This window comes from Acomys russatus, chromosome 19, assembly GCF_903995435.1.
Source record: "Acomys russatus chromosome 19, mAcoRus1.1, whole genome shotgun sequence".
In the NCBI taxonomy this organism is placed as follows: domain Eukaryota; kingdom Metazoa; phylum Chordata; class Mammalia; order Rodentia; family Muridae; genus Acomys; species Acomys russatus.
In genome coordinates, this window is record NC_067155.1 from 33,179,949 (window position 1) to 33,324,127 (window position 144,179).

The 144,179-nt window shown below is 46.4% G+C and overlaps 2 protein-coding genes across 4 annotated transcripts; one reads left to right on the plus strand and one right to left on the minus strand.

Moving 5' to 3' along the window:
• Positions 1-468: 468 nt before the first annotated feature.
• Positions 469-23,557, plus strand: Usp42 (ubiquitin specific peptidase 42). Of its 3 annotated transcripts, XM_051162997.1 has the most exons (18): positions 4,274-4,364; positions 4,581-4,827; positions 5,888-6,088; positions 9,128-9,238; positions 9,942-10,044; positions 10,710-10,777; positions 11,372-11,442; positions 12,359-12,441; positions 13,209-13,320; positions 13,708-13,848; positions 14,016-14,116; positions 15,455-15,608; positions 16,256-16,984; positions 17,072-17,166; positions 17,947-19,428; positions 20,233-20,525; positions 21,883-21,916; positions 22,431-23,557. In XM_051162997.1, exons 2-17 carry the CDS (start codon positions 4,590-4,592, stop codon positions 21,888-21,890), a joined length of 3,990 nt encoding a protein of 1,329 aa, XP_051018954.1. In that variant the 5' UTR covers positions 4,274-4,364; positions 4,581-4,589; the 3' UTR covers positions 21,891-21,916; positions 22,431-23,557. The 3 variants fall into 3 exon arrangements, with proteins under 3 accessions (XP_051018953.1, XP_051018952.1, XP_051018954.1); XM_051162996.1 differs by lacking the exons at positions 4,274-4,364; positions 21,883-21,916; positions 22,431-23,557 and adding an exon at positions 469-587 and having other exon boundaries at positions 20,233-20,611; XM_051162995.1 differs by lacking the exons at positions 21,883-21,916; positions 22,431-23,557 and having other exon boundaries at positions 4,273-4,364; positions 20,233-20,611.
• Positions 23,558-25,249: 1,692 nt separating this feature from the next.
• Positions 25,250-120,048, minus strand: Cyth3 (cytohesin 3). The gene is given in 14 exon segments (XM_051161077.1): positions 25,250-26,033; positions 26,261-26,415; positions 26,505-26,576; positions 26,655-26,731; positions 30,787-30,898; positions 31,892-32,040; positions 32,252-32,315; positions 32,317-32,365; positions 35,249-35,329; positions 40,937-41,055; positions 48,069-48,135; positions 48,978-49,042; positions 50,857-50,939; positions 119,861-120,048. Coding segments are annotated over 14 exon segments (1,200 nt in total). The 5' UTR covers positions 119,895-120,048; the 3' UTR covers positions 25,250-25,960.
• Positions 120,049-144,179: the final 24,131 nt, after the last annotated feature.

Consider the following 144,179-nt stretch of genomic DNA (forward strand, 5'->3'; position numbering starts at 1 on the left):
CCCTAACCCCGTCGCAGTGCTAACCCGTGGGCCTGAAAAGCTGGAGATCGTGGAGTCCAGGGTTCTCGTTCGTTCGTAGGGACAAGCGCAGGAGAGGTACCACTCCTCAGAGGTGGGAAGCTCAGGTGTACTCCCGCTGCAGGGCCCCAGCTAGGGCCGGGAACTCGGGACGGAAGCCGCCCCTCCCCGCCCTGCTGCTGGATACCCAGCCAATCAGTGCGTCCCGCCAATCAGCGCGTCGGACCAATCAGTGTGCGCTCTCCGGCGGCGCCGGGCGCTTAGCTGACGCCAGCCCGTGCCCCGCCGCCCTTGGGCGACGGCCCCTCCCGCGCTTGCCGGGCCCGTTAGCTGCGCGCCGCGCCTCTTGCGCGACGGCCCCTGGGCGGAGGAGGCCGTGGCGGCGGCGCGTGCGGGCGCGCCCCCTGGCGGCCCGGCCGGCGAGCTGCGGGTGCGGTGCTGACCCGGAGGCGGCGGCGGCGGTGCCCGGATGGAGGCACGTCATTGTCCCCCGCCGGGCGGCTGGGCTGTGTGCGGCGGCAGCGGCGGCGGCGGCCGAGGGGGATGGAGCGAGTGCCGAGCCGGGTCAGGTAAGCTCCCGCCTCCTTCCCGCCCGCTACAGGCCGGCGTGGGGCCGGGCCGCGTGTCCTGGCTTCCCGGCCTCAGCCGCCCCGCCACCTTCAGCTGGCCGCGGCCCGCCGGGACTGGCGCGGCCCCTCGCCCGCCGCCCCCTCTACAGCCGCCGGGCGGCCCGGGGACCCCACGGCTGCGGGACCGGCGCTGCTGCCTCCTGGCCGAGCCAGGCCCGCGAAGCAGGAGGCGGCGGCCACGGCAGGCGGGCGGGTTCGCAGCATAGGCAGCACTGGGGCTGCTCGGGGAGGGCCGGACCCCCCTGGTTGCCATGGCCACTGCGCTCCCACCCCCACCGGCCCCAGCCCGCCCCCTCGGCCCGCTGGCCCAACCGGGCTGCAGCCGGCAGCTCCCGGGCCGCCGGCCGGGTTTGGAGCTGCTGGGGTGGGCGTGTGCACGCCGGGACAGTGGAGCCGGCGTTTGGGGCCCGCCCGCCGCCCCCCGCGTGGCTGCCACCTCCGGCTCCCGGGCGCCCCTCGGAGCTCGGGGCTGGCTTCCCCGCCCCCCGCCCCCCGCCCCAGACAAACTTTCCCACCCCGGCGCGGTCTACTAGGCTTCTCCGCAGAACACCAGAGTTGTCCACGCCGGAGCGGGCACCCGAAGGAGAGGCGGGCGGCCGGGGTGTGTGTGTGGGGGGGGGCGGGGAGGAGCCCCGTAGTTCATTTCTCTCCGAAAAAAGCAAGTGTGCCCTTCTCCCTCATGTTCTTTATCTTTGGGGCACGGAGAACCAACTTACCTGGAGGAAAAGGCAGATGGGAAGGATTGGGTTCAGATGTTTGAAATGAAAATTTGAAGGTACCAAAGTTTTACAATCTAGGAATCTAACCTCCCTAGAATGAATACAGTTAAGATTACTTTTGTTGAATAGGTCTTTTATGTTTGAAGGCCTTAGGGCTTGCTTGTTTGTAGTTCTTTCAAGTAAATACACTCAAGTAACAAAAAGTGTTGGGAAACTAGTTAACGCCCCTTTTACAAAGTAACAACCCGGACTCAGGTTCTCATTGCTGTTTGTGTAGGATAACTTTTCTTCAAAGTTCGCATTTTAAACATCTTGCTTTTACCGTGTCACTCATCCAGGTACATAGGTCTGTGAATAATCAGTTACATTGATTTGTTTTTACTTAGGGACAGTTTCACTTTCTTTTCTGTAATCGTTGAATCAAGATTACAGTATTTGGTTTGCAGAGGCTTAAGGCTAACCATTCTGTTTACCTAAATATAATTAAAACTCAAGTGGTAGCTTTTCAAAGCTTCTTATAAATGCTCTAAGAACTTGTATTGTTTATGAAGAAGTCGAGCATAACAATTTCATGTTTTTAAACGTGTTGACCATATTTCTTCAGTGTATGTGGAGTGACACAATGTTTAATTAGTGATAGTCTTTTTTAAAATGAAAAAGATAAATGTGACCTATCATCTATTCCTCATAATCATGAAAAAGTTCTTAGTCGTGCATATTTATTCAATTGTAGTCCCTGCTAGAGTCTTTTTAAACGGGCTCTTGTGATTTAATATATCATGAGAAGGTGTTTTGGGGGGAGGAGGCTCAACTTTCATTGAAGTAGTTACATTCAGTCCTATTTTGAACCCCAACTTTCAGAAGCTTTACTTAGGGTAAAGTACAGGAGCCACAAGAATTGTGTCTTAAACAATACAGTTGGGTTTTAAGGAAGGTTGTCCCTATAGAGGTGGAGTTTAGTTCGATGCCTGGTGGGTTTAGGGTAAGGTTTCACTGGCAGAGTATCTATGGAAGGTGAGTGGGTTTGGTAAGTCTTGCCAGAATCAAAACAGTAACATAGTTATTGATGACTTGTGTTTTCCTTAATTTTTTTTTTCTTGTAAACTTACTGCCTGAGCCCCACCTTTGCTAGAATAAGTACAATGTTTCATTTGGTTGGTTGTTAATCATTGTCTGGAAAGGTTGCTGTCCCAGGAAAATGAGGGGGTTTTACTGCTATTGTTATTTTAACTAAGGCTAGTTTACCTTATTACCCAATTTTGGTTTTCTTCCTTTAACTCTCCCTCCTGTTCCTTCTTTTCCTTTGTTTCATCAACACACTTTTTTTGATTATTCCTTTTGCCTGTAGCATGAGAAAAGTATAAATTTTATTTGGATAATAGGCTCAAGCTTGCTTGAGAGTGAAAGTCATTTATCTTGAATTGATTAAATATTCAAATCAGATGTAATTGACTGACTTTCTGGTTTTATGTAACCGTCCCCACATTGTTAGAGTTTATTTCACTTTAATTAGAAATTGTAAACAAGGCTGAAGCTTTTAAGGAAAACTTTGCTGTAAATAGCAAGCACGTGGTGGCATGCTCACTGAAGTGGTAAGTTCATGAGCATTTTCTCACCACTTGCACTTTAAAGTAGTGACTAGTTGAAAGGCCAAATCTTAGAAATACTTACTTAATTTAGAGTTTTTAAAGAAGTAAATGAGATACCATGTAGATCACTCAGCACAAGCTGGTGCCGAAAGCAAACACTAGTTACTTCCTGTTTGCATTATTTCATTCATTTGTTGAACACATGTTTGGAAAGCTTTCTCCATATGTGTTGGAGGGGGTAGTTAAATTTTTACTGCAGGCTACCATGGAACTCACAAGGAGTTTTTAGGGTGGCTTTCTGACCCAATCTTGGGGTGAAAGGCATTGTCAAGGAAACTGTTAGTGTGGGTTTCTGATTGTCTTGGAGTGAAAGGAATTGTCAGGGACAGCATCCCAGAGGAACGAATTCTGAACCTGAGAAATGAACATGTTAATTGGCCAGAGGTAGAAAAATGGAAAAGAATATGTAAAGGATAGCTTGCAGGCTCTCAGAAAGAGCAGAGACTAAAAATGGACCCTGTAGTGGGAGCGTAATGTGGAGAGTGTTCCAGAGACCAAAAAACGTGCCAAGCTCAGATACGGGGAAGAACTATACGAGGGTGAAAGATTTTCTTCAGGTGTGGCATGTCCATCTGGCTGCATGGACACTTTGAGGACCATTCCTAAAAGCACTTGGCTTACTGGGTGGTAAATGGCTAGACAGCGGTCCAGCTGGGCTTCCTGACTTTTGGTCCTGTCACTGACTAGTTTGAATTGCTTTTATTGCTTCATTCTGTAGCACTTGCAGATTTTGACGGATCTTTCAAAGGTTTATCATGAAAATTTAGTAAGTTAATATTCAGCAATTAATATGATGCCCAGCACATAGGAAAAACTCAATTAATAGATTTAAAAATAAGATTCAGAGAGAAATATACATATCTGTGTTCAAAGTTTGATGTTAGTAAAGTTACAGGTTTTATTTTAAAAGTTAAAATACCATATACACGGACTTCTTCAGGAAAATGCATTTGGTAAGACTTCTGTAGCTATAATTTTTTGGAACTCCAAATTTCATACAATGGTATTTTAGACTTTTGAGTTAGAAATTAAAGCTAAATATTCTCTATACTAAAGCTTTTAGCAGTAGGGATGAAAAATTGTTTTTAGTTTAGTATATATAATTGTGAATTGAGGTGCCTAATTATAAACTGAAAGCTGGTTTTAGGTATAGACTACAAGATAAGGGCTCTTTTGGGTTTTTAGGGTTTTTTGTTGTTGTTTTGGTTTTTTTTGTTTGTTTAGTTTTTTTTCTTTTGTTATTGATGCTGCTGCTGCTGCTTTTGAGATAATTTCTTATATTGAGCTCTTGATCTTCCTGCCTCTACCTCCAATATTGGGATTACAGCATGCACCACTCCCTGTGCAGGGTAAATTTATAAGATATGGGAAACAGAACCTGATTCCGTGAATGCTCGGCAATGCCTCTGCCACCGGAGCCTTGTCCCTGCCCCGCTAAGGTTTTACATTTGGGTGATTTGTGTGAGGATAGTTGTTAATGGCTAGACACAAATTTCCAAGATACAGTGTTAAGTAGACTTTGGTTCTCACCTTTTGAAACAAACGTGCCTTTTTGTCTTTTGCAGGGTTGAAAAATGACCATAGTTGACAAAACTGAACCTTCAGACCCATCAACCTGTCAGAACCAGCCTGGCAGTTCTGAGGCGGTCTCACCTGAAGACATGGACACAGGCTCTGCCAGCTGGGGTGCCGTGTCTTCAATCAGTGACGTTTCTAATCATACACTTTCATTAGGGCCAGTGCCTGGTGCTGTAGTTTATTCTAATTCATCTGTTCCTGATAAATCAAAACCATCACCACCGAAGGACCAAGGTATGGCTGCAGGGTTACTGCCAGGAAGTCGTGTGCCCATGCTGCAGAAGGGCAGTGATTTTCAACACTGGACTATCTCATTTCCCTCTAATGAACACTCATTGTCCCACCGTTAACATGCAAATAGGATAGATTGATTTTTAGTTATCAAGATACTTTTCTTTTTAATTCCCAATTTCTTGAAGGATAAACTTTATCTTGGGTTATGCCTATTACGTAGCCAATGTTGGCCTGATTCTTTTTTCTTCCTGATTCTCTTGTCTCTACCTCCTGAGTGCTGGGATTATGGCTAGTGCTGGGCCCTCTGTTAGTTGAGCTACATTCTGAGACCATTATTATGGATACTTAAGAGAAAACATAAAGATCTAATTCTAATGAACTCTCATAATAGCTGTCTGCCAACACCAACAGTTCATGGCCACTTAGTTGTACCTCTACCCACTGACTTCTTGTGTGTGTGTGTGTGTGCGCGCGCGCGTGTGTGCGCGCGCGTGTGTGCGCCCCCCTGCATATGTGTCTTACACCCTCTTCTGGCCTTCACAGGTATCGGTGCTCATACGTGTACATGTATGGCACACACATAGAAGTACAAATAAACCCCACTTAATTACTTTTTAAAAATTAATATTGAGTGTGCCCATGCTGTGGAATACATGTAGAGGTCAGAGATAACTTTCTGGGGTCAAGTTCTCTGTTTCTGCTGAGGGTTCCAAGACTGAACTTAGATCATCACACTTGTTTGGCAAGTGCTGAGCCCTCTTGCAGGCCCTCTAAATATTTTTGTTGTTTTTTGTTTGGTATTAGTTTAAATGAAGTCTACACTTTGCTTTGGGTGAATTTATGTCTGTTAAGATCCTATATTTGTATCCGTCCCCCTTATGTCCTTGGAAATGATTTGTTGAATAAGCCAACTGAGCGTGGAGCTGCTCTCATCCTAGGTTCTGGACTTTCTCCTCTGAGTCTGCGGCAGGCTGCTAATGAGGTGTGGGATACTGCTTGAATTCAGGCATCACTGTGTGTTTTGTTTGTTTTTAACTTTTTGCTCTCTTTTTTTCTTAAGTCCTAGGTGATGGCATTGCTCCTCCTCAAAAGGTTCTATTTCCATCTGAGAAGATTTGTCTTAAGTGGCAGCAGACTCATCGAGTCGGCGCTGGCCTCCAGAATTTGGGCAATACCTGCTTTGCCAATGCTGCACTGCAGTGTCTGACTTACACACCACCCCTTGCCAATTACATGCTATCCCACGAACACTCCAAGACATGTGAGTGCTGTGTGCTTTGTGTACGTGTTTTTAGTGCTGTCTTCCTCTGAAATGAAGTATTTAGCCATGGGCTTGGTGTTTAGCTTGGTGGTAGTGTGCTCATCCAGCATGCTCAAGGCCCTGGGTTTACTCCTCAGCCTGCAATAAAAACAGCAACAAGAAACCAAGTCATGTGATCACTGAGAAGTTGGTTTGCTGGGTTAGAAACCAGGGTCGAGTGGGGTGGGAGGGACTCCTAGGATTAGTGTTTGGGTTGCATAAGGTACATTTCACACCTAATTTGATCTGTATTTAAAAAGAAGCTTATTTTGTGGGCATTTGACATCTCAGAACCTCCTGACTGGGGTCCTCACTGTGTAACTCTGCCAGCTTTAACATGAAGGCAAAGCCTCCGGGTGTGAGCTGCCCTTTTTTTTTTTTTTTTTTTTTTTTTAGTTCTTTTTAACTCAGTAGAAGCCCAGCTCAGTGCTAACTAGTGAAATTTGGAAATAAATAATTTAATTTGAAAATTGACTGCTGACCTTGTCCCTTGCCATGGCTTTTTTGAGGTGTCATTGGGACACAGTAAATCACAAACTTCAGATTCCCAGGTTGATGCATGTTGACATTTGTGTTGTGTGCACCTCTGAGACTGTGGCCTCAGCTGTAGTCATCACACCCAAAAGGCTCCACTGCAGTCCCCACCTCCTGCTCCTCTTAATCACTTCCTCTGCCCTAGGCAACTCCTGATATGCTGCCATCACACAGATTAGTTTGATTTTTTTTATGATGTTGCATATTACAAAGTATGTATTTTATTTTGCCTGATTTGGCATTATTAATTCAACATTATTCTTTTGGTTGCATATATCTACCTGTTTTGAGCTATCATAATTACACAGCTACATGAGGTGGGGAGGTGGAGGCAAGAGGATATAAAAAGTGAGTTCCAGGCCAGTCTGGGTTACTTGGGACCCTGTCTCCAATACATAATCAAAGAAAATTTTAAATAAGATGTTATGGATATTTGCAAGTTTTTTTAATCATTTAAAAAAATTTTTACATATACATTTATATTATTACAATATATACAATGAACTACCTACAGCAAGAAGAACCAAGAAATAATCAGGAATTATATAAATGTTACGTTCTTAGTGTTTTAGCTATTTATATTTGGAAGCTTTGAAGACAACAACTTTACTATGTTGGTATGTCTAAAATTCTGAATGTAAGTCAATATCTATCATATCTCATCATTTTCAATTTAAAACATCTATGTAGACCTAAAAACATCTAAACCCCTAAACAACTAAGCTTAATTGTAAAACTGGTCTTCAACTCCATCAGAGACTTGAGAAGGAATAAAATTAATTACCTGAGTATATAGGGGATATTTGCAAATCTTTATAAAACAAATACTTTATTTCTCTTGGGTACATACATAAGAATGAAATGGCTTTATCCTGTGTGGGGCACATAACTTGTAAACATTTCTGAACTGTTCCAAAGGCATTGTGATGTGTAAGTCCTGACCAGCAGGGGTAAAAGTTCCGGTCACACCATACGTTTTTTAAGTACAAGGTGTGCTTAGGGCTTTTTATTAACTTAACTTATTAATTTAATTTTGGTACTGAGTCTTGAAGCTAGGGTCTCATGCCTGCTACGCAGATGCTCTGTCACTCAGCTGTGCTCTCAGCCCCAGTCTTCACCATTGTGATCATGTCAGGGATAATATTTAATAGTGCCTTCTGACTGCTGTGACTTGTCTTTGTACTTCCCTAATTAGTAATGATGGAAATAGCTTGGGGGTTTGATATTTACTTGGCTGAAATGAAACGCCTATTCATTTTTCCCCTCTTGAGACAGGGTCTCATGCAGCGCAGACAGGGGTACCCACTTCTGACCCTCCTGCTTCTGCCTCTTGAGTCTTAGGAATTACAGATGTGCCTCACCGCGTCCTGTTCATAGAGTGCTGGGGATGGAACACAGGGCTTCGTGCATACTAGGCAAGCAGTCTGCCAGCTGAGCTACAGCTCCCCCTCCCCCTTTTAAATCTTCTGTCTGACTAAAAACTAGTTTTCTAATTGAATTTTGAGGATTTAATATATTGAGGAAATGTTAGACCAAGACTTATAAATGTTTTCTCCAGTATGACAAGTGTCTTTTCATTCATCTTAGTGACTTTTGGAAACTATTTTTGTCAGAATTTGTAGTTCACTAATGTTTATTTTATCAGTTATATCTTAAGTGTTCTATTAAGAAATCTTGAGCTGGCAAGATTACTCAGAGGGTCAAGTTGCTTGCCACCAGGCCTAACAACCTGAACTCAATACCTGGGACCTAGGACCCCTGTTGTAGGGAGGTGTCCTCTGACCTCCACACACTGGCATGTGTATCCAAACGTATGCACACACAATAAGTAAAATGTAAAGAAATCTTTACCTAGTCTGAAGTCAGAGATATTTTTAGTACGTTTCTTCTAGACATTTCTCTGTGTAGCCTTGGCTGTCCTGGACTAGCTTTGTAGACCAGGTTGGCCTGGTCTGCCTCCCGAGTGCTGGGATTAAAGGCGTGCGCCACCACACCCGGCGACATTTCCTACTTTTTATTTGAGGCAGTGATACCTTTTTAAATTTTTTTTGTATATGAAGGATGTTTTTTTTCTTTCAGTGTTGGGGATTGAACTCAGGGCCTCAGACATGCTCAGTCGGTGCTTTGCCACCATGCTACACAGGTCTCTGTTGTGCAGTTGTCACACTGTGCACAGAGTAGCCTTCCTCCATGGAAACATCTGGCACCTTTGTCCTGCATGTGTGCTGCTTAGTAAATATCTGACTTTGGGCACATTTCTTCTCTTGCTTTAAACAGTCAGATATATACTTATCACTCAGGCTTTGTAGATTAATTAAATGACAATTAACGATAGTAGCAAGCTCAGTGCATGCACATGGCAGCTGGCACTGTTGCTGCGTCCTGGGTCTCTGTCTTTTATTTCTGGTCTACTTTCCTGTTGGATATTGTCACAGTTTGCTTATCTCGATTCTCATTATCTTTTAGGCCACGCAGAAGGGTTTTGTATGATGTGCACAATGCAAACGCATATTACCCAGGCACTCAGCAACCCTGGGGATGTTATCAAGCCGATGTTTGTCATCAATGAGATGCGGCGTAAGTCTCAGCTGGGGTATCTCATGGCAGTATTCCATGTGTAGTGAGTGATTGTCATCCGTGCCTCCGCCTCCTCGTATTTTGAGATAGACACTCACACTGTAGGCCAGGTAGACCCAAACTCATCCTGCATCCAAGTGCTGAAGTCACAGGTGTATACCCTTGTGGGCCTTGTATGCAGTTTTCTTTTTCTTGCACACTTGATGCTCTTTGAGACAGGGCCTCCTGTGTCTTGTCTCCATCTGGCCTGAACTCCTGGCCTCTGATTCCCACACCCAGACGCTCGAGCATCAGGTGTGGGCCGGCCTGCCTGCTGTCTTGATGTGCTTTTCGTACTCTGCCTTTATAATTGTAGTTTGCCAAGTTGTAGTAAAACTGAATACAAGACTCATTCAGACTTCTAGCTGGGTAATTAAAGAGGTGCCATAGGGTATATACAGTGGCAACTATAATTCTTTTCCCTAAAAAGTCGCTGAAAATAAGAGATTACCTGACAGTGGTGATGTACACTTTTCCCCCAACATTTGGGCACAGAAGGCAGGAGTTTAAGGTCATCTTCAATTACATGTCTGAGATACTTAAGACTCAGCCTCAAAAAACAAACAAGCTATTCAGAGATACAGTTCAAGGTGTTGCTTTTATGGGTGTTGCCATGGCATAAGATATATAATAATAAAGCCTTGTCTTTCTTCAAACCTTAAAGGTATAGCTAGACACTTTCGTTTTGGGAACCAAGAAGATGCCCATGAATTTCTTCAGTATACGGTCGATGCCATGCAGAAGGCATGTTTAAATGGCAGCAATAAGTAAGTACAGCAGAGTAAATGTTGCTTTGTTAGGTGATGTTCCGGCCACTCCTTGAAGGTGCACAGATCTGTCTACTGTATCTTTTGGTGTCTCATTAACTCCTCCCCGCCCCCCCCCATTTGCATTATTTTAAAATGATAGGCTTACTATAGCTGTTTGAATTTGCTGATCTTAGATGCTGGGCAACAGGCTTCAGTCTTGCTGCTGTTAGTTTCCAGGTCTGAATCTAGCTGCTTTTCCCTTTTAGCCAGGCCTAATGTTTTCCTCAGTCATCTCCAGACTCAGGAATCTGCCCCTCCCGCCTTCGGTTACCAGTTCTGTAGCTTCTTAAAACCTGAATGCAGACACAAGAAGACTGAGGATGAAATGTCTTCTTCAATCACCTGTTGTGTTCTGGACACCTGCACATCTCCCTCTTTGCTCTCATTGTCTGGAGATTTCCAGGCTTGACCTGGGTGACTTTGACCGTCAGTGCTGAGCAGAGAAGGTGCTTTGCCTTAGCTCCCTGCTAGGCCTTGGCAAAGAAAAGAAGCACAGTCCTCATAGTGGGCTAGTCTCCAGCTGCCACGTGTCCCACCATCGTCATCTTTTGTGATTCTCCTCTGAATTCTTGTTTCTTTTAGAATGTGGCTGTCCTCTCACATCACTTTTGACTGTTTTTCAGATTAGACAGACACACCCAGGCTACCACCCTTGTATGCCAGATATTTGGAGGATACCTAAGATCACGAGGTAAAATTTTGTTTGAAAGTTCGTAACATACATGTGTATGGCTTTAAAATGTTAACAGTAGGGGTAGGATAATAAGGAAAAGTAGACCGCAGGTCTGCCCAGATCTCTGTTTATAGTATGTCCTTCTAGTCCTTGCGTATGTACGAGCAAGGTTGGAGCACACTGTGTAAGATTTTCATATTTCTTATGTTAAACATCTTCTGGGTGAACACAGAGATCTAAGAAGCCAGAGTCCCATTTCACTTCCTATTGAGGGACAAGTGTGTTTCTGTTTTGGAGATATCATCAGTGCACTGTTGTGCATTCATACACACACACACTGCTGTGTGTGCACACGTGTGTTCAGGAGAAAGTCTTCTAATTCCTGACTCATAATGTATCTAGAGGGTATGGAGATTTAAATTCCACCCAGTAGCTCGTAGGGCCTGGGTTCATCTCTCTTCCACCCAGAGAATATAGGATTTGCTTACAGGTTTTTTTCCCCTCATTGTAATAAAAGTTATATATTTCTATATTTTGAAATGTATTCTCTTTTCAGTAGTTGTGAGGCAATAAGTAGACCTTACTTACTGTTGATATTTTCTTTTATTTCAGTCAAATGTTTAAATTGCAAAGGTGTCTCAGATACTTTTGATCCGTATTTGGACATAACATTGGAGATTAAGGTGAGCTCAGCAGTTAACTGTAGCGAAGTTAAACACCCTTGCACTTATTAATGCATGCTCCTGTCAACCAAAGTGTTGTTGCTCTGAGACGGTTGTTGCTCTCAGGCACTTTGGCTCATTGGCTTTGTTCACACTCCTCCTTGTTATTGTTGTTTGGAGCTTTTGTTTTTCTAATTATAGATTAAGTTTATTCAAAAGAGAAATACTTCATAGAAGCGCAAAACCTGCCTCTCAGAATTCATTTTTTAGTGGTGTGATGTATACTGCTCCAGAAATACATGGCTTGCTTTTTAAAAAAATGTTTAGAATCTTTAATGTATGTGTATAAGATACACACAGGTAAGTGTGCATCTGTGAGAGAGTGTGTGTTGTGTGCCTGTACACCTGCAGAGACCAGAACAGGGCATTGGATCTCCTTGAGCTGGGGCTCCAGGCGATGTGAGCAGCCTGTGGGAACTGAACTCAGGGTCTTTTAGAAGAGCAGCAAGCACTCTCAACCTCTGAACCCTGTCTCAGGCCCTAGATGGCCTTCTGTTCATGAAGATGGGCTTATGCTTAGGCCATGGCCTGTCTACTGTTGGCATTGGATTCTGCCTCGGGCTCTGGGCAGTTGTACGGAGGGTCTGGTAAGAAGAGAGTTGAAGTCACATGCCTAGTTCTGGCTGGTTTTATTTTTATCCTAATGTAAGTTAAACGCAATCTACTTTTGTTCACTTTAATCTGCCTGTCTTTAAAATGAGAAGGGAGTATAATTTCTTGTGTAGATGTATAAAAGTAGAAACAATAACAAAAAAGTATATAATTTCATGTTGCTTTTCAACAGGGAAGGGGGGACAGGGCTCGTGTGTGCACATATTTTATCCGTCTATCCATCCCATGCACAGTGACATGATGCTGATGTCCTCCTTCTTCCTAGGCTGCTCAGAGTGTTACCAAGGCTTTAGAGCAGTTTGTGAAGCCAGAGCAACTGGATGGAGAAAATTCCTACAAATGCAGCAAGTATGCCTGGGTGATGTGTGTCCCTCTACCTTCTCAAGGGAGGGCTTTGCTTTCCTGTGATTATTCCAGTTTAGAAATTGACTCAGTTGTTAGTGCTTTTTAATTGGTTTTGTTGTTGTTGTTTTGTTTTTTGGAGACAAGGTTTCTCTGTAGCCTTGACTGTTCTAGACTCACTTTGTAGACCAGGCTGGCCTCAAACTCACAGTGATCCACCTGCCTCTGCCTCCCAAGCGCTGGGATTAAAGACATGTGCCACCACACCCGGCTAATTGATTTTATCTTTGTTCTTTTCCATCTGGGTATTGGATGTTAAATCCAGAGTCTGGCATGTGCTAGGCAAGTGCTCTCCCACAGAGCTGTATTCTAGCCCAAGGCAGCCATTTAATGTTGCCAGCTATGGAGAGTTTGGAATTGTCTTCTTAAAGGCAGGGTCTTCTATGCAACCCCACTTGACTTTTGAGATTTGATCTTTCTGAACTACCAGCTTACATCTTCCATGTTACTTGGCAGTTCCCCCGGTAATTATTCTATGTATATGTGGTGATGTGGAAGATTGAACCTGAGGCCTTGTGCATACTAGGCAAATGCTCTGCCGCTGATTTTTAATTTTATCATATGACTGTTGGTCTAAGGGGATGGTTCATTGTTGTTTGTATTTAGTTTCCTTGCTTTAACATCTTAATTTAGGGTGTTTTAGAAAAATAAAATCAAAACACTTAATATGTGTCTACACTGAGCATCCTGACCCTTCCTTCCTGTGCTTCAAGGTGCAAAAAAATGGTTCCAGCCTCAAAGAGATTCACCATCCATAGGTCCTCTAACGTCCTCACCATTTCACTAAAGCGTTTTGCCAACTTTACCGGTGGAAAAATTGCTAAGGTATATATATTTATATATATGTATATATACACGATTCATGATTTTTTTCATCACTGTTGAATTTTCCCCTTCCCAGTTAGTGAAGGGTGAAAGTGGCCAAGGTCGAGCAAGAGATACAACACATGCATGAGTCACTTAAAGAAGTTGTGAGTGACATCTAAGACCGTCACTGTTAGGTTTTGTTGAAGAGTCACAGTGTGGATCCTTCCTCATTTATGGGATCACGCTTCGGTCTCTTGTATTCCAAGTATTAGGTTTCTGGGGTCAAGGGTCATAGGTCCTGCAAGTCCCTTCCTTGAACACCCTCCTTAGGTATAATATGCCTGTAGTTGAAAACCTGTGTCTTCAGAAACGACAGACCTTTCTCTTCTTCCCATTTATTTTTAGGATGTGAAATATCCCGAGTACCTTGATATTCGGCCTTACATGTCTCAGCCCAATGGAGAACCAATTATTTATGTTTTGTATGCTGTGCTGGTGCACACTGGTTTTAACTGTCATGCTGGCCACTACTTTTGTTACATAAAGGTAAGCTGTTGGATGGCTAATATGTCTGCTATGGGACAGTACATGGGGCTCAACAGTGGAACTTCTACAGTGAGGTGTGAAGGCCTATTTTTCTTAGGTGGTTTTGACTATGGTCCTTGATGTCAGACTAAATCCAGCCTCTCTCCCTCTCTCTGTGGTCTCTGCAGGCTAGCAATGGCCTCTGGTATCAGATGAATGACTCCATCGTGTCCACCAGTGATATTAGATCGGTGCTTAACCAGCAGGCTTACGTGCTCTTTTATATCAGGTACTGCCTTAAAAACATGTCACTGGCTTTGCTACTATGTCGATTCTTTTCCCCTCATCAATTTGTTTAATTTTGAGCTGTTTTTTACAAACAGAAAGTTAAATGACTTGCTGTGCTTCTGAGCATAAGGAGGCCTTTCTCAGTGCAGCGGTGAGTTTGCTGTAGCTTCTGGCTCACTGACAGGTGTAGAAGGCGGGAGCGGCCCAGGGACTATGAGGGACATGCGAAGGGGCTGGGTGTCCCTGCGCGCTCTGAGCACAGGCCACCAGTCAGGTGCTGCCCCACGAGCGCCGCTGTCCTGCTGTAGCCGCAAGCCCTTAACTCAGCAGCTCTCTGTTTTGGGAGATGCGATGCCTTCTCCAAGCTGTTCTCTTATTTGGGGTCTAATGCATGCTCGCAAGCCCCAGCCCCACAGGGTACCCAAACAGCTAAGAATTAGAGCTATCTCCAGATCTTCACATCTGTGTATTGGCACTGTGCCAGTGTTAAAATGATTTGTTTGGGGAGTGGGAGAGATCAGGGTCTCACTGTGTGAGGCAGCTGTCCTTGATTTCTTGATCTTTCTGCTGAGAGGGATTTTCATGAATTTTTTTTTTTTTTTTTTTTTTTTTTAATGTTCTGGAAGAGTGCTGGATGTGTATGGAGGGAAACTGAAATACTAACTGCAGGTATTGAAAAGAGCAGTATGGGCCAAAAGCCTAAACCAGAATGGGAGATGTGAAGTCAGTGACAATTCTCTATGTATCTATTTTGGATATTACAGATTTTCTTTAATGGTATATATCTATAATTGAAAACATAAACAGAAGAATAGTTTTTCAGATAGAAGAACTATCAGGATATATAGTTTAGAACACCCACTAGAGCCAGGCATGGAGGCTCAGCAGGGGGACTGCCCTGAGTTTGCAGCCAACCAAAGCTACACAGGTGAGTTGTAAGCCATCCAGAGCTTTAAAATGAGACTATGTCTCCAAAACAATAACAAAAAGTCCAGCCAGAAACAGACATTTCATTGACCCATTTGGTGCCAGGTGTGGTAGCACACACCTTTAATCCCAACACTGAGAGTCAGAGGCAGGTGAATCTGTGTGTTCGAGGCCAGCCTGGCCTACATACCCAGTTCCAGGCCAGCAGGGCCATGCAATGTGTCCAGGGAGGAAGGCCATTGAGCCAGTTCTTTGTGCCGCCTCACGGGCAGCACCGAGAGCCTGAGGGCGGGTGATACCTGAAGCTCCATTTCCTGTTTCTGTGTGATGGGCTGAGTGCTGTTGAATTTGTGAATGAATCTTGTAAGGAGATGTCTTTCCTCACACGAGCCGTTTTATTCTGTGTCCCCAGGTCCCATGATGTGAAAAATGGAGGGGAACCCACCCATCCCACCCATAGCCCTGGCCAGTCCTCTCCCCGCCCAGGACTCAGCCAGCGGGTCGTCAACAACAAGCAGGGGGCATCAGGGTTTATTGGACCCCAGCTGCCTTCCCACGTGATGAAGGTAACACTTCAGAGTCAGGAAAGCATTTCCTTTCTGCTTGAATCACAAACCTGGTACCACTGCAGTAGTTGCCTCATCTACACCTGAACTTGCTGCCTGAAGTCACTGTAACCCTTTATTACAGGGGCCTCGGGATGGGGGAGTGATCCTGTGGCTGCTTAGGGACTAAGTGGGAGGCGCCTCTGTGTACTTCCATACTTCTTATGGGCTAAATAGTTGGGGGCGTGCGCTCTCTCTCTCTCTCTCTCTCTCTCTCTCTCTCTCTCTCTCTCTCTCTCTCTCTCTCTCTCTCTCTAAATATCTGCAGACAGTTGTGAGATGCCACGTGGGTGCTGGGAATTGAACCCGGGTCCTTTGGAACAGCAGTCTGCTCTCAACTGCTGAGCCATCTCTCTAGCCCAATAGTTGGGTTATTAATTGAAGTTGGACTCAGGGAAATGAAGCTCTTTCAGGGATACTTGTTCATGTCAGTGGGGTCATCTTAGAAATATGGAGTGCGAAAGGTGTCTGTGCTTGTAAACAGCAGAATGGTGGCTATTTCTACAGAGGTCAAGCTTGTCAGTTACCAAGACTAAAATGAGAAAGAAGGGCCCTAGCCAAACCATGTGCCTAGAATACTGACCCAACTGTTATGTTCCTCCTTCTAGAATACACCGCACTTGAATGGCACCACGCCAGTGAAAGACACACCAAGTAGTTCGGTGTCAAGCCCTAACGGAAACACCAGTGTCAGTAGGGCCAGTCCTACTAATGCTTCAACTTCTGTGCAAAACTGGTCTGTTAACAGGCCCTCAGTGATTCCAGAACACCCCAAGAAACAAAAAATCACCATCAGTATTCACAACAAGTTGCCTGTTCGCCAAGGACAGGCACAGCTGAGTAACAGCCTCCATGGCACTTCTCTGGAGGCCCCTAGCAAGGCGGCGCCCTCCTCCACCATCACTAACCCTTCTGCAATACAGTCTACCTCGAACGCACCCACGACATCAGTTTCTAATCAAGTAGCAAAGTCAGCTTCCCCCAGTGACTCCTGTTCTAAGCCCATGGTGAACGGCAAGGCTAAGGTGAGCTCCAGTGTGCTGGTCCCCTATGGGGCTGAATCCTCAGAGGAGTCTGATGAGGAGTCAAAGGGCATGGCCAAGGAGAATGGTGTGGACATGCTAGCCAGCACACACTGTGCCAGGCCAGAAGCTGAAGATGAGGGTGGTGAGGCTGCCCCACATGAGCTTCAAGAATCCATCATGCTAAATGGTGCTAGTAGTGCAGACAGTGACTCGAGAGATAATAGCCTGGCATGTGACAGTGCCAGCTGCCAGGTCCAGCCTGATCTACACACAGAAAACCTCTTTTCCAAACTTAATGGTCTTCCTGGAAAGGTGAGTGGCAGGGAGGGAGGTCTCCAGTCTCAGCTTACTTAGCTGGACTTGAGTAGACGTGGAGCTGACGTAACTGTTTTATTGTAGGTGACGCCTGCTCCTTTACAGTCTGTTCCTGAAGACAGAGTCCTCGAGACCTTCAAACTTGGCAGCCAGGTGAAGGGCCCAGCGGGCGAAGAGAGGTAGGAGTCATGTCAGTGAGTGGGAAGCCTCATGACAAGCACTTGAGGTCAGGGAGTCAGTACCATGACCCTCTGTGGGACGTGCTAACCTGCCAGCCTGGGGAACTGCTGTACATCTTTTCCAGTCCAGTGGTGTTCCTGAAAGCATTGGTTTTGTTTTTGAGACAGGAACTCACTTTGTTCAGATTGACCTTCAACTCCCTATATAGCTGAAAATGGCCTTGAATTCATAATCCTGCCTCCGCCTGAGTGCTGGGAGGGCAGGTGTGCACCACCACACCTGGTGTATGTAGTGCTGAGGACAGAGCCCAGGATTTTGTGCATGCTAGGTGAGCACTGCCAACTGAGCCACAACCTCCAGGATATAGGTGTTTTTAGACAGGGCCTCACTGTGTAGTGCAGGCTGCGTTCAGACTCCTGCCCAGTCCCACAGGTGCTGGGTTACATGTGTGTGTGGCCCCCACAGGTGCTGGGTTACATGTGTGTGGCCCCCACAGGTGCTAGGTTACATGTATGGCCCCCATTCCTGGCTGTACTCAGCTCTTCACATGAGTCAGATACTTATATGAAAGTATCGCGTCTTGAGAACCGCGGGAGGTAGGCCTGATACAAATTTTATTTTTAGCTTAATGAGGGAAAAGAAAAACTTGGCTTCCAGCAAAGATAAGCTTGATTAGGCTTCATCCGATATGCTTAACTTCAGGCTCTTGTGTAGAACTGTTGGGCAGCCCTGTGTGGGCAGGCAGGCTAACGTCACTTTGTTTCTTTGTCTTGATGCAGCTGTAGTTGGACCACAACAGGGGAAAGCCCCCTGAAGGACCCTGTTTCACAGCTGGAGCCCATCATTGATGAGACTGGTCCCCTTGAGACACCAGAGGCAGTCACCAATGGAAGTATGACGACCCCTATGACCATGTCACCCTTGGAGCCCACCATCAACTGTACCAAAGAAGACTCCTCCATCATTGTTTCAGCTAACCCTGTGGAGGTTTTGCCCTCCATCACTGCTCTTTGTAACAGCACCGGTACTACCTTGGGGGATGCCCCACTGCCCGAATTGTGTGACCCTGCAGACTTGACTGCCAACCCGAGCCAGCCAACCCAAGCAGTGAAAGGGGACACAGCTGAGAACTTGCAGGATTCCACCTTAACCGAAGCAGGGGAGAGACTGAGCCCTGCTCCCTCAGTCCTCGCTGGCGATGGAAGTGAGCAGAAACTCTTCCTTTACCTCAGCACAGAAGGGTCAGAGGAGACGGAAGATTCTTCCAGAAGCTCGGGGATCTCTGCTGGCACGATGCCCCCTCAGACTGATAGGACCACCACCAGCTCTTGTGAAGGGGCTGCCAAACAGGGTGCTGGGGACAGAGGTGATGGAAGCAAGGTGGGGTCCAAATCTCAGGAGCCTTCCCCAGCCAAGGAAAAGATGGGCAGCCTCCGGAAAGTAGATCGAGGACATTATCGAAGCCGGAGAGAGCGTTCTTCCAGTGGGGAGCACGTGAGGGACAGTAGGGCCCGGACGGAGGACTATCACCATAAGAAACGGCGCTGCTACAGCCGCGAGCGGCCCAAGCCGGACCGCCACCCTGCTAACACATACTGCAATGGGGACCAGCACCTGGCTCATGGCGACAGGGCCAGCCCTGAGCACCGCTCCCTGAGCAGGTACAGCCACCATCACTCACGGATTAGGAATGGCCAGGAGCAGGACTGGAGCCGGTACCACCATTTGGAAAATGAGCATGCCTGGGTCAGGGAGAGATTCTACCCAGACAAGATGCGGTGGGACAAGTGCAGGTATTACCATGACAGGTACACCCCGTACACAGCCCGCGAGGCCCGCGAGTGGCGGCCTCTCCATGGTCGTGAGCACGAACGCACTGCCCACCCTGGACGGCCACACAAGGACAGCTACTGGGGGCGCAAGGGCTGGGAGCTGCAATCCCGGGGGAAGGAGCGGCCCCACTTCCACAGCCCACGAGAGGTCCCTGGCCTTGCCCTGTCCCTTGAAAGGCATCCCCAAGAGAAGGAGTCCCTGGGTGTGCAGGGCAGCAGCTACAGCTTCCCTGAGCGCTTCCACGACCACGAAAGTGTCAAGTCGAGGAAACGGAGGTATGAGACTCTAGAGGAGGATGAGAGCCGCCCAGAAAAGAAAGTCCACAAAAGCCTGGAGAAGGACACTTTAGAAGAGCCCAGGGTGAAGAAGCACAAAAAATCCAAGAAGAAGAAGAAGTCCAAAGACAAGCACCGGGATCGAGATAGCAGGTGAGCATGGGAGGGAGCCAGTGGCTAAGCTTGGAGAGGCCACAGCGCCTGCTCCATCCTCACCATGCCAGGCCAGAGGCTGAGCCACTACTCCACCGGTTTGTCTCAGATTTTTTTTCTTAATAAGTCACTTGAGTTTTAAGATTTCATTATTTTACACATCTCAACAGTCTCACACAGCTTTTAAATTGTTGGTCCCTAACAACTCTTCCAGGTCTGTCACATCTTCTTGTATCTGTTGTGTTTTCATCTCTGCCTGTTTAGAGTGAACTTAAGATACACCATTTATTTCTTTGGCTTTTATCTCCTTTTTAGGCCACCATTTCCCATTTTGAAGTCTAAATGTTATTTGTTTTTTATCTTTTTGAGGCCCAGGCTGGTTTCAAACTTAGATCCTCCTGCCTCAGTGTCCCCAGGGCTGGGATTCAGGCTGTAGCATGCCTGAGCGGTTTTGCATCACTTGGGAGCTTAACTGCTGGCAACTGTCTCAGTTGACGTCTGATGTCTAAATGCGATCCCTGGGTTTTTAGCTGACATCACTTAACACGAAACTGGAAGAAGACTGCCATAGCCATTTGTAACCAGGCAGCAGGTCACAGTCGCCCTCTGTCCTATGCCTGGACACACGGCAGAATTAGGGCAAAGCAGTGCTGGGGAGTGTGGTGTTGTAGTTGAAGACCTTGTGTCTAAAACTTGTTTGCACGAAAGGAAACAGTGTTAGCAGATTTGCTCACAGTGTCCAGGGGTATAGGAAGCCCTGATGACACTTTTCCTTGGTTCTGAACTCTGGCTGCTGCTCTGCAGGCACCAGCAGGAATCCGACTTCTCAGCAGCATACTCTGATGGTGACCTTCATAGACACCGGAAGAAAAAGAAGAAAAAGAAAAGACATTCGAGGAAGTCAGAGGACTTTATGAAAGATGTTGAGACTCATTTACCGAAGCTCTCCAGCTACGAGGCTGTTGGCCATTTCCGGAGAACGGAGGGTACGGCTGATGGCCTGCCTGTGGAAGGCAATGGCCCTTTCCGGGAGAAAACCAAGCATTTGAGGATGGAAAGCCGGCCTGACAGATGCCATCTATCAGAGTATGGCCACGGTAAGAAAATGGGGAAGATAAAGTATTCTGAAGAGAAACGGAATGGGCACGGAAGTGTATGAGAGTGGACTCAAGATGCTGCAAAACAAGACCCACCTGTGGGTAGAAGTGTGGGTTGGCCTCCGGCTGGGTGTGGCTAGCTCTGTGAAGGGACTGAAGTGCGTGGCCCTGGGCCCAGCATAACCTGTGTGCTCAAACCCCTGGAACTTTGTGTGTTACACGGTAGAACTTTGGCGTTTAAATGTCTGTGGGTGTTGCATGACTTCTGAACCCCTAAAGGCACTAGTGTCCCCCAGATTCTAAGTTGTAAGTCAGTAGTGTGGTCTCTAGAGGTGGAGCTACAGACCGAGGCTCTGGCAGCTCCAGGCTGGTGGTCTCTGAGGTTCTTCCTGCTCATCTCTTCTCCCTGAGTAGCTCTGAGGTTGAAGCAGCCCCTGCCTTCATCTTCCTGTAGTGCGGAGCTCTCCATCCTCAGCACCGGATTACAGGCTAGTGCCAGTGAGCTTGTAAAAACCATGGGACCTGAATGTCAGTGGGATCAGAGCATGCTAGCAACCTGTAGCCCTGGGAGCCACAGCCTAACCTGCAGGTAGGAATGGCTCCAACACTTCAAAGTGCTGAGGAATATTATTTTCTCGAGTGAAGCACTGTGGAGTCAGAGGTTTTCTGCAGCAGCCTTCGGCTGAAGCCCATGCGCTTCATGTTTACTGTTTTGATGCCACTGAGTAGGGGTGAGACATGGCATGTCCCACTGAAATAGATTTTTTTTTTTCCGGGACAGGGTTTCTCTGTGTAGCCTCAGCTGGCCTGGAACTCACAGAGCTCCCCCTGACTTTGCCTCCTTGAATGCTGGCAAAAATGGTTTTCATCACCTAGCCCTCGATATAAAAAGCTCATCAGTTCTGCCTCAGACATCCAAAGATCATGTGTGTTGTGGCCCTGAGTGGAACCTTTTGCTCCTTGGCAGTCCACCCATACGCTGCATCAGGTTGCCCCAAACCGGTGACTGGTTTGCAGCTTATGCCCTGCACCCTCACCTCCACACAAACCCCTGCTCTGGGGCCTCACCACTGGCAAGACCACCAGCGCTTTGTATGATTCTCAGCTCATTTCTTTGGCTTGAAAGAAACGTTCATCTTCACACGAGACCGTGCAGCAGTGTGCTGGGGCAGAGACCTGGTCTCGGGCGTGGCTCTTGAGCATCCGCTGTCCTGTAGCACTGCTAGCGGTGTCTGCCTGCTCGTCCCGTAGGAGTGATTTCTCAGCAGCTGACATCAAACTGCAGGGATTGACTCTGGTTACAGTCTCCAGGTACACACACGTTAACTCATTTTCACTTCCTTACTTTGCCTTCCAGGTGATTAAAGCCTTGGCCTCATAACAAAAATACGGTAAGCTATTTTTCTGTATTTTGTGGCTATAAGGTGGGTTTTCTTGTGAAGAGAAGCGGGGGGTGGGGGGGCGTCTGGCTTGTCTGTGCCTTCAGCACACTCAGCTACTAGCTAAGGTCCACACATGGAAGTTGTGCTGAGAAATGGGGGTTAAATATCTGACAGCAGAGAGGAACCATACCAGTGTCACGGCTACATTCTGCTTCCTGATGCTGAGACACAGGAACACAGAGCCCACACTTGGTGAAGCGAAGAGGACAATGTCAAGTCTGTCAGATCACTGTAGAGGGTTTTGAAATGAGCTGCTACAGAAGCTCAGTTTATGGCTAATTACCAGGCTTTGTCTGTGGCATCTGAAGGATTTGCAGCCGTGGGGCCCAGCAGAGGGCGCCTCCCTAGCATTACAGGGAGGTGCTTCCATTCCACAGTTAGGGAACGGAGAGAGCACCCGTCAACTAAGGTAGAGAAGAGACCGGCCTCCATTTGGCTAATGCCTGCCCCTCTTATCTTTCAGAGTCAACATTTCAACAGAAGCCATCCCCAACCCAGCTTAAATTATAAACATAGAAAATAACTTTGTCCAAACTGCGTGGTGCTTCTTTAGTAAATAATGTACAGATTTTACCATGGACAACTTTTCTTTCCTTTTTTTTTTTTCCTTCAGTTTTTACCTTTTCTTAATTGCCCTTATTCCAAATGGATACTTTCTACACTGCTGAACGTTGTAAATTACCGTGTACATAAAGCCACACTGACAATAATGCCCTGGAATAGACCATCTCAAATGCTGCTTAACCACAGACTCAGGTTGACTACTTGTATCTCATGTAATGTTCCTCCACGCTAGACACCTGGTGCACGGCCAGCTGGGAACCATGGACTTCAGAAGGACAAACGACAGTGCGTCTATTTAATTTAAAGACTTATTTAAAGACCCAAGCTCTCACTAGACCTTCGAGGGCTTCCTCTGCAATGTCTGACACTAGAAACTAATTTGCTTCACATTTTAGTTGTATTCAAGATTTGAAGATGTATTTTATAGACAAGTTCTGTTTTTGAACTTTGTGGAACTATTCCAATCAATTTACCAGTTATGATGAGTATTTGCATTATGAATGTATAATCCAGACATTATTTGTAAAGCCTACAGTATGTTTTTTTTACCTAACACTTTTTATACTGTGTCTTGTCTCAACAATATGATATTGGAGTCTGAGTCGTCAGCTTGATCCCTTCAAGTTTCTAGTTACAGACAAAAATCATACTGTGATTTTATTTTTAATATGGATATGCTATAAAACTGTGATACACTTATAATTCACTGGTCCTGCATCAGGAGATGGGAGTGGGGAAGACTGTATTTAATACAGTGTGTATCTGAATAATCTGTATGGTTTATACAGTTTGTGTTGTTCAGAGATGTCTAAAGTTGATCTTTGTTTTTTTAAGATTAAAAAAGCACTTGCCCCACTGTATATACGGCATGTAAGATTTATATAGTATATAAATGGCAGCAAATTAAACAACTGTCTGAGTTTTACTCTGTCCTCTACAAGCTCAGCTCACAGCTTCAGCTGTTTTGAAGAATTGAGTCTTAGGCAGTTTTGTTTTAGCAGTATGTTTTTATTTAGGGAACAATGGTGTTTGACAGCTGTAAGCCTTCCATTTTACTAGCTGTTTGCTTTGCAATAAAATAGTCAGAAATTCTGATATCAACATTAATAGGGTATTTGTTCATGCATGTTGTAGGAGTATGTACATTGCATAACAAACACTGCGGAAATTAATACATATGTACATTATTTACATAGTAACTATTGTAAATAGAAATGTTTTCTAAGGTAAAAAGAAAGAAATCACAACCTGTGGTTTCTGGTCTGTAACGACCTAACTTGTCAGCAAAGCACACCTGTATCTCTGAGATCAGTATGACACGAAGAACGACATAGGCTGCTGCATCTCCAAATTCTCCTGGTTACACTGTGATAACACATCAAGTGTTCTGACACCCCAAAATGACGACCAGAGCCCAGCAGGACAGCAAACTGTCTCTGGCCAGAGCAGAGCTTAAAGCTTTGATGATGAGTGCAGACAGAGTGAAGGGCGTGAGTATGACCGAGCTTTGTTAAGCTCTGGAAGTGGCCTTATGGCCTTGGTTAATACTGTCACACAACATAACCTGAGTTAGGTGACTCCGTCTGGATACTGACAGCCAGTAACTTAGGATTCTTAGCACCAACAGCCATCAGGCAAACCAACAGCCATAAGGCAAAGTCCCTTCAAAGATGACTATGGCATTAAAGATAACATCGGGTGGCCTTATGCTTAATGTCCTCACTGTCTAACAGCGCTGTTCCCCAGGGCCACACCTGGGTTGGGCATGAGAGGACAGGCTCACCAGGGTCCTCATGGAAGGAATGCTAGTTCTCACCTCCCAACAGGTGCCCAACCAGCAGCAGGTTCAGGTCTGAGGCGTGGGGAGGAGGAGGTAGGGAACATGGAAGACTGGAAGCCACGCTGCATACACACCAGCCAGGCAGCTCAAATGCCAGGGTTTCAGATTTGAGGTATTAGTAAAAGTAAGAAAGCCTAGAAGCTTGGGAATAAACCAAAATGTGATCACTCTGGTACATGAGGGAATGTTTTGGCCTTCGCCTCCCCTTGGCCATTTTACATGACAGCTACCACCAAGGTCAGAGGCAAGAGCCTCAAGATGGCTCACAGAAGGTCGTGCCTCACTAAGTGTATTTGGTTGGAGGTTTACAAGGACCTCGGGATGCAAGCTCCAGGTGTGTGTGTGTGTGTGTGTGTGTGTGTGTGTGTGTGTGTGCGCGCGCGTGTGCGCAGACAGCAGGGAAACAGTTCTGCAGGGGAAAGCCATTTTCCAAACAAGCCACATGCAGCCTCAAGAGGGTCCTCTGAATAATGAGCAGGCCTCTCAGAGGTGCAACAGAAAAGGCCCTACCCCCTTAGCCAGTCTCAGCCCAAGCACATGGTGCCCTGAAGTCACGCCCAGGTATACATAGGTGGTTCTACATGCTACAGATGTCCCTCAGTGCCATCTTCGGCCTTTCCCTTCCTCCATAGGGATGTCAGGTGCTGGAGAGGGCGGCACTACCAGAGGAGAGGTGGGCTCTTTCTGGTTGCCCATGCCCAGTCACTACATTAAAATGCACGTCCGTGAGCACTTAAGCAAAGCTTGAAACAGCAAGCAACTAAGTATGGAGCATGAGCTATGTGCAGCTGGGACACAGAATTGTCATGTGTGAAGATCAAACAACAGTTTCATACGGTTCCACACACAAACTGCCTGTTTCCAGGGAAAGGACTCCCAGGCCTCGGCACTCTGGCAGGATAACAGCCGGAACCAGTCATCTCAGAGAAGCATGTGGGAGGAAGTGGCCGTTGCCACACCTGGAGTCTCCCAAGCACACTGATCCTCATGGTCACCCCAGGGCTGCTTCACCCACAGTGGCTGCCTGTGCCACACCTGCTCCCACCCAAGTGCATGGGGGCTGCATATAGGCTGTTTCCAGTGCACAGGATATATTTGTGTCCAGGAGTTAAGTTTATAGCTGCCATTCTAAAAATACTACTGTTAGAAATTAAGTATCTTTCATTATAATTTTCAGAATATAAAAAGGCATATAAAAGCTATAATCCTATATATCTGAGAAAAATTCTGAATAAAAAAGTGGTAGGTTTTCCTTTCCCATTTTGATATAAAACAGCGACTTCTAGAAGAGCTAAGTGCTGCCCCAAAGGGCAGGTCTGGCATGGTGTGGAAGAGGCTCTGGCTCCAGAGTCCCATGTGGCTGTGCAGATCCAGAGGGAGGCTGTACCACCAGGTGCTGTTGTGGACAAGGGTCCCCCAGAGGTCAACGCCAGGACAGTGGCAGGAGGAAAACGTTCACAGCCGACCAGTGTCCCTGAACACAGACTTGCCTGTCTGCTCTGGAGGATTCAGGCACCATACTGCCTCCTCGTCCTGCCACTTGTGAGTGGCTGGTGTGTCTGCTGTGGAGTCTGGGTCTTGGCATTTACCTATTTCTTATTGGCAATCCTCCTTTTCCTCGTGGCCAACATGTCATAGAACGGGTCCCTGCTGATGCTTGCTCTGGGGAAGAAAGTTAAGCCCTGTGAGGCTACAAGAAGGCCTGGACGCCCAGTCCTGCCACCCCACAGCTTCCCAAGCCAGCAGCCAGTTCATGTCTGAGGTAGCCAGGCTGGCCTTCTGAGTTTCTGACACACTGAGTAAAGGCATCCAACATGTGCACACGTGTGCACACGTCACCCTGCCCTGTTGGCTCCATGTGCCTGCCTCACCTGGCTAGCCTCACTCACCTGATGGACTTCATCCACTCCTCCTTCTCCTCAGGGCTAGGGGCAGAGATCCGGTACACAACATGGTTCCCCTCTACCACACGGCCATCAGCCTCTGTCTTGCAGGCTTTGATGACCTGCCCTTTGTGACTCGGGTTGTACAGCTCAAAGCAGTTCTGGTAGAGAGAAGAGAGCTATCACAGGGGCAGTGGGGGTGCTGCAAAGTTCTAGGGTGGAAAGGCACAGGCACAGGGAAACCACATACCGGTTTCCGAGGGTCTTCCACCTCCCTGATGCTGAGGTTCTCCAGCGGGATGATCCCCCTGGGCTCCTTGTCCTAGGAGAGAGACCTGTGAGGCAAGGCCTGACAGGGTGAGGCTCCCAGGACCTGCAGGGAGTGTGCAGCCTCACTTACCGTGGTGTACTCAAAGTAGTAGAGGCAGTTATCTGTGAGGATGAACCAGCGCCGTTTCCAGGTCTTCACACGCCCCCCTAGGAGCAGAAGAGCCCGGTGAAGTAGGTGCTCAGGCAGCTGGAGCCCAAGGCCGCAGAGAGGAGCCCAGAATTACCCCTCTACCCCGACTACCACATCACTGCCCTGCTCAGCGGCCACAGGAGCCAAGTTTAATTGGGCTCCAAACCATCCCATACTGACCCCAGTTTTTAAAAAAGTCATGGGCAAGCCATGAGGTCTGGCTATCCAGGATGGCTGGGGCCCCCATGCACCCCCAACCCGGGGCCCACACAGGTGCCTTCTCTCCACAGCCACCCAGGGTGACCCTAGGTCACACACTGCTTTCAAATCTGCTTCCTGGAAAAGTTAGTTGTAATGGATGAGTGTAATTTCCCCCATGAAATGAACACGATGAAGTCAGAGCCGGCTCACCCAGGTCTGTCCAGGCTTAATCCCGTTACGTCAGGGCTGTTATCGCATTACTGGGACTTTGAGCAGCCCTGGGATCCATCAAAGTCAATTACTCTTGGCCCAGGGAATTATTAGATTGAATTAATCTTTTAACAAGATCTGGAGCACTTGCACACAGACACACACACACACACACACACAGGGTTATCAGTAACTAACACACACACACACACACACACACACACACACACACACACACACGATCTGTACCTGCTCTTCACTATGGAAAGGAACCCAGACACACACACACACACACACACACACACACACACACAAAATCTGTACCTGCTCTTCACTATGGAAAGGAACCCCTTCACCCAGATATACTCAGTACTGTCAGCCAAAATTATTTGTACTGACAGCTTTAGTTTTTGACAAAACAGGGTAAGCTCCTTGTACTAAAATTCAGGTGTTACCAGGGGCTCCAGGTGAGATGGCGCTGGAGGCTCCTGGCACTGACAGTGGCAACATAGAGGCACTGGCGTGCTTTCCTCCACAGCACATCAAGAGGTGGGGAGTGTGCCTGGGGCCGCAGCTGCAGCCTCCTAAGCTCTGCAGGCAAAGGCAGGTGCTGGAAGTGCAGGAGGGCTGTGGGGAGCACAGGTGCCCAGGGTGAGGCAGGAGCCCCCCAGTTCCCAGCGGGGCTTCCAAATACAAGAGACAGTAGCGATCGGGGAGGGAGCTTGACCCTGACAGAGTGGAGAGTCTGTGAGCTAGGTAAGGAATCACAGAGCACAGCGGGGTGGATGCCAGGCAGCCCCAACCCCTCTCCCTCAAGTTGCCACCACAGCACACCCCTATGCCACAAGAAGCCCTAAGGTCCTTCCTCAGGCTTCCCCAGCCCGGAGTGAGGCATACCTCTGTCTGTCCCACCATCCTTCCTGACGGCAGGCCTGAAGCCCTGCTCTCCAAATCACAGCTTCCTCACTAGGGTCCTGCTGCCCTAAGTCAGGGCCTGTCTCACCCACTACACACAGGAAACTTGGGATTTATGGAAGTCCCATCCCATGCAGGGGAACAGAAAAAAAAAAACCACGTCAGCCTCTCTTGTCCCAAACTCCTCCAGTGAGGAGGAGCACAGAAAGCCAGGCCACGGTCTTGCTGAACTGGCTTCTCTCGGGTGCCCTCCCAGGCTCAGGTGAGAGCAAGCTCACAACTCGGGCTCCTCCGTTGCTTCTTCCCGCAGAGACTCCCACTGCACTGGTGCCGCCAGGCAGCCCTACGCTGGCCACCTTCCCAACAACCGCCTCAAGGGTACTTGGAAATTAATACGCAAATTCTCCCCTTCCCCTCATCCCCAGCCATGGACTCCCCTTCGGTAGAGCTGCTCCAGGTCTTCCTGTGGCAACAGCCCCTGCCATGCTCCTGCCCTCTCCTGCGCTCTCGTCATGCCTGTCAGGCACTTCTGTGCTCTGCTCAGCCCCAAGCCACCCAGCCTGCAAGGGGTGGGAATCACAGCTGCCCAGAAGGGGTGTCTGTGAAGACAAGGGCCTGGGCATCTCCCATGGTCGGGTGACTAGGGGGCCTGGCCAGTGGGCACCTACACTGAGCAGAGTTAGCCGGGCTCTAGGCTGCCCACAGGGCTACTATTCAGCTCAGATGCAGATCAAGCAGGCAGGGGTACAAGGGGCGGGGCGTCCGCTCATCAATCCTGCACTCAGCCCAGTACACAGGAGTTGTGCTCCACTTTCATGGGTTTGTGCTTTCACTTTCATTACTGTTACCAAGCATGTTTAGGTGGACACATATGGCTGAACACACAATAACACACTGACATGTTCATGTCTACATATACCTTTTCCTCCATGATAATTCAATTTTAACTACATCCTATGTTTTGACATGAACGGTTCAAACTCCAACACTAATAGCCCAGCAGGACTGCAGAGTGCTTCCAGCATGCCTTCCTCCCTCCTGGCACTTTTGGAGAAAGTCTGTGCTTCACACAACTGAGGGAGGCCACAGGCAGAAGTGTCCATGGGCACCAGGCACTTGGGGGAGGCCAGTGCAGGCTACCCCCGCCCACCAGCTCACTGGGGTGCCATCTATGGACATGCCACATGTAATCATGGCTTTGGCCTCAACTTCACCCTGGAACCGAGTGAACACAGCAGCTGCTGGTATGGGGAGCAGAGGTGACAGCATCCACTGTGAAGGTGGGCCCTAGGTCCCTGCATCCGGCTGCTGCTGCACGCTCATTTCAGGGCTGCTTAAATGTACCACCAGAAAGTGGGTTCAGAACACAGCTGTCCTCTGCCTTGGCTTCATTCCTTTTAGGGACTGGCCGCTTCCTAGTGGCAGAAGTCACATGACCTGCCAGGAAGCTGTTAGTGTCATCATCCCCCAAGGGACTCCTGGTCAACTGCTGGTGCCCTGGGACACATTCCTCGAGGGCTTTAGTGTGTGCATCTAAGTCACTCAATGGCCAGGTTCAAGGTTATCGTTGTAGGTGTTTCGGCCAACATTGACAACATTTCTGAACTCTAATGTTGTGAGAGCAGAGTCACCTAGTGGCCGTGGCCAAAACGCCACAGGGGCCAGCAGACCCTCCGGGAGCGGCCAACAGGTAAGGCAGCTGCGCCTGCCACATGGCTCCATCACACAGCCCTTCCTCCTGTGACCTGTCCTTTAAAATATGATCAGAATTCTATCCCGCATATCTTTCTCACTACACAGCAATAACATCACCAGGACAGGGTGCTGTCACATGTCACAGGTTTTACTGTCAACCTTCCGTGACACTTTATCCCCAGAGAGTCAAAATGACCCTAAAAGTCTCAACTGTCCCAAACGCAGGAAACTATTAAGTTTCCAGTGAGAAAGCCTTTGTACAGGTGCAAGCACTGTTGGTTAGTGGGGGGGGGGGCGGGGTGGGGAGGTGCTGTAAGGACAAGCTGGTTACCAGCTTCCCCACTGCTGCAGGGCCCTGAAGGAGGGGGACAAGCTTGTTCCCACACAGTCTCCCCATGCGCTTCTGGTCCCAGGTGCTCTGGGTCCTGTTCCTGGTGGGGGAGTGTCACACACACTACGCCTGCTGCCCCAGCCAAGTCCAAAGCCAAATGGATCAGATGAATGGCACCACAGACCAGAGCTTCACACAGACCAACGTGGGGGAGAGAAGGAGCCGCTGGGGAGGGGAGGAAACCACTGGGTACCTACCTCCTAACGCAGGACAAGCAGGGACAGCCCGTCACAGAACAGAAAGGTGGGAGCCACAGGCAGAAGGAAAACAACAAGAAGGCACATTTAAACCACTCGTCAGAATCACAGCCACGCCAAAGCACGAGAAAGCACACAGGTTCTGGAGGTAAAGGCACTTGCTTCTCAGGCAGAGGACTACCCAGAATCACATGGATACTAACTCAAGCTTTCTGGGATGGGTCGTGCAGTGAGTGCTGCAAGCATGGCCTGCTCTGGGAGGCCACGACTCGGGGACACAGCCAACTGTGCTGCCATGTGTGGCTGCCCGGAGTGGACTCTGGCTTCAGTGCACTTTCCTTTTTAATCTTTCTGCCTTGCAGTTGGGGCTGTGGCTCCAGAGAAGGAGCAGGGCGGGGAGCCCTGGGGAGCTGCTGCTGTGGGCCGAGGGGTGCGGGCACAGGCCCCGCCCTGCCAGGCTCACCCAGCTTCAGCAGCCAGCCTTCCCGGTCTGGGTTGAAGAACGTGTGTGTCAGATCATTCCCATCATCCTCTGGGATCTTAAACGGCTCGTTCTTGATACTTTCATATAAGTTCTGTAAGGGAGGAGAGCAGCCAGTCAGGAGCGGAGAAGCAACCATCCTTTCTCTCTTCTGCACGGAATCGCCATGCAGCCTGAGAGACGGGATAGCTAAGGAGATGCTTGGAAAATGCTATTGAAATCAATAACCAGCATCACTGATTTTTATTGGATTGAGAATATTTGAGGATTTAAAAATAACTTGAGAGGCCAGGGGGTGGCTCAGCGGGTGAAATCCTTGCCGACAAGCACGAGGAGCCGACTCTGATCCCCAGCACCTATGTACATGTAAGAGCCTTGGTTTGCTAGTACATGTGCCTTTCAGGTCACAAGCAGACATAGGAGGGTCCTTGGGACTTACCGGCCACTGAGAGAGCCTGTCTCCAGAAAACAATACTAGCAACAGAACACCTGGAGGTGGTAAGCTGGCTGGACAGGTGCAGACACTTGGGCACACAAGCCTGGCAACTGGCGTTCCATGCGTAGAGCTCACACCCACGTGGAAGGAGAGAACCAACTCCACAAGGCCGTTCCCTGACCACCCCACATACACCATGCGCACACACAAACTATATATAGAGTGGTAACAGTATTAAGTAAAACTACAGCTGAGAGATGATTGAGAGAGAAACCCGAGATTGGTCTCTTCCCCCGCCCCTCACATATACACATAAGTAGGAAAACCCCACAAAAGATGACAAGGAAGGAGACAAGATGGATAGCCTTGGTTGTGTCTCAGTGAGGGGCTGTCCAGCTCAGGCTGGCCTGTGAGGAGAGGGGGAAGGGCACTGTGCCCAGGGCTTGGGTCCTAGAGTGTAGAGAAGAGAAGGTGAGCTGGGCACTGCTAAGCACTCCTGCACAACTCCTCGGCTCTTGACTGGCTCTGGCTAGGTGCTTCAAGTTTCTGCCCTGACTTCCCCACAATGGCGCTTCTTCCCTTAGGGCTGCGTTTGTCAGGGAGTTAGGAAACTAGGGCAGACAGACAGCAGGGCCGTGCCTGTGGACTCACCCTCAGCAGCTCCTCAGGAAGGTCCCCGCCCTCGTTGATGCCACGGTTCATGGTGATGAAGCGCTCGGCAGTGGGCTTGTCTCGCACATTGTGGTTGTGCAGGCTGGTGTTGAGCATGATGATGGCAAAGGACAGCACATAGCACGTGTCTGCAACAAGGCCGGGGCGGGGCGGGGGCTGGAGCTCCACTGGCTTTTCCACATGGTGTATGGGGCACACCCCCCCCCCAAGTGTTGCCTAAGCTGCCTCCCTGGCAGGACGGCGTGCCCGATTGGAGGGTGCTTCCCTACAGAGGCAGGAGAGGTGATGGGGAGTTCCGGGCAGGAGCACCTCAGCTAAGGGATGCTGCGGGCTGCTGACCTGTGGACTGGAAGACCCCGGGGTTGCACAGGCAGTATCGTGAGGCGAAGGCCTCCATCATGCGGGTCGATCTTCTGCGCCTCTCCAGGAAGTCTGAAGCTCCATAGGAACTGCCTGCAAAGGCAGAGGATATTCCACTGGGGGACCCTTGGAGGACACATCTCGCCCCAAAGCAGTTCCTGCCCCCACAGTAAGAATGTAGCCTGCTCAGTCTGAGAGCCCAGAACTACCACCATGAAGCCAGCTGGTTTCTTCCGGTTCAGCAATTGCTCCTTTTGTGTAACTACAATTCTTCAGGGCCTGCAGAGGCGGCCTGCCACCTGTCCAGCATCCCAGCATGCTTTGCCCTCATGTTAGCATCTACTATTTGTACCAGGTGATCACCAGGGCCTGCTCTATCCTTATGGCTGCCACAGTGCTGACAGGAAAAAGGGCCCTGCCCTCTCAGGACCCCTCACCACAAGGCAAAGTCCGTCAGCAGTCAGTGCCCACCCACATCTTCCAGGCCTCAGCCGCGGTCGGTGCTGTGTGACTCCTGACTCCAAGGACCAGGCCCAAGCACAGGGCCTGGAAGTCCCTCAGAAGTCTCTCTCCCAATAAGGCCTCCCTGGATGCTCTATGTGACACTGTAGCTCCTGCTGGATGTCCCCAACTCCTTGCTTTGCTTTCTTGGACTGCAAGGCACCCACCAGCACTTCCAGCCTGTCTGCAGTAAGCACAGAGGGCAAAGTTATATGGCTGTCCTGCCGGCTAAGGGGACAGTGGGGCTCATACCCAGCTGCTCAGGGGTAGCCATGTAGGTGGCTCAGTATGAGGATGAGAGCACAGGTCAGATCTACAGGCTAGAGAAAAACTTCTCTGTTGCTTTGGGTCTTTTAACATGGCTACTATAGTGATACAAGGGTGAAGGGTCTGCTCCATTCTCTCTGAGCTCTTTCTCCTATGCAGGCTCTTTTCTCTGGGCCTGGCCACCACTCCTTCCTCCTTGCCACTGACCCCAGGCGAGGGATTCCTGGCACCATCAGCCCCTCACCCCGTCAGATCCTGGCTCAACAGCACCATACACTGATGCCCCATTCCCACTTTCAAAACAGCCACTAGAACCAGGCCAATCACTGACACTTCCTCCACTGGGTAGGGTCAGTAGAATGCCGCAGACACGCTCTCCCTGGCCCTCAGCACTGTATGCCAGCAGCACACCCTCTATCCCCAAGGTCAAAAGACAAACCCTTGTGGCAGTTCTTCAGACTAACAGGGCAGCAGCGTCTACCAACCTAGGGCCCGTGTCCCTGGTTCCTGATGCTCGCTCCATTCTCATCACGTTCTGACCCAAGCATGACCTCCCTTCTCCCACTAGTGAGGGCCTCTTACCCAGCCTCACACTTTACTCCTACAGCAACCAGCTTCGCTCAACAGGGAAACAGGCGGTAGCACGCCTGCCCATCCTCCCCGCACCACTCAGCATGTCCCACCTGCATCCCTGGCTGGGCCTGAGGGCAGAGGGAAACATGCTACAAGCCAGGCACCTCAGGACAGTGTCCATTGGAGCAAACCCAAGGTCGACAGCAGCTAGGAGAAGTCATCTCAGACTCTGCCATCTTACTCTAAGGCAGACACAGTAAGAAAGTACGGAACCACAGTGGTGATGGCTACACCATGAAGCAGCCTCCCTGGCTCACCAGGTCTGAGCCTGTCTCTGACCATATAGTTTGCCAAAACTAAACCTAAGACCAATGACCCCAGTCTGCAAGATCCCTGCATGGTTTTATGCCACCAAGCGTTTCAGTCCAGGCTGAGGTGCTGAGCAGTGTCCCAAGGGCCACATCCAAAGGCTGCGAACATCCCAGTCTGCAGCTGAGGTAAGGCCGTGTAAACAACCCCAGAGGTAGGAGACAGTGTAAAGACACAACAGCCAAAACCGGCTGTGTATGCTCAGCGTGTAACAGGCGGTGATGCCAACAAGCCAGTCCTGTTGCCTCTTCCTATACAGGAGGTACACCAGGGTGAAAACCCAGTCCAAGTGCCACGCCATCACAGAGCAAAGCTGCAGACCCAGCAGCTTGAGTGGGCATCCAAGCAGGCTACAGACACCAGAACAGCACTGAACGCTGAGGGCCATCCTCCCTTCCTCACATGTGATCTACAGTGGCAGTGGCTTTCCTCAGACAAGACAGAAGCCACAGAATTGACATCGATGGTTCAATCTACATCTTCCTTGGCACACCTATAAGCTTGGGGTGGGAGGCCAAAGCTAGTGACAAGAGGCCAAGGAGACACTGAGGCTGTGCTAAGCACGGCGTGGGAAGCAAGCACATGTCCAAGCTGTGATGGTTAACCTCCCAGGGACAGACCATGTCTAGCTATGATGGTGTTTCTAGAAAGGTTTAAATGAGGAAAGCCCGTCCTCAATGTGGATGGCACTGTCCCATGTCCCATGTCTCCAACCTCCCGTCTCCATGAGGCTCTCCTGGCTCCCTTTAGGACCCACCATGCTCTATATATACATGGTGGGTTCTGCCGTTTCAATGCTGCATCACAGCTGGGAGCCTGTGACTCTAATAAAGCTCTGTGGAGGGCACCTACCCGCAGCTTCCTTTCTGCAAAACTGTCAACAGCTTTTATTATCTTTACCTATTCCCTAGCACCTGTGTGCTCCCTCAAACAGTGAGCCAAAACGAGGCCTTCCATGAGGCATCTCTTACCAGGGCCTTGTGCTACAGCAACACATGGGGTAACAGCAAGTGCAGGGATCCCCACAACGAAGGACAGCAGAGACTGAGAAGGTGCCGCCGAAGCAACGCCCACAGCGAGGCAAGCGTGCTGTCCATTCCTGAGCAAGTCTGGTTTCTGCCTCGGGCTGCTCGCTGAGTGTCACACAGGAGAGGACACAGAGGCTGAGCTGCCAGAACTACAGGGCTACTGGGGGGTCCAACAGTCACCTGGAGTGACTCAATGGCTACTGTACCTATGTGCACATGCTGTGAGGCAAGCACTCACCTTAAGGCCTGGACAAGGTTGAGATCAGCAAACTCATGCAGCTCAACAAAAGCCTGAAGAACTTTGATATTAAAGTCATCCCTAAGGAAGAACAGAAAGAAGGCAAACACATTACACCTGAGTCACCTGAGGAGAAGGCACAGTCCACAGCAGGCCTTTGCAGGTAATGTTAGCTGACTGCAAGCAACCATGCTCTTTGTTGTAAATTTGTTTTCAGAATTTTTATTTGTTTTGTTCTTGGAGACAGAGTCTCACTAGGCTGCAGGAAGCCTGGGACTCAGGATCCTCCTGCCTCCACCTCCCAAGCGCTGGGATACAGGCATGTACCCATGCCCCCAGTTTTCAGACTCAATGCAAAGGACATCTGAGAGGCTCTCTGGAGAGTATGTCCTATCGGAAAGGAGTCGGGAAGGAGGCCACCATAAACCCGCAAGTCATCTTCAGACCAGTGCTAGGCACTCACACGGCAGTTGCAAGGCCAGGGGCTCTCTTTACATCCTGGATCCTTCAGAATGGCCCTGGACAAGGTCTCTGCTTTATAAATGGGGTTTTTGAGTGTAAGAAAAGGTGTAGCAACATTCTCAGGCCATAAACATAAAATGCACTAGACCCAGGAAAAGTCTGGGGGAAAAGCAATACATCACATTAGGAACTTTCGATTTGTTTTGTGTTGGGAGGAGGTAGATCGGGTCTCATTCTGTAGCCTTGGCTGGCATGGAACTTACCTTATCACCCAGGAACTATAGCCTAGGGAACTCACTTGAATCCTCCTGCCTCAGACTCATGAGTGCTGGGATTACCGGCACAAACCATAAGCCTGATCATACTGGTTTTTAAAAGTGAAACATGAAAACACAATCAATAAAAGGCCATTTAAAAAAACTTAAATAGCAATAAAAAGAATGTGATGTGCCAGTGGTCTCACTGAGTTTTAGCTTACGTCCCACCACAGGCCTGCTGACCACATGCTCTGAGGACATCCCTGAGCAATGCCAGATCCATCTGCCATGTCACAGCATTGCCACTTGCCATGGATTGCACGAGGGTCAAATACCTGCCACCTCACAGGACACACCAGGGATCACCATCCTCAGGGAATAGACAAACCCTGGCATAAAAACTACAATTTGCACCGCACACACACAGTATAGTAAGCAGTGGCTGTAGGTTAGTGCTGCCTGCCTTAGGACCCCTCCTACCATGAGGAGGTTTCAAGTTAAAAGAAGGAAGTGTAGAAACAGCCCTCTGGCTGGGAAGATGTGGTACTGTTCTCTAGGGCCCTTGATAGTTCCTTAGCCTGCGTCCCCAGAAGAGGGCATGATGAGACCTTCTCAAGAGGCATGCAAGGCCTGTCCCTGCAGACAAGAGAGGCTGTCTTGAGTCTCTGATCCTGCAACACTGCACTTGTCAGATGAGCCGCTAAACTGGCAAAGTGGCGTAGAATCAGACACACTTGGGCCAGGTGTTTGCCCACACGTGCACACCCACCCCATTGCTGCTCAGTGTGGAAGGACCACAGTGGCAGCCAGGTTAGGGTCACAGCTAAGGACAAGGCCTGTGATGACAGTGGCTACCAGAACCTCAGGAAGTTGTGGACCCAGAGGCTGTGTTAAAGGCAAACTCCCATCTTTATAGCATTTAGGGATTGCGATTGGGGCTGACCAACCTGCCTCCCTCTTTGAGGGAGCTCCTTTCTCCCTTTCTCTCTTTTCTTTCTCTTTCCCTCTCTCCCTCTGTCCCTCTGTTCCTTCCTCCCTGCATCCCTCCCCCCCCCTCTCTCCACACCCCCACCCTCTGCTTTATCAAGACAGGGTTTTCTTTGTAGACCAGGCTGGCCTTGAACTCACAAAGATCCACCTGCCTCTGTCTCTCGAGTGCTGTCTGTCTGGGATAAATGTTCGCAGCCAGCTCTGGCTGTTTTCTTTCCTTTTTCCTCCTTCTTTCTTAATAGCATCTTCTAAAGCAAACAGTAATTATCTAGGGCTGGTGAACTGACTCAGCAAGTAAAGGTACTTGACGCAAAGCTTGACAACCCATCTGTCTCAGATCCCAGAACCCATGTGGTAAAAACAGGACCAACTCCTACAGGTTGCCCTCTGATCTGCCAAAGTGCCATAGCATGCTATCGCCTCCACACACAAATAAACGTTTACATTTTTTAAAAAATTTATGATGTTCAGTTTACCTCATCTTCTTTAATTGCTTGGGCTTTGGCCACTAGACCCAAGAAGCTCTGGCAATAACAGGACCATGCTGATTTGTCCCCGGTTCTTTCTAAGCATTCAATGGCTTCACACTAGTGTCTTGGACCCCTATTAACCCATGTGTATAGTGAGGAGCCTGATGTTGTCTCTTACAGGTATCACCTGACATCCTCTGCTGGGGTCATTCCTTCCCAGCTCGTCTTGCAATATATGTTAAAAATCACCTGACAGTAAGCATAGGATTCTCAATCCCATTCTATCATCTTCTAAACTATTTCTTATATTTATGTGTAATTATGTGTACATGGCAGGAGGGGGGGAGTGTACATGTGAGTTCGGGCCCAGCAGAGGTCAGAACTTGTGAGGCACTGGATATGGGCACCAAGAATGGAGCTCAGGCGCCCAGGCTGCTCTGCTTTACCTGCTGAGCCACCTCTCCAGCCCTATGGTCTTCCACACGTCTGCCTCTATGTCACTACTACACTGTATTAATATAATTTTAGTTTTATTTTGTAACCATAAGAACAGTTTTCTGAACTTTGTTCTTTTTCAAGCCTGTGGCTATTTTGGTCCTAGAATCTCCCACATGAATTTCAGAATTAGCTTGCTGACTTTTGCCAAAAGGGCAAACGGGATTTTGTGGGGGTTTTTTTGTTTTGTTGTTTTTTTTGTTTTTTGTTTTTTCCGAGACAGGATTTCTCTGTGTAGCCTTGGCTGTCCTGGACTCACTTTGTAGACCAGGCTGGCCTCAAACTCACAGCGATCCACCTGCCTCTGCCTCCTGAGTGCTGGGATTAAAGGCGTGCGCCACCACGCCCGGCTCAAACGGGATTTTGATAGTGTATCAGATCTACCCGTCAAGATGGAAACGTGTCCACTGCTTCCCAACTAGTCAACTGGAATGGGACAGCTTTCCATCTGGTCGGATCTTGTTGCTGACTATCCCTCTGGCTCGCAGGCTATCTGCACAGCTCCTGTTAAAGTCACGCCAGCTTCTTCTCAGTGCTACTGTATACAGAGCTGCTTTCCATTTGCTCCCTGAAACACATCTGGCTGTGGCATACTGAACTTGACTCCTGCGACCTTCCTGAGCCTGTTCGTTCCCTCTTAGTTTCCCGTGTGTCCTGGATTCACACAACCTAGACTATTAGTAAGGAAAACCTCAGCTTAAGAACTGTACCAATCAGGGTGGTCTGAGGTCATGTCTGAAAGACTGACTTGATTGATGACTGTCCACTGTGGGCAGTACCGTCCCTAGGCAAGTGGACCTGGGATAGAAAAGAAAGCTAGCTGAGCATGAGCCAGTGAGCAAGCCAGTAAAAGTAATGCTGCCCCAAGGTTCTTGCTTGACTTCCTGCTCTGGATTCCCTCAATGATGGACTGGGACACAAGTATATGCCAAGTAAATCCTTCCCCACCCAAGTCGCCTTTGGTCTGAGTATTTTATCACACCAACAGAATGGAATTAGGACAGCATATGTATATATGTGCGTGTGTGTGTGTCTGCCTGCAAGTGTATTGGTGCACAGATGTGTTTAGTTACATGTGTGTGAGAATCATAGGTTGATGCCAGATGGCTTCCTTGGTCATCTTCTACTTTACTTTCTGAGGCAGGGCCCCTCACTTCCTCAGCTACACTAGTGACCCAGACTGCCCTGGGTACCTCCCACCCCCTTTCTTTCCCTTGAGTGCTGGGACTACAGGTGGTCACCACCCCTGTGTGGATCACACCATCTGCAAACTGTTCTGTTTTCTACCTCTCCAACATGGACATCTTTTTTTTTTTCTTTAATCTGTTGCCTATGTGACTAGCCCAGTACCACACTGAAGAGCAGTAATGCAAGTGGTCTTTGCAAAGAAAATGCCCATTCTTTCACTGTTAGGCCTGACATGAGCTGTGGGCTTTTCATTGGAGGCTTCTGTCATGTTGAGGGGAGATCACTTCTAGTCCTAATATTCTAATGAGTGGTTTTTTTTTTTAAATCATTAAACAGTGTTGAATTCTGCCAAATGCTTTTGCCACATTTGCTGAGGTCTCCTATGTCTTTGCCTGTTTACTCTACAGATGTATTACTTTACACTTTTTGTTTTGTTTTGTTTTAAGGTGTTTCAGATAGCCTGGGCTAGCCAAGGACTCAGTCCATAGCCAAGGATGGCCTTAAACTTCAGAACACAGAGTAAAGACATGTGCCACCATGACTGGCTTATGCAGTGCTGCAGATTAAGCCCAGGGCTTGTATGCGATTCAAGCACTCTAACAACTGACCTATATGGCTATCCCTGAAGTGTGTGCATGCGTGTGCGTGTGTGCGTGTGTGTGTGTGTGTGTGTGTGTGTGTGCGTGTGCGTGTGCGTGTGTGTGTGTGTGTGTGTGTGTGTGTGTGTAAACTAAAGTAACTGCCCTTGGCTAGAAATGCCAGTGGTGAAGAATGAGAGAACAAACTTCAATGCTCCTTAGAGACTGTAAGGGCACACGGAGATCCATTTGGGACAAAGTCTTCATGTATCGCCAAGTCTGATTTCTATAGTCATAAGATACTGGTTTGTGGTCTTCTTGGTTGATCGATGTCTGGTTTTGGTCTTAGGTAGTACTGACCTCCCTGAATGAGCTGGTTAACGTTCCTCTTTAGATTGAGTGTTTTTGTTTGTTTTTTGAGACAGGGTTTCTCTCTGTAGCCTTGGCTGTCCTGGACTTGCCATGTAGACCAGGCTGGTCTTGAACTCACAGCAATCTGCCTGCCACCACGCCCAGCTTAGATCAAGTGTTTTTTGTTTTGTTTTGTTTTTGTTTTTTTAATAAAGCTAGAAACAGAACTGGGCAATATTGAGCTTTAAATAGCTCCCTTCTTGGCGCCTGGTGTTCCTGCCTAGCCTCAGCTAAGCAGTGCAGGGGCTCTTCAGGGAATGAATGGTGGTGCATCCCTGTAATCCCTGCCCTTCGAGGCAGAAGGAAGATGGCTGAAAGTGAGGCCAGCCTAGGCTTACACACAGCAGGATCTGCAAAACCCACAAAGTCAATCAAAGCAAAACCACCAGCAGGTGGCCCTTTAGCTGAAGGGAGGAAAGTCACCTAGAGTGGCAGGGAAGAGACCCCTGAGAAGTCTGGAGTAATTCTAGGCCAACCTGCAGAAGGCAAAGGTGCCTTTCCAGGCCAGGAGGGAATGGCCCTGGTAACTGAGGGAAGGGTTCCAACGGACACGGACCCCAGCTGACCCTCGGTCACCTGCTCCTGCTCCTGCAGTGAGTGCTCCTGCTGTAGATCTAGGAAGCCCTCGTGTGAGTCCGGATCATTGAGGGTCACCGCTACGTTTTCTCCTTCTTCTTCTCTTTAGCTCCTTGGTCCACCTTAACTTTTGGAATGGTAGAAACCCCAAATGTCCAGGTGTCCCAATATCCTGTCCTCATGTGGATCCCAATAACATTAGGGCATCGCCTCTGTCCCCACAGCTTGCAGCTCAGGGCCTGTGAGAAGCCCCTCACTTACCTCTCCCCCAGGTAGTCTCCGATGACAGTCTTGTTCAGGCCCTCTCCTTTATACAGAAACTGGGCGACATCCTCTGGGGAGCTCTGCAGCAGGTCGTTCTCAATTAGGAACTGAATGCCCTGAGGAGCAATGGGGGATGGAACATGCAGGTCAGCAGGGCTGCTCACGGTCCACTTTCAAAGTTGGAAACATGCTTTGTGCAGGAACCTGGCAGATAAGGACCGGTGAGAATGCCAGAGACCAATGGGGCCCACGTGGTCTGGATTCCAAAACATAGCGTGTGTTTTATCCATTCAAGAAAGAGCCACTGTGTATGTCAGGTATTACACAAGCAGTTAAAGAAAACCATTATCATCACTGGGCTCGGTGGCTCAGGCCTGTAATCCCAGCATGCAGGAGGCAGAGGCAGGCAGGTATCTCGGAGTTCAAGGCCAGCCTGGTCTACAAAGCAAGTGCAGGACATCCAAGACAACATAGAGAAACCTTGTCTCAAAACAAGCAAACATCATCATGTGGCTGGAGAAATGGCTCAGTGGTTAAGAGCAACTGACTGCTCTGCTCTTCCAGAAGATCCAGGTTCAATTCCCAGTCCCTATATGGTAGCTCACAACTGTCTGTAGCTCCAATATCTGATACCCTCACACAGACATACATATGGGCAAAACACCAATAGACATAAAATAAAAATAATAATTTTTTTAAACATCAGATTTTTAACACTTAGGCAAATATCTCTTCCTGCCTCACAAGACCCTACTGGTAAGATACTGCTGGTTGTACAATCCAACACCTGACCCCAACTACCAACCTCTTAAAATTTTTTTCCTATTTTACATGTGTGACTGTTTTGCCTGCATGTATGTCTGTGTGCTACATGCATGCCTAGCACCTACAGGGCCAGAAGAGGGAGTCCGATCCCCTAGGACTGGAGTTATAGATGGTTATAAGCCACCACGTGGGTGCTAGGAATTGGCCTCGGTCCTAAGGAAGAGCAGCTGAGCCAGCTCTCCAGCAGCCTTGCCCGACCTTTAAGAAAGGAAATCATTTTTAACTTACTAAAAATTTAAATTATATATACTTACATGTGCGACCCCATATACTGGCTATAATCAGAGGACAACCTGCCATGAATTGACTCTCTCCTTCCACTATGGGGTCCTGGGGATGGACTCAGGTCTTTTGGGCTTGGTGGTGCCTTTACCTGATGAGCCCTCTCACCAGCCCTCCTTACTCATTATGATTGTGAGTGTATCCTGTGTGAGTGGCATGCATGCACCACAGTGTACGTGTGGAGGTCAGAGGACAACCTTCAGGAATCAGCTCTTTCCTTCCACTAGAACACTAGGGACTGAACTCAGACATTAGGGTTGGGTGGCAAGTGCTTTTTTTTTTTTTTTTTTTTTTTTTTTTCTGATCTTGTCACCCTGCCCCAATCCAACCCTGCTATCTTACCCCAAATAATTGCTTTAGAGGCACCCCCTTATATGCAAGTGACCCTATGACACAGATTTGGGCAAGATGACATAAATGGAAACCTGTAGCGAGGTCTTCCACTCTCTTTCCTCTTTCTTCCTACCTTGAACTCCATGCAATGACCAGAAACACAGCATCCCTTATGTGAGGGAAAGACTGTGATAAGCATCTTGCTTCTGTCACTTGGAAGCCTCTAATTGCCATAGCAACTATATGAGAAAACAAAACTCCATTGTGTAACTAATTTTGGGGGAAGAGGATAGGTTTTCTGTTACCTGAAGCCAAAAACAAGTTCAGTGGCACACTAGCACTGAACTTCTATCAGCCAAACATGTGTCCACGTGAAGAGCCTACAAAAGGTGTAGCTGGGAATTTCGAGAGACAAGGGCTGTCCCAGGCCTAACTCGGTTGTGCTGCGCCATCTCACAGGACCTACCATGATAACAAAGCTTCACCTTTTGCACAACTTGAGCGCTGGCTGTAAGCTCCCTGACACCAGGCTAGGGGGAGCACAGGGAATTCTGGTCTCTATCCACCAAGGCGTTTCTACAAACTCAGAGAGGCTTTTCCAGCTGAAACTCCCAGGCCTAGGCCTGCTTTGGCTTCCTCATACACCCACAATCCATCTGGCAGCCTTATTTAGCATTTCCAAAAACTTCAGACAGCAACAGGCTACTAGTAAGAGAAAAGATAAAGATAGAAGATGGGAGACTGCAACTAGATGGAAAGAACAAAGCCAACGAGAGGCTCCCAGACCTGGTGCAAAGCAAAAAACAACATAAGGGTATATGCACGTAAATGTATTCAATCATTGTGTATGTGGTACACACGTGTGGATGTACACATGTAGATGCTTATGCGTGGAGGCCCTGAGTTGACGTCATGTCTTTCTGGATTGTGCTCCATTTTTAACTGATTGAGGCGGGGTCTCCCACTGAACCCAGAGCTACCACTTCTAGGCAATCTATTTAGCCACCTTGACCCCGTGCTTTCCCGTCTCTGCCTCCCAAGTGTGGGCATTACAGGTAGCACTACACCAACCAGGCTCTGTGTGGGGATCAGTCTCTGGTCCTCAACCTTGCACAGCAGGCACTCTATCCACTGACTCCTCTCCCAAGCCCCAGGCAGGTATATTTTCATTCTGCTTACGCAAGATTTTAAAAAAGCAAACCTAATTTCGGTTAGTGTGGGATACCTGGGGGAATGCACTGGAGAAACAGTGGCCCCAGAAAGGTGGCCTACAATATTATACAAGTACATTTTGTTCTGGGTTGAGGGTTTTGTTTCTTAATTTGTCAAGATACTTCAAGACTAAAATCTGTGGGCCATGAAATGCGTCATTTAAGTCTGATAGTCCTAATTTAAGGCTCATGTGTTTCTGGTAGAAATGAGAAAGAGCATGTCCACCTGGGTGCACTGTGAAAGACACACACACACACACACACACACACACACACACACACACTCCATCACAAACATCCTGGTGAGGAGAAATAGGAGTAAAGAAAGACGGTGAGCCAGCAGCCAGCAGGACGACACAGTACAAGGGTACCTTTGGGGTCGGCAAGGGAGGGACAATAATCATAGGATGTTTACTATCCAATATACATCAGGGTTGAAGGTCAGTACTCCAGCATTACAGAACCCTAGCTAGGGTTATTAGGATTCATAAGACTAACAGTGAATGTTAACTGGTAAGATGCTACTCTGAAATCTGCCAAGGGCAGGGAGGAGGGCATCTGAAAGCACCAGGATTCTGGAACAAAGGGCTCATGGAAGCAGAGGCTGAAGTGGGACTGGTCCAGGCCTGGTCCCTAGAGACTACCTTGACTGAGACTATAATGTCCCAGAGGTTGAGTTTGTAACCATCCCCCCTAAAAGAGCTCAGTGGCCTCTAGGCAGACACAGTCCCAGTGCCTTTAAGAGGCTCTTGCATCTTTTCCATCTAGCTTTTTCTCCCCTCTTACCTGTCCTGGGGCTTCATTCAGGGTCTGTGGTCTCAAAGCTTAGTGCCAGACCCTGGAAGCCCAGGTCTCTGCCAGTCCTAGTGAGCCTGTGGAACACACTGCCTAGATGATCAGGGCTTGCCCCGAGCCTCCACCCTCCCACAGAACTAGGTCACTGTAACAGCTATCTTGACAGCCAGCCTGACAGCACTCAGTCACCTAGGAGGAGCGCTTGTCTGAGAGGACATTTTAACTGAGGTGCGAAGCCCCACCTTGACTGTGGGGGGCACCCCTCCATGGGCTGGGTGCCTGGACTGAATACAAAGGAGAAAGCACGCTGAGCACCAGCATCCGTGTCTCATGACTATGGCTGCAGTATGAGCAGCTGCCTCAAGCTTTGGCTGCCGCGCCTTCCCACCTCGATGGACTGCACCGTGACCATACAGACCCTTCCTTCCTGTGGTTGCTTGTCAGGTATTTTGTCACAGAGGCGAGAAAAGTAACCAATACAACTGTTTTGAGAAATGTGAGAAAGTCAAATGGTCAGAACAAGGTCACTTCTTGCTCACAAATCGCAGAAGGGACACATGTGAGATCGTAGCAAGGAAGAGTTCCCTCTGCAAGAGACACAAGCCCTGGTCATGGGAAACAGGAGCCACTGCTGAGTTCAAGCCAGAGACCCTAGGACAGTTCATCTTGTCAGCCTGGGAGACACCCAGGCCAGTGAAGGACACCTCTAGTATGCCTGTGTGTTTCCAGACATGATTAGACTGGACTAGACTAGATTTTAAAGGTTCTGACCTCATTAATGTTAAGATTTTGCACAGTTGATAGGCTGAACATAGCAGAGCTGTGGAAGATAGGATCTGGTTGCGGAGGTGGGTAATGGAGTATGTCTTTGAAGGGTCTATCTGGCCCCTTCCTGCTGCTTTTCTCTGCTTCCTGTCTACATGAGCAAAGGGCCTTTGCCTCACTCACCTCAGGCCCAAAGCTATGCATCCAGATGACCATGACTGAACTCTAAGGCCATGGGCCCAAGTTAATCTTTCTTCCTTTAAACTCCACCAGTGAACTGTCAGATTGTAAGCAAGAGAGGAGTCAAGAGCCAGGGACCAAGAAAGAGGTTTTAAGTAAGAAAGGGCATGAGGCACAGCAAAAAGTGACAGCAGGAGTAGGCCTGCTTTGAGTTCAGTGATTACTGTCCTTAAAAGAGCAACTAAAGCAGGTGTGGGGGCACATGCCTGCAATCTCAGCACTTCAAAGGACGTTCTTGAGTTCTAGGCCAGCCTGGACTACATAGTAAGAGGAAAGAGCAACTAAAGCAGGTGTGGGGGCACATGCCTGCAATCTCAGCACTTCAAAGGACGTTCTTGAGTTCTAGGCCAGCCTGGACTACATAGTAAGAGGAAAGGTGCACAGAAGAGAAGGTACAAGAGCCTGGAGGGTATGGTCACAGCTAAGGAGCACCTGCTGTCAGTCACCTGAGCTGGCAGAGACGACGGGACAGACTCAGCACCCAAGTTTGAAGGGTACTCTGCCTGTACCTTCAGCTTGGACTCTTGGTCTCCTGCAGGAGGGTAGAGTCCTGTCTTATGCCATCTAGTTTGCAGTGATTTGTTACAGACATAGAATACTAGACATTAAACAAGATGGCCTTGAGCTGACAGCGATCTTTCTGCTTCTGCCTCTGCCTCCTGAGGACTGGGATAAAGGTCCTACCAGACCCAGCATAAAAATTATTTTTAAAAAAGTAGACAGTAGAAGTGGAAGGGCACATCCAGCCCTTTCCTCTTCTCTTCATTCCAGTCTTCTTTGCCAGTCATCTCAAGCAAGAGGCAGCTGGTATTATTGGTTTGCCTGCTTGTTTTTATGTGTATAGGTCAGTGCATCACGTGCATACAGTGCCTGCAGAAGCCAGAAAAGGGCTTCAGAGTCTCTGGAACTAGAGTCATAGTGGGCATAAGCCTCATGTGGGTGTTGGGGCTCCACCCTGCAAGTGTTCTTACCCACTGAACCATCTCTCCAGCCCCTGCTGCTATTTACCTTTAACCTAGGTAATCTAGCCAAGCCAAGTTTATGGTGAGAAATGACCTGTTAGAACTCCTCTCGTCTCTTATCTGCTGGATTTTTTTTTTTTGGGGGGGGGGGTCTTTCTGAAGGAGGGGTTTGTGAAAAGATCTCATGCAGTCCAGGCCATCACACCTATCATGACCATGATTTCTTAAATTCTATCTTTCCTAGTAATTTACAAATCTTATTTCATCCCTACTTTTGATGGCAACCCAAAATCTCAACATTTAAACCTGTATGTATCTCTTAATACCTAGAAAACCTCAGCTGTCTTTATTTATTTTCTTTTCTCCTTTCTTATAAAATATACTGAGCTAAGTTGGGACTCCTAAAAAACATTCTTTTCATATAACCCTTTTCTTGTTTAGATTTAGGTTTGCTGGTTTCTTTGTATCTCTCTTTTTGGTTTTATTTTGTTTTTCTGGCTGTTTTAGAAGATAGTGTCACACTCTGTGGTCCAGGCTGGTTCTGAACTTTATGGCTGTCCTCCTTGGCCTCAGTACTGGATTTATAAATATGAGCCACCACACCTGGCTCTGTGCACCTGCTGTACTCTCTGTGGGCGTGTTTCTTGGTTTTGAGTATATTTACTTGGTTTCTCAATGAGTAATCAGAAGAGGTATTAGTGACTAACTTTTTGAATCCCCGCATATGTAAAAAATGTCACTGCTTCCCCTCCCCTCCCCCATTAGGGGCAGTCTGGACAGAGTTCTCAATTTTAAATCACTTCCACTCTTAAACTTTAGAAGATGCTGTCTCGCTGCTGCGCCTGACACAGCGCCTCTCTGGTGATACAGCTCCAGGCTTCCTTGATTTAGTCAAACCTTTCCTGCTTTATTTATAAACCCCAGTGCTACTTCTGGCCTCCAGGCCAGTGAACAAAACCAAAGCCCCTTGCTTAAAGTGTCATCTCTCAGAGACTGACAGTCCTGCTAACCTGAGACCAATCACTGATGATCTCCTATGCTTTCACAAGGTGACATGGTGCAGCAAAACACAGGAGTAAATAGGCCTCTGAGCTGCAAAGTGAGACTATCCAGTGTGTCTATAGACTCAATGTGTGTGTCCCTCAAAACTCACACATTGAGGCCCAAATCTGCAATAGCCTGTGGAGGTAGAGACTACGAGGGTAACTAGGGTGAGTCAAGCTCATCTGGGTAAGGTCCTGGGTTGGAGATTAGAGCCTTGCAAAAGAAGAAACTCTAAACTCAGCTTGCTCCATACCCTCATCACCTGGAGACTCAAGAGAGAAGGCTGCTCTCTGCACCGAGTAAAGAACCTCACCAGAACACAACCATATAGGCAACCATGAGCTCAGACCTACCTGCAGGCCCCGGGACTGTGAGAAGTAAATATATGTGGTTTAAGCCCTCCAGTCTAGGTCTGTTATTTATTTATTTATTTATTTATTTATTTATTTATTTATTTATTTATTTATTTAGAAAGGCCTTTAGGTTCAGCTAACAGTTCATCCCAGCTTCAGCTAACAGTTCATCCCAGCACTCACTTAATCCTGCTTCTGACAAAATGAAACATCAACTTTGTCTTTTCACGGGTTGATGTAGTCACCTTGGTCCACAGGGAGTCAGGCACTAAAGCCAGCCAATCGTTTGCATGCTGGAAGAACAGAACTATTCTCTTACCTTTTTGGGATCCATGTTGAATTTCTTTCTTCCCATGGCTATTTGCTTGTTCCTCTGAGTAGTTTTGCTAGTGGTTTTAAACAATTTTAAAAACTCATTAGCGATTATTTCACAGAGTGTGGCAGAATCACACCCTCCTGCGCCTTGTTCACCTCAGGTCAAGCTGAGACACAAAACAGTGGTACCCAGCAGAGCCCCCACCCTCCACAGCTGAGACACAAAATAGTGGTACCCAGCAGAGCCCCCACCCTCCACAGCCGAGACACAAAACAGTGGTACCCAGCAGAGCCCCCACCCTCCACAGCTGAGACACAAAATAGTGGTACCCAGCAGAGCCCGCACCCTCCACAGCCGGGACACAAAAAAGTGGTACCCAGCAGAGCCCCCACCCTCCACAGCTGAGACACAAAACAGTGGTACCCAGCAGAGCCCCCACCCTCCACAGCCGAGACACAAAACAGTGGTACCCAGCAGAGCCCCCACCCTCCACAGCTGAGACACAAAACAGTGGTACCCAGCAGAGCCCCCACCCTCCACAGCTGAGACACAAAACAGTGGTACCCAGCAGAGCCCCCACCCTCCACAGCTGAGACTGCTGCTGGAGCTTCTTTCCACATACACTAACACTTCTTCAGAAAGGCTAACAGTGAAAAGCAGTGCCTTTCTAAACAAATTTACAAGTACAGTTCCTCATGATACAGAGAGGTTAATTCAGAGGCCCTATGCTTATGCCCAAACCTACAAAGTTGGTGAGGACACAGGAGGCAGGGAGGAGGGATGGATGACTCCAGAGGGCTTTCCAGCCCAGCCCTTGCACCTGCTGCAGTCTCCAGTTGATGAGCCCAGCTAGAGGCGGGTGGCAGGAATAAAGAGGGCGAGTAGGCTGAAAGTCAGTCATAAACACTTTACCTCTCCTCCACGGAAGTTAGGTTATCAATCTCTGTCATCACTTCTGCAATTTCATATTTCAGCCTCTGTCAGAAAAGAAAGAACTAGGTCATGGGGTATCTTAACTATCCTGTACTCATAGGTCCAGAGACATCCTGGTCTTCTAGGCACAAGCTTCCCAAGGACTCATATGAGCATCACAAGACCAAAACCTGTATCCATAAAGTAGACTCAATGTCAGGGGCAGCACAGCACAGAGAACACATGCACGTGCGTGTGCACACAAACACACGCACACACACAAAATATGTCCACCTCTCATCAGACACATTGCAGGAGTCCACTAGGCAGGCTCATAATTACTTATATGAAAAACCAAGAGGGAAATTAACAAACATAGAAGCACGTAGAGGCAAGCAGCAGGCCCTAGCGCACTGCACTGCAGTCCTGACACACAGCTGGACGTATGAGTAGCCTGCATTCTTGGGGGAGTGGGAAGCCAGATATGGCTAGGTTGGCATCAGGTTTGCCAATCAGTCTCACGACTGCCACTTTATAAGAGATGAACCCTCACATGGCTATAGCAGTGGCTCAGAAGTTAAGAGCACAGGCTACTGTCTTCAGAGGATCTCAGTTCAGTTCCCACACACACATCAGATGGCTCATGCTCAATGAAGTCCAGCCTCCAGGGGATCTCACTCCTCTGGCCTCTGTGGGCACCTTTGCTCATATGCATGTACCCACACACATACACATAACGTAAAATAATATAAAAGTTCAAAGTGATTACTAGTTATAAATCTTTAAAAAGGGAGACATGAAGCCCCGAGAACAAGGCCCAACTCAGAGACATCAGAAACAGAGGGGACAGAAATGGTTGAATCCCCACTGGCCAGCTCCCGCTCACAGCTTCCCAGCCTCTAGGCACTGTCAGCATCCCAGGAGACAGGATGAAGTGGCCGGGGTTCAGGGAAGAGTCCGTCCTATTGAGCAGCATGATCACTACTACCCACACACTATCCACTCTTCTTCTTCAGATAAAAGACCTCTCTGGTTTGCAGAAATTTTCCAAGAATACAGGCTAACCTTACAGCCAAACCACCACCAGTTACCTCTCAAGTACAAAGACATTTTATTCAGAACCCTATTATGAGTGTGGCAACAAGTTCAGACTTACACAAGTTCCTAGAAAGGGGTCATTGTCTAAGACAAGGCCTAGTCTACAGTGAGTGGCCTGTGAGGCGACATTTACTTTGGCAATGGCAATGACTAGGAAGCATCTCAAAGAGCCACACGACTGATTTTCCTGAGGACGCTCCACACCAAAGCACCCGGGAGGCCTCTGAATGGTGTCCAGACATCACAGATACCCGAGCCCTGAAACTGTGGCTTCATTCATATTCTCCTGTGAGACACCCCTCCATCCTGGCCTCCAAGTCAAGGACACAAATGTGGGAAGGCAGTGTTCGTATACTGTTTAAATTTGTCATTCTGCTCTTACCACCAAGGGGGCACTTGGTATACGGTTAGAAGCCAATACGCGCTTGTCTGTTCATTCAAAGGAAACAGACTGCCAAATGTGTGCCAGGCACCTCCCCTAAGTGCCTGGGATAATATACCAAGAAAAGGGCAGTGCGTATCAGGCTCTTGCCACTGTTTACACCAACACTTGTAACTCTGGGGCCACAAGTCGGCTATTGGGAGTGCTAGTCCCACCGAGGGCTGTACCCTAGCGCGTGGGCTCTTTGGGATGGGCAGCCTTTGCTTCACCAGCCTGGAGAAGCCATCTCTTCTGGCTCTGTGGTTCTCATAGAACACACACTGAAGACTCGTTTTTCACGTGTTCTTGAAGCTACCCCACTCAGCACTCCACACAAATCCAAAATCGAAGACACTTTACCTCAATGTCATCAATAAGTTCCTTTTTTCTTCGGCGGATGTCCAAAAGTTCTTCTCTCTCTTCTAATGACAGGTCTTCAGGCACTGAAAAGAAGAAAGAAAGGTCAACAACTCCAGGGGCTGGTAAGCCAGCCGGGTAAAGCTGGAGACTGGAGGTGGGAGGTGGGGTGGGGAGGCCCCTGACCCTCCTCTGACCCACACCACAGAGGCTTCTCTGGAGGGAAACAGAAAAGGGCACAAACCACATCTCTGCACCTCACCCTACCGAAATGCTAATTATCCCACCCCTAAGTCTTATCACAAACCTTCCTCACCCACAGAGCCCTGATGAGAGCTTAATACGGTGGGGTACTTCTATGTACCCTCTTACAGACTGCAACTACAGATAGAGGCAGGGGAGGCAACCAGCAGACACCCAACGCCCAGCAGGCAACAGTGGGCAAGGCCATCCTGCTCTGCTCTCAACTGCTTCTTAGCCTTGCACTCCTGAAGTGCTATGTCTGTACCACAAACAACATGCACTGAACCAGACACACAAAGCTAAGAAAGGTCAAAGTGGTTACACTTTGGGGAGTGAGAAATGCAGTGGGAAGGCAACATGGTGCTGGCCTCCCACACTCAAGCCCCACCACAAGCCATGTAGAACTAGGAACTTTTTCTATACATATCCAACTGATACTATAAAAAATGCATGCCAATCTCACTAGACTGGCTACAGCAGGAGTGGGAGCAGGGCACGAGGAGCACAGATGAGCAGGCACTTGGGGACGCATTCCGGTACACCAGACAGCATCATGAATGCACACAGACGCCATGCCCAGCTGCGTTCTTTTAAGTATTTATAGTAGAAAACCCCCGGCAGTGCAGCACAAAGTGCAATAATGCTGGAGAGGCACAGCTTATAACTGAAAACGAAGGAGTTAAATGCCCACCCACAGCAGGATGGGTAAACATGCTGGAGTCTCACGCGGAAGTCAGAGAGAACTACAAGCAACACCAGGTGATTTCAGGACATTTGTGTAGACACTAGGACCATTCTCCTATGAACCTCAGGAGGGAGACATTAGTGTTGGTTGGGTATTGTCTCAGTTTTGCTCCCCATCGCCATGCTAGTCATTGTTGCAGGGATGCCATGGAGGCGCACAGAGTCCAGAGCAGAGAGCGATCAATGTGTGGGGCCGTGCTGGTGCACACCTTGCACTCCTTCTCTAGAACCCAGACCATGCGCGAAATGGTGCTGCCCACATTCAGAGCAGGTCTTTCCCCCCTCAACCTAATAAAGAAAAACCCCTCATGGCCACAGCCACCAACCAATGTAACCTAGATAACTCCTCATTGAGACTTTATTTCCAGGTGATTCTGTATTATGTCAAATTGACCATTAAAGTTAACACCATGGGGCTGGTGAGATGGCTCTGCAGTTAGGAGCACTTAGGTTCAGTTCCCACCACCTACATGGCAGCTCACAACTGTCTGTAATTCCAGCTCCAGGGCATCCAATACTCTCACACAGGCATATATGTAAACAAAACACCAATACAAGAGAGAGTGATTGATTTGCCCTAAAGAAGAGATATTGGAGACATAATGGGGCTGGAAAGACGGCTTAGCAGTTAAGAGCATTTGCTGCTCTATCAAGAGGCTCAGAGTTTGATCCCAGTATCCACATCAGGCAGTTCACAAGTGCCTCTGAATCCAAGGGGCCAGATGCCCCTTCTGACTGGATGGACACACATACACACACACACACATACACACACACAGAGAGAGAGAGAGAGAGAGAGAGAGAGAGAGAGAGAGAGAGAGAGAGAGAGAGAGAGAGAGAGAGAGAGAATTAATGCCCGCTGGACATGGTGGCACATGCCTTTAATCCCAGCACACAAGAGGCAGAGGCAGGTAATCACTGTGAATTCGAGGCCAACCTGGTCTACAAAGCAAGTCCAGGACAGCAAAGGTTACAAACACAGAGAAACCCTGTCTCAAAAAAAAAAAATTTTTTTTTAATGTTCTGCAATACCATATATCTGACAACAACAACAGCACCACCCAAGATGCTCAACACATGCCAACCATGACAATCTCAGATTTATAAATTGTGCAGCACACACTAGGCAAACTAGGAGCTCCATGAGGCCCCTGGAAGCAGTGTCTTCCCCCCTGCCTTGCAAAGTAGCTGGCAGCTAAGGCTCCATGCTTTCTCACCTCAGGGCTCCTCCAGCTTCTCCCCAGCAGGTCCTCTAGAACATCTCCTTAATTCTCACTGGCCCAAACTCTCTCAGGTTTCAGTTCACATCATCTGGCGAAAGTAGGAGGCATGTCCAACACACACAGCATTCCAAGACAAGACAGAAAGGAGCCAAGAATTTACACTGGAGCACCCCAGCAATGCTCAGTACCCAGAAAGATGAAGCATAAGCAGGCACACACTTTCTGTCTCTTAACCACAAGCATCCACTCTAACAAAGAGAACACTCTGCCAGCCTCCAGAGTGGTAGCAGCCTGGTATTGGTCAACTACACAGATCAGCCTCCTGAAAGTGGCCTCGCCAACACACACAAGAGTCTGGAAGGAGACAGCTGTAGGCGTCAATCATCTGCAGGCAGTTTTTCTAAGAAATTCTACCAAAAGTCTTCCTCCTCCATCTCTGAGGACCAGAGGGCTGCTAAGAGAGAACAGAGATGGATGGAAACACCAGGATGATTTCATTCTAAAGATGCCAATGCTCCTCCGATGGATTTTTCTCTTCCTACAATGCCTGTCTTACCCTTTAAAGGCAATGAAGAACTAAACAATAACGTGCTGATCACTTGTGTTACGAAGAATTCCAACTAAACCCTGCTTGTCTAAGAAAAGAGAAGAGCTGGCGAGGTGGCCCAGCCGGTAGAGTGCTTCCTGCCAAACCCAACCTGAGTTTGAGCCCCATGACACCACACACACCATAATAAAAAAATATTTCCTCCAACTTCAAGTAAGAAAAAAAGGCAATGGTGTCCATCCACCATGGATTTTAACATTTGGGCGTTTCCACTTTGCAAGAGGTAATTACAGAAGGTGTATTCCCCCTCCCCCCACCCCCGGCCATAATACTGGGTGACAGCTTCACTATGGCGGGGCTTGATGTCATTTGTCTGTGAGTTGAATTTTCAGCACAGGTGGGGGTGTGCCTGGTGGTCACCTGATAGACACTGTTTCTCCTGAGTGTGACAGAATTGAGGAAGACTGGTGCTTGGAATGTCACTCCCGCATCTCTTTCAAGAAGGGGGGGGGGGGTGGAGGCCCGCTGCAACTTCACCATCTCTATTACACCCCATGAGTGAAGGCCTTCGAGTCTCTGCTCCGTTGTGCACATTTGCCATCTGCCTATTGTGTGCATTTTTTGTGCACCCCTCTATTTTCTGTAACTTAATCTAGCATCAGCACTTCTTAGATGGTCTTAGCAGTTTAGAACACTGTCAAACCTCAGTTCATTAGATCAGAAGCAATCTGTTTGTGGTAAATCTTTCTGGGTATTACTAAACTAAGTTTCTGTGAGGATTTAATCCCATCTCTCTTCTTTCTCTTCCTTTCTCCTTTACTCTCTTTTATTTGTGATGCAGTGCATGAGAGTCAGGGTCCTGCTAGGCAGTTACCTACCACAGCCCACTTTCGATCCTTTGTGGTGGTGGGGTGGGGGTTGGGCGGCCTTGCACATGCCAGACAACTGAGCTACAGTCTAAACCCTTTATTTTGAGAGTCTTGCTAAGTTAGCCAGGTTGGCCCTGAACTCACCCAGTTTTAATTTCTTTATAAATTTTTTAGGACTGTGGACAAGCAGAAGCTGGAGATTAATTGGTTCATAACATTCTCGCCATATCCTACACAGAGGCCACAGCACTGGTACAGAAGTAAGAGTGAGACTCTTCCTGTGATGCCAACGCAGCTGAGCAGAGACGCAGGGAAGGGCGGGGCTGCCTGATCACAACCACCCCGTCTGTCCTGTGCTTCTCCTTGTGGGTAGACATTTCTTCCCAGAAACTGACATGGCTACAGCATTGTGTCTGGGAGAAGGGGGCATTGAGGGAACAGAACAGGGCAGCTCCAGGACTGTCCCAGCTCCCAACCACAGGAGGCTGTAAAGCCAGACTCCTCCACATCTGCTTAGCAAGTCTGAGGTTCTGCCGCCCCTCTGAAACTATAGCTCACATTAATCCTTGGACATACAACCTTTCTATGTCAACAGGCATGCTATGAGGACAAAACAATGTTTTTCTGACACTGGCTTTCCGGGGTCACCGGTTCTGAGTCCACAGCTCTAGCCTGTGTTTGACTCACAGTTCATTCTCAATGGGGGAGGGGTAACATCTGAATTGAGCTATTTAAGATCCCAATATCTGTGCTGTGGTGTTTTCTGCATGTGTGTGTGCATGTGCGAAGGGTCCCCTTCATGTCTCACTGTTTTCCCTCAGCCCCTCTCACTTACTCCCCTCCCTTTCCCTATTAATACTTTTGGGGGGGGGGGGTTGAGACAGGGTTTCTCTGTGTGGTCCTGGCCTCACTTTGTAGACCAGGCCGGCCTCTGCCTCCCAAGTGCTGGGATTAAAGGCGCGAGCTACCATCCCCTGGCTCTAAATGCTGATTTTTAGGCAGTTGGTTTATGTACAGCTTTTAACACTTGAGGTTGTAGTTTCTATAGAAATGTTTGCAGTTTTCATTTTTCTCTAATGGCTTTAAACTTCACTCCTACTTACCATACATCATTTAATTATTTGTACTTGTAAAAAAAAAAATAATAACAGTCTAATTAACTGCAATGACTGGTCTGGCAGTGAAATCTCTGCCACAGAATTCTGACCACATGGAGACAGGCCTGAGTTCTTTGTTGTGCATAATGAATATATGTTAGCAGCAAGACAGCGAGTACAGTTTAAATATTTTGTTCCAAATTCTGGATAGCAAACAACTGTTTTTCACAAGGGAAAACCAAGTTAGGAAGGAAGGCAGGAAATCCTGCCTTTCTGCTGCTGGCAGGGCTTCAGAGAAGACTCAGAACAAATCCATGACCTGGACCGCCTTTCTCAGGTACTTGCCTCCCTCAAGCAGACATTTGCAAGTCAAAGCACCTTAGGGTTGGTCAAGTCTGCTGCCAGCATGCTGGGGAACTAAAATTGGACTTACACTTTTGTCCAAAATGAAGGGAAAAATGAGCAAAATCCCTAAACTTGCAAAATATCTTTCAGGAAAAAAGATGAAAATGAGCTACTTTTCAGACAATAAAACTTTAAAATAATTCATCATTAGCAGATCTACAGGCAGGAAACTAGAATATCAAATGAACATCTCTATACAAAACAGTGTCAGTGCTGAAAGAGTAGCTGTGTGAGCAAAGGTTTTCCAGTCCTGATGCAAATCTCTTGCAAAGATTTACTGCTGTTGAAAACAAAAGCGAAGTGAGTACTGTTTTACTAGATACATAAAAGTAAAAGAACAGAGACAATAAAAGCCCATCACTGTGAAGTTCTTAGCCTAGTTAGACACAGCGGTGCTCACCTGTAAACAGCATCTGAAGGCTGAGTCAAGAGAATCAGCCTAAGTTCAAGGCCAGCTACAACTACAGGGTGAGACTTTGCCTCAAAAACAAAACAACAATGGCAACAAAAACAGGAGGAAATAATACTATTTTCCTGTATTAGAAATGGTATAATATGTTTGGTGGCAGACTCTGATAAATTAAAAGTACATATTACAGGGCTGGAAGATGGCCCAGAGGTTAAGAGCACTGGCAGAGGACCTAGGTTCAATTCCCAGACCCCACTTGGGAGCTCACAACTACCTGTAACTTCAAGGGATCTGACACCTTGCAGTTTCTGCAGGCACCAAGCAAGCACATGGTGGACAGATACGCATACAGGCCAAATGTCCACACAATATACAAATAAACACCACTGTCTTTAGAAACAGAGTACAGTACAGTGACTGGAAAGATAGCACTTGTTCCACAAGTATTCGGACCTGAGTGCAAATCCCTAGCACCAACTCAAGAAGCTGGTGTGGCTGTGCACAACTGCAACCCCAGCACTGTGGGGGACAGAGGCAGGAGGATTACTAGGGCTCACAAGCCATCAACATGGCTCTAGACCCTGTCTCAAGTGAATAAGACAGCGAGTCGTACAGCAAGACACTAAACAACCTCCTCTGTCCTCTACACATGCTGCCACACAGAAATACAGCCCACTTCCACTACACACACACACTGAAGCAACTTAACAGGTTTTGAGGTGACAATATTGTTTCAAGAAAGTAGAATTGCTGCTTTGTTTACCACATTCAGTAAAACTCAAGGATCCGTCCGTTATACATTGTCTCTTCACAAGACATTACAATAGAGAACTATATACATCTCAGAATCAATGAAAAATAAGATTTTTTGTACACAGTTTAGAAAATGTATTGGTATTTAAAACGTATACTGACATTAAAAAACAAACAGTATTTCAAAGATGAGAAAGGACTTTATAACAATGAAATTATATTAATAGTCTCATTGTGTGACAAATTATAGGTACCAAGAAGCTGTGATTTTCTTGATTCTGGATTGTTGGTGTATCTATGGCTATCCTTATAACTTACTTTCTCACTCCCACACACACATTCTCTCTCTGTGTCTCTCTCACACACCTTCCATAAAGTTAACATTCTGTTCTACAACTCTTCTGAGGAAAGGTAAGATCCTACGTTATGAACTGTGGCCAGGAACATTATGTCTTAAGGACTAGAAGTCAAATATAATAACAAATCATCCAATGAGCAGAAATTGGATCATTTGATTACTCAACCATGTATTTTTGGTTCTCAGCTGCAGACTGAAAATGGTGTCTGTGACTTTTAAAGTTTACTTTCCTTCCAAATATCAACACTAATGTATCAAGGTTAACTTTCCTGTTGCCATTTGATAGTTTTGTAGCTTTTTTTGGTCAGTTCAGGGCCATGCCAGTCCTACAGGATATTGGCAAGGCATGAGCCTGCACATTGGTCCCGGCTGAACCACTAAATGGGAACTTTGTACACAGAACAATAGCTTTCCTGCATTCCAAATACTGATGATTCAAACATTACTAAGCATGGGTTCAGAAGGACAACCAGGGAGAGTGGACAGCAAGAACAAAAGGGCAGCTGGGGGCCGGCAGGAGCAAGCACTGAGCCTTCGGATCTCATCACCACCAAGAGCCACTTGACCTCTAGCAGGTGATAAAGCCAAGTCAACACTCTCATATCCAAGTGGGTCACTTGGCCAGTCACAGGGAGACTACAGCAGGAAGGGATGGGGAGTGCTCCAGCTGGCTGGGGTGCAGGGCTAAGCCAAAGGGCCAGGTAGGAACTGGGAGCCTCAGGGGCATATGCAAATTGCTAGTGAATGCAGGAGCTGCATCAGCTCCTGGTACTGGGTACCCTCTTGGGTTTCCTCAACCTCCACTGTTCCCTCTTTATTGTCCCAAGACACTTTGAATTAAGTAAAACAACAATTACAGACATCAAAAACTGAATAAGTTGCCACCTGTGTGCTACTGTTAAAGGAAACCCTAAAAGAATGAGTATTGAGAGAAAAGATCCGAGACAGGTGGTGAGGGATGCCACAGAGAGTAAGCAGACTTCCTGGACCCACTCTGATGGAAAGGCAGCGCCACAGACAGTATCTCACATAGTAAAGAACTAGACACTGGCAGCCACCGCCAGTGAATAGCAAAGCAAACAAGCTTTTCTCAGGCTCTTAAGAATTATGAACAAGGGGCTGGAGAGATGGCTCAGTGGTTAAGAACATTGGCTGTTCTTCCAGAGGTCCTGAGTTCAAGTCCCAGCAACCACATGGTGCCTCAGAACCATCTATAATGTGATCTGATGCCCTCTTCTGGTGTGCATAAAAACAGACCACTCATATACATAAAACAAATAAATAAATAAATCTTTAAAAAAAAAAAAAAAAGAGTTATGAACCGTAGGTGTAGACTTCACATGATTTTATATTAAAATGTCCAGGCTACGCAGGAAAGGAATTGTGTTTCAAATTCCAAAGACGGGAGGGTGGATTAAGATCAGAATGAGGAAAAACCACCAATATAAAAAAAAGACAAGTGGGCTCCTTACAGAGCTGGCCCTAGGTTCCTTCCACAGCACCACAAAATCAAACACAGACAAGAAAAGGCACAACACCACCATTAGAAATACAAAATATAAAATTTTAAACCAGGAAAAAATAGAGCTTTGGTTTTTTCCTGTTGGAGAAAGAAAGCCAAGTCCACAGTAACTTACAGTTCCTCCTATCATGACGGGGAATCTGTCACCAGGGCCTAGGACCAAAGGGAGAGGAAAGGCAAGGCAAGGCCACAAAGGCCCACACAGCCAAGACCACTGCTCTCTAGAGAAGCCAAGGCCCACAGCCTTGAGGAAAGAAACCACACACAAGACAGAGCTCAGACCCCCAGCTGTCACTGTCACCTCAGCTAAGCCTCCAAACACTTGAGTGTCATTTTGTGGATGAGCTCAGCCCCCACATGGCCTTCCTTCCAGCTGAATGCAGCAAGATGAGTGAACCCATCAAAGCAGGAGACAAAAAGGCTACAGGAGACAACATGCTACCACCAGTTCATAGCAACTGCCCTGGAGAATGTGCAACACAGTAATGCAAAACTGGCACTTGCACAATAAATATAGAAGGAAAAGGGGGTTATTTAAAATCCCAAAGTTAATAACTGAACACAAGGGGCTAGAGAGATGGCTCAGTGGTTAGAAGTACTGCCTGCTCTTCCAAAGGACCAGGGTTCAATTCCTTGCACCCACATGGCAGCTCACAACGGTCTATAACTCCAAGATCTGACACTCTCACAACAATGCACATAAATTTAAAATATAAAATATTTTTAAAAACTGAACACAAAAAATAAAGCTAATTTTTATGCAAAAGAGGCACATTTACAACATAGTATGTAACAGTTAAAAATAAAAGCAAGAAAGCAGAGGGCGGAGAGAGTGAAGAGATGGTGAACAGTGTAAGGTAAGCGTGTACAGTACTTGCCATGCAACCATGAGGGCCTGAGTTCACATCCCTAGAAACCACAGAAAGCGAGATGTCATAGAGAGTGCCTGTGGGCCCCTATACTGCTCCCTCTCACCCCCCCCCCCCGAAGGGACTGATGAGAGAGACACCGTAAAGTGTTTCTAATCCATAGAGATTTGCTCTGTGAAAAAAGTGATGTTGGTCAGACAGGAAGAATAGGCTCAGGACCTACGCAGAGCCTGAGTAAGACAGCTATGAAGTAGCTGCATACATGTCTACTGCTAAGGAAGTAGATCTGTAAAAGCAGCACTACATACATGTGGCCGTGAGTGTGTTACTCATCCCACGGTGTATGCATACATCAGACACTACACTGTAGGACCCTCCAGCTAACAAGAAAGGTACTTGCTGCCAAATTTGGTGACCTTGGAACCTACCAGGAACCTACATGGTGTTAGAATAGAGCCAACTCTCACAGGTTGTCCTGACATTCACCTGTCAAGGCACATGTATGCCAACCCCAACATAATAAGATAATTACAAAAAAAATTTTAAATAAAATAACTATTTAGCACAGTGTCATACACACAATTTTTGTCACTTCTGCCTTAATAAAACTGGGAAGAAGCCAGGCAAGGTGGCGCATGACTGTAATCCCAGCACTTGGGAGGCAGAGGCAGGCAGATCTCTGGGAGTTCAGGGCCAGCCTGGTCTACAAACCAAGCCCAGGATAGCCCAGGCTATAGAGAAACCCCATCCCAAAAAAAACAACAAAACAAACAAGCAAAATCAAACAAACAAAAATAAAAACTGGGGGTGAGGGAGAAATCAAGCTTAAAATGGCATTCCCAGATAGTTAGGCTTCTCTGGACAACTGGACTCTGCCAATGAGATGGTGCACAGGCCAGACACAGAGAAGCAGAACAGAGTCTAATAGCTGCTTTTTCAAGGGCAAAAGACTGGCACGGAGGTGTTTATCCACCTGTCCATCTGTGGAGTTTACTCTCTAGATCCCTAGCACATGTGAGCCCCCTGCAGCAATGTCAGTCTCCTAATTCAGACTCCAAGGACCTGTCACACATGGGTGAGTATGGACTGAATGATGCCAAGGATAGCCACTGAGGCTCAATTCCAAGAGCCATCCCACACCGCAGCAAGTACCCCATTCCTCAGAGCACAGGGCTTTGTTTCTTGGGACTTTTGTGGGAAAACCACATTCTCTGACCACAGAACCAATTAAGTTAGAATTCAGCAACAAAACAGTCATTAGAAAAACCATTTGTTTAGAAATTAAAAACAATCCAAATGTAAAATGAAATAAGACAAATGTCTGCATGTTCTGTCTCATATGTAGACGCTAACAATATGGACGTCAAGTAGAAGAGAGAATAGTCATTACTACAGGCTGAGAGGGGGAGGGGAAGGAGTGGGTAGCACAAACCAAAGCACAATTAGCTAGGAAGAAGGGAATCTGGTTTTCTACAACACCGCAGGGTGGCCAGACTCTGGCACCTGGCACTTCAAGAGGCTGCAGCAGGAGGCAGGAGTTGCAGGCCATGCTGGGCTACATAGACCCTGTTTCACAAGGCAGAGAAGGAGGTGGGAGAGGGGACCTGGAAGAGTGAGTCTGAGACTACAGAGCAATGAGTAGAGATACTAATTACCTAACTTAATTAGTGTACATTCCATACAGGAATTAAAACTTTACACTATGCCCCCAATAATATATGCAACTACTGTGTTAATCAGAAAAAACCAACTAAGAATCCCAACTGCAAATAAGTTATTGGTCAAAGACATAGCAAAAAATTGTCTTTCACAGTAAAAAGATTAAAAAACCAAAAAATCTCATGTGTGTAAAAATGTCACATATCAACATCTGTGCACTATTGCTCTAACACTTAGGAAGCCATAGGCTAACATGACAATATTAGAAAACAAATTGAAAATGTAAGCTAGGCACTCACTTTTAAAAATCAGCAAAATAAGTTATTTAAGCCCAAAGAGGAATATGAAACACTTAACTTTTTAAATGTGATACATTATAGCCACTTTGGAACAGAGCTTGGTAGGTCTTCAAAGAGTTAGCCTGCATAATGCTGCAGCAGTTCACCTCCTAGGTGTGTATCTCAGAGAAGTAAAGATGCCTGTCAACACAAAAATGTGCTTGTCCATCTTCAGAGCAGCACTACTGACGGCAGTCAAAAGGTGGAAACAATTCAAATGGCCACTAACAGAGGAGCTGGAGGGGGGGAGCAGGGGGGGGGGGACATACATTCACACATACATACACATACAGAGAGACAGAAAGACAGAAAGACAGACAGACAGACAGGGCATATGTGTGTGAGCCTGAGTTTGTCTGTGCACCACATGTGTGCCGGAGCCTAAAGAGGTAAGAAGAGGCCATCAGCTCCCCTGGAACTGGAGCTACACATAGTTATAACCACCATGTTATATAGTTAACCACCATGAGTGCTGGAAACCAAACCTGCATCCTCTGTAGGAGAAGCAAGTACGCTTAACTACTGAGCCATCTCTCCAAACTCCAAGACCACATTTTTATAGGAACTATTAAGAATAGGCCAAAAACAGACAAAACCAATTCATGGTGATAGAAATCTAAGCAGTGGTTAATCTGGGGGTAGATGGTGCTGCCTGAGAAAGGGCATGGCAGAGCTTTTGTGGTGTGCCAAGTGCTATTTTGATGAAGGTGGTCACTGCACAGTGTGTGTATCCAGCATATGCAGACGTAAGACAGCTTGAGCTCTAGGGTACACTTAGCATTTGGGTCCTGTGTTGTTAGTCAGATTCTTGTTATCAAGACAAACATCCAGAGAAAAGGCTTATTCTGCCTTTAAGTTTCGGAGAGTATAGTCCATAGTTGTTTGGCCCCATAGCATCTGGGATTGGGGCAAGGAACAAATGGTCAAGAAGAAACCACTTCATGGCCAAATTTGGACAAGAAAAAGAAAACAAAACAGGAATCTGAAAATCCCCTTCAAGAGCACACCTCTGATGAACTACAGCCTCCCTCTTGGCCCCATCTCTTCAAGGTCCACCATCTCTCAAAAGTGCCACACTGGGAACTAAGCCTTTACCATGCAAGCCTTTGAAACCCAAACTAGAGCATACTTACCCAAACTTGAGCATACACTTTATTCCCTTAGAAGTCTCCATCTAGGGCTGTGGAGTGGGTTAGTGGGTTAGAGTGCTTGCTCTGTAAACATGAGGACAGAGTTCAAATGCCTAGCACCCACGCTGGAACCCAGGCATGGCTATGTCAGCCTGTAACCCTGGCATCAAAGGAGTGGAGACACGTGATACCAAGAGCCCCTGACCAGCTAGCCTAGCCAAACCATTAAGTTTCTGGTTCAGACAGAGGTCTCAATGCTCTGGCCTGCACATAGGCACACATGGGCACACACATCATGCACAGGCACACCATTCTTAAAATTTTTAAAGACTATACCTGAATAGTTAACTCTTTGAACTCTTGGGGGGGGGTGTTTCCTAAGAAATAAAGGCACTAAGGTAGTGTCTGAGACCCAGACATAAGAACCAGTGTTAATCAGTGACTCACAGCTATCAAGAACACTGACTTTGTATGGAATAACCTATTTTTCATCCAAAGTTACTACCTTTATCTCACAATAGATAAAATGGTTTAAATTGTATATATAGATAAAAAGAGCAAAAATTGAGAATCAGAGCAATCATAATTTTAAATGACAGCCTTGTCTTTACACAGTGTTGCATACTTAAAAAAAAAAAAAAAAAAGCTTGGCATTGCAATATCCCCAAATTAGCATTTTGGACTCCATATAAACATCCTCTTGACAACTGGCATGTCAAGCCGCAATTGTTGCTCTTCCTGTTTGGGGATGCAGTCAACCACCACCACGGAACAGAAGAGCCACTGTAGTTACTAAAGCACGGGCAGAGGGCAGTTTACTCCCCAGCTCCACCCAGCAAAACTAAACACAAGAACCCAGGACTCAGCCAGCTTTCTAAAACATGCAACAAAAATGCTCCTTTAGAGTCTCTCATTCTAGCCGATTTTCCACAGTTTTTTTTTTTTTTCTTTAAACTATGTGGCCTATAATCCTTTTCCACAGAGTGGCGTGCTGACGCATGGATCTGGGACCAGGAAATGCTCAGAAAATAAGTGCTTACTGCACAAGTATGACGGCTGGAGTCTGGGCTCCCAATACCTACACAAAAAGCCAGGTACAGCTGTGCAAACCTGTAATCCCATGACTCGGGAGGCAGAGATGGGAGCATCCCTAATGGATTGCTAGCCAGCTAGCCTGGCCTACTTAGTGAGCTCCAAGTTCAGTGAAAGACCTATTCCCAAATTAGATAAAGACACCTGACACTGACGTCTGGTCTTATGCAACCCCCCAACACACACACACACGTGCACAAGCACATGTTTGAAATAGAGTTCCCAGACCTTTTCCCAGGCCTTCCAAATCAAAACCTCTGGGCATGATTCCAAGGATTCTGAATTTTAATGACCTTTTAGAATGATTCTATTAAACAAGAAAATTTGAGGATCACTGTTAAGATGTACTGGGGAACATGGAAGTCCAAATGCATGGATACTGTGCGCTAAGCATGGAAGCAGTGCTGTGGTTTGGATCTGGGCTGGTTTCTCTCATGGGCTCCTGTGTTGAGGACTTGCTTTCCAATGCAGCACTATTCAAAGCTGGAGCTTCTGGGAGGGTATAAGATCATGGAAGCGCTGATCTCATCCACAGATTGATCCGCTCCCACATTCAGACTTTGATGGCCTTATTGTAAATCTGAGACTGGGAGCCAGAACAACTTTTCTTCCTTTGTGTTGTCTTGGGCACTTCATAACAACAATGTAAAGCAGAGCACAACCAGGAAACTGTAAGTCAGATGTGGTCCAAGCATGGGAGAGGCTGAGACAAGAGAATACTGAATCCAAGGCCACCCCGAGCTACATGAGACTGTCTTAGTCACTGTTTTATTGCTGTGAAGAGACACCATGGCCACGGCAACTCTCACAAAGGAAAACATTTAACTGGGGCTGGCTTACAGTTTCAGACCTTTAGTCCATCATCATCATGGCAGGAAGCATGGCAGCATGCAGGCAGACATGGTGCTGGAGACGGAGCTGAGAGTTCTGCATCCAGATCCACAGGCAGAGAGAGAGAGAGACTGGGCCTGACTTGGGGTTTTGAAACCTCAAAGCCCACCCAGTGACACGCCACACCTACTCCACCAAGGCCCAACCCTTCTCAAGTAATGCCACTCCCTGTTGAATAAGCATTCAAATACAAGAGCTTATGTCCACTACATATTAGCTGAGTAGCCTTGAGCTACTTATCAAACTGTATGTGACTCAATCTTCCTCCCTGTAAATAGGCAATACTACTATTTTTAAACACTAATCAAATCTCTTCTTGATTTTGAAATTTTAAAATAAGTACTGTGTGTTTTTTTGTTTGGTTGGTTTTGGTTTTGGTTTTGGTTTTTCGAGACAGGGTTTCTCTGTGTGGCCTTGGCTGTCCTAGACTCACTTTGTAGACCAGGCTGGCCTTGAACTCACAGGGATCTGCCTGCTTCTGCCTCCCAAGTGCTGGGATTAAAGGCGTGCGTCACCATGCCCAGCTAAGTACTGTGTTTTTTAACAAAAACAAAATATAATTTAAATTTTTGAAGGATACTTGAAAGGCAGTGAGCAGCAGAGGAGGAAATGGACAACTTCTTATGTCAAACATGATAGACTCTTTCCACATCTAGAAGCTGAAGTTGTGGAGAAAGAGGAAGTTTCACACAAACGTGAATAGGAACACAAGCCAGAGTCCAAACCTTCAACACTGAGCCTTCAGGAAGACTTCACATGCAAAGTCTAATGGAAGCCACAGTGGAAACCTGAGTGCATCGCATCACGCAAACCAATATGAAAAGGTGACAATACTACATGATTTCATGAGGAGGATAAAATTATAGCAATGGGCACAGGCCGAGGGTTGAGGGAGACACAGGGAAGGATGAACTGTCAAAGTACAGAGAACTCTCTGGGGTAGTGAAGCTGTCTCTGACACGGATGGGGAACTCTTGTCCAAACCAACTGGAGAACACTTTCCCCAGAGAGGGAACCCTAGTGTCAACCATGGAACTGGCTAACTAATGTATCAACATTGGTTCATCAACAGTAAATATGTCATACCAAGGTAACATGTTGACAGAGAAACTTAGGGGCCTGTGAAACGCCTCAGCAGTGAAAGCACTTGCCCAGTCAGACTTCCTGGGGAAACACAGAAAAAGTAGCATATAGATCAGACAAAACATGGCTCCTGGCTTAACCAGTGATTAAGGCTCCCCAAACAGTTCCAACCCTAGCCCAGAGCCAGCCACCCAACTGGCCCCCAGTGAGCTTGAGATGCTGCTGCTTTAGAAGCTGCAGTGACGAATGAGTGAGGTCAGGGAACATGCAACTGCCAAGCTACTGAGGCTCACATCTCTCAGAGTCTTTGGTTGGCTCAACAGCACTTGCAGACAGAAGACAACTCGGCAGCTGCGAGGGGCTCCTGACCACGAAGCAGGTACACACCAACTTGGGGCAGGTGTGCATTTTAAGGTGTGAGGGGACAAGGTAGGAGAGCTGCTCCCAGAGATACGTGGGGTGGTGAGCAAGTTGGGTTTTTTTTCTTAACTTATTTTTTAAAAATAAGAAATGTAAGCCCCACTTATCCAGTGACACATGCCTGCAGTCCTGGCTGCTGAGGAGGCTGAGGCAGGAGGATCCTAAGCCCAGGAAAGAAGCTATGATGTGGAAGGGAACAGACGGGACCTCTGCACTAGCAGCTCAATTTTTATGTAAACCTAAGTCCGCTGTAAAAAACAAACAAAAAAACAAAAACAAAAAAAAACAAAAAATTCTATCAGTCTAGCTGAAAAACAGGGACAGTGACACTCAAGACTGTGAAGCAATTCTCCCTCTCCTACAACCCTGAGAGCCACCTCTGACAACCTGATCAACCAGACTCTACTAAGTCCTTTTGAGGATCTGAAGGAAAATGAAAGGATCCTGATCCAATGCAGATGAGCCTTTCAAGTGTGCTGAAAAGTCACCTACAGCTTGAGATTAGATTGTATTATTGTCACTGAAGCCAGTGCAGAGGGTGGGAGGGACTTTCTCCTCTAAGATTTTCATGCAGTTGGGAAGTTAAAACTCTTTTATAAATAACAAGAAAATGCTGCATCCATGGGTAAATTTTTAGTGAAACAAAAAACCCACATCAAAAAGATACTTGAGCTCTCTATCTCCTTTTACCTCTCTCTACTTCTCCATTTCTCTCTCTCCCTCTCTACTCTCCTCTCCTCTCTCTCTGGGGTACCCCCTTTCCCCTTTCCTTTTCCCCCCATGCTCATCTAATAAACTCTGTATAACATTTAAAAAAAGATATTTGAAATCTGAATCACTATACTGCGCTCCGCCCTCCCCACCCCACTGACAAAGAAAACCCTTTTGTTTGTGTAAATTCACCCTACTTTCCAGGCTTCCTGCTGGTGCGTTCTGACACAACCTCACACGTCACACCCCGGGCAGTGGAAAGCAGCACTTCTTTATGTGTATCTTCAAAAAATAAAACAAATGGCTACGCAGAACTGCTGTCGTGAACAGTATGTGACACCCAGCTTTGCTAAACAGCACCAAAACACCAAATGTGAGTTGGAAAACGCAGTAATTTAATCTTCGGTAAAACTTAGTTTTAAATTAGACATCTGTGGTGGCTGTTCTTGCTTGTCAACCTGACTATAACTAAAACCCAAGCAGCTATGTACACCAGTGAGGTGTTTGTTGTTGTTGTTGTTTGTTTTTGAAACTTTCTCTGTGCAGCCCTGGCTATCTTGGAACTCACTATGTAGGCCAGGCTGTCCTGGAACTCAAAGCTCCACCTGCCCCAGCCTCCCCAGTACCAGGCTTAAAGTGACACCACACCAGATGGTATTTTTTCTTAATTAAATCATTTGAAGTGGGAAGACCCACCTTTAATCCTGGCCTTTTGAGGTGGGAAGATGCACCTTTGGGTCACACCTTCTGCCAGCTGCCTACATAAAGGAAGAAGGAAGCTGGCGCTCTCTCGCCTGCTTGCTCTCGCTCTCACTGGCAAGCCCATTCCTTCACTGTCTTAGAGCCAACTCCTCCAGGATTCCAGTGTATGCTGAAGACCAGCAGAGACATCAGCCTCGTGGACTGAACAATTACTGCATTCTTGGACCTTCTGTTGGTAGACAGCTTGTTGGACTAGTTGGACCACAGCCTGTAAGCCACTCTAATAAATACCCTTTCTATAGTCTCAAGTTCTCTTACTCTAGACCAGTGATTCTCAACCTGGGGGACAAACGACCCTTTCACAGGGGTCACCTAAAACCATCAGAAAACACAGGTATTGACATTACAATTCATAACAATAACAAGATTACAGTTATGAAGTAGCAATGAAAATAATTTTATGGTTGGGGTCACCACAACATGAGGAACTGTGTTAAAAGGTCACAGCATTAGGAAGGTTGAGAACCACTGCTCTAGAAAACCCTGATTAATACAACATCTGATTACAAAATGGACAAACACATATTCGGAAACATCTTCTCAACTTCCTTTCCAGTGAGCTTTGGTACAAATCAAATTATATCACACTAGCTTCCCAGACAAGCTGGGATGACGTCCAACCTCCTCACCTCAGCCTCCAGGTTTCTCTCAGATCTCACCCACCTGGGCACTGTCCACTCCTTGTTGGCAACTCTCCTGAGCACCAGCTCCCCTCAGCGTCTCTCTCCTTCAGACGTGAGCTCCAGCCTGACCTGCCCCATCCCACTAGTAAAGGCCCACAACCACTTCCTACAAGAGGTCATTTTAGAGCAGCCCTCATCAGCAAGCGGTCTGGAAGCAAGAGCCTGATTGAAGACTCGGTGCTCCGATGTCAAAGCCCAGGTTTCACTCCTGGCTCTGCTCTGACAAGCTGTGTGAGACTAGGCACACGTATTCCTTTTTTCTCACTTAAGAAAAATAATTTTTTTTTGTTATTACACAAAACATTATTTACCACCATAGCCAGGCATTGTAATAGGCCTGCACTTCTAGCACCTGGGAGGAAAGAGGTAGGAGGTGTCCAGCATATCTGAGGCCAGTCAAGACTACACAGTTAGACCATGTCTTTTGAGACATCAAAATAAAGCATCTGTGGGAGTAGGAGTGCACAGAGGCATATGTGTGTTCCTGAGGACTGAACCCAGGACCTGATTCATACATAATGAAGTACTTTTCCAATTGAGCTACAATCCCAGCTCCTTCATAACCTTTTAAAAATAAGTTATTTATTATTTTATGTGTATTCATGTTTTGCCAGCATGTATGTCTGTGTGAAGGTGTCAAATCCCCTGGAACTTGGAGTCACAGTGTAAGCTGCCCTGTGGGTGCTGGGAACCAAACCTGAGGCCTCTGAGGCAGGCAGTGCTCCCAAAGCCTTCTTAATCATTTTTAAGAGTAGAGTTCAGGTGGCTGGCAAGAAGACTCAGCAAACAAAGGCACATGGTAAAGGTACTTGCCACCAAACTAGTTCCAACCCTGGGACCCACATGGCAGATGAAGAGAACTGACTGCCACAAACGGTCTTCTGACCTTCACACATGCTGTGATATGTGTGAGTGTACAACACATGCACATACACGCAATAAACAAACAGTACAGTTCCATGGTGTTAACTACATTCACACATCTAGGTATCCTCTGAACTATCTCATCGTGCAAATATAGAGCTCTGTCCCCATTAAACTCTAACCTAACCCCCACTGATCTTCACCCCAGAGAACCACCACTCAACCTTCTGTCACTAAGAATTTGACTACTTGTAGACACTTCATGTAGGGGGTTTCTCTAAGGGGCTTGCTGTACCCAGCACAATGGTACCCTCAGGGTTTATCTACATTCTAGCAAGTAACAAAATGATCTTCTTCTTTCTTCCTCCCCTTTTAAAGACAGGGTGTCATTGTGTAAGCCCAGGCTCGTCAGAAATTCAAGGTGCTCTTCCTGCCTCAGCTTGCCCACAGTACTGGGATTACAGCGTGCACCTAGTCTAGACAAAAACCAGTTCTCCCCTCTGAAGGATGAATAACATTCAATTATATGAACCCACCACACGTTGTTTATTCATTTGTCAAAAGAACTTTTATTAGATTCATTTGTTTTGTGTGAGCTTTGCCTGCATGTATGCATGTACACCACGTGTGTGTGGTGCCTGCAGAGATCAAGGGAGGGTACTGAATCCCCTGGGGCTGGAGTTACAGAGGGTTGTGGACTACCTTGTGGGTGCTGAGAGTCAGACCTGGGTCCTCTGCAAAAGGAGCAAGTGCTCTTAATGACTGAGCCATCTCTACAGCCCACGGTTTCCCTATCTACAATCAGGGTCGTGTAGTACTCCGCTTTCAGTTTGTCAAGGAAGTTCCATACTACTTCGCGTAACAGTTATGCCTTTTTACATTCCCACCAACAGTGCACAAGAGCCCCAGTTGCTCCATTCTACCATCTTTAATAGCAGTAACAGAGACAGCTTCCTTGCCATAACAATGGGAATGCTATGCATCAGTAGCATCATGCTAAATTATTGTTTAGTTAATTCTACAATAGCACACAGTAGGTGCTCAGAAATTATTTGCTGAATTGGATGCAGGTAGTATTCCCTGGCAGCATATTTAAACTATTCAGACAGACAGACGGACAGACAGACTTTTCAGAATACATAGAAAACAGGTTTGTTTGTTTCCAAAAACTTGCTCAAGGGATTGGAGGCATTTGCTTGTTAATGTCTTGCCATATAAAGAGCTGCTTCATGGGGCTGGAAAGGAGGCACAGGCGTTAAAGAGCACACCCTGCTCTTGCAGAGGATCTGGGATCATCCCCAGCATCCATGTTAGTCCACTCACAACCTCTGGTAACTCCAGCCTCAGACGATTTGATGCCCCCTTCTGACCTCTGTGGGTACCTGCATGCCTATGCATATACTCACACACATATATACATAATAAAAATGAATCTTTTCATTAAAAAAAGAGTTGTTTCAGCTGAGTGTGGTAGCACACATCTTTAATACCAGCACTTGGGCGGCAGAGGCAGGTAGAGCTCTGTGAGTTTGAGGCCAGCCTGGTCTACAGGACAGCCAAAGCTACACAGAGAAACCCTGTCTCAAAAAAACAAAAGAGTTATTTCAAAATTATTTCAAGGTCCTGGTGAATTCCTGAAAACCTATCCCAGTGCTGACTGAAATGTCAGATTATCTAAAAACAAAATTTGGGGAGCAGAAAAATACCTATAATGATATTTCAACTATTTTTGTGTCAGATAATTTTAAAGTCAGAATGCCTTTCATGACACCAGAGCCCAGCATTTTAAGATCTACAACACAATAAGGCAATGTGATCCTGGTTTGTAAAATGCAATCTCAATCTTGGCAAAGCATCCCTCTTTCTTTTCCTCATGGTCTTTAAATAACCAAAATACATCTTAATTTCATTGGCCCTCAACTCCCAGGGCCCTTGAGAACCAATGGCCTAGGCAGGTGCAGTTCCTCAGTGTGACTCTCTCACTGCCTTGTGGGCTCTTCTAATCCCTAAGAACAAAATCCCATCTGTTCTTCTAGATTCCTCAGCTAATACAAGAGTATACCCCAAGCAAGATGAGCACTGCATCCTAGGGTTCCCTACAAAACTCCACTCCATGTAGTTCCAAGCTCCACAACTAAGTGTTTATCCAGGCAAGGGTGCTCTTCTTGATAGTCTTGTAGGAAGGACAGGGAGTAAAATATCCCCTGCACCTTTAATAGTCACTGCAACTTCTTAGAGACATGGCTTTGACGGGTCCATCATGGACTGTGTGATAAAAACAGGCCAAAATGATAAAGTGATAAATGATAAAAATTGTGTGTTGATAACTGCAACTGTGAAATGACCCCCAAGATGGACTAATAGGCAGGTTAGGAATGGATAAACAGACAGATACGTGATAAAGCACACCAGGCAAAAAGCTGGTTATAGATTCTAAACAGTAGCTGCATTTGTTTCTAACAGTCTGATCTCAGACAGCCCAGACTGGCCTTGAACTCAATATATATCCAGAGGAGATGGGCTCAAACTTCTGATCCTCCTGTGTTCATCTTCTGAGTGTGGGGTTACAGGCACGCACCAGCATGCCTGGCCATGCAATGCTATGAACTGAACCCAGGGCTTCAGGCAAGCTAGGCAAGTACTCTACCAACTGAGCCACACCCCAAGCCAGACCTAAGCCTAGTTACCATTGATTTTTTTTTTCAACTTTTGAGTATGAAACTTTTCATCATAAAACACTGAAAATCATTTAGAAAAGTTTTCAGGGCTGGAGAAATTGAGGGCTCAACACTTAAGAGTGCTTGCTCTTCTTACAGAGGACCCAAGTTCAGTTCCCAGCACTCACCCTTGGCCAGCTCACAACCACCTATAACTCTAGCTCCAAGACAACTGATATTCTCTTTTGGCTTTCACAGGCACCTACACAGACAGACAGACAGACAGACAGACACACACACACACACACACACACACACACATATCTTTTAAAAATCTTTTTTAGTTAGTTTTTAGGAAGGCTTCTTATCTATAAAAAAAAACCTATTAGCTTTTAAAATCATTTAATGACATTCTTCTTTAACGTTCATCCCTTAATAAGGAATGCTTTTCAAAGATTACTTTTATTTATCCTCAAATATCACCAAGTATCCCTTAATAGCCTATATTTAACTCAAGGCATCCAACTTAGTGTAGGCTTTCATTTTTTGCCCTCAAGTGCCCAGCAGGAGCACAGTTCCCTGGCATGAGGGTACCAAATGAATGACCTCAGAAACTATACAAATTGAGTATACATTCACCAAACTGTATGAAAAAATAAGTTAGAAAGCATCAAGCATAGATAACCTGCTAGTTCAGGAACCAAGCATGTTGGGCCAGGTATGGTGGTGGCACACCTTTAATCTCTGCACTCTGGAGGCACAGAAGGGTAGGTATCTGTAAGTTTAAGCCTATCCTGGTGTATCTATTGATGCCAGGCTAGGCAGGGCTACATAGAGACCCTGTCTCCAAGAAAACAAAGAAAGAAAAAAAAAAAAAAGAAAGAAATGAAGGAATAAAGGATGCCTGAGATCCACTATGTTCATCTCTTCTACCTTGAAGGACACGGAGAATTGCCAGGGCTTCCCACAGCAATTTAAAATCTCTACTGTGATATAAGCAGGTGGAGAGCAGGGGGATTGTTCCACCAGTGAGAGCACCCCCTGCAGAGGGCTGAGCTTTTTTCCCACTGCAGTCACACTGTCAGGGCAGAGACAACAGTGCCCTGATTTCAATCAGCTTTAGACAAAAGACTAAGATTCCTTTAGTAAGAAACCAATTTTCAATAAATGCACCTAACACAAACATAGTTATTTTACATGTGAAGAAAACAGACCTGGTGGGGAGGCCTCTTTCTTTGAGAATTCTGGGTGTGCATGTGTTGGGGGAGGGATGGAGAGCGTGGCCAAAGTCAACGTCAGCTATCTTCCTCAGTCACTCAGTGGGACCTGGGTCTCAACTGTTAGGCTAGACTTGCTGACCAGCAAGCCCTGAGGGACTGCTCTGTCTCCAATTCCAATATCCTCATAGCATAAGTCAAAGTGCAGTACCACACATTTATTTTTACATGGATGCTAAGAAGCTTGTACAGCAAGCACTTGACCCGCTGAGCCATCCCCAGCCATCCCTTGGAGCACATAACTGCCTCTCTAGACATGTGCGGGTGCTGCCAGACAGAGGGTGCTAAATTGCAATGGGAGCAACCGAGTCAATAAAGGCCCAGTGAGCAGAGTCTGAAGGTCTCTGACAGTCCCTTTAGCTTCAAGGAGCCAAAAGGAGGAGTTATTCCACAGCTTAGAGTGCACAGAGCTGTGGAGTACCTCCCCACACAGATGAAGACAAAGACTGTAAGCTGGAGAAACATTTTTATGGCTAAAAAACTCCCCAAATTGGCACAAACTCCTCCACAACCCTATAAATTCAAGAAGCTGAGCAAACTCCAAACAGGATAAACCCTGAGGTCAATGCCAAGACACATCATAAATGCACCTCTAAGAGAGAGGGGAAAGGATGGAGGTTTCCAGGCACAGAGAAGAATGGCTTACCTAGAGGACACAGACACCCGCTCCACAGTGTGTTCTCACCACAGCCTTCCCAGCCCGAGGAAATAGCACAGCATTTTTCAAGTGAAGAAAGAAAGGAGCTGTCAGCCCTCAACTGCACATCTGACAAAACTATCCTTTGGGAACTCAGAGGAAACTGAAACATCCTAAAATGAAGGAAAAGTAAGAAGCATTTGCCAGGAGCAGAACTCGCCTTGAAAGCCAGTAGGAAAGACACGATACTGGAAGGAATCAGAGTATTAGAATAGGTGGAATGAACAACTATGATTTTCTACCTGAGCTTTTCTCAAGTATCATGCTGAGGAGAAAACTCTTAGCACCACCTGCTGTGTACCATAAATTAGAGATGGTTAAGGGACCAAATGAGAAGTTTCTAGACCTCATCTGAACTGGTAAAACAGACGATTATAGAATAATCATGTAAACATTAATGATGCATTGTATGTAACAGATACCTAATGCATTCTCGCTAATGCATGTGCACACACACCCTGTAGCAGCCAATAAAAGTTACATAAGTTGGACTTGGTGGCACACACCTGTAATCTAAGTGGTAGGAGGCAGAAGCATGAGGAACCTAAGTCTCAAGTCATCCTGGTCTGTATGAAACCCTGTTGCTGAAATAGAGGAGGGAGAAGGGGAAAGAGACAGACACTCAAAAACAATGCAGATCCATAAAGCTCAAATTCACAAAAGCCTTTAAGTAACGCATGGGGAAAATAGAGAAAGAACAGTGTACAGCAGGCTTGAGTCCCAGAATATGAAGGAAGGTGCTCTACCACTCACCTATAGGCCCAGCTTTCTTTTTATTTTACTTTAAAACAGGGCTGCCCAGGCTGACTTTGAACTCACTTTGTAGCTGGCCTTGAACTCTCAATGCTCCGACCTCAGCCTCCTTAGTGCTGAGATTACAGGTATGAGCCATCACTTCTGATTCTTGACTTTTGAATCATCAGTGGCAAAAGCTAAAAGGATTTTGAGGAAAATATTTTTTTTAATCCTAGAGTTTCTTTTAAAATCATCGGCAAGGGGCTTGAGAGATGGCTCACTGATTAAGAGCCCTTGCTGCCTTACAGAGGATCTGGGTTCAGTTCCCAGCACCCACATGGTGACTCACAATTGTCTGTAACTCCAGTTCCGGGGGACCAGGGGCTTTCTTCTAGCCTCCTTGGACACTAGACTAAATGTGTACAGACACATGCAGGTAAAACACACATAGATTAAAAAAACAAAAAACAAACAAACAAAAAAACCCCACCTTTTTAAAGATTAAAAAAACCACATAAAAATCACTAGTAAAAATGTGGATTTTAGCCGGGCAATGGTGGTGCACACCTTTAATCCCAGCACTTGGGAGGCAGAGGCAAGCAGGTCGCTGTGAGTTCCAGGCCTACCTGGTCTACAATGCGAGTCCAGGATAGTCAAAGCTACACAGAGAAACTCTGTCTCAAAAAACAAAACAGAACAAAAAAACAAAACAAAAAACCCTGTGGATTTTAGAGCAGGTGTGGTGGCACACACCTTTAATCCCAGCACTCTCTGGGGCAGAGGCAGGAGACGTCTGAGTCTGAGGCTGGATTGATCTATATATAGTGAGCTCTGGGCTACACAGGGCCACACATCAAAATCCTGTGTTTAAAAAGAAAAAATTTAAAACGAACAACAGAGAAATCTGTGTGATTGTACAGAATGAATCTTATTGTGTTTCACTTTGTATGTATGGGGGTAACGCACGGTTTACAGTCCCCATGTGATGATGAAAGGGCAGCTTGTAGGAGACAGTTTCCCTACCACATGGATCCCAGGACTCAGCCTCAGGCGCCTTTACTCACTGAGCCATCTTGTTGGTCCAAGAATAGTTCTTCATAGACATACCAGTGGTAGAAAACATGACACAAAAAGTACCACGGGCAGCCAGTGAGATGGTTCATCAAACAAAAGCACGTATCACCAAACCTGATGACCAGAACTCCATCAGCACATCCACACGGCAGAAGAACAGAAATGACTCCCTTCAAGTTGTCTTCTGACCTCCACTTGCCATAGAACAAGCATATACATGTACACACGCACACACACACACACACACACACACACACAAACACACAATATCTAAGTACTACTGATGAGGGTCAAAAACAGGAGACACTTTTGGATAGTATATACACTGTCAGAAAGACTTGTTGAAAGGCAGTTGGCCAGTCTCCTCTGACTGACTGCATGGAAAACAGAACTTTGGACATGGTTCTGAATGAAGCCCAGTGCTAAAGGTGCAACTTAGTTTCCTCTTGATGAAAGGAAGGCACCAGCAGAATAGGAAGAATTGGAAGCATTTATGCACAAAGGGACTTTCTGAAATGCAAAAACAATACAAACAAGTCTAACAAAGCATGTACAAGATCTGTATGCTGAAAATCATACTGAGGAAAGAAACAAAGAGTCTGAAACAGGTGGCAGCCCAGGATCATGGATTGAAAAACTCACCAGCGTTAAGATGTCAGTTCTCTTGGTGCACACGTATAATGTCACTTCAACCAAAACTCTACCAAAATTTTCTTTTTGTAAAGCTAGGTGCAATAGTGCATAACTACAGTCCTAGCACTCGAGAGGCTGAGGCAGGAGGGCCAACCAAGGCTGTCCTACTCAGCAACACAGCAAAGGAAAGTGGAACCAACTATATACACCTTACCAAGGCCAATTTCCTGATTTTGGTATTGTATTATGGTTATATAAGATGGTACTACTGTGTTACAGTTATGTAAGAGGCACCCAATGCCAACAAATGGGTTAGGGGTTATTAATACCACTGTATAGAATCTTTGAAACTTTCTATAAACCTACAATTACTTCCATCTACAGAGGAAAAAAATCTTTACATTGCCTAAGTGGAAAACAGGTGCTTTCTATGTCCTGGGGACCTGACAGTAGGACCTGGCCTCTCTGGTCTCGAACGCCAGAGATCCTAGGGCACCTGTGGTAAGAATATCACTGAAGAACTAGCAGGGGGGAGGGGACAAGAAAAACACGAGGAGGCGCAAAGGCAAATGAGTGCGGTCACCCTTCTCACCACAGCCTCTGACTGGAAGGTGATCAGCATGCTAAAGAAACACCAGCCAGAATTTCCCAAGCCCAAATGTCAAGGTCCATTTCTGAATGGATACCAGAGCTTGCTAATTTAAATATGTAATCCGGCATGCTGCTGTCTCTGTTGCAAGGCATGGACCCAGCTTTCTGCACTCATGAGCCTGTCACGGTGATGATCCTAAGTTATAAGAATCACTGGCATCTTTAAATTGTCAGAAAGAACACACATGCGCGTACTAAAACTTTAGGTGATAGTTCATTTTTTTTTTTGACAAGCAGCTAATATGGCAAAGGAACAGTTTAAAGACTAATTCTAAAGTACACTGTTGTTTAAGCAGGTGTGGGAATTCATGACTATAATCCCAGCACTTGGGAAGCTCAGTATAAGGTTAGGCTAGGCTAGGCTACACAGGAAAGAGACAGACAGACAGACAGACAGACAGAGGGGGAGGAAGAGGCTAGAAACTAAGAGCACTTGCTGCTCTTCTACAGGACTTAAGTTGGTTCCTAACACCAACAACAGCCTGTATAACCGCAGCTCCAGAGGACCAGACATTCTCCTGCACATAAGACATACACTCACACAGGCACAAGGGCTCACAATTTTTTTCTTTTTAATTTAAGGGAGCCTAGGCATGGTGGTGTACACCTTTAATCCTAGCACTCAGGAGACAGAGGCGGGTGAATCTCTGAGTTAGAGGCTAGTCTGGACGACAGAGAGAGTTCCAGTAAAGTCAGGGATACACAGAGAAATCCTGTCTCAAGAAACAAAAACAAAATTACAGGAAAAACCCCACTTTGATAACCTATTAACCCATTAGTAATTAATAAATTTAAAGTAAACTAAGCATCTGAAGGACAGCATTTACTGACAACAACATTAGAGTTTTTTCCTTCAATACTTGAAGTTTGCGAAAGTGAATATGACAAGTCAGTTCTTCTCAACTTAAATGCAGATCCAATATTTATGTATTTACATATGTATATATGTATACATGCATGCATGTATTTACTTATTACAATCCATGGAGGCTTTTTATTTATATGTTTTGCACCTCTAGAAAAAGAATGCCAGGGTTTCCCCTCCTGTACGTTCTCGCCTTGCTTCTTCACGGTCCATGGTGCCAGCTGAGGTTCTTAGGACAATGAAGCTGAACTGACAGGACAGAAGCAGACTGCTCTGCCAGTTCTCTAGGTCTTTGAGTTGCACCATCAAATCAAGAGCTGATCACTCCACAGACCCAGGTCTGTGGTCATCAATGATCTCAGATTTACCTATGTCCCCGTGCTTCATCCTCACAGCTAGGAGCCGATGGCCGTGGAGCATGGCTGGAGGAGAGCATCAGGACATTCATGCACACCGTGGTCATGGCACAGAAAGATGGCAGAAAGACAGATCAGATATTTATACCCAGATTAATTCACCAGAATTGCAAGGAGAGAAGTTTGCAATCTGAGCAGTTCACCATCAAAACCCGACAAATGAAAGCCTGTCTTACTTTCTAAATGCAAAATTCTCACTGAATCATAACTTTATGTATTCGTGTGATTTTTTTCTTCCCCGTTGCACAAAAAAGCAAAATACAAGTGCATGCAGACAAAAGCCAATGAAAGACCCAGAGAGAAGGCGGGGGAGCAACATTATGTAAAGATAGTGAGCAGTAGCATTTCAGATTCCGGCATTCCTGTAGACAGTGAGAGTAAACGACAGTCCTAATGATGAAGACCTGGGTGGGAGACGCACTTGGAACCCAGGCTGCATTAGTGCAGAGTGACTTGGTCTATTCTCTGTGCTCTTCATTTGCTGATAATTACAGTCATGCTCTATCACTTTCCTCTCCACCACATAAAGCAGAACCTTGTTTTGTTTTAAAATGCCACTCTCTCCTGAACAGTTCGTGTCAACTGTCAACTTAGCAGCATCTAGACTCCCTAAGTGGTGAGCCTACCAGCACACCCATGAGGAACAGTCTATGTCTGGGTAGCCTCTTGGCAAGTCTATACAGGTTCATCGATTGCATTAAGTGATACATTAATTTTGAGCAAGACCATTCATTCCTGGAAAGGGGATCCTGGGGAACGGCTGAGCATCTATATGTGTGCATCCCTCTCTGCTTCCTCACTGTATATACCCAGTGACCAGCTGCTTCAAGCTCCTGATGCCTTGACCTCCCCATCATGATGAACTATAAGCTACAACTGTGAGCCAAAGTAAGTCCTTTCTCCCTCAAGTTGCTTCTGTCTCAGGATCTCATCACAGCATAAGGGAAAAGTAACGAAGGCACGTGTTGTGCTTTTTACAAAAACTCTGTGCAAAGAAATGGTAATTTAGCCAAGCATCTTGGGGCATGCCTAGCTCTTGAGATGGAGAGGCAAGAGAATTACAAGTTCAAGGCCAGTGTGAGCTCCATAATGAGATCATTTCAAATTTTTAAAACTTAAACTATATTAAGACCAAACCATAACAAAGGCATAGTAATTTAAAAATAAAAATCTCCCAGGTGGTGGTGGCATGTGCCTTTAATCCCAGTACTCATGAGTCAGAGGCAGGCAGATTGCCATGAGTTCGAGCCCAGCCTAGTCTACAGAATTAACTCCAGGACAGCCAGGGCTACAAAGAGAAACCCTATGGGGGAGAGGGCGCCACTAGGTCTTGGGTATGATCTGTAGCATTGCATAAAATAGGGTATGGTGACTCAAGCCTGTGACCCGGCACTCTGGAGGTGGACACCAGGGGATCATCACTTCAATGTCATCCTTAACCACCTGTCAAGGCTGACTCTAATCTGGGCTGCGTAAGACACTACCTCAGGGGGAAGAGAAAAAAAAACTATTTAACTTTTATTCTTTTAAACTTTTTTTGTTTTGATTTTTGTTTTGTTTTTCAAGACAGGATTTCTCTGTGTAGCCCTAGCTGTCCTGGAACTCGCTCTGTAGACTAGGCTGGCCTCAAACTCACAAACTGACCTGCCTCTGCCTCCTGAGTGCTGAGATTAAAGGCATTACCACCACCCAACCAAAAAAATATTTTTTTTTAAATCAAAAGCAAAGTGTAAGAAAGAATGACTCTATTCCTGTCATGTACCCACTTAACATCATATACCTAATCTTAATCTAATCTTCAAGCCCTCCATAGTTAGTCTACAAAATTCAAAATGTGTCAATGCTCTTCTAAAGTAATTTTAGCTTTCAAGAATGTAAACAGTCAGAACAGGATAAACAGGTAAAAGCAGGCCTCTTTCACCACTCTGAGGTCCACACTCTGCTGCACTCATAGAGGCCCATGTCCTAGATGTCACCTCTTTGCTACTCTAGGACTCTGCTCCCACTAAGCCATCCTTCTCTCCCTGGTAACTTCTCTTTCCTATTCATACTCTATTTATCAATAATGAACATGTTCAAAGCCCTACCTCCCCCACATCCTTCACAAATACACATTCTTCCAGTGGCATCACAATCTTTCTTCTCCTATAAACTATTTGAAAATGTACTGATCTTGAACTCAGCTTCTCAAAAAATAGAGGTGACATGAGTATTAGCAACAACTGTAAGTTAGCAGGTAAACACTGGAACATGTAAACATTCAATATACTCAGACAAAAGAATATGGTTCAAAATACAGAGGTAAAGAGCAACAGACTAAACTGCAGAACTTTAAAGCAGATAATAAACACAAAAAATACTCAATTCAGAAGCTTCTGGGGGGGGCGCGTCCACACACACATACACACACGCACGCACCCACAACCTAAATGAAATAATCAAATAACAGAGGACACAGAGTCCCAACTGGCTATCTCTTGTCACCAAATGAAGCTTCCCATACAGGGATTGGGTTAAATCTAATTGAATTGTTGGCCAACGGGATCCCATGGGAATGCCCAAACAACCCAGGCTGTTGCCAAGACTATATGTTGCTTTCCACAATGATAGCAAGGCCGCATTGCTGAAGACAGCTCAATGAACATGGAGAAGTTGAGCTGGTTCCTACATGGAGCCTTCGCCCTATGTGCTATGTGATATACTCTGCATATCAGCGAAAGAAAAATATAAACAGTAAGCCAGGAACAAACCCTTTGATCTAAAAGGTACACTGTTGAGGATTGGTCTGCTGCTATGTATTCTAATGCTAATTACTGGCCCCCAACATCTGGTTGCCATTGCTCAGAGGAGTGCATTCTCTCATGTGTAAACTTTGCTCTACCTAATTCAAAGTTAAATGGTTAATAAATTTGCTGAAGCCTGTGACTGGACAGGAGAAAAGTAGGCTGATCTTAGGTTCCAGGCCTGGGATCTGAGAGGAACAGACCAAGAGGAGGAGGAGAGGGGGCAAGCAGAAGAGGGAGAGAAAAGAAGTCCCTGTGGGGCAGTACAGGCCATGAACACATGGCCATGAGGACTGGCCTCGTAGAGCAGAAGCAGTCCTGGAAAGCACAACTGTGGCAAGTAACTTGTGTAGCTGGGAAACAGTAAAATGGCTTAGAGGGTTCATACCTGCCCAGTTATGGTGCCTTAAAGCTTTTATAAAACCAAAAGGCCTCTGTCTTGATTATTTGGGAACTAGCTGAGGTAGAGAAGCCATTTAGAGTCTATAACCCTTCCAACAACAGTATACTGCCTGCAAGATACGCTAGGGCAATAAAGCTTGTGGCACAAAGACTGCAGGAGCAACCAACCAATATCTGATTTATCTTAAGGCCCACACTCCACAAGAGGGAACCCATACCGGACACTGCTTGGGTGACCAAAAACCAGTGACTAGTTAGGCCAGGGACCTAGGGTAAAACCAACTACTACTGTTCCAAAAACAAACAACAACAGAATGACAATAAAATGACTCCTAATGTCCTAATGACATTCTGCTATACTCATAGATCAGTGCCTTGCTCAGCCATCATCAGGGAAGCTTCCTCCTGCAGCAGATAGGAACAAATACAGAGACCCACACCTAGATAGACATCACACAGAAAGTGAGAGACACCTTGGACCGTTCAGCCCCAAATAAGATGTCTCTATTCCTCCCCTCAGAAGAAGAGGCAGGAAGAGTGTAAGAGCGAGAGGAGATGGAGGGTACAAGAAAACAAGGCCCTCTAAATCAACATGATGAAAGCTCATCTGAACTCATAGGGACTGAGGCAGCACACATAGGGCCTGCGTGGGTCTGCACCAGGTCCTCTGTGTATACATTATGGCTTCTCGTTTAGTGTTTTTATGGGACTTATAAATGTGTAAACAAGTGGCCTCTGATTCTTCTCCTTGCCTTGGGCTCTTTCTGTTTGTTTGTCTTGTTCAACTTCAACCCGTTGGGTTTTGTCTTTATTATTATCTCTTAGAAACCTGTTTGTTTGTTTGTTTTGTTTCTTTCTTTCTTTTTTTTTTTTTTTTTTTTTCTTTTGGTTTCAAGACAGGGTTTCACTATGTAGCCATGGCTGTCCTGGAACTTGCTCTGTAGACCAGGCTGGCCTTGAAATTATACAGATCCACCTGCCTGTTTCCCAAGTGCTAGGATTAAAGGTGTGCTCCTGTTTGTTTTCTAATGAGGAACAGAAAGGGAGTAGATCTGGATGAAAGGGGAAGTGGGCAAATACTGGGAGAGAGGAATAGAGGAAAGGGAAACAGTAATCGGGGGGGGGGGGGATCTATTTTCAATAAAAGGAATTTACTCAATAGTCTCTTCAATAAGCTATGCTAGGATAATGGAGTATCAACATGAAAAAGATCAGGTTATACTTCTATCCCTCATATAATATTCAAAAGTTCAATAGAAATGAGTTATTTAAGCTCAGTGTAAGAGCAAAACCCCTAGAAGAAAGGTGAAGGTTAAGTCCTCATGACCTTGGCTCTGTCAGAGCATTATTACATATCACAGCAAAAGCAGATCAATAAAAGACACACAACACATTCCTAGAACTCCAGCTCCAACCTGAGCCCATATGAAAACAACTGGCAGAGGGCAGGCGGTGTCTAAAGGAACAGCTCAGTGGTTAAAAGCACTACTACTACTGCAGAGGACCTGGGTTAGGTTCCCAGCATCCACGTAGTGGCTCACAATCATCTCCAACCCAAGTTCCAGGAGATTGGACACCCTCTTCTGACTTTCAAAAGCATTAAGCACGCACATGGTCCCCAAGCAGGCAGACAGTCAAAACACTCATACATATAAAATAAAATTAAGTTTTAAAAATTATTATGTGGGAATGCCAACAAACACATGAAAAGAGGCTGAGTATTGTTAGTCATAGAGAAATGCAAATCAAAACCACAACAACATTCCATTTCATAGGCATGAGAATGGCTGTAATATTTTTAAAACAAAAAAAGTGTTGGCAAGAATGTAAAGAAATTAACTGTTGGGGCTGGAGAAATAGCTCAGTGATTAAGAGCACTGTCTGTTCTTCCAGAGGTCCTGAGTTCAATTCCCAGCAACCATATGATGGCTCAGAACCACCTAAAACAGGATCTGCCCTCTTCTGTCATGCAGGCATACATGCAAATAGAGCACTCAGATATATAAATAAATAAATAAATCTTAAAACAAAAATAATAATTTTTTAAATAAAAGAAATTAACTGTCCTACATTTGCTAGTGGCAATATAAAATGGGCTAGTCACTGTGGGAAAGTTTGTTGGCCTCTTCAGAAAGCTAAGCACTATATAGCTAAACGCCCATCGATTTTGCTTCTCTATATATACCTGGGAACAAACATTTTAAGCAATGTTCACAGAAGGACCATAAGAGCCCAAGATGGAAACAATGAAAACATCCACTGTGAGTGAATAAAAACAGTTGTGGCAGGGGGCTGGAGGGATGGCTCCACTGAAGGAGAGATAAACATATTTTTTGTTTAGATCCTAAGTGTGGGATGAGAAACAGACTTGTGAGAGAGCAGGTGATGTTTATACCCTTACAAATAGAACCACCTTGTAGGGGAGCTTGGTTGTTACCAGCTGAAAAACATCCTTGAACAGATTCTGAGAGGAGATATAAATGTGAACCAAAAACAGGAGGTCTTTGGAGACTTCAACACTCCTAGAGAGAACCGAAGGATCCGGCTGCTCCAGGTTCCAGCAGAAGAAATCCTTCTGACTACACCAGGAGAATCATTCCTGGGAACTGATACCTAGAAGGTTTCAACCTTGTGTTCTTTAATCTCCTTTTTCTCTTGGTTAGGTTAGTTGGGTTATAAGTGAGGTACGCTCGGTTAATAAGTTCATAATAAAATATAAGTGTTAAGAAAACTGAGCCTACACTCAACAGCTAAGAAGGTGTGTTGCTTTCCCAGAAGACCCAAATTTGCTTCCTAGCACCCATGTCAGGCATCTCACCACCCCCTCCTACCCCAACTACTCCATAACTCCAGCTCCAGGGGATCTGATGCTCTCTTCTAACCTCCTCAGGCACTTGCACTCACATATGCACACTCGTGCATGCATGCACAATTTTTGTTTTGTTTTCTTTGTTTTTCAAGACAGGGTTTCTTGTGTTAGCCTTGGCTATCCTGGACTTGCTTTGTAGACGAGGCTGGCCTCGAACTCACAGCGATCCCCCTGCCTCTGCCTCCCAAGTGCTGGGATTAAAGGCATGCGCTACCACACCCGGCACATGCACAACTTTTAAAATAATAAATCTTTTTGAAGAGTTGTTGTATACCCTTACTTATACTGGAATCCTATTCAAGTAAAAAGAGAATCCACCAACACATGCTACAACATAAATGTTATGTTAAAGAGGACTGGCAGGGAACTTATCACAAACAGTAATAAGAAATTTTTTGAGGATATAAAAATTTTTTACACTTGGGAGGCAAAGGCAGGCAGATCTCTGAGTTCAAGGCCAGCCTGGTCTACAAAAGAGTTCCAAGATAGCCAGGGCTATTAGACAGAGAAACCTTGTCTCAAAAAACAAAAACAAAGTTTTTTAAAGCTGAACTAGGTAGCAACTATCATTGAACTGTGCAATCAAAACAGTAAATGTTATAGTATGTAAAATGTACCTCAGTTCACTCAGGAGGCAGAGACAGGTGGATCATTGTGAGTTCAAGGCCAGCCTGGTTTAAAGTACAGGCTCTTAAGGGCTGGAGCCATGGTTTAACAGTTTAGTGCACTCTTCCAGAGTTTAAGTCCCAGCACATGGAAGCACATAACCATCTGTAACCACAGCTCCAAGGATCCAACACCCTCTTCTGGGCTCTTCAGGCACCAGGCACATGCATGGTACAGTCATACAACACATGGAACACAAGCCAGCAAACACACGAACGGCCTGCGTGCTCTTTATTCATAGATGCAGGCAGCACACCCACAGGCATAAAACAAAATAAATCCAGGTGTGGAGTTGGTCTTTCTGCTTTGGAATCCCTAGTTTAATCTCTGTCCTCTGTACCTGTTTCATTTTCACATTCTGTGCATTCAAACATCAGGAAAACTGGGCAGTGCAGCACTGGACACAGGGAACTGAGCACCTGCAACGCTGGCTATCAAGCCAGTACAGTCTGTCATAATGGTCAGTAAGAACACATTCTCCACCACATACCCAACTAAATGCTGCAGATACTGCTCTGCCTACAAAGAGCAACTATGGAATAAAGACTGATGAAGTTCACACACACACACAAAATGCAGATTATCAGACAAAAAAATTTTTTTTCTTAATATCCCAGCACTCAGGAGGCAGAGGGAGGCAGATCTCTGTGAGCTCAAGGCCAGCCTGGTCTACAAAGTGAGTACAAGACAGCCAGGGCTGCACAGAGTGGCTCTGTCTCAAAAAATAAACAACAAAAAAGGTTTTGCCTTTAAACAAAGAGGAAATCGGTCTTTTATGTTTCCTAATCAGTGTCTTTTGACATATGCCTAACAAAGTAAGTCACTAAGGCTAACAAAACGTACCTCAGGCAGACTACATGAGAGAGAAGGAGAAAGAATAAAATGTTAGAGAAAGTGCATATATGCATAATGTACCTGTGATTGGCTCCCCGACCCCACCTGGTGAATGTATGTGTGTGCATCCATATGGAGGTCAGAGGACAACTAACAGCAATCAATACTCTCCTCCCACCATGTGGGTTTTGAACTCAAGGTCATAAGGCTTGGCAGGAAGTGCTTGTACCCATTGAGCCATCTTTCAGCCCTCCCCGCCTTCTTTCTACTTATTTTTAGTTTATTTTATGTGCATGGGTGTTTTGCCTGAGGTCAGAAAAGGGTGTTGGGTCCCGAAAGCTAGAGTCACAGGCAGTTGTGAGCTACCATGTGGATGTGGGGAAGCAAGCCCTGGGTCCTCTGAAAGAACAGCCCACCAGTTTCTTAAACAGAAAAATCTGAGCAGTCTCCACACAGACTGAGGAGTCTCCTTGCACCCATCACACCTCCACACACAAGCACAATCGATGCTTCCCAGTAAATTCCCTTAAAGAGCCTCAGAGATGCTTCCTCCCATCTTGCTGGGAAAGCCTGAATCATAACTCCCTCCGAGACAAACTGGATACAGCTGCAGAACATCTGGCATTCCATTTCCCACTCACAAACACTGAGAAGGTAGAACACTTGAGGAATTTAATGCTGGGGTGGGGGTAGGAGAGTGCTATTTTAGGACACAGGCGGCAAAGAGGGGTGTGGCCCATCTGGTTTTCATCTCACAATCCAGTCGAGAAGGTAAAGTGAGTCGTCTAGGCTGAAAACTCTGCAAGGATGCTCCAGCCACTCCAGGGCAAAGTCCTCAAGGATTCTGTGGTCATGTCTCAACACTTTGATCCCAAACCCTTGCTTTCCATCAGGCCTCAAAGGAAAGCTACTATTGCAACATCTCACAGGTGGTCAGAACACCAGAGTTCCTATGGAGCAGGAAGTGACCAGAAAGGTTGGCAGTGTGAATTGCAGGGACTTGCTGGAGAGGGCAGACTAGCACATGGGTGGGCTCTCCCTCTTTTCTAAACACAAAGTGGCAGAAGAGGCTTTTTACAGAAAAATCATTCACAGCTCAGAAATGCTATTTTTAAAAAAAGAAAAAAGGAACATACTGAGGAAAGATTCCAGGAGACACACGCAGCAGGCTACAGACGTTCATATTCCAGAGTTGGAAGCCTGGAGTCAGCGGGAATGTTTCATTCCCACTCAAGTCAGAACCAAAAAGAGGAGGCTCTGTGTCCTGGATCCACACAGAAGATTTGCAACAAGCTTCCCAACATGAGAGGACTTTGGTTTAGGAATCCAAAGAGAAACATTCCCAGAATTAAGATTTCAATAATCCCGGGCCTGAGGGGTTGCTTAGCAGGTTAAAGGAGCTTGCCACATAACCCTGGCAACCTGAGTTTGGATCCCCAGAGACCACATAAAAGCCCGACACAGAGATGCGAATCTGTAATCATAACAGCCTATATTAGATGGGAGGCAGAGGCCAGGGACAGCTGGCCCCAGTAGGAAGCATAAAAACAGAAAATCCTGCCTCAAACAACCCAGAGCTGTCCACTGTGCACTGTGACATGTGGGAACTCCTACACACACACACACACACACACACACACACACACACACCTACCTACAGAAACTAATTTTTATTAATCAGCAATACCCAGTGTGGCAGCATTTAATCCCAGCACTTGGGAGGCCGAGACAGGCAGAAGGAGAGCTGAGTTTTGAAGCTAATGTGATCTACTGGGGAGTTCCAGGCCAGCCAGCACTACACAGTGAGATTGTGTGTGTGTGTGTGTGTGTGTGTGTGTGTGTGTGTGTGTGTGTGTGTGAGAGAGAGAGAGAGAGAGAGAGAGAGAGAGAGGGAAATGAATGTGAAAATATGGACTTTTCCCTTATTTTATCTTTTACTGCTAACTCAAGAATGGTCTACGAGGTTGGGCGTGGTGGTACACCCCTTTAACCCCAGCACTCGGGAGGCAGAGGCAGGCGGATCGCTGTGAGTTCGAGGCCAGCCTGGTCTACAAAGTGAGTCCAGGACAGCCATGGCTACACAGGGGGGAAAATGGTCTAAGAAGCATTTTTCAGGGTGTGGCTGAACTAGAGGCATGTACACATTAAGCAAACATTCTAGCACTGAACCACACCCCAACCCAGAAGTTATCTTCCTGATTCTTTATCCTATCAACTATCTGAAACTAGTGCTGATTCCTTTCCAGTGTTAGAGGCACGTTAAAAAGAATAGATCACAGGCCAGGTGTGGTGGCCAGCACTCAGGAAGCAGAGGCCAGCCTGGTCTACAAAGTGAGTTCCAGGACAGCCAGGGCTACAAAGAGAAGCCCTGTCTGCGGAGGTTTAGTAGCTCACACATGTTCAGTGCATTCATGAAGACAAGACAAGACTGTGCTGGCTGCTCTTCCATGACCATGGAACAGAAGGACACACTCAGCATGCTCTGCTCTGAGTACTCAGCTCCAACTGTGGAGGTTGGGGGGCTGGGGAGGGCACTAGGGGAGAGGAGCTAGAAAGAAAAGCCTTTGTGAGCTAAGGATCAAATTCTTGATTTGTGTGGGAGGGTAGGATTCAGGGTCAGGCCACACTGAGAGAGCTAGGCTGGGAGCAGAGAAACTCGCCCCAAAATGACCTTATTTAAAAAAAGAAGAAGAGCTGTTTAAACTGAAAAGTGGAGGCAAAGGAACTTATCTACAGCCAAACCAGTGCTCAACTTTAACATTCAGCTTCTGGGAATCCAGGCTGCCTCTCAGCTGAGCGCCCTCCCACACTTCCCTCCACAAAAGGGTTCCCTCAACTCAGGCACTCTGCGCCTCATTTCTAAGAATGTAAAAATTGCCCCTTTTTATAGGGGGCTTCCTCCTCCCCTTGGCCTTATCTTCCTTTCCCTCCACTTATCTAAGGGGACACAGAGTCTAATTTTGTTAGACATTTTTATCGGTGGCTCATGAGTTAGAGGTTTCAGTGACAAAAGGACATAAAGCCCTTTGCAACTGCTTCGTTCTGAAAGCACTGAGTGCACACAAACAGGATACAGGGAGCCACTGTAGAGACACAAGCAACTGCAAGTTCTCTGAGCAAAGTAACAGATGTTTAACAGCTGTCCAGTGACAGTCTGAAATAGTGGAACAGAAGGTAAAACTCGAGCTAGCCAAATGAAGTGCAGAGGGAAGTCCAAGGAGGAAACAGTTATACTCGAGTTGGCTGGAGAGCCCCAGTGCCCTACTGACTTGTTTCTCCCATTGGCTATTCAGCTACAGCTAGAGAAAGGAAAGCAGTCCTGCTGCTTTTAAGTGCCCAAAAGGTGGTAAAATCTGCTTCTCATTTTAAAAATATGGTGCCTCTTTAGCCTTCTAAAGATGTGGTATTTCACTACTACCAGCTGTGCTTTGGCTCAGAGAGCAGGCTTGCTTGTCAAGGCAAGGCCTGGGAAGCAGCAGTCATAGACCCCCAGCTCAACTCCACCTTCTTAGCAGTGTCATGAAGGTTATTCACACAGGATATGTAATCTGGTTAAGTCCCAGTTTTCTCGTCTAATGACTGGGGTTTATATTCTTATAGCTATTCCTCCTAATCAAACCACTGCCTACAGCAGGGGAGCACATTAAGACTCGGGAATTTACAAAGCTCATTTAGGAAATAAACAAAATTCACAACTATCAGGACGCTCCTGAATCCTACAAGATTCACAAAGTACCTCCCCAAGATTATTGTACAAACTGTAACAACTGCTAAGGAGACACTCTGTGGCCTGCCAACTACCTACATGTTCATTCATATCAGAGTGGAGCTTTAGGTGATAAAGCTGCCTATGTGTCATTCACACCTCCCTAGAATCCCCAATGATCTCACTGGTTCACTAAAGTGGGGTTGTTAATGTCTGGAAGAAGAGAAACATCTAAGAAAAATCATACAAAAAGAGCAACCATCTCAAAAGCTGTAGTAAGAACTACAAGTGAGCTCACAGTTCACGTGGAAAACGATACCTCTGCCATTTTTATTGCTACTACTTATAGCCACCTTAAACACTGTAACATCCTTCAACTGCAAACTCATAAAGAGCCACAGGTCCTTAAAGCTAACCTATAACTGTTCCAGAAGGAAGAAAGGGGAACTTGAGGTGAATGAAGAATGCCAGATGACTAATGCAAATGTCAGAGACAGAACTAGTCAAAAATAAAAATGAAGCAACTGTGACAGTACATGCCTATAATCCCAGCACTCAGAAGCTGGAGGCAGGGGGCTAGAGAGTTCAAGGACAGCCTAATCTATAAGACTATGTCTCAAAACAAAAAACAATAACAACAACAACAACAAAAAAACCCAACCAAGATTCCAATGTACATCCTACCTTATAACAACCAGACTTAGAGAAAATCCTGTGCCTTGGGGGACTGACATGATCTTTGAAAGAATACCTATTTAAATAAAAAAAGATCTGCATGTCCACATGGAAGCTCACAACTACCTTTAACCTCAGTCCAGAAAATCTGATGCCCTCTTCTGACCTCTGAAGGCTCCTGCATGTACATGGTACAAGGAAACTCCTGCAGGCAATGCAATTTTTTTTTCTTGGCAACTTACACTTTTTTAAATAGCAACTGCTAAACAAAAAGGGGTTTGGGACACACCAGCATAAAGATAACCCTGACACAGACAAGAGACTACTAGAAATTAACATGATCAGAAAGTTATCTCCCAAGAATGGGGCCCACGAAGAACTAGAAAACTGCTCAAACTAGGGAGGGGCTTAATACTGGCCTGGGACACTCATTTCACTAAAGACACTCGTCAAACACGTCCCAGGCACCAGCTCATCACCCTGGAGACACGTTTGGATTTTTTGATAAACACTACCCTTAATGCCATTCCAGGCAAATTCACAATCTGGTTATTATTGAAACAAACCAGGAGACAAGTGGCCGTCTGGCCGTGGATATACCTACAGAAGTTCCTATTAGGGCTGGGGGGCTGGCTCAGTCAATAAAGTGCTTACACCACAAGCATGACACCCAGCACCAGGTAAGAGTCGGGGAGGAGCATGCTGGTGATACGTGCTTGTAAACTTGGTTCTGGAGAAGTGGAAACAGGCCAACCCCTGGGCTTGCTGATAAGCAAGTCTAGCCAAATTAACAGCCTAAGTCTTGATGAAAGAATACTATAAAAAAAAAAACAAAAAAAAAAAAAACAAAAAAAGCAAAAAAGACAAAGTAGGTAATGTGGAATAACACAGGAGATTAACCTCTGGTCTTCACATCCCTCAACATGAATGAGCGTACACACACACACACACACCTTCACATCCCTCAACATGAATGAGCGTACGTGTACACACACACACACACACACACACACACACACACACACACACACACACACACAGAGTTCATAAAAGTGACCAAACTTCAAGCCCACTGCTAGCTTTACTTAGGTCTGCAACAAGAGCTCAGAAGGATCCTACCTAATGTTCTCATGTCCTACCCTCCAACTATTCACCCCAGCTGCCACTTCTCTGCTCCTGTGAAAATTCTCAAGACCACAGTGACAGATGGATCACAATGTCCGTCATGATGGGCAAGCTGTCATCACGGGAAAAGATCTGTGCTTCTGAGCCCTCCTGTTATTAGGCTGACCAATACGTGTGCCCAAGCTCAGATAAAAAGACTCCAAAAACAAAACAAACAAAAACAAGTAACTTAGAAAACTTTTGCCAGCACCAGCAACAACCAGGACCCTGCGGTGGCAGCTACAGCACAGGCCAGGCGGCCTGGTTACGGCTGGTTCTAGCTCTAATGGCCACTTCCCTTACCTCTGGTCAATTTTCTGGGTATGCTTTCCAGACTGCCTGTAGGCTCTGGAACTTCCCCCACATCCTTCCAGTGACTTCCTCACATACTTAAATTAACTGACATCGTCTTCTGTTATTTGCAACCAAGAACTATAGCGGGCACAGACATCAGCTTTCAAGTGCCGGCCTCGGTGTGTGGCATTCTCAACATCGCACCTCCCTGCAGTCCTCTACCACTCTGCACATCCACGACCACCCTCCCATCCTCCCACTGGCTTCTCGGGTCCCTTTTCCCCCAGAGGTCTTCTTTTCCCCCAGTACCTTAACTATTACTCTGGCAAAACTCTGTTCTTCAGTCATCCACACTCCTCATTCTAAAATCTCTCCTGGTTATCCTCACCCTCCATGCTTGTGCAACTTCACCTCTCACCTGAGCACTAACAACCTTCAACTACAAAATACACATCTTCACAAGGAGAAGCCATACAGACATCAAGGTGCTGGCAGAGTCATTTGCTACCTTATCCTCTACTGTCTGTTTCTACCCTGTTCTCTCTTTTTTTTTTTTTATGTGCATCAGTGTTTTGCCTTCATGTATGTCTTTGTGAAGGTGTCAGATCTTGTAGTTACAGACAGTTGTGAGCTGCCATGTGGGTGCTGGGAATTGAACCCGGGTCCTTTGGAAGAGCAGTCAGTGCTCTTAACCGCTGAGCCATCTCTCCAGCCCCCCTTCTACCCTGTTCTCAACTCAAGCTTCTACTTTCCGCCACGGCAGACAAGCCCCAGCTTTCACCCAGAGTGAAGACCACCGAATCCTGCCGACTGCACCTTAAGCACAGTTTCTGCAGCTGCAGTTTGTACGCGTTTTATGCCCTTGCCCTTTCTCCAGCCTTTACACTTCTGTCTGTCTGGACTGCTCTAATAAGACGCCTTAGACCAAGCTGCTTAGAAATTACAGAAGTGTGTGTCTCACAGTCCTGGAGGTTGGAGTCCACGATCGGTGTCTAGAAGGAATTCAGGGTCTGGTGAGGGCTGCTCTCAAGATGGCCATCTTTTCGCTGTGGCCTCACGGGGTGGAAGATGCAAGCAACTCTCTGGGGTCTCTTTTGTGAGGGCACTAATCCCCATTCATGACCTAATCAACATCAAAGACCCCTAACTCCCAACCTTGGGGACTAGGATTTTTTTAGAGATGTTTTATGGATGTGAGGGTTTTGCCTGCGTGTATTTATGTGCATGTCTGGTGCCCAGAGAGGCCAGAAGAGGGCCTCTAGTCCTCTGGAACTGAGTTACAGATGGTTGTGAGATGCCATGTGGGTGCTGGGAACCAAACCTAGACCTTCTACTAAAGCAGCAAGTGCTCTTAACTACCAAGCTGTTTATCCAGTAGGAGAAATGCTGCTACGATTTCAACAGATGAATTCTGGACTGGACAAGGTGGTACACACCCATAGTCCCAGCTATTTAGAGGCTGAGGTGAGGTTCAAAAATCCAATTCCCAGCAACCACATGGTGGCTCACAACCCTCTATAATGAGATCCGGGGCCCTCTTATGGCGTGCAGATGTACATGCACATCCCAAAAGTCACATCTATATAATACCAGCACTGAGAAGGTAGGGACAGTAAGATCCCTGGAACTCACTGGCCAACTAGCCGAGCCAACTAAAATGTTCCAGGTCTAGTGAGAGACCCTGTCTCAAAAAAATAAAAAATAAAAAGGTAGTGACTGACAGGGGGAAGCACAGCACATCTGGCCTTCACACACAAGCATGATGTGCTTATATCCATAAGAATCACTGCTAATTACATGGGTCTCAACTCATGGCACTGGGTTATTTATGTGTTTTCACTTCCTCCTGGAAGTCTCAAATTCATCTAATTTCCAAAGAAGACAAGCAGGGCAAAACACAAAAAAGAAAAAGAATTCCATGATGCTCACAGAAGCCTTTGCCCTCTGTTGCTAGAACAGGGCCTGCACACCAATTTGCCTGAAATGTACAATTAGTGGAACTGGCTCTGTGCAAACATTCTAATTTATAAAAGAAAACATAACTATCTGAGGCAACTGTTATATTTTATCAAGCACCCTTATAAATGGTTGTCATTCAAACCCAGGAAACCAACTATAGCAACCAGGACACAAATTAACTATTAATATTCTAAGCACAATGTGTTCTTTTTTAATTAATTGCTTTTTAAGCACATGTCTTTTGGGGGGGGGGAGGAATAGGGTTTCTCTGTGTAGTCTTGACTGTCCTAGACTCAATTTGTAGACCAGGCTGACCTGGAACTCACAGAGATCAGCCTGCCTCTGTCTCCTTCATTGCTTCCCATCACATCTGGGTTCCATATAAAAATTTTAAGCATCATGAAACTTGGTATCTATGGAATTGCATCCTTTGTAGTCAAAAGGAATAACTCTGAGCAGGGCATGGTGGCGCACAGCTGTAATCTCAGCACATAGGAGGCAAAAGCAGAGGCAGGTGGATCTCTGTGAGTTCCAGGCCAGCCTGGTCTACAAAGGGAGTCCAGGATGGCCAGGGCTACACAGAGAAGCCTGTCTCAAAAACTAAGAAAGGAGGAAGGAAGGGAGGGAGGGACACTGGGGCTTGCAATCAAGCATAGTCCTCCCCTAAGCTAACTGTTCAGCAATTTCCATCAAAAATATTGTCTTACTTTTAAAAAGAAAAAGGTGGGCTGGGCGAGGTTGTGCACACCTGTAATCCCAGTACTCAAAAGGCAGAGGCAGGTGGATCTCTGTGAGTTCGAGGCCAGCTTGGTCTACAAAGTGAGTCCAAGACAGCCACAACTGCACTAAGAAACCCTGTCTGGAAAAATAAAGCAGGGGAGGGAAAGATGGTCAGATTAAAGAAATGATTGCTAATACACAAAAGAAGCTCAGACAAGACCAAAAAAGTGGCGTGTTTAGTAAAGTGCACTAGGGAGGGTGCCTGGTAAAGTGCACTAGGGAGGGTACCTGGTAAAGTGCACTAGGGAGGGTGCCTGGCAAAGTGCACTAGGGAGGGTGCCTGGTAAAGTGCACTAGGGAGGGTGCCTGGCAAAGTGCACTAGGGAGGGTGCCTGGTAAAGTGCACTAGGGAGGGTGCCTGGTAAAGTGCACTATGGAGGGTGCCTGGCAAAGTGCACTAGGGAGGGTGCCTGGTAAAGTGCACTAGGGAGGGTGCCTGGTAAAGTGCACTAGGGAGGGTGCCTGGTAAAGGAATGCAATGTCTGGTGGAATGAAAATAACCTATACACACAGAGAAGGGTGCTGTGCAAAAATAAAAAACGTTTTAAATCCTGTAGGCTGGATATCTCTCAGAGTAGTGTAGATTTTATGTTTCACTCCCAGCACCAAAGACAGGAGTGGGGATGCAGGGAGGAAAGCGTAGGAAACGGAGACCTTCAGTGCAACTGCTCTGTACACTCTAATGAAAAAGTGCATGCTGTATACTTTCAGACGTGACAAATACATACCACTAAGGTGAAATCCAATACATACCATGGGCCTTGGGCAACAGCAGATGTGCCAGTGGATTTCCACATGGCTACAGTTTGAATCCAATAAACAGTATGCCCTCGTGTGTTAAGGGCCTAGTTGTCAGGTGGCAGGCTTTTGAGAAGTGAATGGATCATGAGGGTTCTACCTTTATCAACAGACTCACAGTCCCTGTTAGGGCCTGCCTGGAAGAAGTAGGATGCTGAAAGGCATGGCTCCCATGAAGTGAGCCATCTTCCTCCACCAGTGCTATTCTATCATGATGTTCCTGTCTCACCATGAGCCCAAAGCACTAGGCCAAGTGGCTACAGACTGAAAGTCCTCAAGCTGCAAGGGAAAATGAATCCTGTCTTCCTTACTTCTGTCAAAGCAGCTAGCAAGTGACTAACAGATGAACTTCATCACATAACTGCTACGGCACAGGGCGTTAACACTAGGGGAGAGTAGTGGGCAGAGTGCAAAAGTCCCTGCTTAGCTTCAAGAACATGTTCCAAGACTTCCAGGAGACACTTGAAACTACACATAGCACCAAGATATTCATAAAGGTCTATTTAAAAAGATCCCACCCTGTCTCAAAAAACAAAAAATGAACAAAAACAAAAAACAAACAAAAAAGATCTCATGAGAATTTTGGGGTGGGTCATAGATTATCAAATTTTTAAAGAAATATGTTCCATGTCTCCCATTAACAACCTGTACAAAAAGGCACCTGCTTAAAGACTTCCTAAAACAGGGCCAGGGAGATAACCTCACCAGGAAAAGCACTTCCTGGACAAACATGACCCATGTTTAGATCTCCAGCGCTGGGCAGCCACACACCTCCATTGCCCACCCCAGTGCAGAGTGGGGGACATCGAGAGGAATCATAAACAGGTACACCCCTAGCCAGTCTGTCTAGCCAAAGAGCTCCAGGTTCAGCAAGACCCTGTCTCAAAAAGGTGGAAAGCAACAGAGAAAGGCGCCTGATGCTGACCACTCATCTTCACACACAAAGACTTGAATTCACAGCGCATCTGCCGGCACACGAAATCTGTAAAATATAGCCAAAGAACCTAGCTATACTCAGAACAAAGAGAGGGGGAAACAGACCACAGCACCTTTGCCTGGTAGGATCTGATCCCATAATCACTTTTGCTTTTATTTTTCTTTTCTTCTTCTGATTTAAAAAGCCTTCACCTTACTTTGGATCTTCTAGGTGTTACCTTTATATTTTTTTAAGCCACACTACTTTATATTTTTGTAATAATCAATGTCAAAAATAAAACCAAGTCTGGGTCCTTTCCTTCTTCCAGTATTTCCTGACCCATCTCTACCACCAACTCCTCAGCTTCTCTAGTTCCCATTTCACTTTATTAGAATTCCTATTAAATAACCAGATACCCTCTAGATTGTTTATATCTTCTCATTGAATTCACTCTAATGATTAAGCTTATAATTAGACAAATTTATGTTTAAATTTCAATCACATTATTTTGGTTTTGTGTTTTTAATAGCAATATAACTTAAATGAGAAAAACTTTGTCATTTAAGTTATTCCAACTTTTTGCCACTAATAAGACAGACAGACTCTTACTCCTTGCCCAGGCTGACCTTAAAGGCTGGATACAAGTGGAAGCTGGATTCCAGGCACACCAAGTAAGTCTTTTACTGAGTGTCAGAATCTATGAAAAAGCTGTTTCTTTTTACAGTGAAACTCACAGATAGCATCAGGAAGATTGCAGGGAAGACCCCCCCCCCCCATTCTTGGACAGAAAGGACACAGCCTAGAACTCTTCAGTCAATGAACGGGCCATGGACGGGCAAACTCCCACTGAAGCCCACACGCTAGCCCCACCCCTTATGCGTGCATCCCAAAGCCAGAGGTCAATGCAGAATGCACTCTTCCCGTGCTTCCATCTTCCTTCTGAGACAGGCTCTCTCACAGACTAGACTGGCTAGCCAGTGAGCTCCCAGGCTTCTCTCTATCCTGGCACTGGGCTCCTGATGGATGCCTCCACACTCGGCTTTCTGCATCAGTGCTGGGAATCCAAACTCAGCAAGTACTTCACGGACCAAGCTATCTCCCCACTCAGCTAGCTCTACCTTCTCTGCATTTTTCAGAGCACTCCTTTCTGTTTTCTTCACTAATTAACAATTAGGGTGACTGGGCTTTTTTAAAGATTTGTTTGTTTGTTTGTTATGTTTGCTGTGCTCTGTCTGCATGTACACCTGCACACCAGAAGAGGGCACCAGATCTCATTATAGACGGTTGTGAGCCACTATGTGGTTTCTGGGAATTGAACTCAGGACCTCTGGAAGAGCAGACAGTGCTCTTACCCTCTAAGCCATCTCTCTAGCCCCGGGTGATTGATTCTTGAACACAATCTTTACCCCCTCAAAGCTCTCAGCCTTATTCCATCCAACAATGCGGTAGCAAATCTAAGTGCATCCTGACGTCCCGGTCCAAAGTAACCCACACATTTGCTTTAGTTGGGCTGCTCTAGAGTACTTTATCCTTGAAATTTAAATTTTTCACTAGGATATGTCTTTCCTTCCACTAATTTTAACTAATGCAGAATAAGCCTATTGAATATACAAAAGCATCTGGTGTTTTTCTTTCAACTCAAAGATACTTTTCCATTGTACCTCTGATTACTGTTTGTTTTGTTTTGGTATCTTCTCGGGAACAATACTTATTTAGATCACAGCACTAATTTAACTTCCCACATGGCCAATTTTCTTCCTCCTAGATCCAAGCAGAGTTTAAAATTCTGCAAATGCATTTAATAATATTATTTTCTTTCTGTTGGCTTATTCATTTCACTTCATAATTCTGTATCTCAATCAACAGTTTTCAACTTGACCTATATATGGCCTTTTTCATCTTTAAAAAAAAATATTTTTAAAATGTGTATGTACATAAACACAGACAGGCATGTCTGTGTCACATGTGTGCAAGGGTCCACAGAGGCCAGAAGAGGGCACTGGAGCCCATGGAGCTGGAGTTACCGGCAGGTGTGAGCCATGGGAGGAGGGTGCTAGGAACCTTGCAAGAGCCGCAAGCACTCTCAAGCATTGAACTGAGCGGTCTCCCTAGCCCTCCCCACTTTCTTATCTTTTAATCCACTTATTTCATCTTTCTTCTATTTTATTAAAATCAATAGAAAGTACTTTTTTCTTTTTTTCAAAACAGGGTTTCTCTGTGTAGCCTTGGCTGTCGTGGACTCTCTGTAGACCAGGCTAACCTCGAACTCACAGAGATCTGTCTGCCTCTCCCTTCCCAAGTGCTGGGGTTATAAGCGTGCGCCACTGCACTCAGCTATTTCTACATTTTAGCTAAAATTTTCCTCAAGGTCCTATAGTTCATTTTTTTTTCATAATCACACCTCAAAATCTACATCCCACTTTATTTTGCTTTGGCAGCAGACTGTTTCTTTCTATTATTATTTAACAATTGGTTTCCATGCCCAAGTTTCCCCCCAAACAGAGTGCCTGGCCCTGCTTGTAACACTGCCAAGTTTGGTGGGATTTGTTTTGTTTTACTTTTTGCTTTTTGTGGGGTTGGGGTGGGGTGGAGTTTTGTCTGTTTGTTTTTCAAGACAGGGTTTCTCTGTGTAGCCTTGGCTATCCTGGACTCGCTTTGTAGACCAGGCTGGCCATGAATTCACAGAGAACTGGCTTTGCTTTACTTTTCTACCTCTTAAATGTAAGCAGGAGCGGCTGTGTATACTGAAGCACTGACGCACATCCCTTAGACACCCTGTGTCTCTGGGTCTCCTTGGGTAAGGCCCCCCCACCCCGTCGATTCTGGACCCTGATGTCTGTACCTAACTGTGACCTGGTTTTCACTCCAGGTGGCTGGAATACTGTCCACTGCTCTAGGCTGCAGCGTGAAGACAAGCGCCTTAGTAGCTCGGAGCATATGGAGCCCACATGCGTCCTCTGGCCTCCTAGTCCAGCGGCTCCTGAAACTGATTGCTGTGCAGGAACAAATCCACCCCTGGCTGCCCGGAGTCACTTGGGATCCATCATCCAGTCTTTTTTCCTACTTCCCAAATTAGCAGAACCCATATCTCGGTTTACATTGTTTCTTGCAGCCCTGCACTGAATGCTTAGGAAACACAGTGAATGAGTCAGGCCCTGGTATTTCTTCACGCTAATCCCACCTATTATGATTCAGCTTTTCACTTTTCCCCCCTCAATCACTTCTATCGGAAGCTGCTGATTCACGAGGAAGGAAGACAGGAAGTTAGAGGAATTCTAGTACCTAGTCACTTATCCCTTGTAAGTTGCAATTAGCATTTTTTAAAAAGTGTTCTTCCATCCTCTCAATTCTTCCTTTTGGACCAGCTATTCTTTCTAAAAATATTTTGCATTAAATTCTCTCTCATGCTTCTGGGTTTTTCCACCCATCTGGATATCCTTGCTGTCTGCACACATTTAAAAGTGAGATGGAATTAACTATGTGGCATCCTTCAGTGTTGTAGTTAAGTGTTTTCTCTCAGGAGCTTTCCCTCTTGAGTTTGCATGATGAGTGAGAAGGTACATTAACTTTGGGGCTCACAAGCCAAGCCTAGCCACAGCATTCTTTCATGGTAAAAGGTCGAATAAAGAGCTGACAGGCTCAGAAGCCCTCAGAAAGCAAAAATAAAAATAGACAACTTTATTTGGGTTGTCAAGATAGGCCCAGAGAGTCCCAATTGTCCTCCAGACAGGGAATTCCATTTTTATAGAGGAATGTTTGCCTAGGAATAAATACCTATCAACTGTGCCCTTAACAAAGAGGAAAGGGGATGAGCAGAGGGAAGGGCGTGGGGCGCATTCTGGCACAGCGGCTTCCAGATGGCCTTCTGATCCAGCTTGTGCATGAGACGATCCCGCATTTGCCGCCCTTGCCCAAGCACAGCCTTGCAAGGGGCTGCCATGAGCCTTTCCTGCTCCTTCTAAATGCCCAGTCTCACACCATCATGATGGTACAAGCTTGTCAACCCAACACCCAGGAGGTAGAGGCAGGAGGATCAGTTCAAAGCCCATCTTGGCTACAAAAGAACTATCTCAAAAAATGCCCCTCCTTCTGTTCGACCTGTTTGCAGGCTTCCCATTTCTTATTCCTTCTCACAGCTTAACCCTCTGCAGAAGGGTTGTGGGTGTCTCTCTCCACTTAAATTACAGCATAATTGACAAATAAAGTCATCCTAGGTCTTGGATGTGTGTGTAGTGCCATGCACCTTTATTAATCCCTGGAGGCAGAGGCAGGGGATTCTATGAGAGTTCAAGTCTGGCCTAATCTACATAACCATATCCTGTTTCAAAAGAGCTGTTTGATATTCTTATCCACTGTGAGATGATTATCATTCACGCTGATTAACATGGCCACCTCAAACAGTTATCTAAAGTGATAAAAACTAAAATAGATGAATTTCAAGTATATGATACAGTATTAACCACAGTCACCATGTGTCACATTAGGAATCTAGGACTTCCTTATCTTATAATGCCACTATAACCCTACTTGCCCCACCCCCTTTTCCCTAGTCTTTAGTGCTAGCAGTTTTTACCTTTCCTACCCATCAGGATTTCAGAGTGAATGGGGGGTGGGAGTTAGGTGTCCTGTGCTCTCTGCTGTGATCATGCTGCAGTCTCTCAGAGGTAGGTCTTCCACAGTTCTGCTAAGAATTTATCACAACTCCTACCCATGCGTTGGCCTTCAGAGTAAACATCTTCCAGACAACAGTTGCCTCCCACGCAGCTGTTCGTACACACTAACCGGCCACTCCAAGAGTGCTGCTCCCCCTTCCCAGTCCGTGTGTGGAGGAGGGGTACACTCTGTGTGGGTGTGCTCTCCCGTCTGTCCCTGCCTGCTCTCACGTTCAGTGTGTCTTCCTCTATCCTCTTCACCTTATTTCTTATACTATTATGGGGGGAGGGGCAGGAGGCTATACCATGGCCTGTGGAGGTCAGAGGACTACATTCAGGGAGTGAGTTCTCACCTTCCACCTTGTTGAGGTCGGCTCTCTCTTGTTTTCTGCGGGTTAGATGGCTAGAGAACTTCTGGGCAAAACTCCCGTCTCTGCCTCCCACCTCCCCACAGCAGTGCTGGGATGAAAGGTGCTTGCTTCCACATCAGCTTTCTTATGAGTTCCAGAAATGAAACTCAGGTTCTCAGGTTTATGCAGCAAGCACTTTTAAAAACTGAGCCATCTCGCCAGACCTTTGCTTATTTTTTGGCATAAACTTTGACAAACCTAGGGGTTGCCTTCTCACTAGACTGGCTAGACAAGTTCCCAAGGATTCCCCCAGTCTCCTCCATCCCCCGTCCTGGAATTACAGGTGCCTGTCCAGCTGTTACTTAAGTTCTGGGGACTCAATTCAGAACCTCATGTTTGTGCAGCAAGCACTTAAACAGTTGAGCCATCTTCCTAGCCCTACACTTTAACATTTCTAATGTGACAAAAATGTAAGCAAATCTAAAAGCCTTCAGGATAATATACCAGCCACAGATTCAACCACAAAACACATATGAGGACACAGTGATCAGACTCTCCTACCACTCCCAATATTCAAACCAATCAGTTCCACTCACAGGAAGTGCATGGTGCTGAATGCTGCGCCTACAGCATGCATGAGCCTGGAACACTGAGCCATGCCCACAGCATGAATAAAGGTGCTAGGTGAAAGGAGTCAAGCAGAAATGCCCCTGTGATCTGCAATCACACTAATAGGAAATGTTCAGACAAAAAAGTGGTTGCCAGGTGAGGAGATTGGAAATAAGGACAAGGTTTGTGAAGTGATAACAATATTCTAAAAAAACGGGACAGTGGTGATAGAGTTTTTAAGTCTGAGCAGCTGTTTTGTATAACCCAGGCTAGTATTGACCTCTCTGGATACCTGAAGATGACCTTAAACTCCCAATCTTCCTATCTCTACGCCTCTCTAGCCCACCCACCCGCTACCTCAAACTGGGATTATAGGCCTGCACCACCCAGTTTATGTAACACAGGAATTCATTCATACTATGCGAGCATTCTGCACCAACTGAGCTACATCCCCAGCCCTCAACTGCATACTTTAAAGGGTGACATTTGTGGACTGGGAATATAGGTCAGTGGTGGAGTGTGTGCCTAACATGTGCAAGGCCAGGCCATTCCTAACACTGTTACCCCACCAAACATTACTGTTAAGATATGAACTTTAGTGGGGGGAAAAAGCTGATTCCTATTAGTTTGTAAGATCTAAAACTTCTCACAGATCTTTGATGCTATTAAAAACAGCAAATCAATCACTTATAAGTAAGTTTATAAGCTACCAGACCATTCTAAATTTAAACAAACAAGCAAACAAAGTAGGGGAGCATTAATGAGGCAAAAAGTGGGGAAGACATGCAGGAAGTTTCTCAGTTATGAAAATGCACCTCTCAGTGGGAAGCAGAAAATAAACTTAAGAGGATCAAGGAGACAGGACCCTTCTTACTGTAAAATAGGAAAGGAGACCAAAATCTTACTCGTGCTGGCACAGACCCAGCAACACTCTAGAAAATAGATTCTCTTCCCTTAAATATGTCCGGCAGTGCTAGCTAGTCCATTACATCCACGAGAGCACAGCTAGCTTGCTTTTCTGTACATCTAAATAACCTTTAGCTAGTGAACATTTCTGTGCTAATGTGTATGAATTCGTAATGCCCAGATCCACAGAAATGTAGACCTAAAAATAGTGCACAGGGGTTTTCAAGGAAACCTGCCTATAAAGCCAAATCTAAGAGAATAACTAAGAATGTTTCCACAGACCGCACGACTTCTTCATAGGCAGAACTGGTCTCAAATAGCCCCCAAACAGGATGTCTGGCTACAGTTAGAAGAAATATGAGAACTGTGACTCACACTCACTCACACACACACACACACACACACACACACACACACACAGAGAGAGAGAGAGAGAGGAGAGAGGAGAGAGAGAGAGAGAGAGAGAGAGAGAGAGAGAGAGAGAGAGAGAGAGAGCCACTAGCCTTATGGTCAGTCCACTAACCACAGAACTCTTTACCTTCAGCTACAGGGTGACAATCTGGAGTTGGTCCTTAAAAGACGCCAAGATGCATCGGCTTTCTAGTAGGAAGACGGAAACAGACGCAATCAAATTAAAATTTCTGACTGAACTGCTGGTTCTGAACTTAACAGCTTCATGGTAAATGCACACATAGGAGTATTGCAGAAAAAAAAAAAATTAAGGAGCACCTGGCTTTCTTTAGTGGGGTGGCGATGTCTCTATCCCACCCTGAGCATACACAGTACTTTGAAGAATTCTCTCTCTGTTTTGCATGAGGAGCGGGTTGGGTCCTCTGGGTTCTCACACGTTACTATTTTCTGCCTCCCACTGAAAATGTGTCAGCCTCACGTACACGCTCTGGTTACATGGTGTGTGCATAATATTAAAAGGGGAAAAAAACTAAAACGCCTACTAGTGACAAACAGAATTAATACTTCAGAATGGAATTTAAATCAGCCATCTGAACGGGAGACTCCTAGATCCTGTTGCTATTTCTTGAATGCTTTTATAGGGTGTCGTTTTTTTCCCACCCTGCCCTTTTCCTTTATTGAATCTTCATACAATGAGTTTGCTCTGACCACCACCGGATGTAAGAACAACAACGAAAAGTTACAGCTGGATCCTGTATTGGCTCCAGCTGCAGCTAAGTCAATTTCTTTTTTAAAAACCTGCAAGAAAGCACTGAGGGAGGGAAGAGAGCCAGGCTCATTCCCCAGAGTCTAAGTTTGCTCTAGACCAAGGATGTAACGGCAAAGCACCTCTTTTGTGTATTATAATAACAGTCTGTCTAAATCTCCAATACTTTTGTTCGTTTCATTATAAAGCGTTGGCCAAATATTCAAATAAAATCTTTACCGTGAGCCAGGTGCAGTGGTGCTCACCTGTAATCCCAGCACTCAGAGGCAGAGGCAGGGGGACAGCTGTGAGTTCAAGGCCAGCCTGGTCTACAAAGCGAGTCTACACGGCTATACAGAGAAACCCCATCTTGAAAAGAAAAAAAAAAAGAAAAAACAGAAAGGTCAGGTGGTGCACATCTTTAATCCCCGCACTCAGTAGGCAGAGGCAGGTGGATCTTTGTGAGTTCGAGGCCAGCCTGGTCTAGAAAGTGAGCCCAGGACAGCCAAGACTACACAGAGAAACCCTGTCTTTACTGTGTTAAGCCAGACAAGTAATCACCGTCATATGGGTGTGGGTCTAACAAACCACTGCACACTGGTTCCAAGCTCACCCACACACATAAGCCACTGACATCTGGGCCTTGTAGTCACTTCTTTTGGTCATCTACTTGGGCCACGTTTACCAGAAAAACACAAGAAATGAATACAACTTTGACCTTGAATTAATAAGATGACTTTAACATACTGGCAATGAAAGTGGCATTAAAGAAGAAATTAATACACATCTTTCTTGCTCATATGCATAATCTAGTCTGTAGTATGCAAAGACTATCAAGCTATAGTCATCAAAAAAAAGTGGGAAAACTGAAAGAGACTGACTATATGATGTAAATCTTAATTAGAAAAAATAAATAGTGAGGCTGGAGAGATGGCTCAGCAGGTAAGAGCACTGGCTCACGCTTCCAGAGGACTAGAGTCCCAGCATCCACATGGCAACTCACAATCTCCCCTAGTTCCAGTCCCAAGGGGTCTTCTGGCCTCTGCGGGGACCAGGTACACACATGATACATAGAGGAACATGGAAGCACAACACTCACACACATAAAATGAATAAATAATGTCTAAAAAGAAAAATTGTTTGAAAGATGCCTTGAGAATCATCAGGGAAAACTGAATTTGGACTATATGTAAAATACTATGGAATTCCTCCACCCACCACACCCTACCACTGTGTGTGTGTGTGTGTGTGTGTGTGTCTGTCTGTCTGTCTGTCTCCCTGCCTCCTAGGCTGGCCTAAAACTTACTAGAGAAGCCCAAGCAGCACACTGCTCTAGCCTCCCAAGTGCTGAGATCGCCAGTGTGAACCCTGTGTCCATCAGGAATTGCTGTTACTCCTTACGTGGACCTATGCTGTCATGGCTGTGGTTCTACAGAAGAGCGCCCACGGCAAACCACTACTAAAGTATTTAAGGACGGTCGGACGGGGACACACACACACACACACACACACCATTTAAATTATATGGAGGAACAAACTGAACAAAACTTTAGCAATTCATGAATCCATAGTTATTAAAGTGAAGAAAACATAAAATGCAATTTGACTGAACTGCTGATTCTGAACTTAACTGCTCACTGGAAAATGTACAGGACTATTTATTGTCTCATTCTTCAAAAATGTATGTTTGAATACTTTCAAAATATAAAGTTTTGAGAGAAAAACTACACTAATTATATTGCCAATCACAACTTTTTCCTGCACCCTCCAAAACAGAAGCTACTCCAACTCTGCTTGACCTTTGAATTGGGGCCAGCAAGGAGGTTGATACACCAAGGGCTATACTCCTAGCCAGACTAAATCCCTTTCTACTCTAGCAAAAACCTTTATAGGTAAATCAGGAAAGTCAAATAAATACAAGTTTTTGATGTGGAACTTGTGAAAATACTTCTAAAGTAGATGGTCTCTACCCCTCTTCAGATGCAAGACCAAAATAATCCATAATAACTGACGGGAAGACCAGCGAGTCCAGTTACCCTCCACTGTGAAGGAGAGAGGCGGAGGCGATGTGAAGGTTAACAGACTTAAGGTCTAACTAAATGCCAAAGCATTAATAGCAGCAGAATCCCAGGGGAAATAGCTTATGTCCTTTCCAGATTTAAAAAGAAAAATTAGTCCTGTTCTGCATGTCCAGCCACATTAATAGGCATTTTATGAATCACAACTTCTACCCGGCAGCCAAATGAGGGTGGAACACATATGTCCTACTTCGGACTCGGCTGCTCTAAGTGCTGTCATCAGGAGTGAAGGCCATAGGACAAGGTCTGAGGAGTAAGACAGAGAATGCAAAGGCCAGATTGAAGGAAGAGGGGGAGGGAGGCCCAAAACGCAAGTAAATACCCACTTGACTACTACAGAGTCTAGCCCCTGTGTTAGATGAAAAAAAAAAAAAAAAAAAAAAAACTAAGGTTCAGCCAGGGCAATACGGCAAGAGCCAGTCTTTTAAAAAGCAGAAAGCAAAGAATTGTGTTACTTTGAGAATCACAGATAGCCTACGAGTCCTGAGAAAACGCGGTGTTTTAGGTTTGTCCCATGTGAAGAGTCTTTCTATATGGCAATGAAAGACATCATTTTCTTCTCAAAATCATTCATGCTCTCAGAAATGCAGTACGTATTGAATTAAAGTCTGCAATCATTCAGCCTCCCACATTTGGGATATACAGCCTTGTCATGTGAACAGGCCAAACATTTAAAAGATGCTAAAACCCTCTATTTTCCCATACTCTAACACAAACAAAAACGAATTCATTTGTCTGATCTTTTCTCAAAAAAAAAAAAAAAAAAAAACTTAATCTAATTAGTGAAACTTGGCAAAGGGCATTCTTGATCATTTTATTTCCTCTCTGCCAAGAACTCAAAGGGAGTCCTGTCTTCTAATAGAATGTTAAGTTGTCAGTGCCCGCACCACTATTCCTTACTGCTAAAAATATTTATGTTTGAAAGAACTGTAATCGTAAAAGTCTGCCAGATGCAACTACGAATATATCCTAAGCATATGAAAAGATAATTTTGTTTATACATTTTATATAGAAAATGCTAATCTCAAAAAGGAAATATAAGCTACCTCAGTTCTTTAGAAAACAAATATATATGATTAGTTGAATACTTACAGAAAAGGAAAATGCTTTTCTCTCCACACTCTACAGCAATGTGATCCTTGCTCAGTGAGAGAGAAGGAAATATACTGCTGCCTCACAGCCTCAGGCCAGTCACCTCTGGCTCTAGGAGACAACACCTCTTCCTGGCCCTTCTAATACGGAGTTTATTGCCCTATGTGACAGGAAATATAGAGACAGTGATGCTACAAGGGAGATTAAGTCAGCAAAGTTGACCATAAGAGTGTGGGGTTAGACTCAACGGGCACAAAGGACACTATGCCTGTCCGTTGGCTAGCATCAAGGCTCGATACAGTCCAGTGTAAGAAAACGAACCATGTCCTCCAGTAGGTATTTAAGATGGGAAAGCCTCCCACCTCAAGAAACCCATCTACAAACAGCCCTTCATGCTGGCCCTCCTCCCTGGGACTGGTGATCAGGAAAGGGGGTTAGCCACACTACCAGACTCTCTGTGGTGATGAGGACCCTGTTCCCCGTGGGGAGAGATCTTCTGTGCTCCACAGTAACAGGGAGCAGAGGAGCAAACAGGCTGGTCAACCCTCCTCTTAGCCTCTCACCACACGCACACACCACATACCTAGGTCCCATTTTTATGGTTTCAAATCACAGAGCATTGTTTAGGTATTGCTTTATAGAAAAGAAAAAAATACTTAATTCCATCAGCCACCCTATTATTAAAATCAACTCTAGAAATAGCTAAATAGTTACTGTTTTAATGAACCCTCAAATTATCAAATTGTGGTTTTTAAAGAACCTCCAGAATGTGAAATGATAAATGCAACCCAGATGTTCACTAAAAAAAAGAAAGAAAACAAGACTGTTTTTACTTCATAGCAACCAAATAGGTCAACCCATTTCCTCCTTCTGAGAATCCTCAGGGGACCGCAAGCGCCACTCCAGAGCATGTGTTTCATATGCATCTGTCCACAGAAATAGGAAATGCTGCTGTCCAAAGTAAACGGGGAATATTATATGTTCCCATGAAAGTGAACTAGAAATTTTCTCCATGTTGCCAAACAGCTGAATGGAGACGGGAGGACAGGTAACCAGTAATTACGTTTTAGTCATCATCCAAATGCTTAGTTTTAGACTAAATTGCTGGTTTTATTTATCAATTACAAGAGTAAAGTTGTCAAAAAGGGGGTAAAAAAGAGCCCAGCCACTGACAAGAGCATACAGCAGAAACTTCACGTCCCCTGTTTGAACAGTGCTCGGGTGACTTACTAGAACTGAGGCAGCTAAGAAAGTCAATTTGCTCTGTGAAAGTAAATTACAGAACCATCTTGACCAACAGAGTTGACTGGAGTGAGCCTCTCCTAATATTTACATAAGGCCGAAAGACATTTATCCAAACTAAAAAGCTGTCTCTGAGCAGTGTATGCAACATTTCTAAAGCCCAGAGTCTATCCTATAGTGTCGTTTGAGTGTCAGACATGAGCTATAAAGTTTATGAGCACAGTTAATTTCAAAAGTCAAATGGAGACAAGAGCTATTTTCCATGCTTACTAAAATCATTTACTATTTTCCCAAAAGGTCAAAATATTTTATGTATCTTCAGCAGATTTTAGGGTAAGTTGATAAAGTCTACTTTAATTTTTTTTTTTTTTTTTTTTTAACTTTAAAGAGCTGGAGGGATGGCTCACCAATTAAGTACATTTACTGCTTTTGCAAACAATCAAAGTTCAATTCTCACTATCTATTGGTGGCTCACAATTGCCTGTAACTCTAGCTCCTAGATAGCTAACACCCTCCCTTGGCCTATGTCAAAACACACACACACACACACACACACACACACACACACAGAGAGAGAGAGAGAGAGAGAGAGAGAGAGAGAGAGAGAGAGAGAGAGAGAGATTTAAATAATAAAAAGCAAAAATACTAGTTTCAGATACACACATTAACAACACATAAGACACACCTAATTACATGTAATCAGAGTTCCAGGAGGAGGAGTCAATGAAGAGACAAGGGCCAAGAATTCTGCACATCTTCTTTAAGATCAAGCCTTGCCATGGCCCTACCGAAAAGGAAAACAGCACAGCAACTGATCTCAAGCAGGGCAGATTAGAGGAAAACTAACTCTGGGCCCAGCACAGCTGAAAGACAAACAAGAAAAATCCAGAGGTGAGTTGAAAAATGAGGCGTACATGCTTCAAAGGAGCAGTAAGACTCAGCTGACCTCCAGACAGAAACACTCAGCCTGTAGTGATGGCTGCAGTGGTCCCTTCCCAGCACTTTGGGAGTGGACTTGGTAACCTACAACTGTACACTCTGTAAAACAGCCTTGAAGGTGAAGAAGGCAAAGACATGTTTGGCGAAACCAACACAGCAACCCTCGCTTCTGCTCTCTAAACCACAGACATAGGCTAAAAACCCAGTCATCTTCAATTCTGAGGTTCCTGCACTGCTGAGCCCTCCAAGCTGACAGTGCGTCTATTTGAGCCTTCCAAACGCGTTTCACTGCTAGAGAAGCAACAAGAGTCACAGCTATGGGCCTGGAGAAACGGCTCAGAGGTCAGGAGCACAACTGCTCTCCCAGAGGTCCTGAGTCCAATTCCCAGCAACCACACAGAGGCTCACAACCATCTGTAATGAACCGGATGCCCTCTTCTGATGTGCAAACATCCATCCAGACAAAACACCCATATAATTACAAAGAAAATAAAAAGGTACAGCAATGTATCTTACTCCTGAAACAGGTAGACAGTGAAGAACCAAAGGGATTAAAATGCTGAGGCTCCTGGGAAATAGCACACACCAGCTCCTAACGAGAAGGCAATCTGTTGGAAGCCAGGAAAACGGAAAGCAGACCCATAACCAGTGACTGTGACGCCAGCACAGACCCAGAAACAACAAGCCCAAAAGCCTCACACACTTATGAAAGGACACTAGCTTGCTGAGCTCGTCTTAGTGCTGTCTGTAACCACATCAATAGAAAACTAACATGTCAGAGTTCAACACAGGACAAACACAGAACACGAGAAAAATTAAGAGAAACAAACAAGAGCCGGGTTCAGTGGTGCACGCTTGTAATCCCAGCACTCAGGAGGCAGAAACAGGCAGATCTCTGTGAGTTCGAGGCCAGTCTGGTCTACAAAGTGAGTCCAGGACAGCCAGGGCTACAAGAGAGACCCTGTCTCAAAAAGAAAGGAGAAACAAGCAAGAGTCTGTATACCATTATGTGGGGCATCATATATTTACATGCAAGCTGCCAGACATCCATATAGTTGGCACTAATTGTATCATTAGAAAGGAGATGTACATAAATACACACCTATGTCAAAGCACGAAAGACATACCACAAGGCCCCATAGGAAATTTTAATGACTGCCTTTAACCAACAGAAAAGGACAGAGAATAGGACCAGCGAACTTGCTACACAACTGTAACCACAACTAACTTAAAAGAGTTTACTAAGAACTGGGAGATAGCTTGGAGTTGAAGTGCCTGCTGCACAAGACTGGGGACCCTCAGTTGAGATCCTAGGAACCCACACAAAAGCTGGGCTGGATGCTGCGTATCAGCAGGCCTAGAGCTGGGGAGTCAGAGACAGGCAAATCCCATAGCCAACTGGTGAGCCTGGGTTCAGTGAACAACTTTCTCATAAGATAATGTGAGGGGCTGGAGTGGTGGCTCAGCCATTAAAAGCACTGGCTGCTCTTCCAGAAGACCTGGGTACAAGTCCCAACATTCACACGGTAGCTCATAACCACCTCTAACCCCAGCCCCAGGAGACATAGCGCCCTCTACTGGCCGTGTGGGCACTGCATGTATATGGTACACAGATATGCATTCAAGCAAACACAAACATAAAATTAAAAAAAAAATGTTTAGGGGCTGGAGAGATGGCTTAGAGGTTAAGAGAACTGGCTGTTCTTCCAGAGGACCCGGGTTCAATTCCCACCACCCACACAACAGCTCACAACTGTCTGTTACTCCAGTTCCAGAGGATCCAACACCTTCACACAGACATACATACAAGTGAAACACCAATGCATATAAATAAGTAAATAAGTAAATAGGCAATCAATTTTTAAAAAGATTGTTTAAAAAACAGAAAAGATAAATATTTTTAAAAGATAAGGCAGAGGGCTGGAGAGATAGCTCAGAGGTTAAGAGCACTGCCTATTCTTCCAGAGGTCCTGAGTTCAATTCCCAGCAGTCACATGGTGGTTCACAACCATCTATAATGAGATCTGGTTTCCTCTGGTGTGCAGGTTACATGCAGGCAGAACACTGAATACATAATAAATAAATATTTTTTTTAAAAGATAAGTTGAGCCGGGCGTGGTGGCGCACGCCTTTAATCCCAGCACTCGGGAGGCAGAGGCAGGCAAATCGCTGTGAGTTCGAGGCCAGCCTGGTCTACAAAGTGAGTCCAGGATGGCCAAGGCTACACAGAGAGACCCTGTCTCGAAAAACCAAAAAAAAAAAAAAAAGATAAGTTGGAGAGCCCTTATATAGCTCTTTCTTTTTTAAAATGTGGGTCTGTCTATATGTCTGTGGGAAACACCAAACATCAACCTCTGGCCACTACATACAAAGACATGCATATGCACATATAAACCACAAAATCAATCAATAAATAAATAATTTTGCTAAGGACATCATGTACACAAATGTACAGAGCTGTATTTTAGATATTAAAGGCATAGCAGCAAATAGTATTTCTTCTTCCGTACAACCTACATTGTTTGTTTGTTTATTCGTGTATTCATTTTTAAAACAGGATCTCTGTATTGTTCCAATTTTAGTATATGTGCTGCTGAAGCGAGCACAAGACAGGATCTCAGTAGACTGCTTTCAAACTCACAGAGACCCTCCTGTCTTAACTCTTAAATGCGCAGATTAAAGGCATATGCCAACATGCCTGGTTAGAACTTATATTGTATGAGACAAGAGGTAGACTACAAACAAATGACACAAAAGGCAAGAGGTGACAAGTACTAAGAGAAATGGAACTAAAAAAAGAAAAAGTAATCCAAGAAAAGGGAAAGATTGACATTGGGGTGGTGTTCTGAGCAGGCTTCCTGAAGGAGATCTCTGTGGTGAGGGGATAGTGCAGTCACAGAATCCTGAATGCAATCAGGAAGGTACCAGGTGCAGCTGGGGGAAAGGCCTTGGGGCAGCGAAAACAAAGGTCCTGAGGCAAAGAGACCAGTACATGTCTCTGGAGTGAAATGAGAAGGTAGTGGGAGAATGTTGAGACAGCAGGGCCTGGGGAGATGGACAGCAGCTGGGAGCACTTGCTGCTCTTGGAGAAGACCTGGGTTCTGTTCCCAGCACCCATGTCAGGAAGCCCACAACCACCTATACCTCCACTTTCAAGGGACCTAACACTCTCTTCTGACCTCTACAGATCCACAGCCAGCCAGCCACACATATATACATATAAGTTTAAAAAGAAGCAAACTTTTAAAAAAGAGATGGCCCATACAGGGACAAGATGTGGTGGGAAATGCCTTTAATCCCAGCAGTTAGGAGGCAGAGCAGGCAGATCTCTGTGAGTTCCAAGACAGCTAGGGATAGACAGTGAGAACTTGTAAAAAAAACAAAACAAAACAAAACAAAAACTACAAAGGAGAACAAATGGACTTTTTATTTAGTATATATTAAAGTACATAAATTAGTGTATGTATATGTTTATTTTAAAGGATTGTTAAAAGGGAGAGGAGGGAGCCAGGCATTACAGCACACACCTTTAATCCCAGCACTCTGGAGGCAGAACAGGTGGATCTCTGTGAGTTTGAGGCCAGCCTGGTCTACAAAGGAAGTCCAGTACAGCCAAGGCTACACAGAGAAGCTCTGTCTGGAGTGGGAGTGGGGGGGGGGGCACGAGAGGAAGATATCTGACACTGCATGTGGCCCACAAAGCCTACAGGGCATCCTTTCTGAACCTGAACCTTTGACAGAGCTTGTAGCCCTCTGGAGGATGTGGGCCACCGCAAGGTCTGAGGGCAGGAGTCCCATTAAGACGAGGGGAGGGCAGGGCAGACTGTGAATGGTGGAACATACTCCGGCTGTAGCATAAACAAGGATGATGAGGAGCTGGGTGGGGGAGGGTGCTCGAAGGCTAAGGCAGAGAAGCGAAAGATAGCACACTGTGTTTGGCTGGAGCAACTAGAAGGATGACACTGCTGAATACTGAGATAGGGACACGTTCTGCTATATACTGAGATGGAGGGACTTATCTGAAATAATACCTAAAGTCATACCACTACTGTCAACAGCTATTACACTAACTCTGAGCAATGAGGGCATTATATATAATGCTTGCTGGGTGGTCTGTCCGTTTAGAGTCAGTCTCACCATATAAACCAGCTGGCCCGGAACTCACAGATCCGCCTGCCTCAGCCTCCAGAGCACCACCACACTGGTAGTTTTTCATAGAGACAATTCACATATGTCTTTCATTCCCTTTTACCACTGTGTCTCCAATCCAGCAAGTTAATATAACTATCGCCTGGACCATCACAACTTCCTCTTTGTTGTCTCCACGCCATCTAATCTACTCTTCCTCCAACCCATTCTTCACAAGGGACCCAGGAATACCTTTCTTACAAAGGCAGGGTGGGCAATGGTTGAGAATATAGACACAGGCCTGGCGGGTGTGATGCACGCCTTTAATCCCAGCACCCAGGAGGCAGAGGCAGGAGAATCTCTGTGAGTTCCAGGACAGCCTAGTCTACAAAGGAAGTTCCAGGATAGCCCTAGCTACACAGAAAAACCCTGTCTCAAAAAAAAAAAAAAGAAAGAAATGGGCTAGAGAGATGGCTCAGGGGTTAAGAGCACTGTCTGCTCTTACAGAGTCCTAAGTTCAATTCCCAGCAACCACATGGTGGCTCACAACCATCTATCATGAGATCTGGTGCCCACTTCCAGTGTACAGGCGTACATGCAGGCAGAACACTGTATGTGTAATAAATATATTTTTAAAAAATATATAGATTCAAACAAGAACATAGATAAAAGTAAGCCATGGCTCCACCACTTCTCAGCTGTGAAATTTGAAGCAAACTACTTTGCTTCCTTTCTCCCTCCATTTTCCTATCTGTAGCTGGTAATGCTTGGCAGAGTGAATCAATGAAGATACAAAGCACAGGAGAGAGACCTGACAGAGTACTACACAAACAGTAGATAAAATTACTGAAACGTTAAATGTAATGTTGTCCTGGTTGAAATGGGCTTCCTACACTGTGAGTAAAACTGTTGCCTGTTGCTCCAAGCCACACACTGGGCTCTGCGTGGGTCACTAGCCCCACAGGCCGCACCTGAAGGAGTCCTTCCTCCAAGAGGCTGTCCTGGCCAGCCGAGGGCTTTCTTCCACCTCCTGCACCACGTCCATGCCCCACCTCCAACACCCTCCCTGTCACCTCTTGATCTCTTTCAACACATTTAGAATGATTTTCAATTCTTTTAGAAACCTGTTTATCTTTTAAACCTGTCTGCCATGCAAACAATCGTTAAGTTCCATGAACACAGGAAATTCACCGGCGTTACTCATGATGGCATCACAGGGACTGCCTCTTGATAGGACTGTATCCTCGAGCCTGGATTGCTGCTGGAGCACACTCAGTGCATATGCTAAACTCACCTTCCCACCCACTTCTTAAGCTTCTCAAATGCAGAGCAGCTATAGTTTCCTACAAATACAAGGAATGCATGCAGGGAGCACCCTGGACTATACCTAATATTTTATCTTATGTAAATTCCCTCAGCAAAGGAAAATTTGAGATATTAATCTGTTTGTAAAAGGGGTTGTTTTCCTTTCTCTTGTAGGGATAGTGTGTTTTTGTTGTTGTTGTTTTGTTTTTGTTTTTGTTTTGAGGGTGTTTTGTTTTGTTCTGTTTTTGAAACAGGGTCTCTCTATATAGCCTGACTGTCCTGGAATTTACTATCTAGAAAAGGCTGACCTCAAGCTCACAGAACTCCACCTGCCTCTGCTTTATGTACTGGGATTAAAGGCGCACTCCACCACACCCGGCTTTATAGAGTTTTTTTATGTTGTTGTTGTTTGTTTTGAATAGGTTTTATTCTGTAGTCTACACTGGCCTTAGAACCCACTATGTAGTTCAGGCTGGACTTAAAGCTCACTTCAAGCTCCCTGCCTCAGCCTTCAAGTGCAGGGATTACAGGCATCCACTGTGCCAAACAAAAAGAGTGCTTTCTGACAGCACAGCATATATCCCCCTGAAACTTGTTTTCTAATTTTAGCAAGGTGAAGACAGGCTTATTTCAACTTTAGCCAATTTCAAGAAATAAAAGGCAGAAAATAAAGCATTTCCTCCCGCACTTCAATTCGTCAGCCTCTGTGAACAGGTGATCATTGTTCTTAGTTCCTTGTTTAACCTTCCTGAAAAAAATGTTCATTCCTATACAAGCACTTTCTTAAAAAAGAAAAAGAAAAACTAGCAAACAATGCATTATTTTCCCCCCTCGCCTTTGTAACTTAACAAAACATCATGGAGGTCTTTCTGTATCAACTCATTGCCTTTTCCCTCAACTTTGTAACTTCAGTCACCGTCACACACACCCCACACACTAGAGTTTATTCTCCCAGGTCTGCTGATGGGAGATTTGTGGCAATGAATAATCTTTTGTCTTTGCTGCCTCACAGAAGTACAAATGTATCCCCACACTAAGTTCTTAGAACTGCACTGCTGGGTCTACAGATGGATAGTGTAATCTTAAAAGCTATTGCCTGGTGCTCCCAGAGACATCAGGGTCTAAACAGGGAAACAGCCATCTCTTTAAGGCTCTGAAGTAGCGGGAAATTGGCCTAGGGAATTGGTTACACATGTGACAAAAAAACAGGAAACAGTAAGACAACCCAGAGACCAGCAGGAGCCACAAGCTCTCCCTTCTGTAGGAAGGCTGAAGGCAGAAGGCACTTTCAGATGTGGGGGGGGGGGGGGGGGGGGATTGCTGGGAAGGACAGCCAAGGCTCTGTGGCAGGAGCAGGAGCCTAAAGCACAGGAGCTGCAGAGAAACTGCCTGAGGCAGAACAGTTAGTGGAGAACCTGATTTCTCCTTTCTTTCTGCCTCCCAACTCCCCAAAAGCTCCCACCGGCAAAATCCAGCTCTGAAAGACTACTCCCTGAGTCTGGGAAATGCACCTGCAGGAGGGAGTCCCTCCCCCAAGGGAAGGGTAAGCCAACAGGTCCCAGGGTACATTAAGCCTTCTTGAGAGCCATGACTAATTTGCACTGTTGCCAGCAAAGGTTGAAACGGCCTCACCAGCACTGTTTTCAAACTTGAGGCTTAGCACTTGTCTGCCAGGTGAAAGGTGGGATCTCAGCCTAGCTTTACTTTCAATTCTTATTTTGATACCCTGAGCTTCAGAGCACTTGAACACAACTGCACCCGCAGCCACATGACAGGAATGCAGGGGTACAATTCACGCCCATTACTTCATCTCTCCATTGGCACACTGGGAGACAGGGATCGGGGGATGGCAAGGAGCCAAGCTTGCCAGTAACTTTCTAACCTGGAAGCCTAGTTCAAGAAGCATTCTAGAAAAATCTGAAAGGCACCCAACACCAAAGGAAGCAAAAATACCTTAACTGCACCCTGCACACATTACAAGGAACAATGTGTTCTTGTAATCTTGTACCCCTACTTGCTCCTCCTTGTAACTGCCTTCCAGCCTTTCATGCGCCTCCTTTCCTTATCTTGCATTGCAAGGAACAAATAGTTAAAGCCTGGACCAAAAGTTCAATTATAAAAATGGCAAGTGGAATCAATTTCTGAAGTCCCTTTTACCTGACCAACACGCTAACAATAAAAAGATCTTTTAAATGGTCTTTGGCCCCTGCTATAACTACCATTGGAATAAATTTCACTTTTATCTTCTAGGCAAGCTGAAACAGAGTTGCAGATACAGATGAAATGTCCCTCCTATACTCTTAGTGATATGCCAAATAATGCCATGCTTTGTAACTGCCTGGCACCTGAAACAGTTTTATCAAAGGGCTGATTTTTTTAAAATAATTTTTTTTTTTTTTTAAAAAGGAGTTTTTGAAAATGGAAATGGGATTACTACAAGGAACCGTATGCTAACTTCAAACCTCCATGGATCAAGAGGTATACAGAAGGCATCAAGTCCATACAATAAGTATACAATGACCCACATTTCAAAACTGTGAAAGATTTTCACTTGGTCCAAAATTAAATACTTTAAGATTGCCAAAAGTATCTGTAAGTATTTTTTCACAATGTAAGGAGGAAAGATTTTCTAATAAGCTGAATCAATAAAAATTAAAAAGTTCTTTTCTATCACCTAGCATGCTGTCTGGCATTTCAGTAGAAAAATCAATAAATCTCTCAGTTACTGAATGTTCCAGGAAGGTGAATCAAACAGCAGTATATGTTTAGCATATTTTATAAGCTGAGGGGTTTTTTTTCTAATTTGAAAATAATGCATGTATTCTTATTCAAAAAACCTAAAAAATATAAGAGAAAAATCCACAAGGATACCAGTGTTTACATTGTTTAGACCAGAATGTATAAAATAACTTCTTATTCTTGGTTACTTTTTAAAACTGAGTGTGTGTACCAGCCTGTTGCTGCTTGCCTTCGGAGGTCAGAAGACAACTTGTGGGCGTCAGATCTCTCCTTCACCACATGGCTCCTGAAGACTAAAGTCTGCCTGTCAGGCTGTCCTCACAGCAGGCCCCTTAATTACTTATTTTTAATGTCTGCTCTAAGTAATCTTACCTGCCGGGCACTACTGTTTCTCATTTTTTTTAACTTTTTACAATGGAATGCAGTAACACTGACTGTAACATCTTTTTTAATTTATAAGAGTGTTTCTCTGGGATATAGTCCCAGAGGAGATTATTAATAGTCCAGAGATAGTTTTAAGCCCTTTTGATATTTAATATCCTCCTCTATTATAATTCTCGAATTATAATACACATTGGCTTCTAAGTTTTTCCCTCTGCATCTGCTTTTACCTTCACACCTTTCACATTTGTTGGCTCAGACTCTGAAGCACTTGCAGTGGCCAACCCGGACAGCTTCCTGGATTCCAATGTCAAACTGCCACTGTCTTGTCTTTTCTAAACTACTGTGGTCAAACTGTGATGTAGGGAAAGGCCAGGCGTCCACAGGGACCCCGTCTCCAGCCCGGCAGCCGGTATGTAGGAGGGTTTGCAACTGGGCTCCTTCTTTTCACAAACAAAACACCCACTCGGTGCCACTGTGCTATTCCAGACATTTACTATGAGAACTGAACTTGGCAAATGCCATCAGGAGTGCCAACTTCCTACCAGCCCGGCCACCTTGTTTCCTTACAGAGGAGGGGAAAAAAAAAATCTGAGAAGCTCTGGAATTCTAGAAGGCACCTTGATTAACCACTTCACCGGGAAGCCTTCAATACTGCTGATTTTTACAGGCAGCTGCTCCAGCAGACTGTAATTAAGACTTTTTTTTTTTTTTTTGCTCCCCCTAAACACTCCCTTATTACATGGGATTCTGATCACTCTGTCAGCAAAAAGGAAGATCGGTTACTCAAAGTCCAGACAGCTTCAACTTGGGGTGCTTTGTTTAAAAAACGATGGGTACTTAACCCTTTGCTTTCTCAACCAACCACGCACTCCACAAACGGAGACCCTTATTGTCTTGGGAAACCAGATTCCCAAGATGACACAACAGTAATTTGTATGCCATTGAGTAATTTACAACCAATTTGCAGCAGGATGGAACTCAAAGTCAGGCACATGCTGCCTGAACAACACTGAGAAGGGACGACCCGACTCTGCAAGGGTGTCTGCCACAAGCACCTGTCTTGGGAGCCTTACATCCTTGCTGGCTGTGGCTCCGGATTCCCACCCTGGGCTTTAAAGAGATCCTACCTGATCCCTTTAATTTAATTATATTTTCCTTTTGGTGGTGTTGGGGAATCAAACCCAGGGCCTTGAGTATGGTAGACAAGGATTCTATCACTGAGCTACTTACTCTCTATTTTTACACACACACACCCCTTCTCTGTAGCAATTTTTTTTTTTCCAAAATGCGTGCTGAGACCTGGCCTCGAGCTGCCTGCCCCTCTTGTCGCTTAAGCCATTCCCAGAGAACACTTCTTAGCTAAACACCAAAGATGTGGTGACGATTTCCAACCTTCCTCCTCTCCCCGATGGATGAACCTCCCGCCCCCCCCCCATACACACCGCCCGCCAAGACGTCCAAATTGAAAACTTTCCCCTCCCAAGCTCCCCTCCACTAGCTCCCAAGCTCCAGACACCTGAAGAGGAGAAGGGGCCCGTCTGAAACAGCTGGACTCAGGAGGGCGTGGACGCCCTTGGCAATGAGACGCTGGGAAGGTCGGCCCCACAACGTGCCCCCCCCCCCCATCTCGGAAAGGCGACCAGGAGCTGCGCCGCGGAGACCCCGGCCTCGAACCCGCGACCCTCGACCATGCTGGGCGACGACCCCGCTGCCTCCGACACGTCCTCTCACCGGCGCAGCGAAACCCGGGTCCCGGCCTCAGCCCAAGCACGTCCCCACGGTCACCGCCACCCCACCCTACCCCACCCCACGCCCGGCCCCCCACGCCTCAAGCCTGGGCTCTCAACAGCGCGACCCCCGGCCTCAGGGCCGCCCGGCGAGCCGGCCACACCTCCATCACTCACCGCTGCCGCCCTCACCGCCGCCGCCTTCGTCCATCTTGAGGTCACTCCCCGCCAGCCGGCGAGCCCGGAGCCGGCGGGAGCGACGATGCTGAAAGCCGAGACTAGGAGAAGCGGCCGCGGGAAGAACCGAGGAGCTCCTCAGCGCGCGCGGCCCGGGTCGCGGCCGGGCCTCCACGGAGGGCCGGGCGGGGCCTCACTGCTCCGGCGCTGTCACGTGATGCAAACCACGCCCCTCTTGTCGGTGTGGGCGGGGCCTCGACGCGGAGCGGTCCCGCCCTCCAGACCCCGCCCAGCCTTGCAGTAGCTGCGGTAGCTGCCAGCCAGGAGACTTGGACCCTGCAGCGCAGCTCCCTGCTTCGAACCTCCCGTCTCCTACTCTAGAGCATCCTGGAGACGCAGCCTTATCAATCAGGAGCACGGGGACGCCCTACTCTGCAAAACCAGGTGGCTAGGGTTGCGACTCGCGCGTGCATGGAAAAGATCTAGAAGCCAGGCTTGATGATTGGCTCAACTGCACGCCCCCCTTTAAAGGTAGAAGGGATGAACTGACTCTATAAAGTTGTACTGTGACCTAACATGCGTGGCAGTCCACACATCACATACACACAATAGTAATTGTGTGAGGAAAAAGTTCTCCTGTCAAGTTCTTGCCGCTCTTGAAGAGGACCAGAGTTTGGTTCCCAGCACCCACACGGGGAGGCTCAGAACCCTCCGAAAAGGACCCAGTACTTCTGGCTTCCAAGGGCACCTGCATTCACATGCACATATCCACACAGACATACACCTGATTTTTTTTTTAATTAAAAATTTTTAAAAGAATAAAGAGCTGGAGAGACCGCTTGGCTCAGAGATTGAGAGCACTGGCTGATTTCCAGAGCACCTGGGCGCGACTCCTAGCTCCTACATGGCCACACACGACGGTCTGTAACTTCACTTCTAGTGTACCTGGCACACTCTTCTAGCCGCCACAGGCACAAGGCGTGCTTGGGGTACACATATATACATGCAGGCAAAACACATGAAATAAAATAAAAACATTTTTGAGACAGGGTTTCTCTGCCCAGACTGGCCTCGAACAAAGAGATCCTCCTGCCTCTGCCTCCCAAATGCTGGAATTAAAAGGGTGAGCCACAATGCCCTCCCTGCTAAACAAATTTTTCTTTTAAAGTGCTTATTTAAAACAAAGATTTTTTTGGGCCGGGCTTGGTGGCCCACGCCTTTAATCCCAGCTCTCGGGAGGCAGAGGCAGGAGGATCGCTGTGAGTTCGAGGCCAGCCTGGTCTACAAAGCGAGTCTAAGAAAGCCAAGGCTACAAAGATAAAACCTGTCTCGAAAAAAAAAAAAAAAATTAGGGGGAATGGGGTGAGGGAGGGAGGATGAGACCGGGAGGAGATGAGGGACGGGACTACAATCGGGATGTAAAGTGAATAAATTAAAAATAAATTTTAATTTTAAAAATAATAAAAGTTGAATGTGATGGTGAATACGTTTACTCACAGCTGATAGATCTCTGAATTCAAAATGAGCTTAGTCTACATAGATAGTTCCAGGTTAGCCAGAGCTACCTAGTGAGATCTTGCCTGAAATAATCATCGTCGTCGCCATCATCATCATCATCATCATCTGAGCCAGACAGGGTGGCACACACCTGCAATCCCAGTACTCAGGGAGGCAGAGGCAGGCAGATCTCTGTGAGTTCAAGGCCAGCCTGGTCTGCAAAGTGAGTCCAGGACAGTCAAAGTGACACAGAGAAACCCTGTCTCGAAAAACAACAACAAAACAAAATCTGAAAATGAGCCCACTGAGAAGTCAGCTCGACAGCCTCTCCCCACCCCCACCCCTCCCCCCCACCCACCCTGGCCCCCCATCCCCCCCTCCCATCCTCGCCCCCACCCCCTGTCCCCGCCCCCACCCTTTCTTCACCTTCAGGATGTTAGGGTAATTCCAGCCTTTTATCCTTTGGGTGTATAATAATAATGGAGTCTCATTTTTTTTTTCCTGCGGATTGGATGCATTTTAACATTAACAAAGTATTAGGTTTGTAAACGAATGCAGTCAAGACGTTGAACCCTAATCCCAGTCCGGCACAGCTGGGGCTCAGCTCTCTGAAAGCATTATTAGAGGGGTTGGCCAGTCTGGCGTCAGATGCCCTTGGAGTTGAGCGTTAGTCTCCCTTGGCTTGCTGCCAGCTGCCCTGGATTTATGGTGCAGTAGAAGCTCTGAATTCAATTTCCCGTGGGCACAGCCCAGGGCCGGGCAGACGGCCTCCATTCGTCCCTGTTCCAAATCTATGGCTTGCTTTTCTCATCTCGTCTGTCTCGTTTCCAGTAACCTCTCCTTAGCAATGAATGTTAGCCCTCCCAAGCCTTTCAGCTCGAATTCAATTGCATTAAAGAAAAGCAAACATTATAAGGGAGGAGATAGCTCATCTGTAATAAAATTTTCCAGCAACTGTTGTTTCATATTTACAAATTGCTCGTTGAATCAAAGGATACTTCCTCCACCATCTGTCTGTCAAAGCAGACAGCCTTCACCTTTGTGCTCAGGGTTAGAGGAGGATTTCAAAGGGTCCAATTTCCTGATAACCTCAAGAATTATAACACCGGACATTCTGGTCCTTCCTAGACCATAAGGTTTGCTTCTGGGAGCTGATGAGCGGTTTTAGCGGCTTGTGACAGAGACTCATAGAGAAGGGATCAGGAGTAAAGAGATGTAGGTTCAAGTTCTAATGAACAAACACGTGACTTCCTGATCCTGTTCCTGTCAGTTTTGCTATCTCAAGATAACAGCTTTCGTATCTTTGAACATGATAATGTGCTAGAGTGCAGCTTCGAGCTCAGATGTCATCAATTATAAATGCTTTTCATTATTAATTCCCTGAGCTGGTGAAATGGCTCAGTGGGTAGAGAGGAGCTTGCTGCCAAGCCTGACCACACAGGAAGTTGATGCCCATGACCCACGTGGTAAAAGGAGAGCACGGACTCTAGCAAGTTGTTCTCTGACCTCCGTACGTGCTTCATAGCACACCCACGCACACGAACACACACGCAGTAAGAATACAATTTAGTATATATTAATATTAACTCATAGTGATTCTATTTTCTTAGAGCATGGTCTATAGATACGTCTCTCAGAGTCCACGTCTAGAAGTCTGCTTCTGGTAGCCATCCGATCTGATTCCATTAGCAGAACGCGCACACAAGTTGTTTGTAAGCAACGTGTATTAGCCCTGTGCAATACCCTGAGTCCCATTTTGACAAAGCCAGAAAGAATGTTGGGTGAAAAGATGGCTCAGTGTTCCAGGCAGTGGTGGTGCGAGCCTTTAATTGCAACCCTTGGGAGGAGGAGGTAGGCAGATCTCAGAGTTGGAGACCCACCTGGTCTACAGGGTAAGTTCCAGGACAACCAAGGCTACACAGAAAGACCCTACCTCAAGAAAAGAAAGAAAGAAAGAAAAGAATGTTAGGAGAAAAATAATAAAGTCTTAGGGTGTCATTTCTACCATTTATTGAAGAACTCAGAAGACTTTAAGATACTCGAATTTCACAAGTACCAATATCGGGAAAAATGTCTTTAAATGAGGATTTTTTTGGTATTTCATAAATCCCACAAAGATATCTGCTATACCTTCATATAAGAACATTTAAGGCTCTCACGAGCCACTAAGACACTCAGTTATGGCTAGTTTTGAGTTGTTTTTTTCAGATGTTAAAAAGATGTTTTTATTACATTTATTTATTTGTAGGGGGCAGTGCATGCAAGCACGCATGGCACAGGTGTGACCATCAGAGAACAGTTACAGGAAACGTGTGAGTCCTGGGATTAAACTCAGGTTGTCAGGCTTGATGCCAGGTGCCTTCAATACTGAGCCCAGCTGAAGTACTGAAATTTTTCTAAATAAATTTGTAAATAAAAGGGCTCTTCTAAAAAGGCTTGCTCTGAGGCAATTTATTAAGCAGGATTATTACATTGCTGCAATTATTGGGTCAGAAAATAGATATAGGTACCACTCTTTTTTATATTTCTTAATTGTGTATGTGTAGGGGCACACGTGTGGCATGTGTCTGGAAGGCAGAGGACAACCTTCAAGAGCTGACTTTTTTCTCTTTCCACCATGTGGATCCTGAGGACTCAAACTCAAATCCCTGTCCTGGGGCTAGAACTCAGGTCCTAAGCCTTGCCAGCAGGCACCTTTACCCAAGCTACCTTGCAGCCCCTTTGGCATCTCTTATATTCTGGTCTCTGCTCTAGGTGCTCAGAACACAAAGTTGAGTAAGATTCAGATCTTGTCTTCCTGGGATTGATGGACTGAAAGGGACAAAGAGAGTCATCAAGGAAGTAATTATATCCCATCCTAGCACGCGCGCACACACACACACACACACACACACACACACACACACACACGTGTGTGTGTGCACATACACATATATACACACCACACACACACACACACACACACACATACACAGGTTCAAGGAATGGAACCCAGGACAGATGCTAAGTGTCCATGCTACTCGTTATGATTTTGATGCCCTTTCCTGTCTCCAGCCTTTCTCGTGTTTGCCCTTTCATGCCTTACTGCCTTTGCAGCCTTAAAGAGACTGTAATCTGTCTCTTCTACCTCCTGCAGGGTATGGCCATGTAAAAAAAAAGGGGAGAAAAACAACAGTTGTTGCTGGAGGAAGACAGTCTGCAAACATGTTGGAACCTACTTATCAGTATCTTAACCAAGGAGGAAATAGTCAAAGAAATCAAAAATGTGCACATTCCATCAACGAGGTTGGGACCTTCCCCCCACCCCCCTTAATACATTCATCTCGTTCTTGTCCAAGGAAGTCTGTGAAAGCAGACAGAAGTCACTTCTCCTAGAATTAAGGGCACAACAGCCAAGGCCTGCCTAAACCAGGTTTTTTTTTTTTCTTTTCCTCCCTTCCTTCTTTCTTTCCTTCCTTCTTTCCTTCCTCCCCTCTCTCCTATCTCTTTTTCTTTCTGTGATGTAGCCCAGGGTGGCCTTGAACTTGTAACCCAGCTGAGGACGATCTTGAACTCCTGACCCTCCTGTTTCTGTAATTAGGAAATATTTAGTTCCTCTCTCTCTCTCTCTCTCTCTCTCTCTCTCTCTCTCTCTCTCTCTCTGTGTGTGTGTGTGTGTGGGTGTGTCTGTGTGTGTGTGTGTGTGTGTGTGTATATCTCTGTCTCTCCCTCCCTTGCTCTTTCTTTTTTCCTTTCTCCCTTCCTGTTCCAGCAACATCTCCTATGTAACCCAGGCTGGTCTCAGTAGCCTCCTACTTCAACCTTCTGGATGCTGCAATTAACAGACGCGCACCACTGCTCTCAGATGCCCTCTTCTTTTGGCTCTTTTTTCTCTTTGCATGATCAGGAAAAAGACCGCCCACACTGCCCAGCCATGGCTGCTGCCAGATCCGGGACAGAACAGTTCCCAGCTCCTTTGATAACGGTCAAAGAATGCAGACACAGTGATGACAGTCAGCAGACCAAGACCTCAACTAATCTGTTACATGTGGCCAGGGGTCTGGTCCAGTCTGGGGAACACACAGAGAGGCAGCCAGCTAGCTAGTTCCCTGTGGGCTCACAGTCACGAAAGGAAAGCAATGCCCCAGACTCCCCCTGCCCTCCAAAAAATCTAATTTCACCTAGGAAGAAAGAGGATCTTGAACAGATTAGCGGGCTCCAGGCTCCACTCTGCCCAAACAAACAGGAGGATTTCACATGGCGAGTCACAGCGTTCATTAAATTTTCAAAAGCCCAGACACTCTGTCCTTCAAGCTCTGTCTTTCAAATTGTTCAGTGCCATCCACTTGGTCTCATTTTCCCCCTGGAATCCAGCGTTGACATCAGTTGTTGCCTGGCCTCACATTACCATGGGCAGCTTAATTTGTTTTAGATTGATTTCCGCCTCCCCCCACCTCTTTTTTTTTTCCAGGAACAAATGTGGCCAGATTTTTTCTTTTTTCACGGTAAACTTGGAAAGAATAACTGATCCCTATTCCCAGTTATTTGTCCTTGGAAGAAAGGCATGCTAGGCAGGACCAATTATTGTTATTATAACTTAAATTGTCTTCTACAGCAATAAAATGCTGTGTTTTTTTTAATTCTATTTCTTTTTTTCTGTTTGTTTGTTTGTTTATCATGAAAGAATCTCTAGAGTCAGCTATCTCTCATCACCCCATCTTGATCCTCTGTGGCTGAAATTACAGGGGCAAGGGCCACCGCACCCATCAGACATTTATATATGTGAATTTTGGGGGCATCCAAATTCCAGTTATCATGGTTCCACAAAAAAACACTGCCAAGTCATCTCCTCAGGCCCCACACTCAGCTTTTTTGAGATGAGATGTCTGCTGTTGCTATTGCCGCTGAACTGAAACCTCCAGCAACGGCTGAGGAAACAAAACTTACAAGTCACAGGAAGTTCCCAAAACTTAACAGGATTCCCAGGATACCTTTCCCCAACCAGGTTATGTAAGCATCAGGAATTTCTGGAAAAGAACCTTCCCCCTAAGAGCTCCAGGGACATAGCTTTTTCATGAGCCATAACCCATAGTGGAGTGGGATTTTTGGTGACAGAGCAGCCTTTGCGTCACCCATGGTCCTGTTAGTAACATCAATATATTCAGTGGATCACTAAGCCAGACTTTGGGTGGAATCCTTTCTTCCATCTGTCATTGTTGCCTTATCAGGAAGGTGAATAATGGATTTTTCTTTTCTTTCTTCCTTTCTTTTTTCCATGTCTTCCTAGGAGTACTCACCCAACAGTAGCTTAGACAGTCCTTAAAATCATAATTCTCCTGTTTCCACCCACTAAATATATACCGGTACACCAACCTGAATAATGCTATTATCTTTATCCAGGTTTTTTGTTTGGTTTTGTTTTTAGAGCTTGCCCCTGCCCTACTGAAATAAAAAATTACTTAATTTCCACATACACACAAAAAAGTTAAGTCACCGTCTGTGGAACACAGCTTTAAAAATTGTCATCAGATATTGTCCTGGAGTACAGAATGTGTAATCGGTTGATTAAAAAGGTAAAAGGTAATCAGGCCATGGTGGTGCACGCCTTTAATCCCAGCACTTGGGAGGCGGAGGCAGGTGGATTGATCTCTGTGAATTTGAGGCTAGCCTGGTCTACAAAACTTACACAGAACATCTGTCTGTGATTGAGGTCATCTATGCAGAAAGTGTGTTCCTTGCCAGCAAATTACAGGATGCTAAGTGGTCCTGTAGTGTAAGGACTATGACTCAAGAGGGCTTGACTATACCCAAGCAACTGTGCTTCTGTAATTTGGCCTCTAGCAGGGCAGACGCCCATCATGAGTTCTGGCCACGTCACACCCAAGGATTGCCTTTGGGTCCTGGTCATGAAACATCATCACAAGGTACAGCTAGCTACTGGTGCCTGGATAACCCACAGTGTCAAATCAGAGGGACAGGACATTTCTGTTACCTGGCTATGTAAGCTTGTGCAACCCGGTTCACTTCTCTGCCTTCGTTTCTGTAAAGTGAGGCCAACACCACGCGCTAGCCCAGAGAGACGCCATGAGAAACTGCCCTTGGAAAGCTGGGTGTGGTGGTATATGCTGCAATCCCAGTGCTTGGTAAACTGAAGCAAGAGCATCAGGTCCAAGACCAGGGCCAGGAAGAGTGCTGGCTGCTCTTCCAAAGGGCCTTGATTCCATTCCCACTAACCACAGGATAGCTCACCATCATCCACAGTGCCAGTGCCAGGGGTACTGACCTAAACAGATAGAAAGCATGTACATAGTTCACAAATATACATACATTTAGGCAAACCACCCAATCACACACACAATAAATAATTAAAATGTGCCCCATAAGTATACATACACGCAGCCAAACCATCCATACACTAAATAAATAAATAAATAAATAAATAAATAAATAAATAAATAAATAAGATGTGCCCATCCCCAGTTCTCTCCTCTGCTCTCTAGAGAGCATCTTAGAGTTTCTAAACCCTGGTACTCTGCTCTGAATGGTCAATAGCCCAGTATAGGTTCTTGCCCTGACTCTGTTGCTCTGGAACTGCTATGTCTTTTGACTTCGAAGATGATGACCAGTGCTTCCTAGTGGTCATTGCAGACATCACCAGCAATATTTCCAGGGCCGCAGCATGAAATCCCAGTTACTCAGGAGGCTGAGGCAGTAGCACCAAAAGTTCAAGACCATCTTGGGTTACAGAAAGAGTACAAAGACAATCCTAGGCAATTTCATAAGACTCTGTTTCCAAAAAAAAAAAAAAAAAAAGGACTGGGGGTGTGGCTCAGTGGTAGAGCACCAGCCTAGAATCCCCCAGTGAGGGGCTGGGCTGCGGCTCAGTGGTAGAGCACCTGCCTAGAATCCCCCAGTGAGGTGCTGGGGTGTGGCTCAGTGGTAGAGCACCTGCCTAGAATCCCCCAGTGAGGGGCTGGGGTGTGGCTCAGTGGTAGAGCACCTGCCTAGGATCCCCCAGTGAAGGGCTAGGGTGTGGCTCAGTGGTAGAGCACCTGCCTAGGATCCCCCAGTGAAGGGCTAGGGTGTGGCTCAGTGGTAGAGCACCTGCCTAGGATCCCCCAGTGAAGGGCTAGGGTGTGGCTCAGTGGTAGAGCACCTGCCTAGAATCCCCCAGGGAGGGGATGGGGGTGTGGCTCAGTGGTAGAAAATGTGCCTAGCATTTCAGGCCCTGTGTTCAATCTGCAGTAATAAATAAACAAGCAGTCGTTTCTACAGACTCTTGATTCCAGATGGATTAAAAGCGATCTCTAATCCTCTCACTAATACAAGTGACGTGGGTGAGCATTGCATATGAAGCAAATATCAAAAGATGGAAAACATAGGGAGAAGACAGCAGATGGACTCCAGGCATAGGGACCCAAGGAACACCAGGTGATGAGTTCCTGCCTTTTCTTTCTGCCCACTTATCCTAGAGTAGAGGCTGTGAAGCCAGACATTCAAATGCTCAGAAACACTAGCTGGCATCTAGGGATTGGGGTTGGTTGTGAGGGTGTCAAAAAAAAAAAAAAGCTGCTCTCTTTAGTCAAGACCAGGAAAGGCGTAGCCAGACAGGACAGAGAATGTTTAGCCGATAAGGCTCAGCCTCTACCACCGGTACTCCCACCATAAAAACAAAAGGCTGAGCAGGGAGCCTCTCCCCCACCCTCCCTGAGGACTGCCAGGACACGTGGCTCCATGCTTCCCTTCCCAAAAGGCTAAACAGGGAAATGGATTTGATTCCAGCTGCAAAGTAAGTGAGGCTCCTCCTCTCTCTCTCCCCAGAGAGGTGATGTCAGGGGAGGTCTGTGGGGTGATCACCCCACCTGCCAAGGCCTAGGGGTAACCAGCAAGTCCACCTACGCTCTGCCATAATGAAGTGCCCCAGCAACCCGGTATGTCAGCCAAGGTCAAGTGGAAAAACCTCAACTCCCACCCGCAACCAGTCCTAACGAGGAGATGCCCCTGCAGAGTCTCCTACCGTATAATTTATTAAAATCGCTTATCAAAACCTTAGCACAGTTGTGAATACCTGTACTCAGGAAATCGAGGTGGGAGGGCTTGGAGTGCTGGAGGTCTGGGTCCCCTGGAAGAGTAGCTGGTGCTCTTAATCTCTGAGCCATCTCTCCAGCCCTTTCAGTTATTTTCTAATCCACCTAGTTTGCCCTCATTCATTAAAACACTCATAGGGGAACTAATATCCTTTGACTCAGTCACTCCCCAGCCCCACCCCCCCCCCCCCCCCCCCCCCTTTTTTTTTTTTTTTTTTTTTTTTTTTTGACAGCTTTGAACGCACTATAGCTGGAGGACTAACTCTGAATGTCTGGTCTTCCTGACTCAACTGCTGGATTCCCTAGTTTTCTGCAGAGCTAGGAATCAAACCCAGAGCTTTGTCATGCCAGGCAGCCACTCTGCCAGTGGAGCTACAAACCTAGTCTCTATTTTTATCCCCACCCCTTTTTAAAGACAGGGTCTCCATACATAGCTCTGACCGTCCTGGAACTCGCGGAGAGTCAGTTGCCTCTGCCTCCCAGATGCTGATGTTAAAGTTGTGTACCGCAAGAGCTGGCTACTTTCTTTCATTTTGTTTTTATATTTGTTTTCATTTTTAGTTTTTTTGAGACAGGGTCTCTCTGTGTAGCAGCCTTGGCTGTCCTGGATTCTCTTTGTAGACCAGGCTGGCCTCGAACTCACAGAGATCAGCCTGCCTCTGCCTGCTGAGTGCTGGGATTACAGGTGTGCACCACCTTGTCTGGCTGTTTTCTATCCTTTTAATGTTCAAGATAAGTCTCACTAAATAGCCAGGGCTGACCTCAAACTCAAGATCCTCCTGCCTTGGCCTCCTGGGGGCTGGGATGACAGGGTACGCTACAGGGAATCTTGCTAACGTCACAGGGAGAAAGCAACTCCTGGAGACCGTGTTGGAGCTGTCACCTTAGCTGTCTCTCCAGGAAAAGGAGTCCCAGATTTTATCTGCAGCTGAAGAACTGGCTTCTACAAAAAGAGAAAAAAGAGACACTCCCTCAATCAGGCAGCATTTCTCTGCATGTAAGGAGGAGTTGGAAAACAAGCAAACAAAACTCACTTTCTAGGGGCCACACCACATCAATGTGACGCCCGGGGCATATCCTTTCCCTGGAGCCTGGTCTCCGTCAGAAGCCTCTTAGACCATTGGCTGGGAGCTTAATAATCAGGGCCCTTTAAACATCCTCCACAAGGCCAAGTTCAAAGGAGGCAGAGAGGAAGCTCAGGGACACACTCTCTGAAGGAGCACGTGAGGCAGGGTGAAAGGCTGCCTTGGCTTCTGAAAAGTCTTTCCATGCCTCTAAATGTCTGTCTCCATGCCTCCCCTGCCCTTCTTCGTCCCTCTCCTTTGGTGTTGTTTGTTGGTTAGTATTTTGTTGTTGTTGTTGCTGCTGTTCAGTTGGTGGTTTGGTTTTGTTGTTCAAGACAGGGTTCTCTGTGTAGCCATGGCTGTCCTGGAGCTTGCTATATAAACCAAGCTGACCTGGAACTTACAAAGGTCCTCCTGCATCTGCTAGGATTAAAGGTGTGTGGTACCACACTCAGCTTTCCTTTTGCTTTTTAATAAGAAAAAGCTCTACCACTGAGCCACACCCCAGCCCCTCACTGAGGGATTCTAGGCAGGGGCTCTACCACTGAGCCGCACCCCAGCCCCTCACTGGGGGATTCTAGGCAGGGGCTCTACCACTGAGCCACACCCCAGCTCCTCACTGGGGGATTCTAGGCAGGGGCTCTACCACTGAGCCACACCCCCAACCCCTCACTAGGGGATTCTAGGCAGGGGCTCTACCACTGAGCCACACCCCAGCCCCTCACTGGGGGATTCTAGGCAGGGGCTCTACCACTGAGCCACACCCCAGCCCCTCACTGGGGGATTCTAGGCAGGGGCTCTACTACTGAGCCACACCCCAGCCCCTCACTGGGGGATTCTAGGCAGGGGCTCTACCACTGAGCCACACCCCAGGCCCTCACTGAGGGATTCTAGGCAGGGGCTCTACCACTGAGCCACACCCCAGCTCCTCACTGGGGGATTCTAGGCAGGGGCTCTACCACTGAGCCACAGCCCAGCCCCTCACTGGGGGATTCTAGGCAGGGGCTCTACCGCTGACCCACACCCCAGCCCCTCACTGGGGGATTCTAGGCAGGGGCTCTACCACTGAGCCACACCCCAGCCCCTCACTGGGGGATTCTAGGCAGGGGCCCTACCAGTGAGCCACAGCCCCACCCTTTTTTGGTATCTTAGCATGTTTCTGTGTGCTCTGTGTGTATGATGTATGCACATATGTGTGGAGATGTGCACCCATGTGTGCTCACAGAGGCCAGGGAAGGATGTTGGATGTCCTGCTTTAGTATATCCTGCCTTATTGGCCTGAGACCAGGGTCTTTCACTAACCCTGAAGCTAGGATGGTAGGCAACAGATGTTCCTGTCTCCTCCCCCATAGCTCTGGGCTTACAGATACACACACACACACACACACACACACACACACACACACACACACACTTATGCCTGGCAAAATTTTCTCTCTGTCTCTGTCTGTCTGTTTCCCCACCCCCCACCCCCCACCTCCCCCCTCTCTCATTTTTCAAAAATAGGATTTCTCTATGTAGATCAGCCTGGCCTCAAAACTCACAAAGATCCTCCTGCCTCTGCCTCTTGAGTGCTAGGACTAAAGGGATGCACCACCACCTCCTGACTCATGCCTGGCTTCTTAGTTTGGGAACTGAGGATTCAAAACCAAGGCCTCATGCTTATGTGGTGAGACACACTTAGTCATTGCAACCTCTCTTCTTTTTTTTCCCCCTGCACTGTAGCCTAGACTGGCCCTGAACTCGCCATCTGTCTGCCTCTTAGATGCTGTGATTACAAGTGCCCATCACCGATCCTGGCTCAGTTTTCTTTTCTCTCCTAGATTTTGTATACAGAATGAGTGACTCCAGGCTCTATTCTGCCCACTCCTGCAAGTCCACCAACACCACCGATGTCACCTTCACCTTGCCTCCCTTACTTTTGAGGACCTTCTGGAGACTAAGCACCCTTCACACTTTCCCTGGAGCGCTCCCAGGATCCTCCTCATATCCACCAAACAAGGCAGATATTATCCCTTTTAGAGCCTGGGAAGTGAGGCTTCCAGACAGTAACTTACCAAAGACCACACAAGATGGCAGGAGAGGAGCCAACAAACATATTGCCTCCACTGGCCGTGTTCCTCTGGAATCTAAGAGACGGGAAATATTCCAGTCTCAGCGAATGTCTTGCCTACTTTTTCTTTCCCCCTTATTCTTCCCTCTCCAACTCCCAGAGTACTGGACATAGAGTCCAGGGCTGTGAACATGCTAGACAAATGTTCTAGAGCTGAGCCATGCTCCTAGACCTTCACTGAAAGGCTCTACCACTGAGCCATACCCCAGCCCATCACTGGGGGGATTCTAGACAGGTGCTCTACCACTGAGACACACCCCAGCCCCTCACTGGGGGATTCTAGGCAGGTGCTCTACCACTGAGACACACCCCAGCCCCTCACTGGGGGATTCTAGGCAGGTGCTCTACCACTGAGCCACAGCCCAGCCCCTCACTGGGGGATTCTAGGCAGTTGCTCTACCACTGAACCACACCCCAGCCCCTCACTGGGGGATTCTAGGCAGGGGCTCTACCACTGAACCACACCCCAGCTCCTTACTGGGGGATTCTAGGCAGAGGCTCTACCACCAAACCACACCCCCCAGCCATTCACTGGGGGATTCTAGGCAGGTGCTCTACCACTGAGCCACAGCCCTAACCCTTTTTTCCTTTTCCCTTATTCTGAGACAGGGTCTCCCTAAACTGCCTAAAGAGGTCCTGAACTCACTCTGTAGCCCAGAACTTGGAACTTGTGATCCTCCTGCCTCAGCTTATAGGAAGTTGGGATTCCAGGTCTATGCCACCAGGCCAAGCTTTTTTTTACCTATCTTCTGGCTGTCCTAGGACTAGTTCTGGAGACCAGGCTGGCCTAGAACTCAGAGATCTCCCTGCTTCTGCCTCTCTAGTGCTGGGATTAAAGGTATGTGTCACCACGCCTACCTAGTGTATGTCCATGTTATATGGCTATTTTCTCCAAATCTAATTGCCTCTCTCCTAGAAGGTGGGGTGAGAGTGAGGAAGCAAATGAGACTTATAAAGCACAGGAAGTAAAGTAACACCTAAGTCTCAGGAAGCTCCTAAAACTTCTAAGATACACACAAACATACACACAAAAACCATATATGTGTGTGTGTGTGTGTTTGTGTGTGTGTGTGTGTACACACAAATGTATATGAATAGACAAACACAAACATGTACACATAAATATACAAAATAAATAAAATAAAACAAATCTCTTTTAAAAATTAAGGAGTGAGCCAGACATGGTGGCATATTCCTTTAATCCCAGAACTCAAGGAGGCAGAGGCAGGCAGATTGCTGTGAGTTCGAGGCCAGCCTGGTCTACAAAGTGAGTCCAGGACAGCCAAGGCTACACAGAGAGACCCTGTCTTGAAAATCCAAGAAAGAAAGAAAGAAAGAAAGAAAGAAAGAAAGAAAGAAAGAAAGAAAGAAAGAAAGAAAGGAGGGACAGATGTGGTGCTGCATGCCTTTAATCCCAGCATTCAGGAGGCAGAGGCAGACAACCTGTTCTACACAGTGTAGCTATTCCTAGCCCTCCTAATGCTGCACCCTTTAATCCAGTCCCCCATGTTGGGGTGACCCCAAACCATAAAATTACTTTTGTTGCTACTTCGTAACCATAACTTTAATACTGTTACGAATCCCAATGTAAGTATCTAATATGCAGGATACCTGATATGTGACCCCTGTGAAAGAGTCGTTAGACCTCCATAGAGGGGCCGCCACCCACAAAATCCCAGGACAGCCGGGAAGTACATAGAGAGACCTGTCTCAAAAAAACAAAACAAAGTAAATAAACAAACAAATAAATGAACAAACAAACGAATAAATAAATAAATAATAGTAAGTGGTTGTCTCCTAGGAACTATACCCAAGGTTGACATCCTCCCCACACGTCTGTGTGTTCACACACACACGCACACACACACACACCCACACACGCACGCACGCGTGCACAGGTGCCCAAGTTCACTCATAAAATAGCTCAGGAGAGAAGAGGCGCTTCTATTATGAGAGCTGCCTGCCAGCTGTACAGGGCTCTGTGCAGTCTTAGTGTTTTGCTTTTCAAGGGGCCTCTCAGTGCTGCCGCTGCCTTTGGGCTATCCATGCTGGTATACGAAACCCCTTACCCATATTCCTGTAAGTCACCTGAATAAACTCACTGGCAAAGTTAGATGTGGGGACTTCACGGCCATCTCCCCTAGGAAAAGTCATGACGACAAAATCCCCAGACCCTGTGAAAAGCCAAGCGAGGATACAATTTCCTTCCTACTCGGCCCCTCCCACTTCTGTGTCTCCTTGCTTGCCATGGCCTGTCAGATTACAAACTCAGGTGAGACAGACTGACCAGAGACTCGAAATTACGGCTCTCCAGGAGGTGACTCAGGGCGGTGGATTCTCGTTACACCTGTCCCACAGAATCTGGCATTTCTTCTGCGAGCTTCTGGAAAACTAATTACAGAAGTGTAAACCACATCCTAGGGCACCCTTCCCAGGACATATGACAAGGCAGCTTACTAATTAATGGGCGGCCACTGAGGGCTGTGACCCTCTGAGACATGTTACCCATCAGGTTTGCCAAGGAGGGTTGCTTGTCACACAACATCCAGGAGGTCACAGCAGAATCAGCCTGGCTACAAGTGAGGAAGGAGAAATACCAACCTTTTGTTTTGTTTTTTTCTTTTGACCCTGTGTGTGTGTGTATGTGTGTGTGTGTGTGTTCACATGTATGTGCATGCAATATTCATGCTTTGAGTATTTCTCTACGAGGTACTCTCCTCTCTCTTTTTTTACTTTTTTATTTTATTATATTTATTTATTTTGGTTTTTCGAGACAGAGTTTCTCTATGTAGCCTTGGCTGTCTTGGACTTGCTTTGTAGACCAGGCTAGCCTTGAACTCACAGAGATCAGCTTGCCTCTGCCTCTCGAGTGCTGGGATTAAAGGCATGTGCACCCACACCCACCACTAGGCTGGCCAGCAAGCCCCAGGAATCTACCCATCTTCACCTCCCCAGCATTGTGCCAACACACCTTGAGATTTCTTTTCTTTCTTTCTTTCTTTCTTCTATTTTATTTTACTTTGTTTACCCCCTTTTTCAAGACAGGGTTTCTTTTGTAGTGTTGGCTTTTCTGAAACTAGCTCTGTAGTCTTGGCTGGCCTCAAACTCATAGAGATCTGCCCGCCTCTGCCTCTGGAGTGTTTGGATTAAAGGTCTACACCACCACCAGCTGGCCTCCAAGCTTTCTTTTACATGGCAAGTACTTTAGCATCTTAGCTAGCCCTGTTTTTGTTTTTGTTTTTGTTTGTTTTTGTTTTTGCTTGTTTGGTGTTTTTTTGGGTTTTTTTTTTGTTTTGTTTTGTTTGGTTTGGTTTTTTTTTTTTTTTTTTTTAAGGCAATAACTTGACATATAGGCCGCACTTGCCTTGAATTCCATAGGTAGTCCAAGCTACATTTCAAATTTGTGGTCCTCATGCCTTAGTCTCCTGGATGCTAGAATTACACACGTGTGCCACCACAGCTTTTCCATAGCTGGGAGCCAGCCTCTTGGCTAAGACAGAAATTGAGAACAAAGAGCAGTCAGTCAGCACAGCAAGAGGCATCCAAGCCAATCCCTGCTGCACAATGCGCTCAAAGCAGCAGCATTCCTGAGCTGCAAAAGGAGGGACCTGGCCAGGCATCGGTCCGTGAATGTACAGTTGCATGAACCAATGGCAATCTATCCATGGAATGGAATGTAATTGTAGAAAGGAAGGTGTGGGACTCGAGCCACGGCTCAGTGGGTAAGAACACTTCCTGAAGAATGAAAAGGAGCCGGGTGCGGTGGCACACGCCTTTAACCCCAGCACTCAGGAGGCAGAGGCAGGTTGATTGCTGTGAGTTCGAGGCCAGCCTGGTCTACAAAGGGAGTCTAGGACAGCCAAGGCTACACAGAGAAACCCTGTCACGAAAAACAAACAAACAAAAAGAATCAAAAGGACCAGAATTCAGGTCCCCTATCACCCATATAAATGCCAGGCAGAAAAAAATAAAATAAAATAAAATAAATGCCAGGCAGGTGTGGCAGCCCACCTGGGTTTCCAGCGTTCAGGATGGAGAGGCAGGGGATCCCTGGAGAGAGCTGGCTAGCTGGATTAAGCCTAACCAAAGAGCTCTGTGTTCAAGTGAGAGACCCTGCCTGGATACCTAGGAGACACTGGATATCAACTTGTAACCTCCACACTCATGGGTACATGCACACGTGTGAACATGCCTACACATACCCGGCAAACTAAAAAGAAAGGCAGGCCGGATGGATAAGCTCCAAAACACGCTAAGTGACAGTGCCAGCAGACACAAAGACCACAGATTGTACGACTCCATTTATAGCAAATAGCTGTGATACGAAAAAAAAAAAAAAAAAATCCATAGAGACAGGGAGTGAATCAAGTGGCTGCCAGGAACTGGGGCTGCAGAGGGAGGAGATGACTGTGGGGTGGGTCTGAGGCTTTCTTTGTTGAAAATATTAGGGAACTGGATGCAGTATAAACTTGACGATTTTTAGCCAGGTAGAAACGCAACACTTGTAATTCCTAACATTTAGGAGACTGAGGTAGGAAGATCTCGAGGCCAGCCCAAAATACATCTTGAATTCAACGCAAAGCCTGGGTAGCACAGCAAGCTCCTGTGTCAGAAAGGAAAAAGAAAAAAAGAGTAGCAGCGGGGGCCGTGTCTCAGTGATGGAGCGCTCACTAGTTTGCTTGACGCCTTAGGCTCAGCAACAGCCCAACAAAAATAAAAATGAAAACCCTACATGGTAGTCCACACTCCTGCCATCCCAGGAAGCCCTCCAGAAGTATGATAGGAAACTCAACGGTTATGCTTAACTACATATCTAGTTAGAAGTTAGCCTGGGCTACTCATTCTCAAGGAGGAAAGTGGGGCATTGTGGAGATGGCTCAGTGGATAAAGACTTGCTTGCTCTACAAGTGTGAGGACCCGAGTTCAAATCCCACGTAAAAGCCGAATGCAGTAGCGTACACTTATGAGGAGTCACAGACATGGAAATCCTCAGAAGCTCATGGGCCAGCTAGTCTAAGATATAAAGAGGTGGACAACAAAGAGACGCCCCGCCCCCACACTCCTCAAACAAGGTGAAAGGCAAGAACCGGCAGCTAAGCCAAGGTTGTCCTTTGACCTCATCATGTGTGCTATGGCACGCACGCACCTGCACGCACGTACGCACGCACAAAGTAAAAGGAGGATTATGGGTATAATTAAGTGGTAGAGCATGGACATGCACAAAACCTTGGTTCCTAGTACAGAAATGAACCAAACAACATAATTCAGCCAGGCCTTTTCCTTAGGGGGCTTGTGAGAGATCCACAGGGGGTAAAAATGTGGTCCAGGGTCTGATAGACCTCAAGTTGAAGTGCACAAGAGGCGAGGTGATTCGGCTGTGGTTTCTGATCTAAGTGTTTGGTGCAGACAACTCGTTCCTGCTAATGGAAGAGGCCCTTATCCACTTCCTGGATTTTTGTGAATGGAGTAAAGGACCCCTGAGGAAAACAAACAAACAAACAAAAAATCCTCCCAAGCGACGCAGCCGATGGCACCAGGTCCATTAGTTTTCTGGGCGTGACTTCGGATTAATTATTTATGGTGGGGCTATAAAACAAGCAAGAGCGATACAGAGCCTTCTTGTAAGCGCCTGGTTTCTCAGAAGGAGCCACAGCCTAGAGGGACTCCATGATTAGAATGGGGCGGGGGATCAAAAACCGGGCATGGCGGCACACGCCTTTAATCCCAGCACTCAGGGAGGCAGAGGCAGGGGGATCGCTGTGAGTTCGAGGCCAGCCTGGTCTACAGAGTGAGTCCAACATAGCCATGGCTACACAGAGAAACTCTGTCTTGAAAAAACAAAACAAAATAAAAAATAAAAAGAAGAAGAACTGAGAGCAGGAACCAGGTGGCAGGAACTGATGCAGGGGCCAGGGAGGAGTGCTGCTTACTGCTTTGCTCATCATAGCTTGCTCAGCCTGCTTTCTTAGAGAACCCAAGGTAGTCCCACCCACAGTGCGCTGGGCCCTCCCACATCAATCACTCACCAAACATTATTTTTGTTGTTCTTGTTGGTTTTGTGTGTGTGTGTGTGTGTGTGTGTGTGTGTGTGTGTGTGTGTGTAGACAGGGTTTCTCTCTGTGTAACCTTGACTGTGCTGGACTCACTCTGTATACCAGGCTGGCCTCGAACTCACAGCGATCCTCCTGCCTCTGCCTCCCGAGTGCTGGGATTAAAGGCATGCGCCACCACCGCCTGGCTGCACTTGTCATTCTTCCAGAGGACCTGGGTCCAGCTCCCAGAATTCTCCTTAGGCAGCTCAACAACAAGGGAATCTGATATCCTCTTCTGGCTTCCATGGGCACCTGCACCCACAAGACACACATATACACACACATATACACACAAAATAAAAAACATATTTTCAAAGAAAAAAACCCAATTGCTCATAACCAAAATATAGGCAAAAGGGGAAAGCAAGGAAACATTGTTTCTCTGAAGCCTTCACTCTCTCAGGCTCCTATCTAAATCACCTTCAACCAGAAACTGAGTGGAGCTGACCAACAAGCCACCTACGTGGTGTGAAGCAGTCAGATGCTGACTCTGAGACCACAATAGCATATGCCTCCCTCTCACCAAGAATTCCAGAGCTAAGAAAGGGAGAGATGCATGAAGCAAACTGAACTTCCACTTTTCAGAAGATCACACTTGTGACACCTTATGCTAATTTATTGTAGTTCTAGGAGTTTAACCCGGAGTCTTGGGCATTCTAAACACTTGCTGTCACTGGGCCACACTCCAACCCCTCACTAGGGGATTCTAGGCAGGTGCTCTACCACTGAGCCACACCCCAGCCCCTCACTGGGGGATTCTAGGCAGGGGCTCTACCACTGAGCCACACTCCAGCCCCTCACTGGGGGATTCTAGGCAGGGGCTCTACCACTGAGCCATACTCCAGCCCCTCACTGGGGGATTCCAGGCAGGGGCTCTACCACTGAGCCACAACCCAGCCCCACACTGGGGGATTCTAGGCAAGTGCTCTACCACTGAGCCACACCCCAGCCCCTCACTGGGGGATTCTAGGCAGGGGCTCTACCACTGAGCCACACCCCAGCCCCTCACTGGGGGATTCTAGGCAAGTGCTCTACCACTGAGCCACACCCCAGCCCCTCACTGGGGGATTCTAGGCAGGGGCTCTACCACTGAGCCACACCCCAGCCCCTCACTGGGGGATTCTAGGCAAGTGCTCTACCACTGAGCCACACCCCAGCCCCTCACTGGGGGATTCTAGGCAAGTGCTCTACCACTGAGCCACAGCCCAGCCCCTCACTGGGGGATTCTAGGCAGGTGCTCTACCACTGAGCCATGTCCCCAGCCCCTCACTGGGGGATTCTAGGCAGGTGTTCTACCACTGAGCCACACCCCAGTCCCTCACTGGGGGATTCTAGGCAGGTGCTCTACCACACCACTGATACATGCCCACACAAGTTTATAATGGAAGAAAAAAAATGTAATAGAGAGAAAAAGATGGGTCTGTGACATGGTACAGAACCTTAGCACTGGGTTAAATCCCCAGCAGCCTATCAAAATTTAATGTGATAGTACTCACTTGTAATCTTACCATTCAGGAGGCTCAGGTAGGAGGATCATGAGGCACATGACAGTATGGGCTACAGGACTACGTGAGATCCTGTCTAGGGAAAAATAATAATAATGGAGCTCTTCAGGCTCTGACTTTGGTTCCAGTAAGATTGCTAAATGCACCAAGGTTAGGATCGTCGGGAAATACGGGACCTGCTATATGGTACCCCCCTCCGGAAAATGATAAAGAAAATTGAAATCAGCCAGCACGCCAAGTACACTTTCTCCTTCTGTGGCAAGACCAAGATGAAGAAACAAGCCCTTGGCACCTGGCACTGTGGTTCCTGCACGAAAACAGTGGTTGGTGGGGCCTGGACCTACAACATCACTTCTGCCATCACAGTGAAGTCTGCCATCAGAAAACTCAAGGAACTGAAAGACCAGTAGAAGCGCTACCATTTGAGACTTGCCTAGCCTGCAACAAATGGGTTAATTTACCTTAAAAAAAAAAAAAAAAGAGAGAGAGAGAGAGAAAGCTGAAGGAGGGAGGGATAGAAGGAGGGAGGGCAAGCCTGGAAGGAGGGAGGGCAAACCAGGCATAACGGTACACACCTATAATCCCAGCACTTGGAAGATGAAGGCAGGAGGACCCCAGGTTCACGGGTGTCCTGGGCTACACAAAGAGTTTGAAGACAGCCTGTCAAGAGAGGGCAATGGGGAGGGAGAGAACAACAGGAGGGAGGGAGGGGGGAGGGGAGATGGGGGGGAGGGAGGAGAGGGAGGGAGGGAGGGAGGGAGAGGGAGGGAGGGGGGGAGGGGGAGGGAGGGAGAGAGGGAGGGGGAGAGAGAGGGGGAGAGAGAGGGAGGAGGGAGGGAGAGGGAGGGGGAGGGAGAGGGAAGGAGAGAGGGAGGGGGAGGGAGGGAGGGAAACGCAGTGTAATTTGAATATGATATGTTTATTTACTTAGCGTCCCATCCCTAGCCACTGTTGACAACTAAAACCGGACTTACAGTTATCCATTTAAGTCCCAAATATCCGTCCTTAAGAGCAATGAGTGGCTTACAGAGCACAGTGAGAAGTCCCACAGACAGGACATGATCTGCAACTCAGCCCCGGAGGAGGTTCCATTTCCACCCCGCCGGGCAACACTGCCTCTTCATTGATTCTGAGACATACTGCACTCCTCACATCTCAGCAAGAGCTACTCATTTAGGTGTGAAATTTAATAAGTGACACGTTTAATTATAGATGTTGACTTTGCCTGTCCTGGAGGATGGAAAACAAAATGACTCTTATGAAACCCAGGACAAAGAGAATGAAGGAGCTGTGCCTGTTGGACCAGGAAATGTAGCCACCCACTGCTGCATACTGAAAAAATGGAGAGGGCTGAGGATGTAGCTCAGTGGCAGAGCACCTGCCTAGAATCCCCCAGTGAGGGGCTGCGGTGTGGCTCAGTGGTAGAGCCCCTGCCTAGAATCCCCCAGTGAGGGACTGGGGTGTGGCTCAGTGGTAGAGCATCTGCCTAGAATCCCCAGTGAGGGGCTGGGATGTGGCTCAGTGGTAGAGCATCTGCCTAGAATCCCCCAGTGAGGGGCTGGGGTGTGGCTCAATGGTAGAGCATCTGCCTAGAATCCCCCAGTGAGGGGCTGGGGTGTGGCTCAATGGTAGAGCATCTGCCTAGAATCCCCCAGTGAGGGGCTGGGGTGTGGCTCAGTGGTAGAGCACCTGCCTAGAATCCCCCAGTGAGGGGCTGGGGTGAGGCTCAGTGGTAGAGCCCCTGCCTAGAATCCCCCAGTGAGGGGCTGGGGTGTGTTTCAGTGGTAGAGCCCCTGCCTGGAATCCCCCAGTGAGGGGCTGGGGTGTGGCTCAGTGGTAGAGCACCTGCCTAGAATCCCCCAGTGAGGGGCTGGGATGTGGCTCAGTGATAGAGCATCTGCCTAGAATCCCCCAGTGAGGGGCTGGAGTGTGGCTCAGTGGTAGAACACCTGCCTAGAATCCCCCAGTGAGAGGCTGGGGAGTGGCTCAGTGGTAGAGCACCTGCCTAGACTCCCCCAGGGAGGAGATCTCAACAACAAAAGGCTGTGGACACTTGCACGAATATATCCTCACACACCATGTATACTTGTACACACCAAAAACGTTTCAATTTTTTTTTTTCACAAAAATAAAAGGGCTAGTACCATGGTTCAGGTGGCAAAGGAGCTTGCTGCCAAACCTTACAGCCTGTACCTAGGTGGTGGCTCACAACCATCTATAACTCTAATTCTTGGGCATCTAATATCCTCTTCTTGCCTCTATGGGTACCAGGCACACATATGACGCATAGACACACATGCAGGTAGAACGCCCATAAGTTTTAAAAGAATAAAATAAAAGCCCAGCACAAGCCGGGCGTGGTAGCCCATGCCTGTAATCCCAGCACTTGGGAAGGCAGAGGCAGGCAGATCTCTCTGAGTTTGAGACCAGCCTGGTCTACAAAGCAAGTCCAGGACACCCAAGGCTACACAGAGAAACCCTATCTTGGGAGGAAAAAAATTCAAACAACCAAACAAAATCAGCCCTGTTTTTAAAAAATACTGAAAAACAATTGCCTGTTTTCAGTGTCTTGATTTTCCATGTTTGGACTAAGCATGGCCCTACCCTCTTCCATCCCCATGAACTTAGAAGACACAGCCACACCACAGCTAAAATCCTGCTTTTGTTCGTGATTTAGTTTATGAATGTTATAAATATAATTGACTTGTAAAGGAAAGAGCACATTCTTTCAGGCTCTGCATGTCTCCTCAGATGGGCTTAATTAAGACAAAATACTCTGTTAAATAAAATGCCTCATCAGAATGCATGACAGTTTTAGAACTTGAACATGACCATGGAAGCTTCAAGACACTAAAAAAATAAATAAATAAATAAATAAATAAATAAATAAAAGCATTCTTTCCTGTCAAGAGTCAAAAAAAAAAAAAAAGAGTCCCAAAATATGTCTCAGTATGCATGAAGATCCAATACCCCAGAACAAAGACTCTGGACTTGATATTTTAATACTCACATTAAAAAATGACCAAGAAATTTGACCGCAATCTGGATGAAATTGGACAAAACCTGGAAGGCAATCAAATAACAAGAGGAAGTACTTTTCAACATAAGAATTTTCTGTTTGATTAAAGAGACCTGAACTCTACAACAGGCCAGGGCCGAGTAGCTGTTTCAAGGCAAAAGTTACTTGTTCGAGATGGGAAGATGGTGAGCAGTTAAAAAGTTTGGGATCCCCCAGAGCCCAAGTGTGATGGTTACCTTTGTCAATTTGGCACAAGCTGGACTCGCCTAGGAAGAGAGTCTCAGTGTGGGACTGACTATCTCGGGTTGGTGTGGGGAATGGTCTGAAGTTAATTGACAGGGGTAGACTCAGCCCACTCTGGGCGGCACCATTCCCTAGGCAGAGGGAGTCCCGGACTGTACAAGAGTGGAAAACGGAGCTGAGCACGAGCAAGCCTGCATGTGGTCATTTCTCTCTGCTCTTGACTGGACGTGATGTCACCAGCTGTTTGAAGTTCCTACCTTGACTTTCCCACACTGAAATTCCCACACGTGACTGGGAACTGTCAGCTGCAACCAAGCCCCTTTCTCCCTAAGTTACTTTCTGTCAGGGTATTTCCTCACAGCAACAGGTGGCAGGCAGGCATAGTAACTGTAATGCTCAGGAGGCAGAGACAGGGGAGCCTCAAGAGCAAGCTGGCTGTTGAGACTAGCCATAGAGGGTGAGCTCCAGGTTTAATTGAGAGACCCTCCTTCAATAAATAAGGTGAAGAATGTCTGAAATGACTCAGCGAGACACCCAACATCAATCTTGGGACTACACAGACACACACACACACAGACACATGCAAACGAACATACTATCTTAGGGTTTTAATTGCTGGGAAGAGACACCATGATCATGGCAACTTTTTTTTTTAATTTTTTTTTTAGCCATTTGTTTATTGTATTTATTGCATATGAGTGCTTTATCTGCAGAAGAGGG

Coding starts and splice junctions, on each gene's coding strand:
- Usp42 (XM_051162996.1), top strand. CDS start 4,590: ATGACCATAGTTGACAAAACTGAACCTTCAGACCCATCAACCTGTCAG. Junction 14,117..15,454: donor TACGTGCTCTTTTATATCAG/GTACTGCCTTAA, acceptor CTGTGTCCCCAG/GTCCCATGATGTGAAAAATG. Junction 17,167..17,946: donor GGCCCAGCGGGCGAAGAGAG/GTAGGAGTCATG, acceptor GTCTTGATGCAG/CTGTAGTTGGACCACAACAG.